The sequence below is a fragment of the Rutidosis leptorrhynchoides genome, chromosome 2 (assembly GCF_046630445.1).
Source record: "Rutidosis leptorrhynchoides isolate AG116_Rl617_1_P2 chromosome 2, CSIRO_AGI_Rlap_v1, whole genome shotgun sequence".
Classification (NCBI taxonomy): Eukaryota; Viridiplantae; Streptophyta; class Magnoliopsida; order Asterales; family Asteraceae; genus Rutidosis; species Rutidosis leptorrhynchoides.
In genome coordinates, this window is record NC_092334.1 from 586,000,738 (window position 1) to 586,144,916 (window position 144,179).

Below are 144,179 nucleotides of genomic sequence, written 5' to 3' on the forward strand. Positions count from 1 at the left end.
TGACGTTTAAAGCATGTTTATTCTCAGGTGAATATTAAGAGCTTCCGCTGTTGCATACTAAAATAAGGACAAGATTTGGAGTCCATGTTTGTATGATATTGTGTAAAAACTGCATTCAAGAAACTGATTTCGATGTAACATATTTGTATTGTAAACCATTATGTAATGGTCGTGTGTAAACAGGATATTTTAGATTATCATTATTTGATAATCTACGTAAAGCTTTTTAAACCTTTATTTATGAAATAAAGGTTATGGTTTGTTTTAAAAATGAATGCAGTCTTTGAAAAACGTCTCATATAGAGGTCAAAACCTCGCAACGAAATCAATTAATATGGAACGTTTTTAATCAATAAGAACGGGACATTTCAAGCGGCCTCGCAAGCAGAACGGTATGTCTGGTATTCAACTTGGTTCACGGTTCTAATATCTACAAAGCTTGTGCACCCCTTTTGATGGCACAAAAGCATTCTTAGGAAAAAAAGCCTCTCCGAATGAGGGATGTATGTATGACATCCTTCCAATCGAAGACTTGTTAATATTTGCCCTACGTTTACAGCTTTTCTGTGCCTGATACCAAACAAATTCTGATGGGAAATCCAAATATGCCAGGTGCCTGCCAGCTGAAGAAGAGGCGTTATAATATAGCCACTCAGTCAAAGTAGTTTTCTTCTTTTTCATGTTTTTGACAATTTCTTGAAGCGATTGCTTGCCACGAAACTTCATAAGCTGCATATTCTCTAAATGGACAGACAGGATCTGAACTGCCGGTTCAAGATGATGAATTGGGAAGTTAAAAATGCGCCAGCAAGCCTTGTGTGGGCAAATGAACTGGGCATATATAAAATTCTGAACTTCATCTACTGGTTGAGAGACCTGTGGCCTCGCACGGCTGTTACTATGCGAGCAGCAATGCGGTCGGTACCCTTTGAAATGTACTTGAACAGGTATTTGATCAGGGTTGTTGATCCACAGCACTCAACATTTATATGAGCTTGGAAAGTCATAAAAAGTAGTCTGTTGTAAGGAACTACATAGCTGTTATCGAGGTGGACCCCGGAACGCTTTGTATACACATCAGTATTACGCCTTCGGTAGTGTGCACGGCCATCAGTATCAAAGAAGGTTTTCTCGTTGTATTTTTTTGAGAAATTTTTTGTGCAAGTGGGCCCTTCCATGTACGCGGCACGTAAGTTGGGAATGCCACAGGGCCCATGCATCATAGTCGCAGAGACCATCGCGTAACCAGCGAGGTCAGTTCTCGGGTCAGGAAGTTCAGCAGATATGTAATCATCTATTCTTTCGCTTATAGGTGATGAGGCTGAGGAATACAACCACACCAATGTATGACAATGGGGCAACCCTCTTTTCTGGAACTCAATGGTATACAGAACTGCAAAATCGCGAAAAAAATACGTTAACATCGTTTAAAAAAGATGTAAACAGCAGAGTCAAATCAATACAAAAGTAAGTGGAAATCATGTTGTAGAATTACCTCCTCTAAAGTCACCCAGTGGTTTCCCGTCTTTTAAAAAAGCAACAAATTGTTTGACTTTGAAGCGAAAAACTCTCGCGACAATATCAGCACGGTCTGGTGCAGTGAACAGAGGAAAAGGCTGCAGATACCGAGCTATTTCTGGCCACTTAACGTTGCAAGTAAAAGTGACAAAGAATTGCGGATTCCCAAAAACAATACAAATTGCCAGGGCATCAAGATAGTGACTTGATAATGCTAAAAACGAACATATATTTCATAGCATTATTCCTCAAGAAAGACAAGCTTTTAGTTGCAATTGTTCTATTTACAAGTGATATTCGTTTAAATAATAAAAGGTGAAGACAAAAGACAGATTCGACGATTTGAAGACGCAAACGACCAAAAAGCTCAAAAGAACAAAAGACAATCAAAAAGGTTCCAATTATTGATAAGAAACGTCTCGAAATCACAAGAGTACAAGATTCAAAACGCAAAGTACAAGATATTAAATTATACGCGAGGACGTTCGAAAATCCGGAACCGGGACTAGAGTCAACTCTTAACGCTCGACGCAACGGACTAAAAATTACAAGTTAACTATGTATATAAATATAATATAATATATAATTAATTATATTAATTATATATATATTATATATATATATTATTAAAACCGTCGGCAGCCAGAAACTCCAAGGGTGTGAAATGAAAATACCTCTCCGCGACTCGCGGAGTTTGAAGGGCTTTTTGCCGCGAGTCGCGGAGCCCCAAAATTCATTTCTGGCTATAAAGCCAACCGAATTCTGATCGAATTTTACACCTTATTTTTTCTCAATCTCTCTCAATATATACGTAATATATTTATATTTATAATTTATATTTTAATTTTAATTATAATTCTAATAATAAGGGTATGTTAGCGAATGTTGTAAGGGTGTAAGTCGAAATTCTGTCCGTGTAACGCTACGCTATTTTTAATCATTGTAAGTTATGTTCAACCTTTTTATATTAATGTCTCGTAGCTAAGTTATTATTATGCTTATTTAAAACGAAGTAATCATGATGTTGGGCTAATTACTAAAATTGGGTAATTGGGCTTTGTACCATAATTGGGGTTTGGATAAAAGAACGACACTTGTGGAAACTAGACTATGGGCTATTAATGGGCTTTATATTTGTTTAACTAAATGAAAGTTTGTTAATGTTAATATAAAGATTTACAATTGGGCGTCCCTATAAATTACCATATACACTCGATCGGACACGATGGGCGGGGTATTTATATGTACGAATAATCGTTCATTTAACCGGACACGGGAATGGATTAATAGCCACTAGAATAATTAAAACAGGGGTGAAATTACATTCAAGGGTAATTGGTGTAATTGTTAACAAAGTAGTAAAACCTTGGTTTACACGCAGTCGATAACCTGGTGTATTCATTAAACAAAGTATTAAAACCTTGTTACAATTCGAATCCCCAATTAGTTGGAATATTTATCTTCGGGTATAATAATAATTTGACAAGGACACTTGCAATTTATATTTATGACTGATGGACTGTTATGGACAAAAACCAGACGGACATATTGAATAATCCAGGACAAAGGACAATTAACCCAAGGGCATAAAACTAAAATCAACACGTCAAACATCATGATTACGGAAGTTTAAATAAGCATAATTCTTTTATTTCATATTTAATTTCCTTTATTTTATATTTAATTGCACTTCTAATTATCGCACTTTTATTTATTGTTATTTTATTTTATCGCACTTTCAATTATCGTACTTTTTAATTATCGCAATTTAATTTTATCGCATTTTTATTATTCGCAATTTCATTATCGTTATTTACTTTACGCTTTAATTTAAAGTCTTGTATTTATTTTATATTTTACATTAGGTTTTAACTGCGACTAAAGTTTTAAAATCGACAAACCGGTCATTAAACGGTAAAAACCCCCCTTTATAATAATAATATTACTTATATATATATTTGTATTTTTATAAAAGTAAACTAATATAGCGTTGAGCTTTGCTTAAAGATCTCCCTGTGGAACGAACCGGACTTACTAAAAACTACACTACTGTACGATTAGGTACACTGCCTATAAGTGTTGTAGCAAGGTTTAAGTATATCCATTCTATAAATAAATAAATATCTTGTGTAAAATTGTATCGTATTTAATAGTAATTTTCTGCTAAAATTTAATAGTATTTTATACCCCCCTGCTTTGACATCAAGTATTTTTGGCGCCGCTGCCGGGGAGTCTACTCTTAAAAGCCGGAAGCGCAACGCTAATATAAAAAAAAAAAAAGATTTTTATTTACTTTTATTAAAAGTCGTTTTTGTAAAAATTACGTTTTAATCATTCAAAAATATAAAAAGAAAAACAAAAATATACGTATTTTTAGGATTTTGTTAAATATTTAAGTTTTATAAGTTTCTTTATCTTTATTTTAATTTATAAAAATATAAATTTTATTAAAAATCGTTTATTTAAATTAAAAACAGAAAACAGAAAAATAAATAAAAATAAAAAAAAATAAAATAAAGAAAAACGCGTAAAAAAACAAAACCTGTCAACTGATTCCTGAACCCCGCGACTCGCGGGGTTTTCCTCTTTATTCACCGCAACTCGCGGAGGGTTTCTGACACACGGACAAAACCCTAATCACGGGTTTTAATTTATTATTATTATTATTAATTACTTAATTATTATTATTATTATTAATTTTAGTTTTATTTTTACTTTTTACTTTATATTTATGTATTTTGTTTAATTAGTTTTATTAAAATTGTATCATTTGTAGTTTTATTAAATAAATAATATAAAAATAATATTTTTATAAAAATTGTACTTTTTACAACTTTTTGTATATTTTTATATTTTGTACCTTTTTAATCGTTGTAGCGTAACTTTTGTATTTTTAGCTCATAATTAATTTTAAACTTAGTTTTAGCTATAGTTATTTTTACTCCTAGATTTTTAGGCTTTGCCGTAGAATTCCTTAAGTGCTTTTTCTTTAGACTAAGAATTAGGTGCTTTAGAATTTTGCGACGCCTTTTTAAGTTTTAGTTTCTTTTTAAGTTATTTCCATTTGGGATTTAGTTTTTCTTGTAAGCTTTAATATTTTTAGACCTTTTACTATGTATCAATTATCATTCCAATTAGTAATTTCAATTTGCGATTATAATTTTAAGTTAGTTGTAGTAATAAGGTTAAATTAGTTAAGTATTTTTAAGTTTTGATAAGTTTCTTTTATTTCCGTCACCTTTTATTTTTTAACCATTTTTCTTTTTCGACATTTTTCGACGCGCAATCTTTTTCTCTCTTATTTCTCGCTATTCTAGTTTTTAGGACTTAGAATTTTATTCTACTTCTTATCTAAATTTCTTAAAATTACGAAAATTTATTTTAAGTGGTTAAATTGATAGACATCAAAATTTTCTGGTTCGTAGTAATAGTTGGATTTGTACGTGGACCGGGTTATTGGAGCCAAACAGTCCTCAATTATATTGAGACCAAACGAATCCTGCCCCTCTGCTGCATCTTTTGGCTATTCGAAACGTGGGCAAAATCAGAAAAGTCTATTGATTGGATAACTTATTATAATTTTTCTTTCCTTTTAAAAAAACTAATAGGATATTCTGTGAATGCACCGAGCAAGACGTTCATCACCTTTTGTACGTTCACCACCTGTAACTCGATCAAGACATCGTTTAACAAATATAACCGCCGTTGATTTTTCTTTAGAATCGTCATCCAGTCGACCAAGTACTTCAGTTCAAATTTCCGATAATCCAGTTTTTGAAACAAACCTCACAATTGAGAATCCAGAAAATATTCAGGAAAGGTTCATAGATCCTGAACCATTAAACTTTCCTCCGGAACCACCAATCATTCAAACAGAGATTGTTGAGGAACGAACTATTAAATCAGAATCATCTATTGATACCGATTCAACAAATTCAATTATGGAGAATCTGGAACCTTTAAGTATGGAAGACCGAATGAGAGCTAAACGCACTGGCCAAGGTCACGCAATTACTCATCCAGACATTAATGCGCCAGATTATGAAATCAAAGGACAAATTCTACACATGGTGACTAATCAATGCCAATTTAGTGGTGCGCCGAAGGAAGATCCAAATGAACATCTACGTACCTTTAATAGGATCTGCACACTATTTAAAATACGAGAAGTGGAGGATGAACAGATATATCTCATGTTATTTCCCTGGACTTTAAAGGGAGAAGCCAAAGATTGGTTGGAATCGTTACCTGAAGGGGCGATCGATACATGGGACGTTTTAATTGACAAATTTCTTAAACAATTCTTTCCTGCATCTAAAGCCGTAAGACTTCAAGCAGAAATTGTTACGTTCACACAAAAGCCAAATGAAACTCTATATGAGGCATGGACAAGATATGGAAAGTTGTTAAGAGGATGTCCGCAACATGGTTTAGACACCTGTCAAATAGTACAAATATTCTACCAAGGATGCGACATCACTACAAGAAAAGACATAGATATAGCAGCTGGTGGTTCTATTATGAAGAAAACCGAAACTGATGCTTACAAAATTATTGATAATACTGCTTCCCACTCACATGAGTGGCATCAAGAAAAAGACATCATTAGATCATCTAAAGCAGCTAGAGCCGATTCTAGCCATGACTTAGATTCCATTTCCGCAAAGATAGATGCTTTCGAGAGACGAATGGAAAAGATGACTAAAGATATTCATGCTATACGAATTAGTTGTGAGCAGTGTGGAGGACCACATTTGACAAAAGATTGTCTCAGTATTGAATTAACAATGGAACAAAGAGAGAATATTTCATACATAAACCAAAGGCCTGGAAATAATTATCAGAATAATTATCAACCGCCAAGACCGATTTACAATCAAAACCAGAATTATAACCGAAATATTCCATACAACAACCAACAAGGTCCTAGCAATCAACAAGTATCCAATAATACTTACAATCAGCAAAGACCTAATTTTCAAAACAAACCACCACAACAAACCGATGATAAAAAGCCGAATTTAGAAGATATGATGACGAAGCTAGTTGAAACTCAAACGCAGTTTTTCACATCTCAAAAACAAACCAATGAACAAAATGCTCAAGCATTTAGAAATCAACAAGCTTCTATTCAAAATCTGGAACAAGAAGTAAGTAACCTAGCAAGGTTAATAGGTGAAAGAAAACCGGGAAGTTTACCTAGCGATACAAACGCTAACCCCCGGAATGAAACAGCTAAAGCTATTACCACAAGAAGTGGTACAACACTTAAACCACCTGAAATACCTGTAACTTCTGATGAAACTATTCCTACTCCACAAGAACCACAACCTGATCAAGATAAGGAAAAAGAACCGGTAGTTGAAAAGGTTAATGAAGATAACACAGTTAAAGATAAACCCTATGTTAAACCATATCAACCACCACTTCCTTACCCGAGTAAAATGAAGAAGGAAAAACTTGAAGCCGAGCAATCCAAATTCTTGGATATGTTTAAACAGATAAATGTAAATCTTCCTTTCATTGATGTGATTTCAGGAATGCCTAGATATGCTAAATTCTTGAAAGATCTGATCACGAATAGAAAGAAAATGGAAGAACTCTCGGCTGTTACTATGAATGCTAATTGTTCAGCAGTGCTGTTGAATAAGATACCAGAAAAACTATCTGATCCAGGAAGTTTCACAATTCCATGTTTTCTGGGTAGTCTTAGTTCAATAGAAGCATTAGCAGATTTAGGTGCTAGTATAAATCTAATGCCGTATTCACTATACGCTAAACTAGACCTTGGAGAATTGAAACCAACAAGAATAAGCATACAACTAGCCGATAGATCAATAAAATATCCTAGAGGGATAATGGAGAACATGCTAGTTAAAGTTGGTACTTTAGTATTTCCAGTAGATTTTGTTGTTCTGGACATGGAAGAAGATTCTCAAGTTCCTCTTATATTAGGAAGACCATTTTTAAACACAGCTAAAGCAATGATAGACGTGTTCGGTAAGAAACTGACCCTAAGTATAGAGGATGAGAGTGTTACCTTTTCAGTGGATAGAGCAATGCAACAACCACAATCTGCAGATGATACATGTTATTATATTAAAACTATAGATGCACATGCAGAATTATTAGAAGAATTTCCAGAATTACAAGGAACAGGAGAATGTTCTTTAGGAGAAGGAAATGAACCAATTGATGAAGCTGAAATGTTAGCTACACTTATAGCTAATGGATATGAACCAACAACAGAAGAAATTCAAATGCTAAAAGAAGAAGACAGATATCGATATAAATCATCGATAGAAGAACCTCCGAAATTAGAGTTAAAGCCGCTTCCAAACCATTTGGAATACGCTTATTTACATGGTGAATCTGAATTACCTGTAATAATATCGTCTTCTCTTACTGAAAATGAGAAATCACAACTCATTGCTGTGTTGAAAGCTCATAAACCAGCCATTGCATGGAAGATTCATGATATTAAAGGAATAAGTCCTTCGTATTGCACACATAAAATCCTTATGGAAGAAGGTCATAAAACGTATGTGCAACGTCAACGAAGACTAAATCCTAATATGCAAGATGTAGTTAAGAAAGAGATTATTAAACTGCTAGATGCAGGTTTGATATATCCAATTTCTGATAGTCCATGGGTAAGCCCAGTTCAATGCGTGCCTAAGAAGGGTGGCATGACTGTCATCACAAATGAGAAAAATGAGCTTATTCCTACTAGGACTGTAACAGGATGGCGTGTATGTATTGATTATAGAAAATTAAATGACGCCACCAGAAAAGATCACTTTCCCTTACCTTTCATAGATCAAATGTTGGAAAGATTAGCCGGAAATAGTTACTACTGTTTTCTAGATGGATTTTCCGGATATTTTCAAATTCCAATAGCACCCGAGGACCAAGAGAAAACAACATTCACGTGCCCTTATGGTACTTTTGCTTACAAACGCATGCCATTTGGACTTTGTAACGCCCCTGCAACCTTTCAAAGGTGTATGATGGCGATTTTTCATGACATGATAGAAGAATGCATGGAAGTATTCATGGATGACTTTTCAGTCTTCGGTGATACATTTAAATCATGTCTAGTTAATCTGGAACGAATGCTAATTAGATGCGAAAAATCAAATCTAGTACTTAATTGGGAGAAATGCCATTTCATGGTTAAAGAAGGCATCGTTCTTGGACATAAAATTTCAAAAGAAGGAATTGAAGTGGATAGAGCTAAAGTAGATGTAATTGCTAAACTTCCACATCCCACCAATGTTAGAGGAGTTAGGAGTTTTCTAGGGCATGCCGGTTTTTACCGACGTTTCATAAAAGATTTTTCTAAAATTGCCACTCCTATGAATAAACTCCTAGAAAAGGATGCGCCATTCATCTTTTCAGATGAATGTATCAAATCTTTTAATATTCTTAAAGAAAAACTCACTAATGCACCGATCATGATAACACCAAATTGGAATCTACCATTCGAACTAATGTGCGATGCAAGTGATTTTGCAATGGGAGCCGTTTTAGGACAAAGGATTGAAAAACGATTTCAACCTATATATTATGCTAGTAAGACATTACAAGGAGCACAAACGAACTATACAACTACTGAAAAAGAACTCCTTGCTATTGTCTTTGCTTTTGACAAATTTCGATCATATCTCGTTCTAGCAAAAACGGTGGTCTATACCGACCATTCTGCTCTTAGATACCTATTTTCAAAACAAGATGCTAAACCAAGATTAATCCGTTGGATCTTACTCTTACAAGAGTTTGATATTGAAATCCGAGATAAAAAAGGAGCAGAAAATCTCGCCGCTGATCATCTTTCTCGTCTTGAAAATCCCGAATTAGAAGTTCTGAATGAATCGGCCATACAAGACAACTTTCCTGATGAATATCTATTGAAGATAGATTATAAAGAAATCCCATGGTTTGCAGACTATGCAAACTACTTAGTTTGTGGATTCCTTGAAAAAGGATTATCGTACCAAAGACGAAAAAAATTCTTCAGTGATATAAAACACTATTTCTGGGAAGATCCACATCTGTTTAAAAGTTGTCCCGATGGAATAATACGCCGATGTGTATTTGGAGATGAAGCTAGTAAAATTTTAAACCATTGTCACACAGGACCAACAGGAGGGCATTATGGGCCTCAACTAACAGCAAGAAAAGTTTATGAAGCTGGATTCTATTGGCCTACAATTTACAAAGACGCACACCTCCTTTGCAAATCCTGTGATGCATGTCAAAGGGCCGGAAGAATAAGTCAACGTGATGAAATGCCACAAAATGTCATCCAAGTATGTGAAGTATTTGACATTTGGGGTATTGACTTTATGGGTCCATTTCCAAAATCTCATAATAATCTATATATACTCGTAGCCATTGATTATGTATCTAAATGGGCGGAAGCACAAGCTCTCCCAACTAACGATGCACGAGTTGTAGTCAACTTTTTAAAACGTCTTTTTGCAAGGTTTGGAACACCGAAAGCTTTAATAAGTGATCGGGGTACTCATTTCTGTAATAATCAACTTGAGAAAGTTCTTAAAAGATATGGAGTAACTCATAAAATCTCCACCGCATATCATCCACAAACAAGTGGACAAGTTGAAAATACCAACCGAGCTTTAAAACGTATTCTAGAGAAAACCGTAGGATCAAATCCGAAGGAATGGTCCATTAAATTGGAGGATGCACTCTGGGCTTTTAGAACAGCCTACAAAACTCCAATTGGAACCACACCTTTTAGACTTGTTTATGGAAAAGCATGTCATCTTCCAGTAGAAATTGAACACAAAGCATTTTGGGCTTTGAAGACATGTAATCTTGATTTACAAGAAGCCGGACGTCTACGATTAAGTCAACTAAACGAATTAGAAGAATTAAGACATGAAGCATACGAAAATTCGTTAATCTATAAAGAAAGAACGAAGAAATGGCATGATAAAAGAATCAGAAGTTCAAAAGAATTTAAAGAAGGAGACAGAGTTCTTCTTTTCAATTCAAGATTCAAGCTATTTCCTGGAAAATTGAAATCAAGATGGTCTGGACCATTCATAGTCAAAAGAGTTTTCCCATACGGAACGATAGAATTAATAAATTCAAATGGGATTGAATTTAAAGTTAATGGTCACAGAGTTAAACATTACATACAGGGTCCGATGGAAGTCGACAACGAAGTTAATCACAATTTCGATACCACAGCTAACTGAGTGTGGGGAGAATCAAGTCTTTAAAGGATAATATGTATTTCTGTTAGAGTTAGATTGTCTGTTTTCGTGTAGTTCTCGAAAATGGAACACGTATGGTCTTTCCCTAGCAGACCCTAAAGAACTAGTCTTCTCCCCCCATTCTGAATTTTTATTTTTTTTAGGTTTTTACGTAATGAAGACTGCCTGTGAACTAAACCATGGTCTAATGCTACACGCTTTGATCACTAAAAGAAATAATGACATACTCCCGAGTGAATTAGTATCAGTAATCAGAGAAAGAATGGACGGAGTTAGAAAAGGATCCAGATGCGAAGATAATAAGTTACAATTTGGTAAAGGAAAATCAAAATCCGCAGCGAAAAGAAGAGCACGACACCTAGAAAAATGTCACAAATGCGGAAAATGGTCACATGGAGGTAAATGTTCAAATAATCAAACCTATTCAAATACCGAATTTGTTACTTTATGCAGAGACGGACCGTTCATATGTTTAGAAGAAAAGACAATGAATGCTCGAGGTTACGCCTATGCAGCCATGGAAAACCAATTAAACCGACTATCTTATGAATATAATAGATCATATAACTAAGAAATCTATTTCACAGGTATGTCTGTACAGTTTTTATTTTTATTTTTAACCTTTTGATAATAAACGCTAATTTGTTCGCTAAAAAGTATTAAATTGGTATTAAATAAAATTAGGTTTGGCGACCGAAATTATTGATATCGTTCAAAAATTTATTACATCACTGCGAAATTTAACGTTTATTCTTAAGGTATAAATATCTTTAATCAATCAAACCAAAATATTTCAAAAATTCGTCATGAGTTAAATTAGGTCTTGGAACCGAAATTACTTTACCGAAAAGAGGGGCGCATATTTTTGATAATATTTGATTGATTAAAGTGGGATAAAAAGACAAAAAGATTTTCAAATTTATTTTTACCATGTTTTTAAAATTAATATTTAAATCTTAAATTAATATTGTAAACTTTGTAAAAACAATATTTTTAAAATTGTAAATATTTGAAAAATTAATATAAGTTTGGTATGAATTTATAAATTTTTAAATTAAGTTTGGTGTGAATTTTTAATTTTAATTTTGAATTTTATATTTTATGTTGTGTGAATTTAAAAACAAAAATTTACTTTATCTCATTAAGTTAAGAATATGATTTTTAAAATTCGTCGTAAGTTGAAGACTAGGTCTTTGAACCGAAATTGCTTTACCCGAGGGAGGGACGAGAACTTTTATTATCATTATTTTTAATCTTATTGATTTAAAGTATGCCAAAAACATTAAAAAACCCAAAAATCTTAGCTTTTAAAACAATCGCTACAAAAAGACAAATTTTAAAATTTTGTCGAGGGACGGACTAGGACATCGATCCGAAACGACCTCGTCCTAAATAACAAGGGAAACAAAATTTTAAAATTAATTTCTTAATTGTTATATAAGTTAAAGATTATATAAAAAAAAAAAAAAAAAAAAAAAAAAAAAAAAAAAAAAAAAAAAAAATATAACTCCGCGTCTCGCGGAGTTTTAAGTTAAAACCTCCGCGACTCGCGGAGGGACCAAATTACAGAAAAAAATAAAACAGCTGCACACGAACTGATCACTCACACACACACAAAAACACCCAAATACTGCTCGTAAAAACCCGAAAAAACCCACAAAAATCATCCCAAAAACTCAATTTTTCACCGTTAATCTTCAAATTTTTCACTACAATCATGTTGAGAAGGATGATATCTAGGAACTACTCAAGAAAACAGGTACAATTACACCCCAAATCACCTTTAAATCCGAATTTTAGTGTGTTCTTGAGCATATTTTCATAATTTGAATTTTGTTAATTTTTAGTGTAATTAGTGTTAAATTGTTAGTATATTATGCATGTATAACCTAGATTGATGCTTGTTAACATGATTTAAAGCCAAAAACTTCAAAATCTTTAGAATCTAGGGTTTGTGTTCTTGAGCAATTTGGGGCTTTTTGATATAAACAGGTTATGGCCGATTTTTGTCATGAATTGTTGCTAAATTGAGTAGTGTAACATGTCTAGGTAGTTAAATGATCAAAACTTTGAGCCTAAACATGATTTTGAGAATTAAAGTGGACTTTTTCAAGTCCAAAATTCATGAACTTGATTTTTGAAAGATAATGCCATTTGAGACTTGTTTATTTGCTAGTAATGATTATTTTGACATGTTATTTGAGTTGAATGCTTATGAACTTGGCGAAAATTTTCGTATATGCTTATTTGAAAAAGTGTAGATTTGATAAAAATGTGAAAATAAGCTTAAGTTTGATATAAATTGATAATGTCATTGTAATTATTTTGATTGATGATTTTGCTGACACTAATGCATATTTGGATGCACAAAATTTGTGTTTGATGTGTTTTGCAGACTGAAAGGGGTGAATCTTCATCCCAAGCCCGCCATGCTCCTGCTGAGAACTTGGAACAACAGGAGGTAGATAACTACTACAAGCAGGATGTACCTCATCCAGTCATGACCTTTTCAGATATGCACTTGGAACAGTTGCACCCGAACTTGCGATTTGACAGACTTTGGATAGATTATCCAAAATATCAACGGGGTTTGCATACTCTTCATTCCAAGGTTGTTGAGGTACCAAGGGTCATAGAATGGGGACCCTTGGAAGCTGTAGAATTGGCCGGGCCAATTAGGGAATTACTGATACAGAGGTATGGTAATTCTTCTTTTAATGACTGGATAAGTTTATTCACCATACGCAGACCTGTATATAAAGTATGGTGTGAAGAGTTGTTATGTAGTATAGAGTTGAATGATCGGGTAACTAGTTTAACCGATCGTTCTTTTATTAGATTTTTGTTAGGCGGTTCGATGCGCCACATGTCTTTACTGGACATGGCTCAGGCTTTACGTATATATACGCCTGAGGAATTAGCGTCTGCCGATTGTAGAGGATTGATACTAAACGGTAGGAAAATAGATGAGAATTTTGATACACACGGTGTGTGGAGTCAAATGACAAGCCACCACCGTTTTAAAGGAGGAAACTACTCTTATTTGGATATAGATAGAGCCGAATTAAGAGTAATACATAGATTTTTAGCTAACTCGATTACACAAAGGGGTAAAAACAAAGAAAAGGTAAATGAACAAGATTTGTTTTACCATATGTGTATTCGAGACCCACACAGCGCTGTAAGTATACCATATTGTGTGGGTTATTATTTATCAGCTATGGTTCGAGGGATGCGTCCACATAGCATAATAGGAGGTGGTATTTTTATTACTTTGATTGGTGAATATCTCGGTGTGGATATAAGTCGGGGGGGATTATTAGTAGAAGAGCCGGAACCCCGCGACACTATAGGTTTAAATGTATACCATGGTGCTAAAGTTTTGAAGCGGCGAAATAACGCCGCAGTACGATACAATGGTAGACATCCACAGGTAGAGAGAAACCAGGAACAAGGTAATGTAGGAGGAGGGAACCAGATGCAAGAAATGCAAAGGTTTATAGCTTCTCAGGAATACGAAAATGCTAGACAGAGAGCATTTGAAGATTGGCAAGTTCATCAGAACCAGATCATAGCGCATTGCCAACACATAGGTAGAAACTATATTCCTACACCGAAACCCGTCTTCCCTCCTTGGTCGATAGAGATGCAGCCACCATATCCTACGTATGACCCTGCCGAGGCATTCTATAGCACTTATGGTTATGCGTGGAACCCCTATTGGTACCAATATCATCCTTAGTTTACTTATTTTTATTTTTATTTTGTAATTTGTAATTATTGATATGTTTAATATTTTTTGTTAATATTGTAATCATTTTTATATTTATCTAACTTTTATTCTTAGATTTTAATAATTTTTGAATGTGGGGTAATATACCAAACTTCAAAAATATGTATATATGTTTGCAGTTTATCTTATGTACACAACAGGGTAAAACAACGCGTTTTCAAAGACTGGCATTAAGTTCAGCAAAAGCAAGTAATTTTGACGACAATGATGCAAAATGTATGTGAAATAACAACAAGACGGAATGAACAAATGACGTGCACCATTTATCATTCAGCAAACAAACGCCAATATATTTGGAAACTTTGGTAAAAATTTAATCATTTTCACACAAATCACCCTCAATAATTTAAATTATTACTGATTTCTTGCAAATGAGGGCATTGCAAGATCTTAAGTGTGGGAAGGGGTTAAATTCTTTCGGATTTTAAAAATTTTTATATTAAACACTTGGTTACCATTAAAAATACTAGTAAAGCAGTAGTTGTATTAGAATCTAGTGCTCTCTGATAAAAAAGAACAGCCCTAGTCTTATATACTGACTACCCAATTCTAGTAAAATTTTTCAAAATTTTCAATTAAATGAATTCAAAATCATGTTTATACATATTTATGAACGATAAAACTAGGTTTCAAACACCGAAATTATTGTTACCTCGGAAAGGACATAAATTGAGAAACAAACTAAAATGTTAAAATTCATTTAAAATGGAATAGAGGACGATAAAAAGAAAAATAAAAAGCCAAGTGTGGGAAAATTTACCAAGTTATTTTTAACATATGCCACATATATTTGTAACAAATAACTGAAAATACTTTTGCTTTGAACTAAACTAAACTGTTTTACCCGATGAAAGAAAAGAAGAGATGGATCTACACGATGAATCAATTCCATCATTAAAAGGAAGTAAAGTCTTCCGAAAAAGACACGCGCTTCTTGATTTAGGTCATGAAGTTGTCATTCAGACCAGCTGTAGGTTGACGAAAAATCTAGAAAAGTCATCACTAAAATCAGCAGGAAATCCACGGACCTCAGCATTAAACAGGGTCGCCAAGTGGTCAGATTTATCCTAACCATGAGAAGGATTTATCTCGTACAATGGGGGGGCACCGTGCAAATTAGCTAGATAAGACTAATGAATCAGATCCCCAGAAAGGATAATCTCCTTAAAGATTAAAAATCAGCTTTTAAGACTGATATTACTCAATCCTAGAGATTGACCTTAAAGATTGAGAATTCAAACTCATGGAATTCAATGATATCTAAACTCGAGCTTGAACGAGAAAATATTTTGATCAAAATTATAAACCGATTTGTTTTCTGAAAACCCTATTTTCAATGCGTTCATTACCATTGAACGTAAAATCCTAGGAATTCACCTGGAATTCATTAGGTCACCTGAACTAAATCGGGTGTCAACCGTAAGAACGGTGGTTGCATAGCATGGTCAAAGACAGGACCTTGTGCCAGACCGACAAATTATAAGGGTGAGCTTTACTATTGCTCCTACCAAGGATAGTAATTGCGTCCGACACGTTATAGACCATAATCAAAAGCATGTCACGGGACATTGCCTTAACAGTTGCTTGTTCAACGCTTTCCTTTACAACCGGACGGTAGTTTGCCGAAAGGTAATATACGGAACAAGTAAACTGGACGTGTTGCTTTCCAAATACAAGGTTAGCAAGTGGGTGACACAAAACCGCAAGTTTTGAGCTAAAATTTTCAAATCTGAAACCCACCAAACCCACAAAAATATTTTGCAAACACCGGTAAAGGGTTATTCCGGAAAACTTATCTAGGGTAAAAACTAGATTTAATTTTCAAAAGATCAAATGTTTTCATAAAGATCCAATTTCCTTAATGGATCTAAATTTTTATAGTCATGTGGGACTGTAAACCATATCGTTACTACCATTGTTTATACCGCCGTATAGAAATCACTGATGTACAAAGTGTGAAGAATAAAAAAGTGATTCTAGTATTTCAAGACGATATTGCTTGAGGACAAGCAACGCTCAAGTGTGGGAATATTTGATAATGCTAAAAACGAACATATATTTCATAGCATTATTCCTCAAGAAAGACAAGCTTTTAGTTGCAATTGTTCTATTTACAAGTGATATTCGTTTAAATAATAAAAGGTGAAGACAAAAGACAGATTCGACGATTTGAAGACGCAAACGACCAAAAAGCTCAAAAGAACAAAAGACAATCAAAAAGGTTCCAATTATTGATAAGAAACGTCTCGAAATCACAAGAGTACAAGATTCAAAACGCAAAGTACAAGATATTAAATTATACGCGAGGACGTTCGAAAATCCGGAACCGGGACTAGAGTCAACTCTTAACGCTCGACGCAACGGACTAAAAATTACAAGTTAACTATGTATATAAATATAATATAATATATAATTAATTATATTAATTATATATATATTATATATATATATTATTAAAACCGTCGGCAGCCAGAAACTCCAAGGGTGTGAAATGAAAATACCTCTCCGCGACTCGCGGAGTTTGAAGGGCTTTTTGCCGCGAGTCGCGGAGCCCCAAAATTCATTTCTGGCTATAAAGCCAACCGAATTCTGATCGAATTTTACACCTTATTTTTTCTCAATCTCTCTCAATATATACGTAATATATTTATATTTATAATTTATATTTTAATTTTAATTATAATTCTAATAATAAGGGTATGTTAGCGAATGTTGTAAGGGTGTAAGTCGAAATTCTGTCCGTGTAACGCTACGCTATTTTTAATCATTGTAAGTTATGTTCAACCTTTTTATATTAATGTCTCGTAGCTAAGTTATTATTATGCTTATTTAAAACGAAGTAATCATGATGTTGGGCTAATTACTAAAATTGGGTAATTGGGCTTTGTACCATAATTGGGGTTTGGATAAAAGAACGACACTTGTGGAAACTAGACTATGGGCTATTAATGGGCTTTATATTTGTTTAACTAAATGAAAGTTTGTTAATGTTAATATAAAGATTTACAATTGGGCGTCCCTATAAATTACCATATACACTCGATCGGACACGATGGGCGGGGTATTTATATGTACGAATAATCGTTCATTTAACCGGACACGGGAATGGATTAATAGCCACTAGAATAATTAAAACAGGGGTGAAATTACATTCAAGGGTAATTGGTGTAATTGTTAACAAAGTAGTAAAACCTTGGTTTACACGCAGTCGATAACCTGGTGTATTCATTAAACAAAGTATTAAAACCTTGTTACAATTCGAATCCCCAATTAGTTGGAATATTTATCTTCGGGTATAATAATAATTTGACAAGGACACTTGCAATTTATATTTATGACTGATGGACTGTTATGGACAAAAACCAGACGGACATATTGAATAATCCAGGACAAAGGACAATTAACCCAAGGGCATAAAACTAAAATCAACACGTCAAACATCATGATTACGGAAGTTTAAATAAGCATAATTCTTTTATTTCATATTTAATTTCCTTTATTTTATATTTAATTGCACTTCTAATTATCGCACTTTTATTTATTGTTATTTTATTTTATCGCACTTTCAATTATCGTACTTTTTAATTATCGCAATTTAATTTTATCGCATTTTTATTATTCGCAATTTCATTATCGTTATTTACTTTACGCTTTAATTTAAAGTCTTGTATTTATTTTATATTTTACATTAGGTTTTAACTGCGACTAAAGTTTTAAAATCGACAAACCGGTCATTAAACGGTAAAAACCCCCCTTTATAATAATAATATTACTTATATATATATTTGTATTTTTATAAAAGTAAACTAATATAGCGTTGAGCTTTGCTTAAAGATCTCCCTGTGGAACGAACCGGACTTACTAAAAACTACACTACTGTACGATTAGGTACACTGCCTATAAGTGTTGTAGCAAGGTTTAAGTATATCCATTCTATAAATAAATAAATATCTTGTGTAAAATTGTATCGTATTTAATAGTAATTTTCTGCTAAAATTTAATAGTATTTTATACCCCCCTGCTTTGACATCATGACTGTACATATAACGGGGACCGCTGGTGAAAGAAGCTGGGAGGATAGTTCTACTGTCGACATCTGAACCGCTCTGATCACCCCTGCTAATGGCGTCATACAAACCCGGGAGATAATCTTTCCTGATGTCTTTCTGTTTCTTCCTAATGTAATCCATCCGATCTAATTAAATATTGCAATACACCGTGACAACGTACTGCTGAAAGAGTCGCTCGAGCCTCATCATGAGACTATAAGAATTTAGCCTATCATGAAGCTGGTAGCAATAGAACATATTCATTGTCATTTTTCTAACCCGGCCACCAGTGGAACCTGGAGCGTCAATCAACTTTAAATCAATATGGAACCCTGGTTCGCCAAAAAAAAACATCAATGGGAATTGTAGCGATATATACGACGGATGAAGTTTGTTTACTCGTTTTGGGTACTCAGACCTTGGGTGGATGATTACATCATAATCCGAAAGTGCCTGCGGACCACTATCAAAGACAATAGCCCCTATTGCGTCAGAAGTAGGAAGGCTATGTTGCTTTGATCTGGCAACACTGAACAACCGAATCTTGAAAGTTGGTATCTCAGCAGCAGTACATTTATCTCTGGCTGTCCGGAATAGCCTTACAAGTTTGTTGTGCGAATCGAGCAACACAATAAGTCTGCGAACAATATCTTCACGGATGCGATTTGAATTCCCGCCACAAAAATGGGACATTCTGTTTTCAAATTCAGTGTCTGTATCGTAGATGTAAAGCTGCAGGAATCGTGGACGTGTTCCCGGTTGAGGGCATAGGGAACCAATCCAGTGGTAAATCTGCCCTGAAACTTTAAAAACATACGGAGATCGACCGTCATTTATGGTCTCATCAATGCGCGCGCTGAAAGAGGTCATACTGAACATCTGATTGTAAGCACGGACGTTATCCATGAAGCCGTGCGTTTCTAAAAGTTCCTTCAAAGCGCCGGGAGGTTCTTCATAAGCCGGTAACCGCACTCGCCCATTTTCACAGCAACAGTGATAGTGGATCTTTTTGTCCTTGAAGGTTTTTTTTATACGTTCGTCATACCAAAATAGGGCCCCACAATGGCTACAGACATATGTGCAATCACCACAGTCACGATACAGAGGAGAGAAAGCTGAATAGGGGGAAATCAATTAAGACAACAAATACAACGACCGCAGTATGGCGTTAAAGATACCAAAAAAAAAGGAAGAAACAACAGGGTAAGAATAGCAAAGATACAACAATGTTGGGAAAATATGGACAAAAGCACCTATTAAAGAGCTTCCAGAGATACACAAAAAAATACCAATGAATATATTCAGGAACATACATTACCTGAAGAATCGAAAGGTGCAGACAAACTATATATGGGTGTAACTCCATGTTGAAGTAATGGAGCAGCTAACTGCGGGGCGTGCCCGGAGTCAACGACGTCTGGTAAAAAAGGAATTTTACAAATTTACAATAAGACCTAAAAACAGGCAACAGTCACATTAAAAAAGAGAACCCAAATTTATAACACTCCCAAACATACCTAAAGTAGTATCATTAGTTGCCGATGATGATGCTTCCAAATTACACATGCGCAGGAAAGCCCGCCTTGTCGTTTGGTGTACAGAGACTACATGAGCGGGTGCATCTGTTTTGTCCTCTTTTTTTTTTCTTTTTCGCGCAACTCTCATCATCATAATCAGCAACACAATAATGAAGACAAAAAAAATTAACAGCACTATAGAGACGAAGCATTGCATCAACGAACGGCAGCACATACTATCGAAGGAACAACGTAGACCAAGGTAACAACATATTTAATAACAAAAAAAAAATTACCTCGAATGATGATCTGCAAATGCACGAGCCTGAATTTAAGCCAAGCATTTTTAAAAATGTTAATATGAATTAATAAATCCTATATATGATGTCAGCAAACTAAAGTGCAGGAAGGGCTAAATAACAATTTTATATTAAGTAAATAACAAATTTATGTTAACTATTCAGACTAATTTGCACATAATGGTGCCTTTTTTAATTGATGTTGTTCAGGGTTTCTACAATGGAAGTTAAACAGATTAGGATTTCTGCAATGGAAGTTAACAAAACACAAACATGATCACCATAAATAGGATCAATGGGAGTGAAAAGGTTTTAAAAAAATTAACATAAACATAGCAAGTTGAATCGAATCATACAATATAATGGTGCTATTTTTAATTCATGTTGTTCAGAATTGATGCAATGGAAGTTAAATAAACACAAACATGATCACCAAAAACACGATCAATGGGAGCTAACCACAATAAACTATTTCACACAGAATAATTGTTAACTACTCAGACTAATTTACAGGTTAAGATTTCTGCAATGGAAGTTAAAAAACCACAAACCGCAAGTGGAAGAGGTTGTAAACCATATGCCTTCGAATCATACAATATAATGGTGCTATTTTTAATTGATTTATTCAATGGAAGTTAAAAAAATACAAACATGATCACCAAAAACAGGATCAATGGGAGTTAAGTACAACAAACTATTTCACACACCATAATTCTAAATGGTTAAAAAAACTTAAACATAAACATAGCAAGTTGAACAGGTTGTAAATCATGCGATGATAGTTAAAAAAACACCAACATAATCACCAGAAACAGGATCAATGGGAGTTAAAAGGTTAAAACAATTAACATAAACATAGCAAGTTGACGAGGTTGTAAACCATGCGCATTCGAATCATACAAATTGAACTTATCAACCTGAAATAGAATACCAAATACCTGTCCTGCTAAACCGAAGAGAGAAAATGGAGCTTGGCTTGCGATAGGAAAACTGGAATAAGAGTTGGAATTGGAGAAGAAAATAGAGTTGTAGACAAAGAAGCATGCTACTCATTAAAGCCGGGGTGTCTGAAATGTCCCGTTCATATTGATTATAAACGTTCCATATTAATTGATTTCGTCGTGAGGTTTTGACCTCTATATGAGACGTTTTTCAAAGACTGCATTCATTTTTAAAACAACCATAACCTTTATTTTATCTATAAAGGTTTAAAAAGCATTACGTAGATTATCAAATAATGATAATCTAAAATATACCGTTTACACACGACCATTACATAATGGTTTACAATAAGAATATATTACATCAAAAATAAGTTTCTTGAATGCAGTTTTTACATAATATCATACAAGCATGGACTCCAAATCTTGTCCTTATTTTAGTATGCAACAGCGGAAGCTCTTAATAATCACCTGAGAATAAACATGCTTAAAACGTCAACAAAAATATTGGTGAGTTATAGGTTTAACCTATATATTATCAAATCATAATAATAGACCACAAGATTTCATATTTCAATATACATCCCATACATAGAGATAAAAATCATTCATATGGATTGAACACTTGGTAACCGACATTAACAAGATGCATAAAAGAATATCCCCTATCATTCCGGGAAATTCTTTGATAGTGCTCCAAATGAACATATATTTAGTAGCAATATCGTTCCAATATGTAAAGTTTTTAAATGTAATTTCCTTATTTTTAGTTGTAATAGTTAAATAAATAAGTGCGAAGACGAAAGACGCAAATCGCTCGAAAATGAAGATTTAAAGACAAAAACAAAGATTTGAAAGACCAAAACGTCCAAAAAGCTCAAATGTACAAGATACAATTAAAAAGGTTCAAATTATTGATGAAGAACGTCTAAAAATGACAAGAGTACAAGTTACAAAACGCAAAGTACACGATATAAAATAGTACGCAAGGACGTTCGAAAATCCGGAACTGAGGCATGAACCAACTTTCAGCGCTCGACGCAACGGTGTAAAAATTACGAGTCAACTATGCACAAGAATAAAATATAATATTTAAATAATTCATAATAAGAATAATATTAAATAATAAAAAGTTGTTAATTGAGCATAGTTCAGGGGTCGTAAATGAAAATTCAATTTCTAATTTGCCTATAAAAGCCATCTATGTAACGATGAAAAGGAGAAGAATTTTTTGTTCGATCTTTTTTTTTTCCTTCGATCAATTATCAATATCAATTATCAATATCTATATTCTATATCTCTATCATAATGTTAATGTAATAAGATATAACAATAATCTTAATTTTAAGTTTAAATTATGATAATAATAAGATTTATGATAGAGATCATTTGAGTGTGTAAGTCGAAATTCTGTCCGTGTAACGCTACGCTATTTTTAATCATTGTAAGTTATGTTCAACCTTTTTACATTAATGTCTCGTAGCTAAGTTATTATTATGCTTATTTGAGCCGAAGTAATCGTGATGTTGGGCTAAAATATTAAGACGGGGTTATTGAACTTTGTACCATAATTAAGGTTTGGGCAAAAGACCGACACTTGTGGAAATTGGACTATTGACTATTAATAGATGGGGGGTATTGTCTAATTGAGTGACAACTCATTGGGTACCTATCTTCAAATTAATTAACCTAATAATTAATAATGATTATGGTTGTCCTATTTAGTGACGTTCATATGGAATCTGTTATAATCATTTAATTAATCAATTGGGTTGGGTAATTGATTATTCATTCTGATCAAGTGGATGAATTAATATTCATAAACTAATTAAAACAGGGGTGGATTACATACAGTGATAACTGGTGTAATTGTTGACAGAAGTGATAACTGCGTCACAGTTTAAATCCTTAATCAGTTGGAATATTTGACTTCGGGTATAAGGGTAATTTGACGAGGATACTCGCACTTTATATTTATGACCGATGGACTATTATGGACAAAAACCAGATAGATGTATCAAATAAACCAGGACAAAGGACAATTAACCCATGGTAATAAATTAAAATCAACACGTCAAACATCATGATTACGGAAGTTTAAATAAGCATAATTCTTTTATTATATTTCTCATCGTATCTTTATTTACTGTCATTTTATTACTCGCAATTTTATTTTCTGTCATTTTATTTATCGCAATTTATTTTACGCACTTTAATTTTTGTCATTTATTTTTACGCTTAAAATCGACAAACCGGTCATTAAACGGTAAAACCCCCATTTTATAATAATACTACTACTTATTTATATATATATTTTTACAAATAAACTTAATAATATAGCGTTAACTTCACCAGCTCCCTGTGGAACGAACCGGACTTACTAAAAACTACACTACTCTACGATTAGGTACACTGCCTATAGTGTTGTAGCAAGGTTTAGGTATATCCCATCCGTAAATTAATAAAACTTGTGTCATATTTTGTAGTATTTTGTATTAAAAATAATACTATTTCGTACCCTCACGCTACATCATCAAGTTTTTGGCGCCGCTGCCGGGGAGCGCTAAAACGCTATATTTTTAATTATAATAATATTGAAATAAAATATAATAATATAATAATATTGAAATAGAATATAATAATATAATAATATTGAAATAGAATATAATAATATAAAAATATTTAAGAATAAAAGTTTACGTAAAATTTTAAAAAAAAAGTCGTATTTATTAAATACTTCAGGGGTATATTATGTAACTTATAATTAATAATTGCTATCATGTCGCTTTCATGTGAATAGTAAATTAATTAATTTATTTTCATTTACTATTCATGAATAGTAAATGAATTAAAAAAAAAAAAAAATAAAAAAAAAATAAAAAATCGTTTTTAAAAAAAAAAAAAAAAAAAAAAAAAAAAAAAAAAAAAAAAAATCGTTTTTTTAAAAAAAAAAAAAAAAAAAAAAAAAAAAAAAAAAAACGTAAAAAAAAAAAACGTAAAGAAAAAAAAAAAAAAAAAAAAAATTTATTAAAAAAAAAAAAAAAAAAATATATATATATTTTTAAAATTTTGTCTATAAAAAAAAATGTTTTTTTTTAGTTTTATTACCTTTAGATTTTTAGACTATAGTCGCAACTTTTAGTATTAAGTTTAGTTTTGCCATAGTTATTTTTACTTCTAGAATTTTTAGGCTTTGCCGTAAAATCCCTTAAGTACTTATTCCTTAGACTAAGTTTTAGGTGCTTTAGAATTTTACGACGCCGTATTTCGCACTACTTTCTTATTTTTATTTTTCGACGCCTATTTTTCGACCTTTTATTTTTCGACATTTTTCGACGCGCAATTTTTTTCTCTCTTATTTCTCGCCATTCTAGTTTTTAGGACTTAGATTTTTTTTTTTTTCTACTTCTTCTCTAAATTTCTTAAAATTACGAAAATTTATTTTAAGTGGTTAAATTGATAGACATCAAAATTTTCTGGTTCGTAGTAATAGTTGGATTTGTACGTGGACCGGGTTATTGGAGCCAAACAGTCCTCAATTATATTGAGACCAAACGAATCCTGCCCCTCTGCTGCATCTTTTGGCTATTCGAAACGTGGGCAAAATCAGAAAAGTCTATTAATTGGATAACTTATTATAATTTTTCTTTCCTTTTTAAAAACTAATAGGATATTCAGTGAATGCACAGAGCAAGACGTTCGCCGCCGGTCATACGTTCACCACCTGTAACTCGATCAAGACATCTAGCAAATATTGTCGCCGTTGATTTTTCTTTAGAATCGTCATCTAGTCGAACAAGAACTCCAACTCAAATTTCCGATAATCCATCTTTTGAACCCGACTTCACAATTAAGAATTCGGAGAATACTCAGGGACAATTCCGAGACCCTGATCCATTAATTATTCCTCCGGAACCACCAATCATTCAAACAGAGATTGTTGAGGAAGAAACCATTAAATCAGAAACCTCTAGTGATTCAGATACAACACTTCCAATCATGGAAAATCTAGAACCTCTAAGTATGGAAGACCGAATGAGAGCTACACGCACGGGCCAAGGTCATGCCATTATTAAACCAGAAGTTAATGCTCCAGATTATGAAATTAAAGGACAAATCCTACACATGGTAACTAACCAATGCCAATTCAGTGGTGCACCGAATGAAGATCCTAACGAACACCTTCGTACGTTTAAAAGAATTTGTACACTATTCAAAATCCGAGAAGTGGAAGATGAGCAGATCTATCTCATGTTATTTCCCTGGACTTTAAAGGGAGAAGCCAAAGATTGGTTAGAATCGTTACCTGAAGGGGCGATTGACACATGGGATGTTTTAGTTGAAAAATTTCTTAAACGATTCTTTCCGGCATCCAAAGCCGTGAGACTTCAAGGAGAAATTGTTACGTTCGCGCAAAATCCAAATGAAACATTATATGAGGCGTGGACAAGATTCGGAAGGATGTTGAGAGGATGTCCTCAACACGGATTAGATACTTTTCAAATAGTACAAATCTTCTATAAAGGCGTAGACATCGCCACACGAAAAGACATCGACATAACCGCTGGTGGATCCATTATGAAGAAAACCGCAACTGAAGCTTACAAGATCATTGATAGCACAGCCTCCCACTCACATGAGTGGCATCAAGAAAAAGATATCTTTCGATCATCTAAAGTGGCTAGAGCCGATTCTAGCCATGACTTTGATTCCGTTTCCGCAAAAATAGATGCTTTCGAAAGACGAATGGAAAAGATGAATAAAGATATTCACGCAATACGAATCAGTTGTGAGCAATGCGGTGGACCACACTTATTGAAAGATTGTCACATTGAACCAACGATGGAACAACGAGAGAATGTTTCCTATATGAACCAAAGGCCGGGAAATAATTATCAAAATAATTATCAACCGCCAAGGCTAAACTTAAATCGAAATCAAAACATTCTTTACAATCCAAAAGGACCCGAAAATAACTGGTATAACCAACAAAGTCCGAATAACCAACCAACTCAAAACAACACTTTCAATCAACAAAGACCTAGCTTGTATAAACCACCACAACAACCCGAAGAGAAAAAGCCAAATCTAGAAGAAATGATGGCAAAGCTGATTGAATCTCAAACACAATTCATTACATCTCAAACCCAAACGAACGAGAGGTTTGATCAGTCATTAAGAACTCAACAAGCTTCCATTTTGAATCTAGAAAAACACGTAGGTACTCTTGCTAGCATGATGAGTGAGAGGGAACAAGGAAAGCTACCGAGTAATACTGAAGTAAATCCTCGGAATGAGAATGTTAATATGGTTTCAACGAATTCTGAAAAACCAGCATCAGAAGATGGGAAGGTTTTAGATGAGAGTAACAATGAAGAAGTTACACCACCACCACCCGAGTATGTAAAGCCAGTGGTGGCACCATACAAACCACCCATCCCGTTTCCAAGAAAAGGAGTTGAGTATGAGCAAGTGATAGGTAATAAAGATTGTGATACCTCTGGAAAGAAGAAGAAGAAAAAGAATAAGAAAGTGCAAGAAACAAAAGCCGTAAATATAAACCCGGTGAAGACAGTTCCACCAAAACCTCCACCTAGGGTAGGTGATCCGGGTGAATTTATTGTTCCTTGTCTACTTAGTGATTGTGTCATGTATGATGCACTAGCAGATTTAGGTGCGAGTGTGAGTGTTATGCCTCTTTCCTTATATAAGAGATTAGGTGTAGGTGAGTTAAGTCCAACGGATATGAGTGTTCGACTCTTTGATCAAACCATTAAGCACCCAGTTGGAATTGCTGACAAACTACCCGTTCAAGTAGGCAATTTAACCTTTCTAGTCGAATTTATTGTCATTGACATAGAAGAGGACCCAAACATTCCTCTAATTTTAGGTCGGCCATTCTTAGCGTCCACCAAGGCGTTATTTGATGTAGGAAATGGAAGAATGACACTTAAAAGTGGTGACAAATCGATCACCTTTATGATTCGAAAGTCTAAATCTCCACCAGCCAAAACCGTTGAACCAGTAAAAACAATTGGTAAGAACCATGTGCTTTTACCAACTCCAACGGTAATACTTAGCAATAATGAAATGCCTAAGTGTGGGGAAAATGAAGTAACACCTAATGATGACATGATAACAAAGAACCCCGTTGTTGATACGAAATTAAATAATCCCGTTATTAATAGTTCAATGAAGAAACTTATTAAACGGATTCGCGATGCTAGAACCAAGGGGAACTTTAAGTTATGTAACCGGTTAGTATCCAATCTATCACCTAAAGAAAAGGAGAAACTAGTTGAAATTGTGGATATTACACAGGAATCCGACCAATGGCTTAAAGAAAAAGTCACGGATATGCAAGTTGATTATGGACCAAAAGAAATTGACGATGAAGTTAATCACAATTTCGACACCACAGCTACCTAAGTGTGGGGAGATTCAAATGTTCTAAGAAAATGTTATCTAGAGTTAGTTGTTCTGTTCTCGTGTAGTTCCGAGAATGGAATCCGATTGGTCTTTTCCGCTAGCAGACACTAAAGAACTAGTTTTCTCCCCCCATTCTGAATTTTTGTTTTTTTTTAGGTTTTATATGAAATTAATATGCTTTTAAGTTTTGTGTGATATTTAAAAACAAAATTTACTTTAATTCATTAAGTTGAAAAAATGATTTCTAAAATTCGTCGTGAGTTGAAGACTAGGTCATTAAGCCGAAATTGCTTTACCCGAGGGTGGGACGGCAAATTTTGTTATCATTATTTTTAATTTTATTGATCTAAAGTATGCCAAAAAGATATTAGACTTTATAAATTTTTGAACGTGGGGTAATATACCCAACTTCAAAAATATGTATATATATGTTTGTATTTTATATTATGTACAAAACAGGGTAGAACAACGCACTTTCAAAGACTAACATTAAGTTCAGCAATAGCTACTGATTTTGACGACAAGAAGCAAAATATCAAATGTGATGTAAAATAATATGCTTACAAACTGGGTATTTTTAATCACTTTTCTACACTAATCACCCTCATGAATTTATAATTATAGTCTGATTTCATGCAAATGAGGGCATTGCATGATCTCAAGTGTGGGGAAGGGTTATAAATTCTCTCGGGTTTGCACTTAGTTTATTTGCCAAATTTTGTGAAAATTTGAAAAATTTTCAACTAAATGAATTTAAAATCATGTTTATACATATTTATGAACGGTGAAAACTAGGTGATAATACCGAAATTATCGTTACCTCGAAAAGGACATAAATTGAGAAACACCCTAAAACGCTTGAATTCATTTAAAATGAAATAAAAGAAAATAAAAAGGCAAAGAAAGAAACTAAGTGTGGGAAGAATGTACCAAGTTATTCAATTTAAAACATATATCACATATTTTTGTACAAGATTATTGCAGGTACTTTTGCTTTGGACGATACTAATCAGTTTTACCCGGTTTACTGTAATACATTTGAAAGAAAGATGGATCTACACGATGAATCAATTCCATCATTAAAAGGAAGTAAAGTCTTCCGAAAAAGACACGCGCTTCTTGATTTAGGTCATGAAGTTGTCGTCCAGACCAGCTGTAGGTTGACGAAAAAACTAGAAAAGTCATCACTAAAATCAGCAGGAAATCCACGGACCTCAGCATCAAACAGGGTCGCCATGTGGTCAGATTTATCCTAACCATGAGAAGGATTTATCTCGTACAATGGGGAGGCACCGTGCAAATTAGCTTGATAAGACTAATGAATCAGATCCCCAGAAAAGGATAATCTCCTTAAAGATTAAAAATCAGCTTTTAAGACTGATAATACTCAATCCTAGAGATTGACCTTAAAGATTGAGAATTCAAACTCATGGAATTCGATGATATCTAAACTCGAGCATGAACGAGAAAATATTTTGATCAAAAATACAAACCGATTTGTTTTCTGAAAACCCATTTTCAATGCGTTCATTACCATTGAACGTAAAATCCTGAGAATTCATCAGAATTCATTAGGTCACCTGAACCAAATCGGGTGTCAACCGTAAGAACGGTGGTTGCATAGCATGGTCGGAGACAGGACCTTGTGCCAGACCGAAAAATCATAGGATGATCTTTACTATTGCTCCTACCAAGGATAGTTCTAGCATCCGACACGTTAAAAGACCATAATCATCTGCATGTCACGGGACATTGCCTTAACAGTTTCTTGTTCATCGCTTTCCTTTACAACCGGACGGTAGTTTGCCGAAAGGTAATATATGGGACAAGTAAACTGGACGTGTTGCTTTCCTAATACAAGGTTAGCAAGTGGGTAACACAAAACCATAAGTGTTGAGCTAAAATTTTCAAATCTGAAACCCACACAACCCACAAAAATATTTTGCAAACACCGGTGAAGGGTTATTCCGGAAAACTTATCTAGGGTAAAAGCTAGATTAAATTTTCAAAAAGATCAAATGTTTTCATAAAGATCCAATTTCCTTAAGGATCTACATTTTAATAGTCATGTGGGACTGTAAACCACCTTTCAAATGTGCACTTTGCTTTGGAAACCGAAAGTAAATCGGCTATTTGATTGCAAGTGTTGTTGACCTAAACCCGAGGCAACTGTGGATGACACACCCACCTTTAACCATCATTACTGTCATTGTTTATACCGCTATATCAAAATCACTGATGTACAAAGTGCGATGAATAAAAAAGTGATTCATGTATGTTTTTATTTCAAGTTCTGTATTGCTTGAGGACAAGCAACGCTCAAGTGTGGGGATATTTGATAGTGCTCCAAATGAACATATATTTAGTAGCAATATCGTTCCAATATGTAAAGTTTTTAAATGTAATTTCCTTATTTTTAGTTGTAATAGTTAAATAAATAAGTGCGAAGACGAAAGACGCAAATCGCTCGAAAATGAAGATTTAAAGACAAAAACAAAGATTTGAAAGACCAAAACGTCCAAAAAGCTCAAATGTACAAGATACAATTAAAAAGGTTCAAATTATTGATGAAGAACGTCTAAAAATGACAAGAGTACAAGTTACAAAACGCAAAGTACACGATATAAAATAGTACGCAAGGACGTTCGAAAATCCGGAACTGAGGCATGAACCAACTTTCAGCGCTCGACGCAACGGTGTAAAAATTACGAGTCAACTATGCACAAGAATAAAATATAATATTTAAATAATTCATAATAAGAATAATATTAAATAATAAAAAGTTGTTAATTGAGCATAGTTCAGGGGTCGTAAATGAAAATTCAATTTCTAATTTGCCTATAAAAGCCATCTATGTAACGATGAAAAGGAGAAGAATTTTTTGTTCGATCTTTTTTTTTTTTCCTTCGATCAATTATCAATATCAATTATCAATATCTATATTCTATATCTCTATCATAATGTTAATGTAATAAGATATAACAATAATCTTAATTTTAAGTTTAAATTATGATAATAATAAGATTTATGATAGAGATCATTTGAGTGTGTAAGTCGAAATTCTGTCCGTGTAACGCTACGCTATTTTTAATCATTGTAAGTTATGTTCAACCTTTTTACATTAATGTCTCGTAGCTAAGTTATTATTATGCTTATTTGAGCCGAAGTAATCGTGATGTTGGGCTAAAATATTAAGACGGGGTTATTGAACTTTGTACCATAATTAAGGTTTGGGCAAAAGACCGACACTTGTGGAAATTGGACTATTGACTATTAATAGATGGGGGGTATTGTCTAATTGAGTGACAACTCATTGGAGTCTGTCGAACCTATCTTCAAATTAATTAACCTAATAATTAATAATGATTATGGTTGTCCTATTTAGTGACGTTCATATGGAATCTGTTATAATCATTTAATTAATCAATTGGGTTGGGTAATTGATTATTCATTCTGATCAAGTGGATGAATTAATATTCATAAACTAATTAAAACAGGGGTGGATTACATACAGTGATAACTGGTGTAATTGTTGACAGAAGTGATAACTGCGTCACAGTTTAAATCCTTAATCAGTTGGAATATTTGACTTCGGGTATAAGGGTAATTTGACGAGGATACTCGCACTTTATATTTATGACCGATGGACTATTATGGACAAAAACCAGATAGATGTATCAAATAAACCAGGACAAAGGACAATTAACCCATGGTAATAAATTAAAATCAACACGTCAAACATCATGATTACGGAAGTTTAAATAAGCATAATTCTTTTATTATATTTCTCATCGTATCTTTATTTACTGTCATTTTATTACTCGCAATTTTATTTTCTGTCATTTTATTTATCGCAATTTATTTTACGCACTTTAATTTTTGTCATTTATTTTTACGCTTAAAATCGACAAACCGGTCATTAAACGGTAAAACCCCCATTTTATAATAATACTACTACTTATTTATATATATATTTTTACAAATAAACTTAATAATATAGCGTTAACTTCACCAGCTCCCTGTGGAACGAACCGGACTTACTAAAAACTACACTACTCTACGATTAGGTACACTGCCTATAGTGTTGTAGCAAGGTTTAGGTATATCCCATCCGTAAATTAATAAAACTTGTGTCATATTTTGTAGTATTTTGTATTAAAAATAATACTATTTCGTACCCTCACGCTACATCATCATTCTTCGGACATGATAAAAACAACATCGAAGTACTAAAGCATCCGGTACTTTGGATGGGGTTCGTTAGGCCCAATAGATTTATAAAACATTTTATAAAATTATTCTACATTGAGGTGTAACAAAAATATTTAATGATACAACTCAGCTTAGAATTTAAAATCAATGCTAAACATCATATAATAATCCATGCTAAACAGCATATAGTAATCTATAGTTCTATTCCACAGCCTGAGGTGTAACCAAAAATATTTGTTGATACAACTCTACATAGAATTTAGTTTTTGACGGAACTATTTTGTAAATCAAAAAGCTCATTTATTCATCCCAAAACATTTAAAGAGTTTTAAAAATGGGATTAGATTTTGTGTCTATTTCGTCAAACATTTATAAAACAGCGCATGTATTCTCAGCCCAAAAATATATAATGCAAAAGCAATTAAAAAAGGAGCAAATGAAACTCACTTTCACAGATTTTTACTTCGTCGGGAGTAAGACTTGGCCACTGATCGATTCACGAACTGGAAATGAGAAAAATAGATCTAGCTTCAAAGGATCCTTGGATGACTTGAAAGTTCTTGTATTAGAAAGATATCTTACTGTAAATAAGAAAGATTTCTTGAGGTTGGATGATCACTTTACAAGATTGGAAGTAAGCTAGCAAACTTATTCTTGATTTTATGAAACTAGAACTTATAGAATTTATGAAGAACACTTAGAACTTGAAGATAGAACTTGAGAGAGATCAATTAGATGAAGAAAATTGAAGAATGAAAGTGTTTTTAGGTGTTTTTGGTCGTTGGTATATGGATTAGATATAAAGGATGTGTAATTTTGTTTACATGTAAATAAGTCATGAATGATTACTAATATTTTTGTAATTTTATGAGATATTTCATGCTAGTTTCCAAATGATGGTTTCCACATGTGTTAGGTGACTCACATGGGCTGCTAAGAGCTGATCATTGGAGTGTATATACCAATAGTACATTCATCTAAAAGTTGTGTATTGTACGAGTACGAATACGGGTGCATACGAGTAGAATTGTTGATGAAACTGGACGAGGATGTAATTGTAAGCATTTTTGTTAAGTAGAAGTATTTTGATAAGTGTCTTGAAGTCTTTCAAAAGTGTATGAATACATATTAAAACACTACATGTATATACATTTTAACTGAGTCGTTAAGTCATCGTTAGTCGTTACATGTAAATGTTGTTTTGAAACCTTTAGGTTAACGATCTTGTTAAATGTTGTTAATCCATTGTTTATTATATCTAAAGAGATGTTAAATTATTACATTATCATGATATTATGATATATTAATATATCTTAGTATGATATATATACAGTTAAATGTTGTTACAACGATAATCATTACATACATGTCTCGTTTCGAAATCACTAAGTTAGTAGTCTTGTTTTTACATATGTAGTTCATTGTTAATACACTTAATGACATGTTTACTTATCATTTATCATGATTAAACATAGTGTATCAATATCTTAATATGATTCATATGTATTTAGTAAGACGTTGTTATAACGATAATCGTTATATATATCGTTTCGAGTTTCTTAATTCAATAAACTCAATTTTATGTATATAACTCATTGTTAAAATACCTAATGAGATACTTACTTATCATAATATCATGTTAACTATATATATAATCATATATATGTCATCATATAGTTTTTACAAGTTTTAACGTTCGTGAATCATCGGTCAACTTGGGTGGTCAATTGTCTATATGAAACCTATTTCAATTAATCAAGTCTTAACAAGTTTGATTTCTTAACATGTTGGAAACACTTAATCATGTAAATAACAATTTCATTTAATATATATAAACATGAAAAAGTTCGGGTCACTACAGTGTCCAAAGTATGGAGAGTATGGGGCAACAACACCTGCTTGTAGACTTTTGAAGCAACCCCTCGTTTTCTGTTTTTTAAATTATATTTTCGACTCGCACCGCTCAGAACTACCCTCCCGGTCGTCTTGGACCGTTCAGCACTAAAAACCCGCACACGTGGACCAATGGGAAGGCTAGAAAAGGGTGCAAATCGTGAGCAGTAAAAAAACGCAGACATGGACCAATGGGAGGGCATAGATTTCGGCTGTTATTAGTATGTGGGTAATATATTATATATTATATATTATTTCTATATACACTACAACACAAACCAGCTTTGGTCATTCAATAAGAATGAAACGACAACCAAAAAAAATACAAAACAACCCCTCAAACTATGATAAGTAAGTATCTCACTAAGTATATTAACAATGAGTGATATACATAAAAATGAGTTTATTGAATTAAGAAACTCGAAACGATATATATAACGATTATCGTTATAACAACGTCTTACTAAATACATATGAATCATATTAAGATATTGATACACTATGTTTAACATGATAAAATAATAATTAAGTATATCATTAAGTGTGTTAACAATGAACTACATATGTAAAACAAGACTACTAACTTAAGAATTTCGAAACGAGGCATATATGTAACGATTATCATTGTAACGACATTTTAATGTATATATATCATATTAAGATATATTCATACATTATAATATCATGATAATGTAATAATTTAACATCTCATTTAAGTATAATAACAATGAATTAATTACATTTAACAAGATTGTTAACTTAAAGGTCTTAAAACAACACTTACATGTAATGACTAACGGTGACTTAACGACTCAGTTAAAATGTATATACATGTAGTGTATTAAGATGTATTAATACACTTTTGAAAGACTTCAAGACATATATCAAAGTATTTCTACTTAGCAAAAATGCTCAAAACTACATTCTCATTCGTTTCCATCAACAAATCTACTCGTGTACACCTGTATTTGTACTCGTACAATACACAGCTTCTAGATGTATTTACTATTGGTATATACACCTTTAATCATTCATTCTTAGCAGCCATCTTAGAGTAAAAAACATGTGGAACCATTATTTAACAACTTGTATGACTAATGAGATAAAAACAAACTTAAGGATCTTTTTTTTTTCTTTATAACAAGTAATTTCGTTTTTATGATTTCACCCCATTTTTCCATTCCATTTTCTCATACTTACACTCCAAATTCTCTCTTAAAATACTCCTAACATCATACTTGATCATCTCCAAGCATTTTCACCATCTTTTAGCTTCAATTACAAGCTTTAATCATCATAAAAACAACCATTCAAGAACACTTCAAGAAATCTTGCTAGCTTACTTCCAATCTTGCAAATCCATTTCAAGTGATCATCCAATTTCAAGAAATCTTTCTTATTTACAGTAAGATATCTTTCTAATTCAAGGTAATACTCATATTCAAACTTTGATTCAATTTCTATAACTATAACAATCTTATTTCGAGTGGAAACCTTACTTGAACTTGTTTTCGTGTCATAATTCTGCTTCAAGAACTTTCAAGCCATCCAAGGATCCTTTGAAGCTAGATCCATTTTTCTCTTTTTCAGTAGGTTTATCCACAAAACTTGAGGTAGTAATGATGTTCATAACATCATTTGATTCATACATATAAAGCTATCTTATTCGAATGTTTAAACTTGTAATCACTATAACATAGTTTAGTTAATTCTAAACTTGTTCGCAAACAGAAGTTAATCCTTCTAATTTGACTTTTAAAATCAACTAAACACATGTTCTATATCTATATGATATGCTAACTTAATGATTTAAAACCTGAAAGCACGATGAACACCGTAAAACCGGACATACGCCGTCGTAGTAACACCGCGGGCTGTTTTGGGTTTGATAATTAAAAACTATGATAAACTTTGATTTAAAATTTGTTCTTATGGGAAAATGATTTTTTCTATGAACATGAAACTATATCCAAAAATCATGGTTAAACTCAAAGTGGAAATATGTTTTTTAAAATGGTCATCAAGACGTCGTTCTTTCGACTGAAATGACTACCTCTTACAAAAACGACTTGTAACTTATATTTTCGACTATAAACCAATACTTTTTCTATTTGGATTCATAAAATAGAGTTCAATTGAAACCATAACAATTTGATTCACTCAAAACGGATTTAAAACGAAGAAGTTATGGGTAAAACAAGATTGGATATTTTTTTTATTGTTGTAGCTACGAGAAATATTGTAACAAATCTATATTAATCATATCCTAGCTAACTTATATTGTATTATACATGTATTCTAATATATTATGTAATCTTGGGATACTATAGACACGTATGCAAATGTTTTGACATATCATATCGACCCATGTATATATATTATTTGGAACAACCATAGACACTCTATATGCAGTAATGTTGGAGTTAGCTATACAGGGTTGAGGTTGATTCCAAAAATATATATACTTTGAGTTGTGATATAGCCTGAGACGTGTATACACTGGGTCGTGGATTGATTCAAGATAATATATATCGATTTATTTCTGTACATCTAACTGTGGACAACTAGTTGTAGGTTACTAACGAGGACAGCTGACTTAATAAACTTAAAACAGTAAAACGTATTAAAAATGTTGTAAATATATTTTGAACATACTTTGATATATATACACATATTTGTAATAGGTTCGTGAATCAATTAGTGGCCAAGTCTTACTTCCCGACGAAGTAAAAATCTGTGAAAGTGAGTTATAGTCCCATTTTTAAAATCTAATATTTTTGGGATGAGAATACATGCAGTTTTATAAATGTTTTACAAAATAGACACAAGTATGCGAAACTACATTCTATGGTTGGATTATTAAACCGAATATCGCCCTTCAAGTCTGGTAGCCTAAGAATTAGGAAAATGACCCCTAATTGACGCGAATCCTAAAGATAGATCTATTAGGCTTAACAACCCCCATTCATGTTATGGATGGTTTAGTACTTCGAGATTATTATACAGACAAGAGGTTCTGTTTTGGGGATATTCTATGCATTAAGTTAACGTCGGTTAGTAGGTGTTCAACATATGAATGATTTTTATGCACTTGCGAGTGTAATGATATTTATGAAAATGAGAAATCTTGTGGTCTATTATTATGATTTGATAATATATAGGTTAAACCTATAACTCACCAACATTTTTGTTGACGTTTTAAGCATATTTATTCTCAGGTGATTATTAAGAGCTTCCGCTGTTGCATACTAAAATAAGGACAAGATTTGGAGTCCATGCTTGTATGATATTGTGTAAAAACTGCATTCAAGAAACTTACTTTGATGTAATATATTTTTATTGTAAACCATTATGTAATGGTCGTGTGTAAACGGTATATTTTAGATTATCATTATTTGATAATCTACGTAATTCTTTTTAAACCTTTATCGATAAAATAAAGGTTATGGTTGTTATAAAAATGAATGCAGTCTTTGAAAAACGTCTCATATAGAGGTCAAAACCTCGCGACGAAATCAATTAATATGGAACGTTTATAATCAATATGAACGGGACATTTCAAAATCTAGGCTAATGAGATCACTCGAAAAAGCCTACACGATTTTGTTATCACAATATCAATTTAATTACCAATTGCACTCACATATAATTGTCTAGATCTAAAAGATGAAGTACAAGCATACGAATGTTGATAAACTCACCTAAATCAAATTCAATAACCTGTATAATTAAATAAACGATACATAGACAAACATAACAATGAATCTTTCAAGAAAGCATGAATAATTCAACATAAACATTAATAAATCACAAGATAAAACAATCACAATTCATAAGTCTTACATCAAAGTAAACACAATAAAAGTTTAGCCTAGCATGATAGAAGAAAGAACAATTAAACCATTGGAACAAATATTATTCATCATAAAATCACTAAAATAATGAAGAACTAGGGTACAAATGATTAATGATTGATCCAATATTCAACCTTGTTTTTATGAACTTCAAAAATGGTGAAGAATGGCTCTAAAATCTTCAAAAACGACCCTCCTGATCTCAAAATTCGTCAACTAATCTATACACTAAAGTTGGGGTTAAGTGGGGTATTTATGGAAAAATTCGGAGTCCTGACCGCCCCGCGTCGCGATCTAGATGCACCGATCGCGACCGCGATCATGCCTGAAATCACTAAGTCGCGACCGCGACTAGGAACATTGCGCCTGCGATGGCTGCTACTTCGAAACATGGTGATTTCTGTCGAATAATTTTTATTTATGAAATTGTTATTTTGAAGATTTTATTTGATACTATAGATAGAAGATAGTTAGATGAAACGCCTTGGAAAAGCATCTGCTTGTTGAGTTCACTCATACAAATTACAAAATCTTTTTAAAATTAAAAATAAAATTTATAAAATTAAATAATTAATTAAATAAAAAATAATATAATATAAAAATAATAAAAGCCCACGCATGTCCGTGACGCTGCTGCTGCTACTAGCAATTCGTGACCCCCAAATTCCACTCGCAGTTGCCCTAAAAAAAGCACATCTACACCTTCACCTTCACCTTCACCTTCATCTTCACCTAACCTACGTAAGTATCAATTTCTCATCTGGTTCGATTTTTTAACACTCAATTTTGTCAATTATGTACCGTCATTTATTTACTTGTTAAATTTGGGCAATTTATAATCTTATATTCGACTCATTTCATAATATAGTTACGAATTGCGTTGATTATTTACTTACATTTGTGTTTATTTATCATTTTTAGTCACTCTCTGTTTAATAGTTTGTATAGTAGTTAAGATTATTAGGGTTTTAGGACGGATTTTGTTCAACTTTCTCAAAAATTTAAACAATGTACCTAATTGAGCCTTTTGTATTGATTAACATATTTTTTCTAATTTTGTGGCTAATAATCATTCAAAATAGGGGTTGTTCGTGTTATTTGGGGAACATTTGATATTCAAAAGGTTTATTCTGGCGGAGAAACCCCGACTCCGTGGGACTATGTCACCCATACCGCCCACCCCGCAAGGGCTAAGTAAGCCGTGTAAGACACCTCCCCCTAATACCCAACAGGAAGTTGCAAGCCGAGATTCGAACCTGCACCTTTCAGTATTCAATAAGGCCCTCCTGCGGGCCCAGGGATCATAAGCGACGGGTACCACTGAAGCACTGCTTCGTTGGCTTTAGATGATGATTATTTTGACTTCCAGTTTGTTAAGGGTTAAGCAATCAGATGAAGGTCTAGGTTACTGAGTTTCATGGTTAATGAGTTGCGTTTGTGTGAATTAAGCGAAGTTGTTCTGGTGCAATCAGGAAAATTTGAATGAAATGTATATAATGTAAGTGTTGAACAGGGTAGGTTAGAAGGAAGTTAAGGAGGACCACTTGATCTTATTGATCATTTCGACTTTAAAAACAGCCCCCACTACTACCACTGATGCAATGATAGTTTAATGGTCATAACAAATGCAATAACTTGACATCTTATATGTTCTTTTAATGTGTTAATCGTTAATGCTCTTTAATGTATCTATCTGTTTCCAATTAGTATCAGATTATAAGCAAGTATCCTTTGTACGGACACGTATCTGTTGATGGTTGCCTGCCTGACTTTTAACATGGTTAATGACTGGCCTACTGTAATTCTATATAGACAATGGCGCTGGTGTACTTTAATTATGAAATTGTTACATGCAACTTACATTACCAAAGAATACATATATTTTACTTTCAGTTGTGAAAGACTGAAAGCTACAGTTATTTATCTGGTTATTGTAAAACGATAAGCAGGTTTTGTCTATTACTGTCCCCCTGCACTGTAATTTTTGGGTGACTAAATTCGTCTTTCCGTTATGACAGGTAATGTTTCTCAAGGTACAGTTGAACTGGAATGTTGTGATACCGGCCGAGAATCTTGACATCAAGGGTTTGATGTTACAGAAGGCGATACTGGTTCGTTTATTGGACGATTTCTCAGCCAAAAAAGCAACAAAAGACTACGGATACCTTCTAGCTGTGACCACATTGGACAAAATTGGAGAAGGTAAAGTAAGAGAACACTCGGGTGATGTTTTATTTCCAGTCAGCTTCACTTGTTTAAGTTTTAAGGTCTTTCGGGGAGAGGTTGTGGAAGGAGTCGTCCACAAGATTCTAAAGCATGGTGTTTTCATGAGATGCGGGCCCATCGAGAACCTTTATCTTTCCAACCAAAAGATGACTGATTACGAATTCCAGCCTGCTGAAAGCCCGTGTTTTCATAACATAAAGACGGGGTCGAGAATTGAGAAGGATATGAGTGTGAGGTGTGTTGTGATTGGGGTTAAGTACATGGAGGCTCAGAAGGAGTTTCAGGCAGTCGTTGGGTTGGAAGGAGATCACCTGGGTCCCGTCTAGCACTGAAGGTTATTCTTGTCTTTTACTTCAAATTCGTTTATCAGTCGGTGTTTTTGTACATTTTGCAAACACTCATGTTTCTTTAATCCTGACAGATCAAACATTTAGGACCCATGAGTGAATCACTTAAATAGCACATGAGCCTTATAACCAATTAGTGTTACCCTTTAATCGCACATGCGACAGCAGAACCTGAAACCTTTTAAATCTTATTCAGTCTTGTCTGTTTGCTAGTAATTGAGCGGTTGCTTCGACTGGTCCGCTGTTAATGTAGAACCTCCTTTTGATATGGGATGGGCTGACTTACAATAATTTTTCTATATAAGATTTTCACTATTTAACTCCTATGGATATGCTTGAACCGTGGACCAACTCTGATGAATATGATAGTAAAACAGTACTGAAAAGTCAATAAATGTGCAGAAAATGCTGAAAAATAATTACTGGTAAAAACATGTGTTGTCTACACGGGCGTACCTACATTATGGCATGTGATTTCCCGTGATACCACTAGTTTGTAAACTTTTTTTCCTTATAAAGTACTCTTCAAACTACACCGCTAAATTCAACTAAAGGACCTTTTATCCGTGCGGCTTATGATTTTTTTGAGGTAAACTACTACTAAATATGAAGGGTAATTTGTAAAAAAATTTCGGGACCCCTTTGAAATTTGATGCTGGATTCGCCTTCGCTGGTTTTCTATTGTTGTTTATCGACCTAACCAACACTTTAGATTCTAAAAATTTATTGTTGTTTCCAGCTTCAAGATAATGGTGTGTTAGCGGGTTTGAAGGTTGTTTATCTTAGTAATGAAGTTTGGAGCCTATTAGAGTAAAGGAGCAAGGAAGTTGGTTTAGTTCAAGTTTTAATCTTTCTTTTGTTTGAATCCATGATTCTTGTATAGTTGGGTTCATGGTTTGAGCAGCATTATAAACTTTGGATGATTTGAAGTTTGCCGCTACTAATCTTACTTAACTAATGGGCGTTGAAATTGGGAATCATAATTACTCCGTATGTTGGTTGGAGTCATGAAAATTATATATGTTGGTTGAAAACTTGTTTTACTTGTTTCACTGGGTTGATTTTTCTAAAGGTTAAAATGGTTTGCTTCTGTCAAAATTGGTCGGCTAGTTGATCAGTTTTTCTACAAGTCTGTCAGTCTGAAATATAAGTGGCAAAACCAAGTTCCAAACTAATGCGATAATGAACATCAATATACATTACTTACCAAACCGCTTGAAACAAGAACCTAACCCAAATGGTTTGTGATTTTGACGTCAAACTTTTGGGTTTGGGCTTCAATATTAATATAAAACCAACCTATACCAACCTTCTTGTGTCCCCTATTTTTTATGGAACCATGGGCCGGGCTAACTTTAGAACTCTATAAAATTGCTAGTTTTTATTTTTTTCTGGGGGATTGTTCTAAAAGAGTGCCGTTAAAGTGTGTAACATATTGTACAAATTGAATGACTTTCATATAAAAGTCAATATACGTTTTTACTACTGTATCAAGTATAACACTTCTTTTTTTCTTTTGTGAAAATATATACATAATAGATAAATTAAAAGATCCGAATACAAGTACAACAACACCCTCTAAAATGTGTTTGAATAGATCCATAGATCTACTTGCAACAATTAACTGAACTAACAATTGACACGAGCCCTAACAAGCATACTAACTCGCTTGAAACTAAACCGTTGATTCAGTACACAAACATTGACCCTATTGAACTAGTTACACTAACAACCAAATATAATTGAAACAACCAAACAACCGGTTACGATCGAGCTAAACAACCCACTACAAACATTATAACTTTGAAATTTTGAAACTAACAACCAGATATAATTGAAACAACCAAATAACCGGTTACTATTGAGCTAAACAACCCACTACAAACATTGTAACTTTGAAAATTTGAAACGGAAGAGTGAAAGCAACATATCAAAATCTGAAGGGACATTAACCAGAGCCATCATGAGTCCACAATTTCAGCACCAACACATCTGCAGATGGCTGACCGATTAATTAGACGAATTTCAGAAAATCGAAATAAACTACTTTTAAAATGAGTGATCGGAATTAATCGGGGACTAAAGTGACTATAACTATACAAAGCAATCAATGGTATATATGTATACTAGCTTAATAGCCCGTGCGTTACACGGTTGATTTAATATTGTTATCTAAAACTTATAATATATTAATTAACGCATTTTTCATAAACATCGCTAGTGATAAAAAAATACCAATGTTATTTTTGTAAATGTTTTCCTATGAAGAATTAAAGGTACATTTACAGTTATACGTTAAAATAAATAGGTGGATTGTAAAAAATTGATGTAAACGTTGTCAGTAAGGTTGCTTCCGAAATAAATAGCAGAAAATGTCATTTCAAAGAAGAGCAATAATTCCTCACCTGCATAGAAAATTGATATAGTTACATCGATTATTTGGCAAAGACCGTCTTGCGAAACACCGTAGGCGTGAAGCGTGGTATTTAAATGGATGGTAAATTCAACATCTTAAAAGAATACCTGCTTTAATAAATTAGGCAGAACCCGAGTTGAACACTTTTAAGAACGCACCACTTATAGGGTTATCATATCGTACCTCACTCCATAGTAGTAACACAATAAAAACAGTAGAAAAATACACACACGTCTTACTGAAGTTTATAAACATAAATAAAAGCATACATAAGGCACATTGCAGGTTGAGATCACATTGTTACGGTTTAAATCAAATCATGGAATAGACTTAACTGTTGGGTTATTGGTTTCCAATTAATGAGAAAGGCCCAAGCCCAACAGAATAGGCCCAAGATGCTAGTTGACTTAGTCAATCATTCTAGGGCATTTTAAACTTCAAGTGTGCAGCTATTTTTGGTCATAAGAGAGATCCGAGAGATCAAGAAAAAGTGTGAGATATTCCATTCCCGGTTTTGAAAACAGCAGGTCATAACAGAGACGATCCCCGGAGATCTAACCGTTGGATCTTCATCAAATTTGGGCTGTGTCTTCCTGACATCAGTGCCAAGGTTTTCAACCGTTGAATTCGTCTAAAGATGCCTGTAGCTCGTGTTCTCGCTGCTGGAACAGAGGGCAGTTTATTGGGTGAATCATTCATCTTTTGTCTTTAATTTCTTCATATACTTGTTGATTATTGTTGTTCAAGAGTATGATGATGTTGTATACCTCTAGTTGATCTAGAGAATGATTATTGTATTGCTCTCTTTGTTGATGATAGTGGAACATTAAGTGGCTTACGAGTCCCGTGGTTTTTACTCTCGATTTTGAGAGGTTTTCCACGTAAAAAGTCTCGTGTGTATTGTGTGTGCTCAATTATTTTGTATTTGCTGATTTGGGACAGAATTGGGGCTGATTTGTGGTGATTGTGGTATACCTTATTTGTTAGTTTTCTCACAGGTTCATATGGGTCGGGAAATGCTTGTCAAACGGATGTTTGTTTCCGTTTTTGTAGATTGCCCGTTGTGACCATTTTCCCATCAAATTGGTATCTAGAGCTAGGTTATTTGATTTGACTTGTGTGAAAGATGGAAGCTAATACAAGTAAAATGATTAGTTTAAATGGTTCAAATTATCATGTTTGGAAAGGTAAAATGGAGGATCTTCTTTATGTGAAAGATTATTATTTGCCTGTTTTTACTGAGGATAAACCTGAGGAAAAATCTGATGCTCAATGGAAAATTTTGCATAGACAAGTATGTGGGTATATTCGGCAGTGGGTTGATGATAATGTTGTGAATCATATTACTGGGGAGACTGATGCTAAAGCCTTATGGAAAAAGCTTGAGCAGTTATATGAACGAAAGACTGGGAATAACAAGTTGTTCTTAATTAAGCAGATGATGGCTTTGAAGTATCATGATGGGACTCCTATTACAGATCACCTAAATGCATATCAGGGTATTATAAATCAGCTTGCAGGTATGGGTATCAAGTTTGAGGATGAGATTCAGGGTCTCTGGTTACTTGGTACATTACCGGACTCTTGGGAGACTTTTAGGACATCTTTGTCCAACTCTGCACCGAATGGTACTATCACCATGGAATTGGCTAAGGGTAGTATTTTGAATGAAGAGATGAGAAGAAAGTCACAAGGTTCCTCTTCACAGTCAGATATCTTGGTCACAGAAACGCGGGGGAGAAGTCATAGCAGAGGTCAGGGTAAAAGAGGCAATCATCGTAGCAGCTCACGCAAAGGCAACTTTGCTAACGTTGAGTGTTATAATTGTCATGAAAAGGTTATAATTGTCATGAAAAGGGGCACACAAAGTGGTATTGTCCAAAGTTGAAGAATGAGAAGAAAAAGGCATATGACAAGAATAAACAAAAGAAAAGTGATGGTGGTGATGATGATAAGGTTGAAGTTAACGCTATCACAGATGAGTTCTTTGTTTGTATTGATTATGATATGATCAATCTTACTCATGATGACACGAGTTGGATTGTTGATAGTGGTGCTACATGTCATGTTGCAATTTGTAGAGATCACTTCTCATCTTACACTCCAGGTGACTATGGATTTGCTAGGATGGGTAATGCCGGGTTATCAAAGATCGTTGGTATTGGAGATGTTTGTTTGAAATTTGACACGGGAATGGAGTTAGTTTTGCATAATGTAAAACATGTTCCGGATATGAGACTTAATGTTATTTCAACAGGCATTCTTGATGATGATGGTTATTATAACGGTTTTGGTAATGGTATTTGGAAACTAACTCTTGGTTCTATGATAGTGGGAAGAGGCAAGAAAGACTCAAGATTATACATCACGCGTCCGAAGATCATCCAGAACATTGTTAACGCAGTGGACAATGTTGATTCTACTGAGTTGTGGCATAAAAGACTTGGCCACATGAGTGAAAAGGGGATGTCTATCTTGTTCAAGAAGAATGTGTTGTTGGGTGTTATTGGTATTGATTTGAGTAAGTGTTCTCACTGTTTGGCAGGGAAACAGACCAGAGTTGCGTTTAAGAGTCATTCTCCTTTTCGAATGGAGAACATACTTGATCTAGTTCATTCGGATGTTTGTGGGCCTATGAAGACTAGGACACTTGGTGGATGTTCCTACTTTGTTACATTCATCGATGATCATTCCAGGAAGGTGTGGGTTTATACCTTAAAGTCAAAGGATCAAGTATTTGAAAAGTTTAAGGAATTTCATACACTAGTTGAAAGGCAAACGGGGAAGAAACTCAAGTGTATTCGGACTGATAATGGCGGTGAATACATTGGCAGATTTGATGCTTATTGTAAGGAGAATGGTATTCGGCATCAAAAGACTCCACCAAAGACACCTCAGTTGAATGGCTTAGCAGAGAGGATGAACAGAACTTTGGTTGAGAGAGTTAGATGTTTGCTTTCACATGCAGGGTTGTCCGATTCCTTTTGGGGTGAGGCTTTAAATACGGCAGTTCATATTATTAATCTAACCCCTTGTGTTCCTTTGCATTTTGATGTTCCTAACAGGGTTTGGAGCGGCAAAGATGTTTCTTACCGTCATTTACGAGTTTTTGGATGTAAAGCTTTTGTTCATGTTCCCAAAGATGAGAGGTCAAAGCTTGATATGAAGACTAAGCCATGTGTATTCCTCGGCTATGGTGAAGATGATTTTGGGTACAGGTTATATGATCCAGTTCAGAAGAAACTCGTACGAAGCCGAGATGTTGTATTTACAGAAGTTCAGATGTTAAAAGATGTTGATAAGACAGATTCAGTTCCTCAACCTAGTGCTGATCTTGTTGATTTGGATCCAGTTACTCCACAACATGTTGGAGATGATGTTCATAATGATGAACATGGTACTGATGATGATTATGCTCCGGAGCAGGTAGAGATTCCAGTACCAGATGTGCCCCCATTTGTCCCACTTAGGCGGTCTACCCGAGACCGTCATCCTTCTGTTAGATATTCTGCTGATGAGTATGTATTAGTTACTGATGGGGGAGAGCCAGAATGTTATTCAGAAGCAATGAAAGATGAGCATAAGAAAGAGTGGGGTGAAGCTATGCAAGATGAGATGAATTCCTTGCATGAGAACAATACTTATGAGCTGGTGAAGTTACCTAAAGGCAAGAGAGCTTTGAGAAACAAATGGGTATTCAAAGTGAAGACAGATGAGCTTACTTCACAACCAAGGTACAAAGCTAGGTTAGTCGTTAAAGGATTCAGCCAGAAAAAGGGTATTGATTTTGATGAGATTTTCTCACCGGTTGTGAAGATGGGATCTATTCGAGTGGTTCTTGGATTAGCTGCTAGTCTTGATCTTGAGGTTGAATAGATGGATGTCAAGACCGCTTTTCTTCACGGTGATTTGGATAAGGAAATCTACATGATGCAACCTGAAGGTTTTCGGGTTAAGGGTAAAGAAAATTATGTTTGTAGACTTCAGAAAAGTTTATATGGGTTGAAGCAAGCACCGAGACAGTGGTATAAGAAGTTTGAGTCGGTTATAGGAAAGCAAGGCTACCGAAAGACAACTTCAGATCATTGTGTTTTCTTTCAGAGGTTTGGTGATGATGATTTCATCATATTGTTGTTATACGTTGATGATATGTTGATTGTTGGTAAAAATATTAAAAGAATTGCGCAGTTGAAGCGAGAATTGAGCAAGTCTTTTGCTATGAAAGACTTGGGGCCAGCAAAACAGATTCTTGGCATTCGAATTTCTAGAGATAGAGGTGCTAAGACGTTACATATATCACAAGAGCAATACATTGAAAAGGTGCTAAGTAGATTCAACATGAAGAATGCTAAAGTGGTTAGTTCCCCTCTTACAAACAACTTTAAGCTAACAGAAAGAGATTGTCCTACTTCAAAGGAGGATGTTGAGAAGATGGATATAGTTCCATATGCGTCAGCAGTTGGTAGCTTGATGTATGCTATGGTGTGTACTAGGCCAGATATAGCTCATGCGGTAAGTGTTGTTAGTCGGTTTATGTCAAATCCGGGTAAGAAGCATTGGGAAGCGGTTAAATGGATTATGAGATACTTACGAGGTACTTCAAAGTTAGGTATCACATTCGGAAATGGAGAGCCGGTGCTTGTTGGTTATACAGACTCAGATATGGCAGGAAACAAAGATAACATGAAATCCACTTCTGGATATTTGATGACTTTCGCAAGGGGAGCAGTTTCATGGCAATCAAGGTTACAAAAGTGTGTTGCATTGTCTACAACCGAGGCTGAGTATATGGCAGCAACAGAAGCGTGCAAAGAACTATTGTGGATGAAAAGGTTTCTACAAGACCTTGGGTTTAAGCAATCACGATATGTGGTTCTTTGTGATAATGAGAGTGCGATTCATTTGGCTAGAAATTCTATGTATCATAAGCGGACAAAACATATAGATGTGCGGTATCATTGGATTAGAGAACGTCTTGAAGATGGCTCGTTTGAACTTGATAAAGTTCACACCGATGATAATGGTTCCGACATGTTCACAAAGGCTTTAGCAAGTGAGAAGCTCAAGGTATGTTGCTCGATCGCCGGGATGGCGATTCCTTCCTCATAATTGGAAAGGGGGAGATTTGTTGGGTTATTGGTTTCCAATTAATGAGAAAGGCCCAAGCCCAACAAAATAGGCCCAAGATGCTAGTTGACTTAGTCAATCATTCTAGGGCATTTTAAACTTCAAGTGTGCAGCTATTTTTGGTCATAAGAGAGATCCGAGAGATCAAGAAAAAGTGTGAGATATTCCATTCCCGGTTTTGAAAACAGCAGGTCATAACAGAGACGATCCCCGGAGATCTAACCGTTGGATCTTCATCAAATTTGGGCTGTGTCTTCCTGACATCAGTGCCAAGGCTTTCAACCGTTGAATTCGTCTAAAGAGGCCTGTAGCTCGTGTTCTCGCTGCTGGAACAGAGGGCAGTTTATTGGGTGAATCATTCATCTTTTGTCTTTAATTTCTTCATATACTTGTTGATTATTGTTGTTCAAGAGTATGATGATGTTGTATACCTCTAGTTGATCTAGAGAAGGATTATTGTATTGCTCTCTTTGTTGATGATAGTGGAACATTAAGTGGCTTACGAGTCCCGTGGTTTTTACTCTCGATTTTGAGAGGTTTTCCACGTAAAAAGTCTCGTGTGTATTGTGTGTGCTCAATTATTTTGTATTTGCTGATTTGGGACAGAATTGGGGCTGATTTGTGGTGATTGTGGTATACCTTATTTGTTAGTTTTCTCACAGGTTCATATGGGTCGGGAAATGCTTGTCAAACGGATGTTTGTTTCCGTTTTTGTAGATTGCCCGTTGTGACCATTTTCCCATCATTAACTCTTTGAAACCAAAGACTTCCATTGCGCGTAGGGGATAATAACCAAAGAATTCAAAGACTTCCAAGTTTTTAAGCCCGTGCGTTGCACGGTGGCTTAAAAACTTGGTATAGTAATACGTTAATATTCATACATATTGTATGTGTTACACATTTAATGCTCAATTTAACGTCATTTGTTATTTTTGTAACATATGGTATAGAAGCTACCATATGTAATCCAATAACACTTTGACCCGCCCAAATGGCACACCCCATTTATAAGCCTTGTTATGTAGTATAATAAAATACATACCCGGGTTAAGCAAAGTGAGCTTTCACCACGCCATGAACTCTTTCACGATGTTTAATGCTACTCTTTTCGCCATTAGTCGTTTGTTCAAAATGCCATCGAGACTTTAATATTATTAATAAAAGTGACCACCCGTTTCTTGTTTAGAACCGGGGTGTTACATATGTCCCTTTTATAATTTAAAAATGTTATCACTCATGGTAAGTTTCCTTTTGTGCGGTACGCCCTGAAGAAGTCTGCATTATCTTCTTTGAATTTCGGCCAAACTACCACTAAAAAGAAACGTTATATTAGTGAAGATGATACCACAGGTATCATGAAAGTGCACTTTAACATATTAATGCATTATAGACAAGATATTATGGCAGTGGAATATACCTAACTGAAAACACACATAAATAAAAGGGAAAAAGAACTCTTTTGTTTATAGGCCTTGAAATATGCCTTGGAATTGTATTATAAAGTTGAGCCTTAAAAAATCAGTTACATTACAAACAACATAGAATGTCATATGTGAATGTAACACAATGACGAAACACCCATATCGATAGTTTAAATGGTTAAACTTGTTACCTATAGTTGTAAGACCAGGATCTATCCTCACAAGGTTTAATAGAGTTTTGTATCTTGAACATGCTGAGCAGTACAAATACTAAATAAATGCACCCTGCACACATAAGGTATTCACAAAGCAAGGTCATCATAATAGTCAGGTAAATCATGGGTTTGCTTTTAAGCATTCCAAAATACTAAATAAAAACCAGAATAGTACAAAAATAAAAATAACAGCAGAGAGTAGCTCATAGTACAAAAATGAGTGAGATTAATCAACAACATATATATATCTTAATAAGAAAATCTGAATATATTCTACAAATTCTTAGCATAATCCATTCTTTAAAATGCATACATACCTTAATCCCTAATATACATATAGTATAAATTTAATGATTCAGTAACATTCCCAAATATCCAAATACAATACAGTGCCTGATAAAATATATACAATCTATAAAAACTTACAGGATTAAAATCATTATCTTTGTCAAAATACCTTACGCTCTTCGACATCCGAATTCAAATCCCAAATTAACTGCAGTAGTTCAAAATCAAAAAAGGAGGTTTTGGGTTGGCAGTAATAGCAATAACTTACCATACAATAACTTACCCATTTGCAGCCTTACCCAACCCGCCCATGTTGACACATACATACTTACCATCATTTGTGACGACCCGGAAATTTTCGACCAACAACAACAACAACAATAACAATACCCAATCCCGCGCCTGTATGGTTTCGACCAAATTTTCGACCAAATTTCAACTTAATCTTTATATGGTTTCGACACGATAAGCAAAGTCTATAATGTTGAGTCTCGAAAACTTTGTAAACTATATTCATAATATCATTTGACCATTGACTATTCCCGACGATTCACGAACAATTGTGTGTGAGTAATAGTGCATATATGTATATAAATAAATATAACCAAAAATATATATAATAAATTGGAATAATAAAATATGATTTAACCATTAGAATTGAATATGTAAAATAATATACACGAAAAGTTGTTATTAAAATAAATATATTTATAAATATATATGATTTCTATAGTTATATATATATATATATATATATTAGGATATGTAATAAAAGATAAAATTATTATATGTCGAAATTATTTTAATGATGAAACAATATATATATATATATATATATATATATATATATATATATATTAAACAACTATATTTTCATATTTAATATGCAAACACATATTTTATAATGTATTTATATTAAAATGTATAAATAATAAATATCCAACATATGTTATCATATATATATATATATATGGTATAATTACAATGTATGATATTAAATGTAATTATAAATTTACAATATGATTGTTATACCAATACCAAAACTAATATTAATATTAAAAATCAGTGTTAGTCATATTATTATCCTCAATAGACAAAATATAGATAGGAAGGTTGATACATATAATTTGATATGATATTAATATTATTATCATTTATAATATTATCATTTTCACTAATGTTATTGTTATTGTGACCTATTATTATTATTATTAATTATTATTATTACTCTTATTATTATTGTTAATATTACTATTATTATTATTAGTATTATTATTAATATTTCGATAGTAGTATTAATAATTTTATGATTTTTATTATTAGTATTAAGATCTTTCTTAATAACATTATCAATACTAAAATTTATGAATTTTACTGATATATATAAATTTTGCGTATTAAGTATATACTAATATATATGATATTCATACAGATGCAATTAAAAATATATATACTAATAAATAAAATTCACGATTTCAGTTTCAATCCTTTTCAACTGTGATTAATTTGTACTTCTGTATCTACTCATTGAAATTAACACGACAAATTGGTACGATTCTTTACCTGCTATATATTTTTTGTTTTTGTTTTCTTATCCCTGTCTAGGATATACTGTCAAAGAACATCCAAACTATATAGAAGTCGATTACTTCATGATATGAGACTCAATTATTCGATTATCCTTTACCACTATCAATTTTAAATCCTATTAGCATTTGTCTGATTGAATTTAAACAGAAAAAAAAATCAAGAAACAGAACCGGTCGCCTCTGTTCTTAACCAAAACATCAAAAACTCGATTTCAAATTATTTTACAAAATGTATAAATGTAGTTGTGTTAGGATTCATCCATTAAAACTTTCTGCAAAGTTTCCATCTCCAATTCTTATTATCATGAGTTAATTTCTGAGTCAAAGTTTTCGAATGAAAAAGTCAAACGAACGGTTCATCATCAAATTCGTACTTGTTTTGATGTTTCTAATAAAACTGAGGATTTATAAAGTTTCTATGGATGATATACTACCTAATTCATGTAGTAAATTTTGTCTAAAAACCTCTCAAAATCAAAATCAAATTTGGAGTTTACATGTTCATCGCGTTTTCTGTTACAGTGAGTATATATATATATATATATATATATATATATATATATATATTTATATATTTATCAATCATGATAACAATCACAATCGAATCATTGATGTTTCAATTCCAAGTTCTAAACCAAATAAATTAAGATGCTGTGTTGATTTACTCTGGTCGATTTCATATTAAAGAAGCAGAAGAAGGAGATACAGATATGTAGGTTAAATTAATTAAGTGTATGGGTTATAATAGAAAAACAGTTTGGGCTGGATGGTTTAGTGTGGTGTTACTACTGCTGCTGCTGCAGCTGCAGCAGCTGCAGCAGCTCCTGCTGCTGCTGCTCCTGCTGCTGCTGCTCTTGCTCCTGCTGCTCATGCTCCTCCTGCTGCTCCTGCTGCTCCTGCTCCTGCTGCTCCTGCTACTACTCCTGCTGCTGCTGCTCCTGCTACTGCTGCTGCTGCTGCTACTGCTACTGCTACTGCTACTGCTACTACTACTACTACTACTACTACTACTACTACTACTACTACTACTACTACTACTACTACTACTACTACTACTACTACTACTACTACTACTACTACTACTACTACTACTACTACTACTACTATGTTAAAATTATGTTAAAATTATTAATTGTTATTATTAATTGTTGTTAGTATTATGTTGTTAGTATTATGTTAAAATTTATAGTATGATTATTATTATTATTAAAGTTATTATTAAGTAATATCATAAAATAATATTGGTATTATTATTATTACTATATATTCATTAATATCGTTAAGATTATTATAATTTTTATCTATATTAAAATCAATAAAAGTATTTTTGTTAAAATTTTTGAATTATTAATAATATTAATATAAGGATTATTATTATTACTATGAATTAGAATGATATTGTTATTACAAAAATAATACAAATTATTTTCATCAATATTAGTACTTGTATCATTTTATGATCTTTAGTATTATTATTATTATCATAACCTTAATTACAAATATAATAATAATTATTATTATTGTTATTAGTAATATTATTAACAATATAAGTATTATTATTAAGTAATATGATTATTAATATTATCATTTTTAATATCAAAAACTACCTTTTTAAGCAAATAAATATTTTGTACACGAAATATACTTTTCACATATACTATAATTATATTAAAATATCACATAATTATATATATCAAAACTACTAAAAGTATTTATATAAATACTTACAGATAACAAACTATCGATTATTTTAAATATAATATTAAACAAGTATGTATATAAATATGGATATATTAACTATATAAATATTAACCATTTTGAATATATTTACACAAATTAAGTATATAATATATAAATTAAGATATAATAAATAAATTTCTTCGATTACGATTATGTGTATTAATAAATATATAAATGATATAGGTTTGTGGATCCAAGGCCAACCTTGCATTGTTCAGTTTCGTCGTATGAATATTTTTACTACAAAATATTGGATTGTGAGTTCATTTGATTCCCTTTTACTCTTTACATTTTTGGGACTGAGAATAAATGCGCTATTTTTACAATTGCTTTATTAAATGCTTTTGAAATACATTTTAAACTGCTAATACATGAAATGCTTTTATAAATGTTTGACGAGATAGACACAAGCAAAACATTCCTCGAATGAATTATGTGGATGTGATAATTGCCACCATTGAATTATGTGGACGTGATAATTGCCACAATTGATATGAATATTTTCCCCTGATTATTATTGCTTGGTAACCTAAGAATTAGGGAACATCACTAATTTTGAGAATTAGTGCACGCCTAATTGACGCGAATCCTAAAGGTAGCTACCGGGTTTAACACCCCCACCCAGAATGTTCACTAGACGGAAGGGCTAGTGGGCGTGGTGTTTAGTACTTCGAAGTTTATATGATTATTATACAGACGAGATGTTCTGTTTTGGGGATATTATTATGCGCATTATATGTTAAGGTCGATTACCAAGCCAAGCTATTAAAGCAATGAAAAGTGAATGTTATGTATTGAGAGAATGATTTTATACACAGGTTATGTGTATGTTATTTTTGTGCACAAGATATGTGTACGGTTACTAAGATTTATGAAAGATGATTTCATACACGAGAAAGGTGTACTGTATCTAAAAGATATCGCATGTACATTACAGGTGGGTATAGGATTCGGGCCCATTTGTACCATGCAGCATTTAAATCTTGTGGTCTATCAAAATGATGAATTTTATTGTTTTATGATAAATCTATGAACTCACCAACCTTTTGGTTGACATTAGCTCATTTTAAGGATATTACTTGGAGTCATTCATGACATATTTCAAAAGACGTTGCATTCGAGTCGTTGAGTTCATCAAGATTATTACTAAGTCAATTATAGTTGGATATATTATGAAATGGTATGCATGCCGTCAACTGTCGATGTAATGAAAGTTTTGTAACATCCCGCATTTTTTCGTTAAATTTATTTTAATACCGTCTTTTTTTTTAATAACATCTTTCGTCACCTATATTCGTACACTTCGTTAACTAATGTTCTTGATAATCCCGTTACTCGATTACAACATCTCTCGTTAACTTGCGTTTTAAAAATATTCGATCGGTTAATTCCCGCACCCGACTACAAACTTGAGGGACTAAACTCGCCAAAGTGCCAAACTAGTTGACTAGGTCAACTAGTCAACTCCATCCTCCTCCATTCATTTTCATCTCCACCATCTTCATTACTTCCATCTTTTCTCTCAACCTTCAAACAAAAGATTCATCATCTAATTTCGATTTAGCAAGCAAACATCAAAACAAACTACATATTCTTGATCCTCTCATCATCCTCTACGATTTGATACTAACTTCATTGATTTTGGGTAACATTTCTAAAACTCTAGATTTCTTTAAATTCGTGTTTTTGACTTGAAATGTTGTTAGTTAGTGTCTATGGCTCGTGTATAACATGAATATATGATTTGTATGCTCGATCTTGATGTTTTGGTGTAACTAGCTTGAAAATGAAAAGTGTATGCTTAATCTTTGATTTTGGATGATCAAATGTGTTAGATTGTTAAAGTTCATGTTTTAAAAGTGTTACTAGCATCATTAGCTTCATGTTGATGTATAGATTGATTAAAGAAACTTCATAAACGTGATTATTGATTTTGTGAACTTTTGGTTAGGGTTTGATAGCTTTAAAACGAACTTTTGATGCGTTGAATGCTCGTTAATGTTATTAATAAGTGTTTTGTTGTATTACATGTTTGATTACCTTCAAAACGGCATATCATATGTATAAATTGGATTCCCGGAACTTGAAATGCATTTGATGAACCTAAACTTTGATTTTGAACGCTTAACGACCATTCAACGAGGTTTCTGTAGTCTTAAATGATGATTTTGATTAATGATATGTGGTTAGTTGTATTCCTTGTCGAAATAGCTTTCCGATGATATAAAATACATGTTCTAATTGTTTGCGGATCATAAAATGTGATTGTTTGTGTTTTGGTTCGTCCATTTGAGGAATTCAGCAAACAGACTCTTCATATTGGGACACCGTCCTGATTTTGGGACACCGTCCTGATACACTAAAATGGGCTGTTTTGCTTGGTCATTTGACGTAAAATGTTTGATATGCTACGGACCTCCGATTAACATGAAATTTGGCCAACATGCTCATATATGATTATATAACTTAGAAAAATTGTCGGATACCCGACCCGACCCCGTTGACTTTGACTTTGACCAAGTTTGACTTTTAGTCAAACTTAACTAAACACTTATGCAATCGTTCTAGTCTTTCTTTTATACTTGATTCTTGCATGAAACTTGACAACGTGATTCACATGCTATACTTTTCGAGTCGTAACGAGCCATAGGACTAATTGAACACATTTCACCCGACCTTGTATCGTAACCGGTTAATTGACACAACTTACTTGTTTAGGTCAAGGCTAAGCAACTTTCATGCATACGTTACTTTGTGAAGTACTTTTATACTCGTGCACTCGAGGTGAGATCATAGTCCCACCTTTTCAACAACTTTTTATACTTTTAAATTGTGGACTGAGAAACATATACTTTGTTACATTTTGTACTACTTACTTTTATACTTTGAACACAAGTACAAGGAAAACAAACATTCCACAGCGAGTTAGAACAAAAATCCTCAATTCGATTATCATTAGTTACACTTGTAGGGTGTAAGCGAGAACTTATATTGTGTGGCCATACGGGTTTGACAAACCCTCATTACGGACGGTTCGCTACCGTCTACGGATGAAATATATTTTCGAGAAACAGTGTATGTTCTAACACTATTGTGATGGGGTTCTATGGAAGGAAACGTTAAGTCTTGATAATTGGGTGCTCGCGAACAATACTTTTGGAATGCAAACGATTTTGATAATCAACTATGGGAATACTAAATCTTGTGGTTCAAAAACAACGTTTACAAATACATCTATGATTTCACCAACGTTTTTCGTTGACAGTTTTCTATATGTTTCTCAGGTTCATACTCGGCTACTTGATACATGCTTCCGCACACTTTGATTTCTTGCTTGAGGTCAAGCATACATGCATACGCTAGTGATAGCACTTTTGGATTAAACCTTAAAGCATACATACTTACGCTATTTATAGCAACTGTGATTTTCAACTTATATTATGTCGCAAGTTATTTCATTTATACTTTACAATTTTTGTAATCTTAAATTTGTTGTCGAATTGTTTGTAAACTAAACTTTGCAAGTCTTGTACGTTTCAAATGAATGCGACATAATTTTGGTCAAACGAGTCTCATATAGGGACTACGACCACGCAACGGGACCTAAGTTAACGGCGCCGTCAATAACGGTTTTGGTCGGGTCGTTACAAGTGGTATCAGAGCGTTGGTTGTAGGGAACTAGGATATGCATTAGTGTGTCTGACAGAGTCGTTAGGACGCATTAGTGAATCTAGACTACAACCAGATAGTTAGCCATTGCATTCTGACATACATTTGCTATAGATAGCACTTACTTGAATACTTGTGCATTAGGCAAACTTTTTAATGGTACCCAACCTTCATCATACGAACTCGTATTCCGCCACTTTTTGGTAACACACGTGAATTCAAGGTTTATACGCGTACGGATGACCACGACTTCGTTAGTCACTCTAGTTCGGGAATTCTGACTCCTTGGTTGTTATCCACCCCGTCTCAGCTTACTATCCACAAGTGTTGTAAAGTTACCACCACTACTCTAGATGAGTATCGTCATCACTATTTATCACTACGGTTGCGTACTACTCGTTATCATGACTCGTTACTCTTTTCATACCTAAGTACATTTTTGTCTGACTCGAACCGCATTGACGTGAATAATCATTTATACACTTCTCTCGGGGAACGCTTCCTTAGAGTTGCAGAAATTCTTTCGATTTAATACGAGTCACGTTTGAGACATCGTTACATTTTGTTCATTTTAGGTCTTCACGATGACACGAACTTGAATCTATGGAGTGATGTGGGAATGGAGGTATGAGTTAGCGTAATATAACGACACTCGATCAACATGGTTATATTACGGTAATTCATGCCAAAGTTCTAATGACACGTGATGGTGGTTAGACTCGATCAACCTAATCACCACCATGTGCCATGTACATGACTTCATCCTTTCATGTTTGGACATCTGAAAACTCCGAAAGTATTGACAACCACCATACCAGGGACACATCTTCAATTATTGTCGAACTATATTTATGCTTCCGAATGAATGACGAATTCTCCCAACTTTGACCATACGTTACACGTGTATACTATCTCGTCCTCGCACAGTCTTATTGACTAACTACAACTTACTCGTTATGCTCGCATCGAGGCGGAAACTTCTCTCGCCTTACACTCGTAATTCCGGTTCAGGAAATCTTTTATTTTAAATTCTCAATGGAGAGAGACTCTTCACGTTATGCTAGTATTCACCTCGAGGGTGAATAGTCCCGACGAACGTTTTTGGAAACCGATAAATCTTCCGCAACGCAAATTTCTTGAGAAACTTGTTCTAACTAACGTTTTCGAGTCCTAACGGATTTGTTCAAATATACCTTACGGAATGTACTCCGTTTCGGACCGAGATCTTCGTTTCATTTCTAGACTTCGGAGTGCCTCACAAAAAGCCTCGGGACCACATTTAGACATGAGTACCGCGTACCATCCGCAACCCGACGGACCGAACAAACATACGATTTAAACCTTAGAATCCATAATACGAGTTGTATTACTAACTTCAAATTTACTTGAGAAAAGTATTTTCCTTTAGCTTAATCCTCGTACTACAATGATTTTCATTCGAGTTTTAACGTCACACCTTTTGAAACCACATGTGACCGGAAACATCATCCTCCTTTTTGTCGAAACCAAGTAAACGATGATCAATTCACCGGGGCCGAGCTTATTCATGAGAAATCGAGAGGATTTATTCATATTCAAGCAAGACCCAACGCGACTCGTAATCACCAGGAACTATGCCGATGTTACACGTAAACCTTTCGAATTCCATGGGAAACCGCGTCACGTTAAAAGTCGCACTTTGAGGAGGTGTAATCCGTTTCGGGAAACATTGAAAGCTAAATCCGTGATATTTTAATCCTTTTGAAATCTTGGGGCGTTTTAGACCCGTTGCTAGCCGTTTAGATTTTCCGGCTCATTTAGAGTCTCCGTTTATCCTACATTCGATGTATCAACTTAAAGACGTGTTTTGCGAAACAAGAACTTGTCATTCCTTTTCGATAAGCTTACTATCGACGATAAACTTCATTCCTAGGAGGACCGGTTGAAACCATGAATTGTGAACCCAAACTTTAAGACGACGTTAAACCCCGACCGTCAAAGTTCGTTGAAATACCCTAGAACGTACTCCTCCCTCACTCGTAGAATTGGCAACACAAGATCTCGAGGAAGATTCAACAACTACTACTTCCAACTAAATTTCGGGACGAAATTTCTTTTGAGGTGTGGATAATGTAACATCCCGCGTTTTTCCGTTAAATTTATTTTAATACCGTCTTTTTTTTTTAATAACATCTTTCGTCACCTATATTCGTACACTTCGTTAACTAATGTTCTTGATAATCCCGTTACTCGATTACAACATCTCTCGTTAACTTGCGTTTTAAAAATATTCGATCGGTTAATTCCCGCACCCGACTACAAACTTGAGGGACTAAACTCGCCAAAGTGCCAAACTAGTTGACTAGGTCAACTAGTCAACTCCATCCTCCTCCATTCATTTTCATCTCCACCATCTTCATTACTTCCATCTTTTCTCTCAACCTTCAAACAAAAGATTCATCATCTAATTTCGATTTAGCAAGCAAACATCAAAACAAACTACATATTCTTGATCCTCTCATCATCCTCTACGATTTGATACTAACTTCATTGATTTTGGGTAACATTTCTAAAACTCTAGATTTCTTTAAATTCGTATTTTTGACTTGAAATGTTGTTAGTTAGTGTCTATGGCTCGTGTATAACATGAATATATGATTTGTATGCTCGATCTTGATGTTTTGGTGTAACTAGCTTGAAAATGAAAAGTGTATGCTTAATCTTTGATTTTGGATGATCAAATGTGTTAGATTGTTAAAGTTCATGTTTTAAAAGTGTTACTAGCATCATTAGCTTCATGTTGATGTATAGATTGATTAAAGAAACTTCATAAACGTGATTATTAATTTTGTGAACTTTTGGTTAGGGTTTGATAGCTTTAAAATGAACTTTTGATGCGTTGAATGCTCGTTAATGTTATTAATAAGTGTTTAGTTGTATTACATGTTTGATTACCTTCAAAACGGCATATCATATGTATAAATTGGATTCCCGGAACTTGAAATGCATTTGATGAACCTAAACTTTGATTTTGAACGCTTAACGACCATTCAACGAGGTTTCTGTAGTCTTAAATGATGATTTTGATTAATGATATGTGGTTAGTTGTATTCCTTGTCGAAATAGCTTTCCGATGATATAAAATACATGTTCTAATTGTTTGCGGATCATAAAATGTGATTGTTTGTGTTTTGGTTCGTCCATTTGAGGAATTCAGCAAACAGACCCTGGATGCCAATTGGGACGCCGTCCTGACTTTTGGGACGCCGTCCCACTCTTCATATTGGGACGCCGTCCTGATTTTGGGACGCCGTCCCACTCTTCATATTGGGACACCGTCCTGATTTTGGGACACCGTCCTGATACACTAAAATGGGCTGTTTTGCTTGGTCATTTGACGTAAAATGTTTGATATGCTACGGACCTCCGATTAACATGAAATTTGGCCAACATGCTCATATATGATTATATAACTTAGAAAAATTTTCGGATACCCGACCCGACCCCGTTGACTTTGACTTTGACCAAGTTTGACTTTTAGTCAAACTTAACTAAACACTTATGCAATCGTTCTAGTCTTTCTTTTATACTTGATTCTTGCATGAAACTTGACAACGTGATTCACATGCTATACTTTTCGAGTCGTAACGAGCCATAGGACTAATTGAACACATTTCACCCGACCTTGTATCGTAACCGGTTAATTGACACAACTTACTTGTTTAGGTCAAGGCTAAGCAACTTTCATGCATACGTTACTTTGTGAAGTACTTTTATACTCGTGCACTCGAGGTGAGATCATAGTCCCACCTTTTCAACAACTTTTTATACTTTTAAATTGTGGGCTGAGAAACATATACTTTGTTACATTTTGTACTACTTACTTTTATACTTTGAACACAAGTACAAGGAAAACAAACATTCCACAGCGAGTTAGAACAAAAATCCTCAATTCGATTATCATTAGTTACACTTGCAGGGTGTAAGCGAGAACTTATATTGTGTGGCCATACGGGTTTGACAAACCCTCATTACGGACGGTTCGCTACCGTCTACGGATGAAATATATTTTCGAGAAACAGTGTATGTTCTAACACTATTGTGATGGGGTTTTATGGAAGGAAACGTTAAGTCTTGATAATTGGGTGCTCGCGAACAATACTTTTGGAATGCAAACGATTTTGATAATCAACTATGGGAATACTAAATCTTGTGGTTCAAAAACAACGTTTACAAATACATCTATGATTTCACCAACGTTTTTCGTTGACAGTTTTCTATATGTTTCTCAGGTTCATACTCGGCTACTTGATACATGCTTCCGCACACTTTGATTTCTTGCTTGAGGTCAAGCATACATGCATACGCTAGTGATAGCACTTTTGAATTAAACCTTAAAGCATACATACTTACGCTATTTATAGCAACTGTGATTTTCAACTTATATTATGTCGCAAGTTATTTCATTTATACTTTACAATTTTTGTAATCTTAAACTTGTTGTCGAATTGTTTGTAAACTAAACTTTGCAAGTCTTGTACGTTTCAAATGAATGCGACATAATTTTGGTCAAACGAGTCTCATATAGGGACTACGACCACGCAACGGGACCTAAGTTAACGGCGCCGTCAATAACGGTTTTGGTCGGGTCGTTACAAGTTTGTCTTTTAAAAACGAATGCAATGTTTGTAAAATGTATCAAATAGAGGTCAAGTACCTCGCGACGAAATCAATTGTAATGTATTCGTCCAGATGGATTAGGACGGGTCATGAAATCAGGTATCAGAGCGGTGGTCTTAGCGAACCAGGTTTTTTAATTAGTGTATCTAACTGATAGTTGTTTAGATGCATTAGTAAGTCTGGACTTCGACCGTGTCTGCATGTCAAAAATTTTGCTTATCATTTAGTGTCGAAAATTATTTGCTTATCATCCTTAAAGTCTAGACACGTCTTACTGCCTCTATTGCATAGACTGTGTATAGATAAATTCATATCTTAGCGTATCTGTTATTGTTACCTTTGCCTGACAGCTTTCGTAGATTCCTCCGTAACTTATGGGATTTTAGTATTATATATGCATATGTAAATTATGTATTGCAGGGTACTAATCTACATCCTATAATCTATTTCTTATCGAAAAATCCTTCATCTGATTGTACGAGATGAATCCCTCAACCAGTTCGAATTCCTCGGATTCCGACAGCTATTCCGATATGGAGTTTCACCTAAGCTCCGAAAGCAGTGTCACCAGAATGAATTAACCAATTCATCTGATGGGTTCGTAGCCTACTTAATCATTGGAGACAAAAAGAAGGTGATCCTTTCCATCAACCAAATTCACCTCTTGGCGAAGAACCTGAAGCACTTACCGGTGAACCAGTCCGAAATATTATTTTCACGCTCATTTCTCGAATATCTCGTCATGATTACATAATATCTCAGATTTTAAACCTTATTCATTCGCTCGTTCTAACCGACAATCATCCCGGAATAATAGAAGAAGTCAACAAACTTCGCGCTCGAGTAATCAAGTTGGAGAATATAATGCAAAACTTACCAGCTTCAGCAACATCACCGGCACCAACAGTACCACCAACAACCCAAGTTTCAACATTACACGCCTCAACATCTCATTATGTACCTCTAGAATAATCATCGTTCTACATGACGTTCTACATCATTTATCTTCGTTTTACATGGCGATTATGTAATCTCTAATGTTTTAGAGATTATGTATTCTGGTCCTAACGGTAAATCAAATGAGTTTAATGTTATATTAACTCATTAAATCCATGAATACATCTGAAGAAAATATATATGTATATATGTTTTCATAAAGATTGTAATTAAAAATTGTTTTGTGCAAACTGTTAATGGTGAAAACATTTTAAGGGGTAGGTAATACCCGAGAAATATTTAAATTTCACATTAATAAGTTATACAGTACATTCTTCCAATCTGATTCAACAGTCATTTACTATCCTACTTACAACCACCGATATACGTATCCGTTCACCGCGGAATAACCATTTGCATTCAATTTCATATTTGGATTTTGACCTATCAGAATCCAACAAGTGGCATAATGAAGAAAATATATGACAAAATAAAATTTGTTAGAAACATACAAATTAACTATGAGAAAATTTTGTTAAGAATCCACGCTAACAAAATCCTAGCTAACTGTTCCTGGCTAACTGTTAATTCCTTATTACATTATCGCAATTTACTTATCGCAATTTATTATCGCAATTTTTATTCTCGCAATTTTATTTATCGTCATTTAATTTCTGTTATTTATTTTACGCACTTTAAATATCGGGACACGTATACAAGGTTTTGACATATCATATCGACGCATCTATATATATTATTTGGAATAACCATAGACACTCTATATGCAGTAATGCGAGAGTTAGCTATACAGGGTTGAGGTTCATTCTATAATAATATATATACTTTGAGTTGTGATCGAGTCTGAGACATGTACACGGATCACGATACTTATTAATTAATTCAAATATTATATATTAAACTATATATGAATTATTGGACTGTTACTGTGGACTATCGACTGTGGACTAAGAACATTAGACAATTAAATTGAATTAAAATATTGATTATAACATATGAAACTAAACAATTCTTCAAGTTTGCCACTTGATTTCATTCTAAACCTCATTTGTATCATGACGATTCCAATCTGCGTACAAACCATTCATGATTCTTGAAAACACATCAATCGAGAGGATGAACAGACCGTACTTCATCTACGGAAGAAAAGATTGATGCATATAGTTATGCATCTGAAAAACTCTCGAAACCTGAGTAAACATTTAATATGTATCTATGCTAGCTCCTTTGGCGTTGTTATTACTGAAAATAACTTTACAATCTTTCTCCAAATTAGCCAATTTTGTCACAGCTCCAGCAAGTCAACTTCAACTTTTCATCTGGAGTAACCTTATTATAACCTTGATATATAAGTTTATCTTTCGTCATCATTACCGGGGGAACTGTTTATATTCCACCACATTAGCAGTAAATTATCAGCAACTTCATTACTTATTGGCTTAAGTCTCTCCAAAAAATCATTATATTTGTTCATTGAAACCCTATCTTATATTCATCCACATCTTGTAACAAGAATTGCCATACCAATTACTGGAAATTAGCAATCAGTATTTCGAATCTCGCAGCATTTTTACGTCAACAGTTATATGTATACATATAACATTTATCTCTTGGAATTATGACCTTCAATTCTGAATCTCTGAAAAGTACCCAGTTTACGAATCAGTTCTCTGAATCTTGGAAGGTGCTGACGAAGCAAAAAAAACTGTAAACGACTTTAACAGTCGAAAGTTTGATGATAAGAAATAGTGTGTTGGCGAAGCTCAGAAAAGTTGGAACTGGAAAACGGATTAAGCAAACCATGAAGGAGGCTGTGGACAAATCACAAAGACTAAACCTGCCTTCAAAGAATCCAAATGATTCAGTATCTGCTGAAGTCATTAATGAATACCTTGCTCCTAACTCTTCACTTTTACGGACAATCTTCATCATCATCCATCGATATCAGAAATTCTAAGATATCATCGTATCTTTCATTATAAATATTCTCGATATTTCTGAAGATATTCTCATAACTATTCTTATCTGAAATCATTTATCTCCTCACGTTATCTGTATCACATCATAAAGGAAACTGTTTAGTTTCTATATTCTGCAAATCTTCAAGTTTAAATTATGAATGTTTTGAAGTAGTGTTGGAAATTGATGCATGGGGTAGTATAATATAATGACACTTGATCAACGTGATTATATTACAGTAAGTCATGCTGAGTTTTTAAATGAAACGTGATGATTCACAGACCATAACGTCATCATGTGCCATGTTACACGACTTTTACATCCTATCTAATATATAAACATATCAAGAATATAATTTCTTGATAGTTCTATCTTTTCTCTTGAATTCTAATAATTTAACCAACAAAGATCGTGCCATTACAATATCCTTCTTAGAATATTAACTATGTTCATACCGAAACTCATATCTACAAATTTTAGACCATTATTCGCTTGACTTAAAGTCGGGAAGAGAAAACAAAAGGATGGAACTCCAAAATATAAAGGAAACGAAGGGAGTAGATTTATAGTGAAATATTCGAAAGAACAATCGAAACAGTTCATCACATTTAACCAAGAAGGATTCTAATTTCCTTAAGAACCAAATCTTATTACGAAGATTTTCTTTTAAATCCCTTGAACTCCGGAAATCAACCCTATCTACGTCAAGAGATATGACGAAACTTTACTTTTCACATTTCATTCTTTTGTGATAGCTTCACTCGTACTCTTCACTTAAGCGAATTGTTTTATCTATATTACTCAATGATGATAAAAACTCTAATCTCTAGCTCGTACGCATCATGAAAACATACTTATTGTCAGCCATGACCATCCCAATCAAATTTCGGGACGAAATTTCTTTAACGGGTAGGTACTGTGATGACCCGGAAATTTTCGACCAAATTTCAACTTAATCTTTATATGGTTTCGACACGATAAGCAAAGTCTATAATGTTGAGTCTCGAAAACTTTGTAAACTATATTCATAATATCATTTGACCATTGACTATTCCCGACGATTCACGAACAATTGTGTGTGAGTAATAGTGCATATATGTATATAAATAAATATAACCAAAAATATATATAATAAATTGGAATAATAAAATATGATTTAATCATTAGAATTGAATATGTAAAATAATATACACAAAAAGTTGTTATTAAAATAAATCTATTTATAAATATATATGATTTCTATAGTTATATATATATATATATATATATATATATATATATATATATATATATATATATATATATATATATATCAGCATATGTAATAAAAGATATAATTATTATATGTCGAAATTATTTTAATGATGAAACAATATATTATATATATATATATATATATATATATATATATATATATATATATATATATATATATATATATATATATATATATATTAAACAACTATATTTTCATATTTAATATGCAAACACATATTTTATAATGTATTTATATTAAAATGTATAAATAATAAATATCCAACATATGTTATCATATATATATGGTATAATTACAATGTATGATATTAAATGTAATTATAAATTTACAATATGATTGTTATACCAATACCAAAACTAATATTAATATTAAAAATCAGTGTTAGTCATATTATTATCCTCAATAGACAAAATATAGATAGGAAGGTTGATACATATAATTTGATATGATATTAATATAATTATCATTTATAATATTATCATTTTCACTAATGTTATTGTTATTGTGACCTATTATTATTATTATTAATTATTATTATTACTCTTATTATTATTGTTAATATTACTATTATTATTATTAGTATTATTATTAATATTTCGATAGTAGTATTAATAATTTTATGATTTTTATTATTAGTATTAAGATCTTTCTTAATAACATTATCAATACTAAAATTTATGAATTTTACATATATGTGTAATAAAATATGTAAACAGATATATAAAAGGGCTTATCACCTTTTTGCCCATTTTTTTGGCCATTTCTGAGCTGGAACCCAAAAAAAAAAAAAATGACAAATTGCCCGCGCAAGGCGCAAGAGACATTGCGACCTTGCGACTTGCGTCCTTGCGTCCTAGTGATAATAAATTAGGTCAAATATAGAAACAGACACCACATACACACACACACCGACAGACTTGGATTCTTGCGACCCATTTGCGCCCGACGACGATTATGAAGAATCTTGCACTTGCGACCCCCTTGCGACCCGTCTACCCTTGTGACCCTTCTTCTGATAATCACCACTACATCACCACCACCACGACCATCACCAGCACCACCACCATCAGTACATCATCTTCTCCGCCACCATTACCATCACCATCACCAACACCACCACGATACGCGTATTGAGAAAAAGGAAGAGAAAAAAACCGATTATATGTATTTGATTGGACTAGGAGATGGTAGTGATGAGCTATATCCATCCTGGGCCTATTGTGATAAGGTTTGTTTTAATTCCCCCTTTAAATTTTAAAATTTTAGATGTTCTGGAACAGGCGCAAGGTTCAGTCTTGCGACCTTGCGTCTCATTTTGGTCTGGCGCAAGTTGTTCCTTGCGTCTTTGCGCCTCGTGTTTTAGGAAGGACGCAAGGTTGTCCTTGCGTCCTTGCGCCTTTGTTTAAGGGTTGGTCGCAAGGTGATTCTTGCGCCTTTGCGTCCTTGCGTCCATGCAGCAGGCGCAAGGTATGGTCTTGCGTCTACTACAGTTTAGCTAATATTGTGTATGTTTTTTTGCAGATGTTGATCCCCGTTCACTTTTACGATGCTGAACACTTTATTTTGATTGTGTTGAACTTGGAGGAACAGAAGATATTGGTGTATGATAGTTTGCCCGGTCATGCTGATCAAGAAATTGCCAAGCTCACCAAAGATCTGGGAGATCAATTGCCTGTATACTTAAGAGCAATTGATTACTTTAACCAAAAGCAAGACTCCCAGATTGTTGATTACTTGGAAAACAAGGAGAGTATAGAGTTCATGACCGAGGCAGCACCAGTCGTGCCGGTGCAAATTGGTGGTAATGGGGACTGTGGTGTTTGGGTCTGCATCCATATAGAAAGGGTGATCTTTGGGTGGGATGAAATCCCAAACATTGGAGATCCTAAAAAGGCCGCAGAAGACTACAGACTGAGAATGACCAAGACCTTCTTTCGGGCACGCTTTGATACCCAGGAACCCCCACCGAAAGAGAAAGAAAAAGTTGGTAACTGAGGTTTTAGTTTTAAAACTGTATTTAATTATGTAAGTTGTATATAAAACTGTAAATGTTTTAAACTGTGAACAGGTCCAAAACTGTTTTTTAGCAGGCGCAAGGGTAATTAATCAGACCTTGCGACCTTGCATCTCGTAATAGTCATGGGCGCAAGGTTCTTCTTGCGGCCTTGCGCCTCATGTGTAGCATCAGGCGCAAGGTCCTTCTTGCGACCTTGCGCCTTGTTTTAGTAGCCTACGCAAGGTGCTTCTTGCGATCTTATGTCCTTTTAGTATTAGGCGCAAGGTCCATCTTGCGACCTTGCGCCCCAACATTTTGATTATTATTGTAACATTAGCTTGTGCATTCAATATTACAACATATGAAGTAACACACGAAATCACATCATAAAATACGAATTAAACAATATTACAACAATGGACGACATCACACCTTAAATTGTTCCTGAAAATAAACGTATTCCGGGAACTAATTACTAATTACTACCTAAATTGTACGTTGGATAAAACTGAGATTGATAAGCTTGAGATGGTTCGACTGTCTCTTTCGCCTTTGAGGTTGTTTTTCTTTCCCGTTGAGAAGTTGATTCACCAGTTCGGTCATAAGCAGCTGGGCATGTTGATCGAGAATGACCTGGTTCTTTGCAACGACTACAAGTTCTTACTTTTTTTTTGTAGTTTCTTCACCTTTTGAAGGAATGCATTTTTTACCTTTAGGACGTCCAGGTTGTCTTTTCTTTAGAACTGGGGGGCGTACAATTTGCAAAATCCCGGGTCCCGGATCCGACCATTCAGACCGATGGGGGAGAGGAAGAATGTGTTCGGAATACGTATTTATGTATGTTTGAGAGGTGAACCAATGTGATACATAACAACTAATATCCTCCACTCCGAAGAGTCGTGCTGATGCAATCACATGACCGCAAGGTATGCCTAATAATTGCCATTGACCACATGAACAAGTTTTATCTTGTAGATTAACCAACCCATTTTTTCGCCCATCATGTACCTCTATTAGATCATTTGTTGATGGAAATGCTCGCCATCTTATTGATTTGTCCGTCCTCTTAGCTAGTTTACGTTCAACATATGGAGTAACCGGTGAAGTAAGACTAACTGATTTGTTGCGATGTTTGAAATACCAATCCTGTATTGAACAACAAAAAAATTCGAACAACATGCAAACGGGTAGTTTACGAGCATGTCTTGATAGAGAGTTTATAGACTCTACACTGTTGCTTGTAAGGTATGAATACCTAATATGAGTAGATTGACTTCTGGACCATCTATTGATACCATCCTCACATAGCACTTTATAAGACGCTTTCAATCTCCTTTGAAACACATCTAGATGATCCTGAAAATCCGACGCACGGTAAGCCTTAACCATTTTCCAATAGTGCCATTCGAAGAACTTCATCTTGTTGGATTTAGTTTTGATGTTCATGAATAAATGACGTGCGCAATGAGCGTGAAATGCTTCCGGAAACACATTTGCAATGCCGTGTGCTATTGAAGCCGTACGATCAGAAATAAAAGTAATCTCTGACATACGATCAACCATACCATAACTCATTAAATGATCTCTTAGGTTGCCAAAAAACCATGACCAAACACTGTTTGTCTCGCCTTTACCAATTCCATAAGCCAATGGCAAAATTCCATTATTGCCATCCATCGCAACAGCAACTAAATTAGTACCCAGGTACCCACCCTTTAAATGTGCAGCATCGACGATGATTATCGGGCGGACATGTTGCACAAATGATCGAATCTGCATGAAATTTTCACAGTAAATCAAATATTATCAATAATACCTCATACACCATACGCAAGGCGCAAGACACACTATTCTGTCTTGCGCCCACTAAGCGCAAGTAAAGCCTTGCGTCCTTGCGTCTTTACTGGAAGGCGCAAGGTGTGACTTGCGTCCTTGCGTACTAGTTGGCGTAAGTTAAATCTTGCGTCCTTGCGTATGGTGTACATATTAAAATATGGTTTTTGCTAATATATATTTACTTACAACTATGCCAATGGACATGTAACACATCACAAATTTATTTTCTTTGTCGGTAACCAAATTGGTAATGGTCCCCGGGTTGTGGATCTTAAGGTTATGAAGGTAAATTGGAAGCATTCTAAAGGAGTCATCACTACTGCCACGTAACATCTCTATTGCTTGACACTTGGCCCTCTATACTTGATTGTATGATATGATCACTCTAAACCGATTGGCTACATCATCACGTATATCTTTTGGTTTATACTCTCGATTAGCAGCCTTGAACGAATCCATAAGAATACTACCCAACACCTTTTTAGTAGCATGTTTATTGTTTCCCATAATTTGTGTGTGTGAGCATGTGTGTACGTCATGCAACTTCTTAACCATAAAGTTTTCAGTGTGTCTTATTTTGTATGCACTACATTTCCACTCACAATTTGGCAACACACATTTAGCGGTGTACCGAGATTTGTCCGACTTTACAGGCTTTATTTGAAAGTTTTCTTCAAGGCATTTTGTAAATAGCTGGTTTAGGAATTCTTCGTTGTTCAAAAACGTTTGACGAACTTTGACCAAATCAGATACCTGATACGTGGTTGGAATTGGGGTCGTAAATTCTGGGTTTTCTTCATCTTGCTGACTGTGTAGAGTTGGCATATTCCAGAATAAATCTTGTTTTTCTTCATCTTCTTCATCTTCATCTTCCTCGTCACTTGCTTCATCCGATTCACTAGAAGCAACAACAGGTATAAACGGGTTCTCTATTTTTTTTATTTTACACACATTCTCGGCGCCATGGTTGAAGAAGTCAAATTCTTCTGTGTTTGGAGGTGGTATTTCAGCCTGTTCGTCTTCCAGATGTTGTGTTTCGAGGTTTGGTTCGGAATTGTGTATTTCATCCTGTTCTTTTTGCAGATGGTGTGTTTGTTTGTTTGGTTGAGACTCGAGTATTCGGAGGTTTTGTTGGAGATGGTCTGTTTGCGGATTCTGTTGGGGCTGGAGTGTTTCTAGGTTTTGTTGGAGATGGTGTGTTTGTGGATTTTGTCCAGGTTGAAGCATTTTAACTTTGTCGGCAACATAAATATCAATAGGCTCGTTTGAGACAGCGTGTTTTAAAAACTCAAAAAAATCTTCATGATCATCAGTAATATCAAAAATATGATTATTATCAATATATCTTAGCGAAACAGGTGCATTAGGTGGCAATTCAATTTTTTTAAGAATTTTCCTTAACAATACTCTTCGATTTATTGGTTTTTGTGGAGCAAGTGGTAGTTTTAATCTGGTTCTAAAACAAGCAAGAGGCAGATACATAGGTATGTTGTTAACAAATTCAAAATTACCCCCACAACATACATGAACAACAAATGCTTCATCATTACTACAACTCATTAATACACAAATTAGTGAAAAAATAGATAAAAGTTGGTACTTTAACGATGCTCTAATGACATGATCTTTTTGGAAATGAAGTGAAATGAAATGATCAATCTGGAGTTCTAGCCTCAATAAATACACAGGTACATAATCTTATCCGTAAAGGTACAAAAAATCTAACAAAATCTTATCCAGAAATCAGGAAAAATCCATTCTGATAAGGCGCAAGGACGCAAGGACCCAAGACATGAACCTTGCGCCTTGCGTTGGCACGCAAGGGCGCAAGTCGCAAGGACGCAAGGACTAATGATCCTTGCGCCTTGCGCGGGCAAATTCTCAAAAAAAAAAAAAGGGTTCCAGCTCAGAAATGGCCAAAAAAATGGGCAAAAAGGTGATAAGCCCTATATAAAAATATATATATATAAAATACTGATATATATAAATTTTGCGTATTAAGTATATACTAATATATATGATATTCATACAGATGCAATTAAAAATATATATACTAATAAATAAAATTCACGATTTCAGTTTCATTCCTTTTCAACTGTGATTAATTTATACTTCTGTATCTACTCATTGAAATTAACACGACAAATTGGTACGATTCTTCACCTGCTATATATATATATATATATATATATATATATATATATATATATATATATATATATATATATATATATATATATTTTGTTTTCTTATCCCTGTCTAGGATATACTATCGAAAAACATCCAAACTATATAGAAGTCGATTACTTCATGATATGAGACTCAATTATTCGATTATCCTTTACCACTATCAATTTTAAATCCTATTAGCATTTGTCTGATTGAATTTAAACAGAAAAAAAATCAAGAAACAAAACCGGTCGCCTCTGTTCTTGACCAAAACATCAAACACTCGATTTAAAATTATTTTGCAAAATGTATAAATGTAGTTGTGTTAGGATTCATCCATTAAAACTTTCTGCAAAGTTTCCATCTCCAATTCTTATTATCGTGAGTTAATTTCTGAGTCAAAGTTTTCGAATGAAAAAGTCAAACGAACGGTTCATCATCAAATTCGTACTTGTTTTGATGTTTTTAATAAAATTGAGGATTTTTAAAGTTTCTATGGATGATATACTACCTAATTCATGTAGTAAATTTTGTCTAAAAACCTCTCAAAATCAAAATCAAATATGGAGTTTACATGTTCATAGGGTTTTCTGTTACAGTGGGTATATATATATATATATTATCAATCATGATAACAATTACAATCGAATCATTGCTGTTTCAATTCCAAGTTCTAAACCAAACAAATTAAGATGTTGTGTTGATTTACTCTGGTCGATTTCATATTAAAGAAGCAGAAGAAGGAGATACAGATATGTAGGTTAAATTAATTAAGTGTATGGGTTATAACAGAAAAACATTTTGGGCTGGATGGTTTAGTGTGGTGTCGGGTTTACGAGAGGTCACAAGTTCGATACTAGGCTGTGGCATTCTTATTGTGGCATTTTTGAAGGTTGTTATTTATTATTATTATTATTATTATTATTATTATTATTATTATTATTATTATTATTATTATTATTATTATTATTATTATTATTATTATTAATTGTTGTTAGTATTATGTTAAAATTTATAGTATGATTATTATTATTATTATTATTATTATTATTATTATTATTATTATTATTATTATTATTAAAGTTATTATTAAGTAATATCATAAAATAATATTGGTTAAGTAATAATAATACTAAAGATCATAAAATGATACAAGTACTAATATTGATGAAAATAATTTGTATTATTTTGGTAATAACAATATCATTCTTATTCATAGTAATAACCCATATATTACTATAATATTGGGCGTGGTGTTTAGTACTTCGAAGTTTATATGATTATTATACAGACGAGATGTTCTGTTTTGGGATATTATTATGCGCATTATATGTTAAGGTCGGTTACCAAGCCAAGCTATGAAAGCAATTAAAAGTGAATGTTATGTATCGAGAGAATGATTTTATACACATGTTATGTGTATGTTATTTTTGTGCACAAGATATGTGTACGGTTACTAAGATTTATGAAAGATGATTTCGTACACGAGAAAGGTGTACTGTATTTAAAAGATATCGCATGTACATTACAAGTGGGTATAGGATTCGGGCCCATTTATACCATGCATCATTTAAATCTTGTGGTCTATCAAAATGATGAATTTTATTGTTTTATGATGAATCTATGAACTCATCAACCTTTTGGTTGACACTTGAAAGCATGTTTATTCTCAGGTATGAAAGAAATCTTCTGCTGTGCATTAGCTCATTTTAAGGATATTACTTGGAGTCATTCATGACATATTTCAAAAGACGTTGCATTCTAGTCATTGAGTTCATCAAGATTATTACTAAGTCAATTATAGTTGGATATATTATGAAATGGTATGCATGCCGTCAACTGTCGATGTAATGAAAGTTTGTCTTTTAAAAACGAATGCAATGTTTGTAAAATGTATCACATAGAGGTCAAGTACATCGCGATGAAATCAATTGTAATGTATTCGTCCAGATGGATTAGGACGGGTCATGAAATCATTGTTAGTTAGGATGTGTGTATAAAGCGCACACGCACAACTAGGGGTGTTCAAAATATCCGAATTATCCGAAATCCGAATCCGAATTATCCGAAATCCGAATCCGAAAATATCCGAAAAATCGGATATCCGATTTTTCGGATTCGGATATCGGATGGAGTTTTCAAAATTTTCGGATATCCGAATATCCGAAATTCCAAAAAATCCGAAAAAATCCGAAAATTATTTGAAAATTATCCGAAATATTCGAAAACTATCCGAAATATCCGAAAAAATATCCAAATTATCCGAAAATATTGGAAGTTCTTAAAAAATATCGGATATTCGGATAATCCGATATCCGAATCCGAAATTTCGGATATCCGAAATTTTGGATTCGGATTTCGGATGGGGTTTTTCACTATCCGAATTTTCGGATATCCGAAAATTCGGATATCCGAATTTCGGATATCCGAAAATGAACACCCCTACCCACAACCACAAATAATGAAGTTTAAAAAAATAAAAATAGAAGTGGATACCTTTAGCAAACTCTCGTTCATTAGATAGTTAAACAAAATTTTTACCCTCATAATTAAGATTGATAAGTTCTTGATATATACCCTCGATGCATACCAAACATAAATGCAATCGAGATATTGAAAATAGCATAGGGTTATTATGCACCTTCGGTTCCAGTGGGACGTCAAAATTCAGCAATCTAGATGTTGTAAATCAATAAAACCTGATGCAATCAATAAAAACTGATGCAATCGGGATCTTGAATTGAAGACGGTCAATAAATTAAGCAAATTTCAAAATTTACCAAATAATCTTTTATAAAGAAAATAGAAGATGCAGTCAATTAGTCATTAATATATTTCTGGTCTAATTAGTATTCAAATCCTTAAACACCTAATCTTTTTAAGTAAGGTACATATTTCAAAAGCATGTTATACATGATGCCATAATATAACATAAGCTTACCTAGAGAATGTCCTGCAAAAACTTCCCATCCAAACTAACACGATGAACTAACTCATTAGAAATATGTACCAATTCACAAGCTTGATTCCAATGGCACTCCGAAAATGACTTCCACAACAAAGCAATTGAGGCATTAACCATTCCTACCCAGGAAGATAACGAACTCTGCAAATTCAAGTATCATCAATTATCAATTATAATAGTTAAAAACATCAACTAAAACAACCTACAATTACAAAACCATCGAAACTAAATACAGTTCAAATGTTTACACAATTAAAGAAGAAAAAACAAACAAACAAACATGAAATTATTATTGCCTAAACAACAATTAGAAATAAGATTAGAATTGAAAAGATAAAAACGAAATAATGTCATTGTTCCTTCTAAATTCACATAAAGTAAAAAAAAAAAATTAGCAAAAAAAAAAAAAATTATAAATAAATCAACAAATAAGTGAAAAAACTTACAGTGAAATCAATACTTTAATTTACTCAATGCTTTTCAAGTAATAATCCAAGACCTGGAGCATTCTTTCTACTTGACTTCCACGACGAGATCTTCATCGCCACCGCCGGATTAGAACTTGCTTCTCGCAACCGCCTAAATCTTCATCATCGACATTCTCGCGATAGGAAACGGTATTGACCGAGAATAACGACAGAGTATTCGATGGCAGTGGTGACTGCCGGTATAACGTCGGATTAGTTAATTGAAGGCGAATCCATTGCCATAAATTCTGGTTATGGAATTTGCGCTAGCGACAATTGGCATAATGACTGGGTGATCAATTGAGGGCGAATTCATTGTCATAATCGCCGAGCTCCTGGTTGAGGTTGCCAAGCTCCTGGTTCCATCATGCCCATTAAATTAAAATGAGCTTCGTTGGTTGTAGAAAGGGTTAAAGGTCAGTTAATTAAACAAATGTTCAACTAATGACAACCCTTATCAGCACAATTAAACCATGTTCAATCAATAGCAACCTACAAAAGTATAAACATAAACATATAAATTAATAACATGTTCAACTAATAGCAGTTCACACAATCAGGTTGAAATTAACAAACTGGAATTAGAATAAACACTTACCTATTCGAGACCAGTTTGACATTGGAGCAACACAATCAATTTAAATTTTGAAATCAACAAACTGAAATTAACAAACTGTAATATATATCATGTTCAATTACAATGAAATATACCTGATTCAATGCAAATAATACATCAATAATACAATGAAATATACCGAACAAATTCAAAATTAAACTCGATATAAACACGGAGTAAGCTAACCAATAGAATCAAAATTAAACTCGATATAAACACGTTCCACCAAACACAGCATTTGAATTTGATTTTTGATTTGATGTCAGTTTTGCTTTTAAAAGATCAACCGAACAAATTCAACAAATTGAAAATCAAATCGATAATTTAGTAGGAAAAAATAAAAAACACAAAACAAGCATGTGTGAGTGACTGAAAAGAGAGGTCGATGCAGCCCTCTTTCACCTACTACCCCCACCGCTCTGTTTAAATAAATACTTTTTTGAAATTCAAATGGATTCACATATCTATCACTGATGTCGTAGGGGGTGTATACAAAATAGTATTATTTTTAGTGCGAAATACTATTAAATACGATACAATTTTACACAAGATATTTATTTATTTAGAGAATGGATATACTTAAACCTTGCTACAACACTTATAGGCAGTGTACCTAATCGTACAGTAGTGTAGTTTTTAGTAAGTCCGGTTCGTTCCACAGGGAAATCTTTAAACAAAGCTTAACGCTATATTAGTTTACTTTTATAAAAATACAAATACATATATATAAGTAATATTATTATTATAAAGGGGGGTTTTTACCGTTTAATGACCGGTTTGTCGATTTTAAAACTTTAGTCGCAGTTAAAATCAAATGTAAAATAATAAATAAATACAAGACTTAATTTTAAGCGTAAAGTAAATAACGATAATGAAATTGCGAATAATAAAAGTGCGATAAAATAAACTTGCGATAATTAAAAAGTACGATAATTAAAAGTGCAATTAAATACAATAACAATAAAAATGCGATAATTAGAAGTGCAATTAAATATAAAATAAAGGAAATTAAATATGAAATAAAAGAATTATGCTTATTTAAACTTCCGTAATCATGATGTTTGACGTGTTGATTTTAGTTTTATGCCCATGGGTTAATTGTCCTTTGTCCTGGATTATTTAATATGTCCGTCTGGTTTTTGTCCATAACAGTCCATCAGTCATAAATATAAAGTGCGAGTGTCCTCATCAAATTATTCTTATACCCGAAGTTAAATATTCCAACTAATTGGGGATTCGAATTGTAACAAGGTTTTAATACTTTGTTTAATGAATACACCAGGTTATCAACTGCGTGTAAATCAAGGTTTTACTACTTTGTTAGCAATTACACCAATTACCCTTGAATGTAATTTCACCCCTGTTTTAATTATTCTAGTGGCTATTAATCCATTCCCGTGTCCGGTTAAATGAACGATTATTCGTACATATAAATACCCCGCCCATCGTGTCCGATCGAGTGTATATGGTAATTTATAAGGACGCCCAATTGTAAATCTTTATATTAACATTAACAAACTATCATTTAGTTAAACAAATATAAAGCCTATTAATAGCCCATAGTCTAATTTCCACAAGTGTCGTTCTTTTGTCCAAACCCCAATTATGGTACAAAGTCCAATTACCCAATTTTAGTAATTAGCCCAACATCATGATTACTTCGTTTTAAATAAGCATAATAATAACTTAGCTACGAGACATTAATGTAAAAAGGTTGAACATAACTTACAATGATTAAAAATAGCGTAGCGTTACACGGACAGAATTTCGACTTACACCCTTACAATATTCGCTAACATACCCTTATTATTAGAATTATAATTAAAATTAAAATATAAATTATAAATATATATATATAATTTACGTATGATAAGAAGAAGAAAAAGATGGATTTTTACGATCAGAATTCGGTTGGCTTTATAGGCAGTTTTTCATTTTGGGGCTCCGCGACTCGCGGCATTTTTGCCTTCAAACTCCGCGAGTCGCGGAGAATGAAATTACAGCTCAGTCCCTTGGAGTCTTTCTCTGCCGACGGTTTTTATTTATAAATATAATATATATATATAATTAATATAATTAATTATATATTATATTATATTTATATACATAGTTAACTTGTAATTTTTAATCCGTTGCGTCGAGCGTTAAGAGTTGACTCTGGACCCGGTTCCGGATTTTCGAACGTCCTTGCGTACAATTTAATATCTTGTACTTTGCGTTTTGAATCTTGTACTCTTGTAATTTCGAGACGTTTTTTTATCAATAATTGGAACCTTTTTGATTGTCTTTTGTACTTTTGAGCTTTTTGGTCGTTTGCGTCTTCAATTCGTCGAATCTGTCTTTTGTCTTCACCTTTTATTATTTAAACGAATATCACTTGTAAATAGAACAATTGCAACTAAAAGCTTGTCTTTCTTGAGGAATAATGCTATGAAATATATGTTCGTTTTTAGCATTATCAAATATTCCCACACTTGAGCGTTGCTTGTCCTCAAGCAATATTGTCTTGAAATACTAGAATCACTTCTTTATTCTTCACACTTTGTACATCAGTGATTTCTATACGGCGGTATAAACAATGGTAGTAACGATATGGTTTACAGTCCCACATGACTATAAAAATTTAGATCCATTAAGGAAATTGGATCTTTATGAAAACATTTGATCTTTTGAAAATTAAATCTAGTTTTTACCCTAGATAAGTTTTCCGGAATAACCCTTTACCGGTGTTTGCAAAATATTTTTGTGGGTTTGGTGGGTTTTAGATTTGAAAATTTTAGCTTAAAACTTGCGGTTTTGTGTCACCCACTTGCTAACCTTGTATTTGGAAAGCAACACGTCCAGTTTACTTGTTCCGTATATTACCTTTCGGTAAACTACCGTCCGGTTGTAAAGGAAAGCGTTGAACAAGCAACTGTTAAGGCAATGTCCCCTGACATGCTTTTAATTATGGTCTGTAACGTGTCGGATGCAATTACTATCCTTGGTAGGAGCAATAGTAAAGCTCACCCTTATAATTTTTCGGTATGGCACAAGGTCCTGTCTTTGACCATGCTATGCAACCACCGTTCTTACGGTTGACACCCGATTTGGTTCAGGTGACCTAATGAATTCCAGGTGAATTCCTAGGATTTTACGTTCAATGGTAATGAACGCATTAAAAATAGGGTTTTCAGAAAACAAATCGGTTTGTAATTTTGATCAAAATATTTTCTCGTTCAAGCTCGAGTTTAGATATCATTGAATTCCATGAGTTTGTAATTCTCAATCTTTAAGGTTAATCTCTAGGATTGAGTAATATCAGTCTTAAAAGCTGATTTTTAATCTTTAAGGAGATTATCCTTTCTGGGGATCTGATTCATTAGTCTTATCCAGCTAATTTGCATGGTGCCCCCCCATTTTACAAGATAAATCCTTCTCATGGTTAGGATAAATCTGACCACATGGCGACCCTGTTTGATGCTGAGGTCCGTGGATTTCCTGCTGATTTTAGTGATGACTTTTCTAGATTTTTCGTCAACCTACAGCTGGTCTGGACGACAACTTCATGACCTAAATCAAGAAGCGCGTTTCTTTTTCGGAAGACTTTACTTCCTTTTAATGATGGAATTGATTCATCGTGTAGATCCATCTCTTCTTTTCTTTCATCGGGTAAAAACAGTTTAGTTTAGTCCAAAGCAAAAGTATTTTCAGTTATTTGTTACAGATATATGTGACATATGTTTAAGATAACTTGGTAAATTTTCCCACACTTGGCTTTTATTTTCCTTTTTATCGTCCTCTATTCCATTTTAAATGAATTTTAACATTTTGGTTTGTTTCTCAATTTATGTCCTTTTTGAGGTAACAATAATTTCGGTGTTAAAACCTAGTTTTATCGTTCATAAATATGTATAAACATGATTTTTAGTTCATTTAATTGAAAATTTTGAAAAATTTTACTAGAATTGGGAAGTCAGTATATAAGACTAGGGCTGTTCTTTATTATCAGAGAGCACTAGATTCTAATACAACTACTACGTTACTAGTATTTTTAATGGTAACCAAGTGTATAAAGTAAAAATTTTTAAAATCCGAAAGAATTTAACCCCTCCCCACACTTAAGATCTTGCAATGCCCTCATTTGCAAGAAATCAGTAACAATTTAAATTATTGAGGGTGATTAGTGTGAAAATGATTAAATTTTTACCAAAGTTTCCAAATATATTGGCGTTTGTTTGCTGAATGATAAATGGTGCACATCATTTGTTCATTCCGTCTTGTTGTTATTTCACATATATTTTGCATCTTGTCGTCAAAATTAGTTGCTTTTGCTGAACTTAATGCCAGTCTTTGAAAATGCGTTGTTTTACCCTGTTGTGTACATAAGATAAATTGCAAACATATATACATATTTTTGAAGTTTGGTATATTACCCCACATTCAAAAATTATTAAAATCTAAGAATAAAAGTTAGACAATTATAAAAATGATTACAATATTAACAAAAGCATTAAACGTTTCAATAATTACAAATTACAAAAAAAAAAAAACTAAGTATACTAGGGATGATACTGGTACCAATAGGGGTTCCAGGCATAACCATAGATGCTATAGAATGCTTCGGCAGGGTTATACGTAGGATATGGTGGCTGCATCTCTATAGACCAAGGAGGGAAGATGGGTTTCGGTGTAGGAATATAGTTTCTACCTATATGTTGGCAATGAGCTATGATTTGGTTCTGATGAACTTGCCAATCTTCAAATGCTCTCTGTCTAGCATTTTCGTATTCCTGAGAAGCTATAAACCTTTGCATTTCTTGCATCTCATTCCCCCCTCATACATTACCTTGCTGTTGGTTTCTCTCCACCTGTGGATGTCTACCATGGTATCGTACTGCGGCGTTATTTCGCCTCTTCAAAACTTTCGCACCATGGTATACATTTAAACCTATAGTATCGCGGGGTTCTGGTTCTTCTACTAATAATCCCCCCCCCCCCCCCCGACTTATATCCACACCGAGATATTCACCAATCAAAGTAATAAAAATACCACCTCCTATTATGCTATGCGGTCGCATCCCCCGAACCATAGCTGATAAATAATAACCCACACAATACGGTATACTTACAGCGCTTTGTGGGTCTCGAATACACATATGGTAAAACAAATCCTGTTCATTTACTTTTTCCTTGTTCTTACCCCTTTGTGTAATCGAATTAGCTAAAAACCTATGTATCACTCTTAATTCGGCTCTATCTATATCCAAATAAGAGTAATTTCCCCCTTTGAAACGGTGATGGCTTGTCATTTGACTCCACACACCGTGTGTATCAAAATTTTCATCTATCTTTCTACCGTTTAGTATCAATCCTCTACAATCGGCAGACGCTAACTCCTCAGGCGTATATATACGTAAAGCCTGAGCCATGTCCATTAAAGACATGTGGCGCATCGAACCGCCTAACAAAAATCTAATAAAAGAACGATCGGTTAAACTAGCTACCCGATCATTCAACTCTATACTACATAACAATTCTTCACACCATACTTTATATACAGGTCTACGCATGGTGAATAAATGTACCCAGTCATTAAAAGAAGAATTACCATACCTCTGTACAAGTAATTCCCTAATTGGCCCGGCCAATTCTACAGCTTCTAAGGGTCCCCATTCTATGACCCTCGGTACCTCAACAACCTTAGAATGAAGAGTATGCAAACCCCTTTGATATTTTGGATAATCTATCCAAAGTCTGTCAAATCTCAGGTTCGGGTGCAACTCTTCCAAGTGCATATCGAAAAAGGTCATGACTGGATGAGGTATATCCTGCTTGTAGTAGTTATCCACCTCCTGTTGTTCCAAATTCTCAGCAGGAGCATTGCGGGCTTGGGATGAAGATTCACCCCTTTCATTCTGCAAAACACATCAAACACAATTTTTGTGCATCCAAATATGCATTAGTGTCAGCAAAATCATCAATCAAAATAATTACAATGACATTATCAATTTATATCAAACTTAAGCTCATTTTCACATTTTTATCAAATCTACACTTTTTCAAATAAGCATATACGAAAATGTTCGCCAAGTTCATAAGCATTCAACTCAAACAACATGTCAAAATAATTATTACTAGCAATCAAACAAGTCTCAAATGGCATTATCTTTCAAAAATCAAGTTCATGAATTTTTAGACTTGAAAAAGTCCACTTTAATTCTCAAAATCATGTTTAGGCTCAAAGTTTGGATCATTTAACTACCTAGACATGTTACACTACTTATTTTAGCAACAATTCATGACAAAAATCGGCCATAACCTGTTTATATCAAAAAGCCCCAAATTTGCTCAAGAACACAAACCCTAGATTATTCAAAATTTGAAGTTTAAGGCTTCTAATCATGTTAAACAGCATCAATCTAGGTTATACAAGCATAATACATAAACAATTTAAGCATAATTACACTAAAAAGCATCAAAATCAAATTGGGGAAAAAATTGCTCAAGAACACCAAATTTCGGATTAAATGGTGTTTAGGTGTAGAAATTTACCGTTTTTCTTGAGTAATTCTTAGATAGCATCCTTCTCAACATGATTTTAGTAAAAAATTTGGTGATTAACCGTTAAAAATTGGAATTTTTGGGGTGTTTTTGGGTGTATTTTCGGAGTGTTTTTCGCAGTATTTTTGAGTTGTGGTGTGTGAAACTGAGCTGTTGCAGCTCTTTATTTTTTTTTTCTGTAATCCGACTCCTCCGCGACTCGCGGCGAATTGCACTTCAAACTCCGCGACTCGCGGAGTTTGTTTTTTTTTTTTTTATAATCATTAACTTTTGAAACAATTAAGTAATTAATTTTAAAATTTTGTTTCCCTTGTTATTTAGGACGAGGTCGTTTCGGATCGATGTCCTAGTCCGTCCTTCGACAAAATTTTAAAATTTGTCTTTTTGTAGCGATTGTTTTAAAAGCTAAGATTTTTGAGTTTTTTCAATGTTTTTGGCATACTTTAATTCAATAAGATTAAAAATAATGATAATAAAAGTTCTCGTCCCTCCCTCGGGTAAAGCAATTTCGGTTCAAAGACCTAGTCTTCAACTTACGATGAATTTTAAAAATCATATTCTTAACTTAATGAGATAAAGTAAATTTTTGTTTTTAAATTCACACAACTTAAATATAAAATTCAAAATTAATATTAAAAATTCACACCAAACTTAAAATTTAAAATGCATAAAATTAAAAATTTATATTTTAAAAATTAAAAGTTCACACCAATCTTAATTTAAAAATTCATATTATAAATTCACACCAAACTTATATTAATTTTTCAAATATTTACAATTTTAAATATATTGTTTTTACAAAGTTTACAATATTAATTTAAGATTTAAATATTAATATTAAAAACATGGTAAGAATAAAATTAAAAATCTTTTTGGCTTTTTATTCCACTTTAATCAATCAAATATTATCAAAAATATGCGCCCCTCTTTTCGGTAAAGTAATTTCGGTTCCAAAACCTAATTTAACTCATGACGAATTTTTGAAATATTTTGGGTTGATTGTTTAAAGATATTTATACCTTAAGAATAAACGTTAAATTTCGCAGTGATGTAATAAATTTTTGAATGATATCAATAATTTCGGTCGCCAAACCTAATTTTATTCAATACCAATTTAATACTTTTTAGCGAACAAATTAGCGTTTATTATCAAAAGGTTAAAAATAAAAATAAAAATAAAAACTGTACAGACATACCTGTGAAATAGATTTCTTAGTTATATGATCTATCCCATTCATAAGATAGTCGGTTTAATTGGTTTTCCATGGCTACATAGGCGTAACCTCGCGCATTCAGTGTCTTTTCTTCTAAACATATGAACGGTCCGTCTCTGCATAAAGTAACAAATTCGGTATTTGAATAGGTTTGATTATTTGAACATTTACCTTCATGTGACCATTTTCCGCATTTGTGACATCTTTCTAGGTGTCGTGCTCTTCTTTTCGCTGCGGATTTTGATTTTCCTTTACCAAATTGTAACTTATTATCTTCGCATCTGGATTCTTTTCTAACTCCGTCCATTCTTTCTCTGATTACTGATACTAATTCACTCGGTAGTATGTCATTATTACGTTTAGTGATCAAAGCGTGTAGCATTAGACCATGGTTTAGTTCACAGGCAGTCTTCATTTTGTAAAAACCTAAAAAAAATAAAAATTCAGAATGGGGGGAGAAGACTAGTTCTTTAGGGTCTGCTAGGGAAAGACCATTCGGGTTCCATTTTCGAGATTTACACGAAAACAGACAATCTAACTCTAACAGAAATACATATTATCCTTTAAAGACTTGATTCTCCCCACACTTAGTTAGCTGTGGTGTCGAAATTATGATTAACTTCGCTGTCGACTTCCATCGGACCATGTATGTAATGTTTAACTCTGTGACCATTAACTTTAAATTCAATCCCATTTGAATTTATTAATTCTATCGTTCCGTATGGGAAAACTCTTTTGACTATGAATGGTCCAGACCATCTTGATTTCAATTTTCCAGGAAATAGCTTGAATCGTGAATTGAAAAGAAGAACTCTGTCTCCTTCTTTAAATTCTTTTGAACTTCTGATTCTTTTATCATGCCATTTCTTCGTTCTTTCTTTATAGATTAACGAATTTTCGTATGCTTCATGTCTTAATTCTTCTAATTCGTTTAGTTGACTTAATCGTAGACGTCCGGCTTCATGTAAATCAAGATTACATGTCTTCAAAGCCCAAAATGCTTTGTGTTCAATTTCTACTGGAAGATGACATGCTTTTCCATAAACAAGTGTAAAAGGTGTGGTTCCAATTGGAGTTTTGTAGGCTGTTCTAAAAGCCCAGAGTGCATCCTCCAATTTAATGGACCATTCCTTCGGATTTGATCCTACGGTTTTCTCTAGAATACGTTTTAAAGCTCGGTTGGTATTTTCAACTTGTCCACTTGTTTGTGGATGATATGCGGTGGAGATTTTATGAGTTACTCCATATCTTTTAAGAACTTTCTCAAGTTGATTATTACAGAAATGAGTACCCCGATCACTTATTAAAGCTTTCGGTGTTCCAAACCTTGCAAAAAGACGTTTTAAAAAGTTGACTACAACTCGTGCATCGTTAGTTGGGAGAGCTTGTGCTTTCGCCCATTTAGATACATAATCAATGGCTACGAGTATATATAGATTATTATTAGATTTTGGAAATGGACCCATAAAGTCAATACCCCAAATGTCAAATACTTCACATACTTGGATGACATTTTGTGGCATTTCATCACGTTGACTTATTTTTCCGGCCCTTTGACATGCATCACAGGATTTGCAAAGAAGGTGTGCGTCTTTGTAAATTGTAGGCCAATAGAATCCAGCTTCATAAACTTTTCTTGCTGTTAGTTGAGGCCCATAATGCCCTCCTGTTGGTCCTGTGTGACAATGGTTTAAAATTTTACTAGCTTCATCTCCAAATACACATCGGCGTATTATTCCATCGGGACAACTTTTAAACAGATGTGGATCTTCCCAGAAATAGTGTTTTATATCACTGAAGAATTTCTTTCGTCTTTGGTACGATAATCCTTTTTCAAGGAATCCACAAACTAAGTAGTTTGCATAGTCTGCAAACCATGGGATTTCTTTATAATCTATCTTCAATAGATATTCATCAGGAAAGTTGTCTTGTATGGCCGATTCATTTAGAACTTCTAACTCAGGATTTTCAAGACGAGAAAGATGATCAGTGGCGAGATTTTCTGCTCCTCTTTTATCTCGGATTTCAATATCAAACTCTTGTAAGAGTAAGATCCAACGGATTAATCTTGGTTTAGCATCTTGTTTTGAAAATAGGTATCTAAGAGCAGAATGGTCGGTATAGATCACCGTTTTTGCTAGAACGAGATATGATCGAAATTTGTCAAAAGCAAAGACAATAGCAAGGAGTTCTTTTTCAGTAGTTGTATAGTTCGTTTGTGCTCCTTGTAACGTCTTACTAGCATAATATATAGGTTGAAATCGTTTTTCAATCCTTTGTCCTAAAACGGCTCCCATTGCAAAATCACTTGCATCGCACATTAGTTCAAATGGTAGATTCCAATTTGGTGTTATCATGATCGGCGCATTAGTGAGTTTCTCTTTAAGAATATTAAAAGATTTGATACACTCATCTGAAAAGATGAATGGCGCATCCTTTTCTAGGAGTTTATTCATAGGAGTGGCAATTTTAGAAAAATCTTTTATGAAACGTCGGTAAAAACCGGCATGCCCTAGAAAACTCCTAACTCCTCTAACATTGGTGGGATGTGGAAGTTTAGCAATTACATCTACTTTAGCTCTATCCACTTCAATTCCTTCTTTTGAAATTTTATGTCCAAGAACGATGCCTTCTTTAACCATGAAATGGCATTTCTCCCAATTAAGTACTAGATTTGATTGTTCGCATCTAATTAGCATTCGTTCCAGATTAATTAGACATGATTTAAATGTATCACCGAAGACTGAAAAGTCATCCATGAATACTTCCATGCATTCTTCTATCATGTCGTGAAAAATCGCCATCATACACCTTTGAAAGGTTGCAGGGGCGTTGCAAAGTCCAAATGGCATGCGTTTGTAAGCAAAAGTACCAAAGGGCACGTGAATGTGGTTTTCTCTTGATCTTCGGGTGCTATTGGAATTTGAAAATATCCGGAAAATCCATCTAGAAAACAATAGTAACTATTTCCGGCTAATCTTTCCAACATTTGATCTATGAAAGGTAAGGGAAAGTGATCTTTTCTGGTGGCGTCATTTAATTTTCTATAATCAATACATACACGCCATCCTGTTACAGTCCTAGTAGGAATAAGCTCATTTTTTTCATTTGTAATGACAGTCATGCCATCCTTCTTAGGTACGCATTGAACTGGGCTTACCCATGGACTATCAGAAATTGGATATATCAAACCTGCATCTAGCAATTTAATAATCTCCTTCTTAACTACATCTTGCATATTAGGATTTAGTCTTCGTTGGCGTTGCACATACGTTTTATGACCTTCTTCCATAAGGATTTTATGTGTGCAATACGAAGGACTTATTCCTTTAATATCATGAATCTTCCATGCAATGGCTGGTTTATGAGCTTTCAACACAGAAATGAGTTGTGATTTCTCATTTTCAGTAAGAGAAGACGATATTATTACAGGTAATTCAGATTCACCATGTAAATAAGCGTATTCCAAATGGTTTGGAAGTGGCTTTAACTCTAATTTCGGAGGTTCTTCTATCGATGATTTGTATCGATATCTGTCTTCTTCTTTTAGCATTTGAATTTCTTCTGTTGTTGGTTCATATCCATTAGCTATAAGTGTAGCTAACATTTCAGCTTCATCAATTGGTTCATTACCTTCTCCTAAAGAACATTCTCCTGTTCCTTGTAATTCTGGAAATTCTTCTAATAATTCTGCATGTGCATATATAGTTTGAATATAATAACATGTATCATCTGCAGATTGTGGTTGTTGCATTGCTCTATCAACTGAAAAGGTAACACTCTCATCCTCTATACTTAGGGTCAGTTTCTTACCGAACACGTCTATCATTGCTTTAGCCGTGTTTAAGAATGGTCTTCCTAATATGAGAGGAACTTGAGAATCTTCTTCCATGTCTAGAACAACAAAATCTACTGGAAATACTAAAGTACCAACTTTAACTAGCATGTTCTCCATTATCCCTCTAGGATATTTTATTGATCTATCGGCTAATTGTATGCTTATTCTGGTTGGTTTCAATTCTCCAAGGTCTAGTTTAGTGTATAGTGAATACGGCATTAGATTTATACTAGCACCTAAGTCTGCCAATGCTTCTATTGAACTAAGACTACCCAGAAAACATGGAATTGTGAAACTTCCTGGATCAGATAATTTTTCTGGTATCTTATTCAACAGCACTGCTGAACAATTAGCATTTATAGTAACAGCCGAGAGTTCTTCCATTTTCTTTCTATTTGAGATTAGATCTTTCAAGAATTTAGCATATCTAGGCATTCCTGAAATCACATCAATGAAAGGAAGATTTACATTTATCTGTTTAAACATATCCAAAAATTTGGATTGCTCGGCTTCAAGTTTTTCTTTCTTCATTTTACTTGGGTAAGGAAGTGGTGGTTGGTATGGTTTAACATAAGGTTTATCCTTAACTGTGTTATCTTCATTAACCTTTTCAACTACCGGTTCTTTTTCCTTATCTTGATCAGGTTGTGGTTCTTGTGGAGTAGGAATGGTTTCATCAGAAGTTACAGGTATTTCAGGTGGTTTATGTAGTGACCCGGAAATTTCCGATCAAATTTAAACTTTAATCTTTATATGTATCCGACACGATAAGCAAAATCTGTAATGTTGAGTCTCGAAAAGTTTGAAAACTATATTCATGTAATCAATTACCCTTTGACCATGTCTGACGATTCACGAACAAAAATGTGTAAATAGAAATGTATGTGTATGTACATATGTGTATTTTTTTTTAAGCTAAGAAATATTGATAAAACATTTAAGAGCTTGGTGATACAAAAATAGATTATGAGATTATTATGTGACTTGAAAGCATTGAACGAATTAGTTGATATGAATATAAGCTACGAGATCTATTTTATGAACATAGAAATGCTATCACAGTAGTTAGTGAATAATACTTTACTTGAACGTATTTGTTCGATGTAAGTTTATCAATGAGATTAAAAGATAATATCAAGTGATTGATTTATCAGGTACATTGAATTATAATTACGAGTCTTTGTTATGAGGTCCACTTGAATTAGAAAACTCTTACTTTTAACGGTATTCGGAATATTTAGTAAAGTGATTCCATGTAAGAACAAAAGTGTTATTATTGAGGATTAGACAGAGGTTAGCGGAGAGTCTCGTTTAATTATCAAAAGCGTACCTTGCAATGATTGACTTGTGTCACTTGGTAGGTTAATTATTTAGTTTTCTTAATATTGAAGACGTTTTACGATATAGATGAAACCTTTTAAAGAATGATTTTGAATATAACTAATTCTGGAAAACTAAATTATATTTATTCAATTTAGTACAAACACATTTTTTTTCGATATAATAGAATTTGATTATAAAATATTTTTATGGATTTTCAATGATATAAAAATAAAAATAAATATAAAATAAAGATTTCTAATGAGCACCAAAAGACTACAACATTTCATCACAAGATTGAAAGTTAAAATGTTGGAAATCACTAAACCTGCGCACTTGCACGAGAAAAATCATAACTAAATCATACTGACTCGAAAAAGGGTGATTCCGGTGTCCAAACGACCGTAACTCAAAAATCTACAACTTTCATGAAGACACCATACACGAATCGTGTACCTATCTACACGAAACGTGTAATCTTGTGCCGACATATTTTGGTGGCGGCTCACTATGCAACATGTTTTTAATTTTTATTAATATTATATTATATTATTATATTATTTATAAATCTATATATATAGGATCGATCATAATTGTTTTCTAACTATCTATCTCTCACACTCTCTCTATAATTATATTTATTATTATTATTGTTAGTGTTATTATTATTATTATTATTAGTATTATTATACATAAAATACTACGACGAGGTCATGGGCGAGTTATTTCAAAACGGGTTTTATGAGCGGGATAGATCTAAGGAAATTATGAGTTATGGTTATGGAGGGGATGGGTATTGTTCATGGGTATGCTTGTGAGGTTAAACTAGTGTTTGTCACCTCCATTGCGTCTACGTACCTTTCCTACAATATTGAACCTCAATATTGATACGTGAGTACTCCTAATTTAATTTTTACATACTAATAGTGTATCCCTGACTAGTGCTCGAGAAAATAGGATTATGCATGCTTGTAAATTTGATAGTGCCCTTAGATAGGTTATGCCGAATCTTAAAGGTTGTTATATTATAGTTGAAGGAAGATATAAGATTTGCATGTCCTTAAAAAGCTAGAAAAAAATTAAGAACTTTTCCTTTAGATGCCAAATAGATTTGATGGACGGATTAAAAGTTATAGTCAATTAAAATTTCGTAAAAATGATTATTATCGTCGTTAATATCGTTGTCTTAATTTTTTTTATCAAATTGTTATTATTCCAAAATAACACGACTGTTACTTATTATTATTATCAATACTATATTATTAACTAGAAATGTAATACAAATTATATAACTACCTTAATAGAATCTATCGCAGTATTTTTATGATATTAAATGAACTTTATAAGTTTTATTACTTAAGATATATAAAAGTATATTTTAATATAAAATTTTATTTATAAACGAATTATATTATTTACTTTATTAAATCTTTAAAAAAAAAATATTTTAAAAATATAAAACGACGATATTTAAATTATATAATAAAACATTTATAAAGTTTTGAAATCATTTGGAGTTAAACTAATTTTTGTCGACCTTTGCATACTAGACTCGAGCATTAGGATTGTGGTACACTATGACTTAACTTAATGTATTAGACAAATATTGACAAATACATAATTATATATAAATAATTTAGGTTCGTGAATCCAAGGTCAACCTTACACTTGTTCAATGATGTTATATGTATTTTTACTACAAAATACAGTATGGTGAGTTTCATTTGCCTTTTTACCCTTTATATTTTTGGGACTGAGAATACATGCGCTTTTATAAATGTTTGACGAAATAGACACAAGTAATTGAAACTACATTCTATGGTTGAATTATCGAAATCGAATATGCCCCTTTTTATTAAAGTCTGGTAATCTAAGAATTAGGGAACATACACCCTAATTGACGCGAATCCTAAAGATAGATCTATTGGGCCTAACAAACCCCATCCAAAGTACCGGATGCTTTAGTACTTCGAAATTTATATCATGTCCGAAGGAGGATCCCGGAATGATAGGGGATATTCTTATATGTATCTAGTTAATGTCGGTTACCAGGTGTTCACCATATGAATGATTATTTTTGTCTCTATGCATGGGACGTATATTTATGAGAACTGAAAATGAAATTCTTGTGGTCTATTAAAATGATGGAAATAAATGATTATGATAAACTAATGAACTCACCAACCTTTTGGTTGACACTTTAAAGCATGTTTATTCTCAGGTGTTAAAGAAATCTTCCGCTGTGCATTTGCTCATTTTAAAGATATTACTTGGAGTCTTTCATAGCATATTTCGAAGAACATTGCATTCGAGTCATTGAGTTCATCAAAGATTATTATTAAATCAATTTATAGTTGGATAGTGGATATTATGAAATGGTATGCATGCCTGTCAATTTTCGATGTAAAGAAAGTTTGTCTTTTAAAAACGAATGCAATGTTTGTAAAATGTATCATATAGAGGTCAAATACCTCGCAATGTAATCAACTATTGTGAATCGTTTATAATGTATATGAACGGGTCCTTTCAGTTGGTATCAGAGCGGTGGTCTTAGCGAACCAGGTCTGCATTAGTGTGTCTAACTGATAAGTCGTTAGGATACATTAGTGAGTCTGGACTTCGACCGTGTCTGCATGTCAAAAGTTTTGCTTATCATTTCGTGTCGAAAATTACCTGCTTATCATTTTTAAGTCTAGACGCGCTTTCCTGCATTTATTGCATAATAGTGTATAGACGAATTCTTATCTTAGCATATCTGATACTGTGAACTTTGACTGACATTTTTCAAAGATTCTCCGTAATTTATGGGATTTTGGTATTATATATACATATGTAAATTATGTATAGAAAGATATCAAATCTAACTCCTATAATCTATTTCATATCAAAAATTCATTCCCTTGATCATACGAGATGGATCCCTCAACCAGTTCGAATTCCTCAGATTACGACAGCTATTCCGATATGGAGTCTCATTCCAGCTCCGAAAGCAGTATGACCGGAATAGATCAACCAATCAGTCATCACCTATTCTGGATGAAATGGGGATGGGTTCGTAGCCTCCTCAATTATTGGAGACAAGAAGAAGGTGATCCTTTCCATCCACCAAATTGCCCTATTGACAATGAACCTGAAGCACTTACCGGCGAACCTGTTCGAGAAACCATTTTCTCTCTCATCTCCAGAGTATCTCGTCACGATTATATACTACACCAAATTCTTGATTATATTTATCCGCTCGTCCGAACCGACGATCACCCCGGTGTAATAGAAGAAGTTAACGAGCTTCGCGCTCGGGTAGTGGCTTTGGAGAATACGGTGCGAAGGTTACAAACACCATCAGCAGCACCAGCAGCGTAACCAGTACCGCCAGTAACATCCACATCGCAAGTCTCAATACTAAAAGCACCAGCAGCATCACCGACATCAACATCAACCACCATTATTAACATCAACAGGATCATTACCACCACCAACAATCACATCCGCATCACACACCTCAATATCCCAATCTGTATATCGGATATCAACGTCACACGCACCAAAGATACCAAGGAGTACCAACAACAACAAACGATGAAGTATTGATTCATAACTTCATCGGAGAAACATTCTGTGGTGATTAGGTAATCTCTAAAGTTTTAGAGATTATCTATCTCAGCCTTAACCGTAAACCAGATGAGTGGACAGAGATGATAGAGAGAAGAACCGAAACCCTAACAAGACTGGTGCGTAAGGTACAAGCTAGACTTGTTTTACCAACATCATCAGCAGTACCAATAGCCTCACCAACACAGTCAATGCTGTCAACATTGTTAGAATCGTCAGCACCTCTAACCTCACAAGTTTCGCCAATTCAAGAATCACTGTGGAAACCATTACAAATTAATAACAAGTATATTGTATCAACGAGTTATGAAGTATTAACTCAGTTCCTCCGAAGAATTTATATGTATATTCTATAAAAAAAATTTTTACCATAATAAATCTTTCTGTACTAAGCTATTATGTATGGAACTTAACTATCTGGTTAATTCATATTACTAATTTGCTATGATGTACATTCTTCGTTAACAATTTAATCATTGTTAACTACAATCTCTGCTTCAACTCAATGAATTTTATTTCATAATAAATCAAGTGTATCATTCAATAACATGTTTGATTATACACTTTCATCTTTGATATACCCGAAATTTACGGGAAAACAATATTCGTATCTTGCGAAGTTAGCAAGAGTTCCATGAGCATCAGCATGATTCACTAAGGAAATACATATAAATATTGAAGCATTGATTACATTAGTGAAATACTCCGCAAAGTTTATGTAATCTCTAATGTTTTAGAGAAAATTCATTTCTAATTCAATCCGAAAATCAAATGAGCTTAGTATGATATTAACTCATTGAATCTGTACTACATCTGAAGAAAATATACCCACATATATTTTCATAAAGATTGTAATGATAATTCTTGTTCAAAAATATTATTTGTGAAATTTTTTTAACGGGTAGGTAATACCCGAGAGATATATAAAATCACAATTAATATGTTACATTCTTCAATTTTGATTCAATAATCATCAACTAAACCAATATACATTCTTCTATAGAAATCAAAACAATCCTACTCATTCGAATCTAATTACATATTCTGATTTTGGGAATTTCAGAATTCAACTCGAGATACAACCAAAATCATCACTCTTAGATCCTTATATTTTTCAAAGCTATACTTTGACTTCAAAACTGTGATAGCACATCACTTTTAATCGTAACACATAAGATGGATATGAGAAATCATTCGGGATTTAGGACGATTTCATCATTTGGATATTGACTATGACAATCTGCAATCAAAACCCTCCGAAATTCTAGAAGACACTTCAAATAATAAACAATTGAGATGATGATCCAACCACACGTTACCCGAAGTTTTGTACCTGAAAAACTCTCGAAACCAAAGTCATAATCTAACATGTACCTGCGTCGAATTCTTCTAGCAAGAACAACATTTCGATTCCTTTTCAAAGTAGCCAATTTTGTCACGGATCCAGCAAGTCAACTTCGATTTTTTCAGTCGGACCAGTCTTATTATAACCCTGATAGATACGTTGCCCTTTCGTCATTATTACTGGGGAACCTTTCATATTCCACCATATTACCACCAGCGTTTAATCATCTAAAACACGATTCTTCTGAACCCACCTCAGATTGATAACCAGAGATTCAGATATTATTGCATTAAATGCAGAGGAAACATAAAAATGGTAGATGGTTTAAACGGTCAAAAGTTTGATGATAAAAGATAGTGAGTTGGTAAAGCTCAGAAAAAGAAAGGATTTGGTACTGAAAAATGGATTGAGCAAAGTATGAAGGAAGCCATGGACAAATCACAGAGACTGAATCTGCCTTCAAAGGATCCAAATGATTCAGTGCCTGCTGAACTCGTTAGCGAACACCTTATTTCTTATTCTAAATCTCCACAGACAAATATTCTTCATCATCATCATATCTTGAATATTCTAAGATATCATAGTATCTTTCATTATAAATATCCTTGATAATTCTGAAGATATTTTCATAAGTATTCTCATTTGAAATCAATTATCTCTCTGTAATATCTGCAACATAAAAAGAAACTGTGTTAGTTTCTAAATACTGAAAAATTCGAATATGAATGTTTTTGAAGTAGTGTTGGGAACTGATACATGAGTTAATATAATATAATGACACTTGATCAACGTCATTATATTACAGTAGGTCATGTTAAGTTTCTAATGGGATGTGATGATTCACAGCACCATCATCATGTGCCATTTACACGACTCTTACATTCGATCTAATCCTTAAACATAGCAAGAAAATATTTCTTGATGATTCGATCTTTTACAGGATATTCTGGTAATTTGACAAGTCAAAATCGCATCATTAAGATTTCCTTCTTAGAACATTAACTATGTTCATTCCGAAATTCATAACTGCAAATTCTGGACCATTACTCGCTTGACTCGAGGACGGGAAGAGGAAACGAAAGAATGAAGCTCCAAACTAGAAATTGGAGCATAAACCGCAGCAAATAAAAGAGAATATTAATTATGGGTGACAATGATTATAGAAGACAGATGCAGGGGCATCGAAATATAAGGGAAGATATAAAACTCAACAACCACCCTGAAGCTACAAACCGTGCATATCAATACGTATTGCCACGTAAAGGCACGGAAAAATTAATAACACTATAACCCCAAGATAATAGTAGAAGTAAATAAAATCTTCCGGTGGTAGATGAAAGAGAAGGATGACAGATGTAAAAATTAAGAGTATATCAAGGATCAAAATGGGATGGAGCATATTGACGAATGTTTTAAAGTATGAACTGAGGAGAAAGAATAGAAGGTGTGAGTTGTAAGGAAACAAAGAGGGTGGATTTATAGAAAAATATCCGACAGAGCAATCGGAACAGATTATTACATTTACTCAAAGAAGATCCTGATTTCCTAAGTCGCCGAAGAACCAAATCTTATTACGAAAATTTTCTTTAAATCCCTTAAATTCCGGAAATCAATCATAGCTACGTCATCAGTTAAAACAAATCTACATTTACTCATTTCGCTCTTTTACGATAGCTTCACTCATACGCTTCGAGAAATCGAATTATTTTATCCGTACTTCTTAATCATGATAAAACTCTATGTATCAGCTTATATTCGTCATAATAACATTCTTACTATTAGCTATGACGACCTCTATCAAATTTCGGGACGAAATTTCTTTTAACGGGTAGGTACTGTAGTGACCCGGAAATTTCCGATCAAATTTAAACTTTAATCTTTATATGTATCCGACACGATAAGCAAAATCTGTAATGTTGAGTCTCGAAAAGTTTGAAAACTATATTCATGTAATCAATTACCCTTTGACCATGTCTGACGATTCACGAACAAAAATGTGTAAATAGAAATGTATGTGTATGTACATATGTGTATTTTTTTTTAAGCTAAGAAATATTGATAAAACATTTAAGAGCTTGGTGATACAAAAATAGATTATGAGATTATTATGTGACTTGAAAGCATTGAACGAATTAGTTGATATGAATATAAGCTACGAGATCTATTTTATGAACATAGAAATGCTATCACACTAGTTAGTGAATAATACTTTACTTGAACGTATTTGTTCGATGTAAGTTTATCAATGAGATTAAAAGATAATATCAAGTGATTGATTTATCAGGTACATTGAATTATAATTACGAGTCTTTGTTATGAGGTCCACTTGAATTAGAAAACTCTTACTTTTAACGGTATTCGGAATATTTAGTAAAGTGATTCCATGTAAGAACAAAAGTGTTATTATTGAGGATTAGACAGAGGTTAGCGGAGAGTCTCGTTTAATTATCAAAAGCGTACCTTGCAATGATTGACTTGTGTCACTTGGTAGGTTAATTATTTAGTTTTCTTAATATTGAAGACGTTTTACGATATAGATGAAACCTTTTAAAGAATGATTTTGAATATAACTAATTCTGGAAAACTAAATTATATTTATTCAATTTAGTACAAACACATTTTTTTCGATATAATAGAATTTGATTATAAAATATTTTTATGGATTTTCAATGATATAAAAATAAAAATAAATATAAAATAAAGATTTCTAATGAGCACCAAAAGACTACAACATTTCATCACAAGATTGAAAGTTAAAATGTTGGAAATCACTAAACCTGCGCACTTGCACGAGAAAAATCATAACTAAATCATACTGACTCGAAAAAGGGTGATTCCGGTGTCCAAACGACCGTAACTCAAAAATCTACAACTTTCATGAAGACACCATACATGAATCGTGTACCTATCTACACGAAACGTGTAATCTTGTGCCGACATATTTTGGTGGCGGCTCACTATGCAACATGTTTTTAATTTTTATTAATATTATATTATATTATTATATTATTTATAAATCTATATATATAGGATCGATCATAATTGTTTTCTAACTATCTATCTCTCACACTCTCTCTATAATTATATTTATTATTATTATTGTTAGTGTTATTATTATTATTATTATTAGTATTATTATACATAAAATACTACGACGAGGTCATGGGCGAGTTATTTCAAAACGGGTTTTATGAGCGGGATAGATCTAAGGAAATTATGAGTTATGGTTATGGAGGGGATGGGTATTGTTCATGGGTATGCTTGTGAGGTTAAACTAGTATTTGTCACCTCCATTGCGTCTACGTACCTTTCCTACAATATTGAACCTCAATATTGATACGTGAGTACTCCTAATTTAATTTTTACATACTAATAGTGTATCCCTGACTAGTGCTCGAGAAAATAGGATTATGCATGCTTGTAAATTTGATAGTGCCCTTAGATAGGTTATGCCGAATCTTAAAGGTTGTTATATTATAGTTGAAGGAAGATATAAGATTTGCATGTCCTTAAAAAGCTAGAAAAAAATTAAGAACTTTTCCTTTAGATGCCAAATAGATTTGATGGACGGATTAAAAGTTATAGTCAATTAAAATTTCGTAAAAATGATTATTATCGTCGTTAATATCGTTGTCTTAATTTTTTTTATCAAATTGTTATTATTCCAAAATAACACGACTGTTACTTATTATTATTATCAATACTATATTATTAACTAGAAATGTAATACAAATTATATAACTACCTTAATAGAATCTATCGCAGTATTTTTATGATATTAAATGAACTTTATAAGTTTTATTACTTAAGATATATAAAAGTATATTTTAATATAAAATTTTATTTATAAACGAATTATATTATTTACTTTATTAAATCTTTAAAAAAAAATATTTTAAAAATATAAAACGACGATATTTAAATTATATAATAAAACATTTATAAAGTTTTGAAATCATTTGGAGTTAAACTAATTTTTGTCGACCTTTGCATACTAGACTCGAGCATTAGGATTGTGGTACACTATGACTTAACTTAATGTATTAGACAAATATTGACAAATACATAATTATATATAAATAATTTAGGTTCGTGAATCCAAGGTCAACCTTACACTTGTTCAATGATGTTATATGTATTTTTACTACAAAATACAGTATGGTGAGTTTCATTTGCCTTTTTACCCTTTATATTTTTGGGACTGAGAATACATGCGCTTTTATAAATGTTTGACGAAATAGACACAAGTAATTGAAACTACATTCTATGGTTGAATTATCGAAATCGAATATGCCCCTTTTTATTAAAGTCTGGTAATCTAAGAATTAGGGAACATACACCCTAATTGACGCGAATCCTAAAGATAGATCTATTGGGCCTAACAAACCCCATCCAAAGTACCGGATGCTTTAGTACTTCGAAATTTATATCATGTCCGAAGGAGGATCCCGGAATGATAGGGGATATTCTTATATGTATCTAGTTAATGTCGGTTACCAGGTGTTCACCATATGAATGATTATTTTTGTCTCTATGCATGGGACGTATATTTATGAGAACTGAAAATGAAATTCTTGTGGTCTATTAAAATGATGGAAATAAATGATTATGATAAACTAATGAACTCACCAACCTTTTGGTTGACACTTTAAAGCATGTTTATTCTCAGGTGTTAAAGAAATCTTCCGCTGTGCATTTGCTCATTTTAAAGATATTACTTGGAGTCTTTCATAGCATATTTCGAAGAACATTGCATTCGAGTCATTGAGTTCATCAAAGATTATTATTAAATCAATTTATAGTTGGATAGTGGATATTATGAAATGGTATGCATGCCTGTCAATTTTCGATGTAAAGAAAGTTTGTCTTTTAAAAACGAATGCAATGTTTGTAAAATGTATCATATAGAGGTCAAATACCTCGCAATGTAATCAACTATTGTGAATCGTTTATAATGTATATGAACGGGTCCTTTCAGTTTAAGTGTTGTGCCACTTCTTGTGGTAATGGCTTTAGCTGTTTCACTCCGGGGGTTAGCATTTGTATCACTAGGTAGACTTCCCGGGTTTCTTTCACCTATTAACCTTGCTAGGTTACTCAATTCTTGTTCCAGATTTTGAATAGAAGCTTGTTGATTTCTAAATGCTTGAGCATTTTGTTCATTGGTTTGTTTCTGAGATGTGAAAAACTGTGTTTGAGTTTCAACTAGCTTTGTCATCATATCTTCTAAATTCGGCTTTTTATCATCGGTTTGTTGTGGTGGTTTGTTTTGAAAATTAGGTCTTTGCTGATTGTAAGTATTATTGGATACTTGTTGATTGCTAGGACCTTGTTGGTTGTTGTATGGAATATTTCGGTTATAATTATGGTTTTGATTGTAAATTGGTCTTGGCGGTTGATAATTATTTCCAGGCCGTTGGTTTATGTATGAAATATTCTCTCTTTGTTCCATTGTTAATTCAATACTGAGACAATCTTTTGTCAAATGTGGTCCTCCACACTGCTCACAACTAATTCGTATTGAGTGAATATCCTTAGTCATCTTTTCCATTCGTCTCTCCACAGCATCTATCTTTGCGGAAATGGAATCTAAGTCATGGCTAGAATCGGCTCTAGCTGCTTTAGATGATCTAACGATATCTTTTTCTTGGTGCCACTCATGTGAGTGGGAAGCAGTATTATCAATAATTTTGTAAGCATCAGTTTCGGTTTTCTTCATAATAGAACCACCAGCTGCTATATCTATGTATTTTCTTGTAGGGATGTCGCATCCTTGGTAGAATATTTGTACTATTTGACAGGTGTCTAAACCAAGTTGCGGACATCCTCTTAACAACTTTCCATATCTAGTCCACGCCTCATATATAGTTTCATTTGGTTTCTGTGTGAACGTAACAATTTCTGCTTGAAGTCTTACGGCTTTAGATGCAGGAAAGAATTGTTTAAGAAATTTGTCAACTAAAACGTCCCATGTATCAATCGCCCCTTCAGGTAACGATTCCAACCAATCTTTGGCTTCTTCCTTTAAAGTCCAGGGAAATAACATGAGATATATCTGTTCATCCTCCACTTCTCGGATTTTAAATAGTGTGCAGATCCTATTAAAGGTACGTAGATGTTCATTTGGATCTTCCTTAGGCGCACCACTAAATTGGCATTGATTAGTCACCATGTGTAGAATTTGTCCTTTGATTTCATAATCTGGCGCATTAATGTCTGGATGAGTAATTGCGTGACCTTGGCCAGTGCATTTAGCTCTCATTCGGTCTTCCATACTTAAAGGTTCCAGATTCTCCATAATTGAATTTGTTGAATCGGTATCACTAGATGATTCTGATTTAATGGTTCGTTCCTCAACAATCTCTGTTTGAATGATTGGTGGTTCCGGAGGAAAGTTTAGTGGTTCAGGATCTACGAACCGTTCCTGAATATTTTCCGGATTCTCAATTGTGAGGTCGGGTTCAAAAAATGGATTATCGGAAATTTGAACTGAAGTACTTGGTCGACTGGATGACGATTCTAAAGAAAAATCAACGGCGGTAATATTTGCTAAATGTCTTGATCTAGTTACAGGTGGTGAACGTACAAAAGGTGATGAACGTCTTGCTCGGTGCATTCACTGAATATCCTATTAGTTTTTAAAAGGAAAGAAAAATTATAATAAGTTATCCAATTAATAGACTTTTCTGATTTTGCCCACGTTTTGAATAGCCAAAAGATGTAGCAGAGGGGCAGGATTCGTTTGGTCTCAATATAATTGAGGACTGTTTGGCTCCAATAACCCGGTCCACGTACAAATCCAACTATTACTACGAACCAGAAAATTTTGATGTCTATCAATTTAACCACTTAAAATAAATTTTCGTAATTTTAAGAAATTTAGATAAGAAGTAGAATAAAAATCTATGTCCTAAAACTAGAATAGCGAGAAATAAGAAAGAAAAAGAGTTCGTCGAAAAAGGTCGAAAAAGAAAAAAATGGTTGAAAACTAAAAGGTGACGGAAAAATAAAAGAAACTTATAAAAACTTAAAAATACTTGACTAACCTAACCTTATTACTACAACTAACTTAAAATTATAATCGCAAATTGATATTACTAATTGGAATGATAATTGATACATAGTAAAAAGTCGTCTAAAAATATTAAAGCTTACAGGAAAAACTAAATCCCAAATGGAAATAACTTAAAAAGAAACTAAAACTTAAAAAGGCGTCGCAAAATTCTAAAGTACCTAAATCTTAGTCTAAAGAAAAAGCACTTAAGGAATTCTACGGCAAAGCCTAAAAATCTAGGAGTAAAAATGACTATAGCAAAAACTAAGTTTAAAACTAAATATGAGCTAAAAATACAAAAGTTATGCTACAACGATTAAAAAGGGACAAACTATAAAAATATACAAAAAGTTGTAAAAATTACAATTTTTATAAAAATATTATTTTTATATTATTTATTTTATTAAACTATTAATTTTACAATTTAATTAAACTTAATAAACTAAAATATAAATTAAAAAAAACTTAAATTAAAATAAAACTTAATTATAATATTAATAATAATTAGGGTTAATAATAATTATAATTAATAATAATCCGTAATAAATGCAGTTTAGGGTTTCTGTCGGTGTCAGAGAAACTCCGCGAGTTGCGGTAATTTATAAAGAAAACCCCGCGAGTCGCGGGGTTCAGAAATTCAGATGACAGCTTATTAAATTCGACGCGTTTTTCTTTATTTTTTTTTATTTTCTGTTTTCTGTTTTTATATAAATAAAAGATATTTAAATAAAACTTATATTTTTATAAACTAAAATAAAAATAAAGAAACTTATAAAACTTAAATATTTAACAAAATCTTAAAAATACTTATATTTTTGTTTTTCTTTTTATATTTTTGAATAATTAAAACGTATTTTTACAAAAACGAATTTTAATAAAAGTTAACTAAAAATCTTTTTTTTTTTATATTAGCGTTGCGCTTCAGGCGTTTAAGAGTGTCCCCGGCAGCGGCGCCAAAAATACTTGATGTCAAAGCTAAGGGATACGAAATAGTTATTAATTTTAGCAGGAAATACTATTAAATACGATACAATTTTACACAAGATATTTATTTATTTAGAGAATGGATATACTTAAACCTTGCTACAACACTTATAGGCAGTGTACCTAATCGTACAGTAGTGTAGTTTTTAGTAAGTCCGGTTCGTTCTACAGGGAAATCTTTAAACAAAGCTTAACGCTATATTAGTTTACTTTTATAAAAATACAAATACATATATATAAGTAATATTATTATTATAAAGGGGGTTTTTACCGTTTAATGACCGGTTTGTCGATTTTAAAACTTTAGTCACAGTTAAAATCAAATGTAAAATAATAAATAAATACAAGACTTAATTTTAAGCGTAAAGTAAATAACGATAATGAAATTGCGAATAATAAAAGTGCGATAAAATAAACTTGCGATAATTAAAAAGTACGATAATTAAAAGTGCAATTAAATACAATAACAATAAAAATGCGATAATTAGAAGTGCAATTAAATATAAAATAAAGAAAATTAAATATGAAATAAAAGAATTATGCTTATTTAAACTTCCGTAATCATGATGTTTGACGTGTTGATTTTAATTTTATGCCCATGGGTTAATTGTCCTTTGTCCTGGATTATTTAATATGTCCGTCTGGTTTTTGTCCATAACAGTCCATCAGTCATAAATATAAAGTGCGAGTGTCCTCATCAAATTATTCTTATACCCGAAGTTAAATATTCCAACTAATTGGGGATTCGAATTGTAACAAGGTTTTAATACTTTGTTTAATGAATACACCAGGTTATCAACTGCGTGTAAACCAAGGTTTTACTACTTTGTTAGCAATTACACCAATTACCCTTGAATGTAATTTCACCCCTGTTTTAATTATTCTAGTGGCTATTAATCCATTCCCGTGTCCGGTTAAATGAACGATTATTCGTACATATAAATACCCCGCCCATCGTGTCCGATCGAGTGTATATGGTAATTTATAAGGACGCCCAATTGTAAATCTTTATATTAACATTAACAAACTATCATTTAGTTAAACAAATATAAAGCCTATTAATAGCCCATAGTCTAATTTCCACAAGTGTCGTTCTTTTGTCCAAACCCCAATTATGGTACAAAGTCCAATTACCCAATTTTAGTAATTAGCCCAACATCATGATTACTTCGTTTTAAATAAGCATAATAATAACTTAGCTACGAGACATTAATGTAAAAAGGTTGAACATAACTTACAATGATTAAAAATAGCGTAGCGTTACACGGACATAATTTCGACTTACACCCTTACAATATTCGCTAACATACCCTTATTATTAGAATTATAATTAAAATTAAAATATAAATTATAAATATATATATATAATTTACGTATGATAAGAAGAAGAAAAAGATGGATTTTTACGATCAGAATTCGGTTGGCTTTATAGGCAGTTTTTCATTTTGGGGCTCCGCGACTCGCGGCATTTTTGCCTTCAAACTCCGCGAGTCGCGGAGAATGAAATTACAGCTCAGTCCCTTGGAGTCTTTCTCTGCCGACGGTTTTTATTTATAAATATAATATATATATAATTAATATAATTAATTATATATTATATTATATTTATATACATAGTTAACTTGTAATTTTTAATCCGTTGCGTCGAGCGTTAAGAGTTGACTCTGGACCCGGTTCCGGATTTTCGAACGTCCTTGCGTACAATTTAATATCTTGTACTTTGCGTTTTGAATCTTGTACTCTTGTAATTTCGAGACGTTTTTTTATCAATAATTGGAACCTTTTTGATTGTCTTTTGTACTTTTGAGCTTTTTGGTCGTTTGCGTCTTCAATTCGTCGAATCTGTCTTTTGTCTTCACCTTTTATTATTTAAACGAATATCACTTGTAAATAGAACAATTGCAACTAAAAGCTTGTCTTTCTTGAGGAATAATGCTATGAAATATATGTTCGTTTTTAGCATTATCAATCACCAACCACCACGTCTCAATCTCACTCTACATTTCCATGGCAGCAACTGCGGCAAAGGCAGCGACAGCTATATATTCAAAACTATCTTCTGTTGTAAATTTAGTGTAATTGAGGGATTTAATCTACACTTGTAAATGGGTTAGGAGGTACGTAGTGTACACCCATTAAGTGATAGATTGCCCGGATCCAAAAGTGATTTTCCATTATCACAAATTTGAGTGATTACGGAAGTATTATTCCTACACTAGGTGAAACATCTCCATCGTGGAAATAAAACAAACAACTTTATGTAAAGGATTTGTTTTAGATTTGAAAACGATTTCCTAGATTTGGTTGTTGGAAATAAAATAAACAACTTTATGTAAAGGAATTGTTTTAGATTTGAAAACGATTTCCTTGATTTGGTTGTTGGAAATAAAACAAACAACTTTATGTAAAGGATTTGTTTTAGATTTGAAAACGGTTTCCTAGATTTGGTTGTTGGAAATAAAACAAACAACTTTATGTAAATGATTTGTTTTAGATTTGAAAACGAAATTAGTTAGTGAAACATCTCCATCGTGGAATAATAATTGTTTTTGGGTGCCTATAAATAAGGACTATCATTTATGAGAATAACATATATGAAAAACACCTTAATACTCTTATGCAAAAGAGTTCTTGTTTACTGCCAATAACAAGAACTAATCTCTGTCTTATCCCAAAGTGATATTCGTGTAACCCAGGCAATAAGGGTCGAATAATTACTTTCGAAAAGTGATACCACGATTCAGTGATTTATCCGGCTATCGATTATTTTACCCTACACGAAATTTCAATAAAACCTCCAACAATCGAAAGTAATTATTTGTTATAATCGATGGCGGCTACGATGAAACACATGACGGCGAATTTCTCCAAACTTGATAAGTTTAAGGGAATTGATTTTAGGAGATGGCAAAAGAAGATGCACTTCTTTCTGAGCAGCATGAGTGTGGTGTACGTACTCAGCACACCAATTCCTGAAGATCATGGTGATGATGTCACTGTTGAACAAATTCGGAAAAAGGTCAAGTGGGAGAACGATGACTACATCGCTAGAGGTTTAATCCTCAATGGTATGGCTGATTCCCTTTTTGATATTTACCTAAATGTTGAATCTGCTCAAGGATCTGATGAGAGTTGACTTTTTATCTGATCATTTAACATGTTTAGATGTTTAGCTTTCGAAAAACTATTAACTCTAGGCTTTGATTTCACTTGATTTCGTTACCGTATGCTTAAGATATGCTAAATCGAAGTTTTGACTAGTTTATAATTAAAATCCGAATTCTCTGAGATATGTGTTTATTGAATTAGCTAATGAAAAGTGTACTACTGTAATTCTTGTGAAAAATCATGCATGTTAGACTTAAGAATTGCATCAAAAGCTTTTGTAATGCTCCCGATATGTTTAAACGAAGATTCATACGTTAAAGTGTACCGAAACTGTTTTAATACTAGAAATAATTACCTAGAGTGAACTAGAAATTGATTGAGGATTTTATCTTCTAGATTATGTTATTTCATATGTTCCTTGACATATTTCATTTGCATGTTAACATCTGAAAACATTAATTGCCATGATTTATAAGCTTGATAAGTTGACATGTCTAGTTGCTGTCCAAAACTGATAGATCAGTAAAGATCGGTTAGTCTGTACAAATTGGCTAAACAAAAATTGCTCGATTTTTTATATGTGTTAGTTTAACTTGTTCTTGAACCATGGCCACTGGTCTTGTGTCAATTGCATGTCCCTAGCTCCGGTTATAGCCAAAACGAAATCAGTGCGCGGTCAGAAACTGACTTGGCAAACCACAAATGTACCTCTTCTGATTCCTGACTTTTAATTATCGTATGAGACCCTGGCCGGACTTTTTGGAATCGATTTTTAGTATACTTATGATCTAGAGTTTTCCATGTTTGCATGAATTTTGTACTATGAGATAATATGCTAAGTTGCTACATGTACATGAACTTTGTGCACAACGATAAACTGAAATTTTGGAATTAATACATAGTGATTTATGTGATTTGCATGCTACTCCTACTTTAGGGAACAAGAAATATTTTGTGACTTTTATTGATGATGCTTCTAGGTTTTGCTATGTTTATTTGTTACATACTAAGGATGAAGCATTAGATAAATTTAAAATATTTAAAACTGAAGTAGAATTACAACAAAAGGCTTTGATTAAAAGACTTAGAACGGATAGGGGAGGTGAATACATTGACCAATCATATTTTCAATCCGTTGGTATTATCCATGAGACCACAGCTCCTTATACTCCACAACAAAATGGTATATCTGAAAGGAAGAATAGGGACCTCAAGGAAATGGTTAATTCCATGTTATCCTATTCGGGTTTAAGTGAAGGATTTTGGGGGGAAGCTATGTTAACAGCTTGTTATTTGCTTAATAGAGTTCCTAACAAAAGAAACAAGATTACTCCTTATGAACTTTGGAATAAAAGGAAACCTAACTTGAATTATCTTCGTGTATGGGGTTGTAGGGCGGTTGTAAGACTGCCTGATCCCAAAAAGAAAAATTTAGGTGAAAGAGGTATAGATTGCACTTTTATTGGATATGTTGAACATTCCAAGGCATATAGGTTCTATGTAATAGAGCCTAATGAATTTGTCTCAATCAATTCTGTGATTGATTCAAGGGATGCAATCTTTGATGAAAATCGATTTTCATCTATACCTAGACCAAAGGATATGATTCCAAGTAACAATGGAATCAATAAGGATTGTAATGATGAAGTCTCTGAAAAGGCTGTTGATCAGTCACTTGAGCTTCAGAAAAGCAAAAGAGAAAGGAAACCTAAATCATTTGGACCAGATTTTCAGTTATACTTAATTGAAGGTTCTAGGGATGATGTTTCTACCCAATATTCGTATTGTTTCAATGTTGATGATGATCCTAAAACATATGATGAAGCAATGAGGTCTCAGGATGCTGGATTCTGGAAAGAGGCAATTAATGATGAGATGGATTCTATCATGGGCAATAACACTTGGGTGTTAGCTGATCTACCTCCTGGTTTCAAACCTTTGGGTTGCAAATGGATCTTCAAAAGGAAGATGAAGGTAGATGGAACTATTGAAAGGTTCAAGGCAAGGTTAGTCATTCAAGGCTTTAGACAAAAGTCTGGAATTGACTATTTTGATACTTATGCTTCCGTGGCACGTATCACTACCATTAGACTGTTGATTGCTTTGGCTACAATTCACAATCTGGTTATTCACCAGATGGATGTGAAGACAGTATTCTTGAATGGTGAATTGGATGAGGAGATTTATATGAACCAACCTCAAGGCTTTGTCATGCCAGGTAATGAAGGCAAGGTGTGCAAACTTGTGAAGTCCTTATATGGTTTGAAACAAGCACCTAAGCAATGGCATCAGAAATTTGATGAAGTGGTCTTATCTAGTGGTTTTAAATTAAACCAAGCAGATAAATGTGTATATAGCAAATTTGATGATTCTGGTAAAGGAGTTATAATTTGTCTATATGTTGATGACATGTTAATCTTTAGGACTGACCAAAGTCAGGTTGATTTAACAAAATAATTTTTGTCATCAAAATTCTCCATGAAAGATATGGGGGAGGCTGACGTTATCCTTGGCATTAGGATCAAACGTGAAAGCAAAGGAATTTTGATTTGTCAATCTCATTATGTTGAGAAGGTGTTGAAAAAGTTCAATTGTTTTGAATGTACTCCTGTGAGTACCCCTGTTGATCCAAGTGAGAAGCTTATGCCTAATCAAGGTGAAGCTGTATCACAACTTGAGTATTCTCAGGTGATTGGCTGTTTGATGTACGCCATGATTTGTACAAGGCCGGATATTGCTTTTGCTGTGGGAAAACTGAGTAGATATACTAGTAATCCTAGTACTCATCAATGGCAAGCAATTAGGCGGGTACTGAAGTACTTGAAGAAAACTATGGACTATAGTTTATCTTATAATGGGTTTCCTTCGGTAATAGAAGGATATTCTGATGCGAGTTGGATAACCAATATTGAAGATCATTCTTCAATGAGTGGTTGGGTGTTCTTGCTTGGGGGAGGTGCTATTTCATGGGCTTCTAAGAAGCAGACATGTATTACCAACTCAACGATGGAATCTGAGTTTGTTGCTTTAGCTGCTGCTGGTAAAGAAGCAGAATGGCTTAGAAACTTGATCCATGAGATACCATTATGGCCTAAACCTATAGCACCCATATCTATCCATTGTGATAGTGCCGTGACATTGGCAAAGGCTTATAGCCAGATGTACAATGGAAAATTTAGACACTTAGGTGTCAGACATAGCATGATTCGTGAACTCATCATGAATGGGGTGATTTCTATAGTGTTCGTGAGGTCACAACAGAATTTAGCTGATCACTTGACGAAGGGATTGGCAAGAGACTTGGTTGACAAGTCTGCTGTGGGGATGGGTTTAAAGTCCACATAAATTTCTAATTATAAGATACCCAATTCCCTTCCAATGAAAATTAGAAGTTGAATTCAATGCGGAAGGCTTATATTTAGAAATTTGGAGTACATAAATTTTATATCATCCCAAGGTAAGGTTTGTACTCGGACTCGCTGAAGGTGAGGTTGAAGTCTAGCTTCTTAACAGTTCATTTGAAAAAGTGCAAGAGCAGGTGCATGACTGAAGTGAACTACCTATGTGAATATGAAGTTTTGCCGCTTCAACAAAGCTTGGACTTTTAGCTTTGGATACATTCATGAAAGGATATGGACACATGGCTTGTAAAGTGTCAGGATAGCTTTAGAGTATTTGAAAACTTATGTGTATGTTATTTTCAGTTATTCAAATGGGTTGAAGGGTTCAATTCTTAGAACACCCTGATTCTCGAATATTTGGAATGTGTAATGTACTAAGATGAAAATTCAATCTTCAAGATATTTTCATTTATGCATAAGTTTTTGTTTTAATTTGTTTAATTCTCATGAAACGAATTGCACTAAATTGGGGAGGATTGTTGGAAATAGTGTAATTGAGGGATTTAATCTACACTTGTAAATGGGTTAGGAGGTACGGAGTGTACACCCATTAAGTGATAGATTGCCCGGATCCGAAAGTGATTTTCCATTATCACAAATTTGAGTGATTACAGAAACCATCCCAAGGTAGCCCAAGTGGTTGGGACCCTGAGATCCTTGCAAGAGGTCTCAGGTTCAATTCTTGGGGTGGCCAGGGAAGGGTTGGAAACAGCCAGGGAGTATTCCTGATGGGCTGCGTACACTAGAGTATGGGGTCGGATTACTCGCCCTTCCCGGGTAACCCGAACAGGGAAAACCTTACAACTTATTATACTTATGAGTGATTACAGAAGTATTATTCCTACACTAGGTGAAACATCTCCATCGTGGAAATAAAACAAACAACTTTATGTAAAAGATTTGTTTTAGATTTGAAAACGATTTCCTAGATTTGGTTGTTGGAAATAAAACAAACAACTTTATGTAAAGGATTTGTTTTAGATTTGAAAAACGATTTCCTTGATTTGGTTGTTGGAAATAAAACAAACAACTTTATGTAAAGGATTTGTTTTAGATTTGAAAACGATTTCCTTGATTTGGTTGTTGAAAATAAAACAAACAACTTTATGTAAATGATTTGTTTTAGATTTGAAAACGATTTCCTAGATTTGGTTGTTGGAAATAAAACAAACAACTTTATGTAAAGGATTTGTTTTAGATTTGAAAACGAAATTAGTTAATGAAACATCTCCATCGTGGAATAATAATTGTTTTTAGGTGCCTATAAATAAGGACTATCATTTATGAGAATAACATATACGAAAAACACCTTAATACTCTTATGCAAAAGAGTTCTTGTTTACTGCCAATAACAAGAACTAATCTCTGTCTTATCCCAAAGTGATATTCGTGTAACCCAGGCAATAAGGGTCGAATAATTCCTTTCGAAAAGTGATACCACGATTAAGTGATTTATCCGACTATCGATTATTTTACCCTACACTAAATTTCAACAAAACCTCCAACATCTTCCAAACACAACCTACCTCTTTCAACCAACAAGAACGTTCTAGGGTTTCTACCGGAAAACCCTATTCGAAATCTTCCAATTTCAATTTCGCATTCAGTTACACTTCCGATGAAAGTTTACGCTACTTCCGCCGTGACGCCGGTGATGGATACTACTAGTGAATCGAGCTCAGGTGATACTCCGACTATAGCTGATGTTAATTTAGGTGATCGGAGTTATCCTATTTATATCGGATCGGGTCTTTTAAATCAACCGGATCTTCTTCAGAGATACTCCTATTATTTTCTACAACGATGATTAATCAATTCAATTTGTACAGTTAATTGCTGTTATATGTTGATATGATGTTTATTGTTTATGTGATTTTAAAAGGCTTTAGTCTATGTAAACTGAAGTCCAGTGCTACAGATATTATCCATCTCAATAGCATATACACATTCATTAAAATCATTCACCTCTTAAACAGTGGCGATTCTAGAATCAAAACTTAATGGGATCCCTAATTTTTTTTTTTTTTTTTGATAACTTATTTGAACAAAATATTGAATGTGTCGGGTCAAATCGGGTCACAAACATAAAATTGGATAGTACTTACAAAATATAAGGTTATTCATATTTTTTACTATTGTCATTACAACAGCCATCATACAAAAGAATATTATTTATACAAAAAAGAATTAATATTTCCACAAATAAGCCCCTATACAAAAATATCATATATTCAATCCACTAGATATTAAAGGTTAGCTTTTATTATTGTCTACGAGGTTTCATACGATAAAATTCGTCCATAATTGCATCATTTCTAATACCATCTAACACATCTTTCTCAATATATGCAAGTGGACAATCATAAGTGGGCTAATTTCAAATATTTTAGTAGGTCAAACTATTAAAATATAAATTCTAAAAATATATGGGGTCACATTATTATATTTAGTGGTGTCCTATACAAAAAAATAATTTTTTTATAACAAATTTCGAAAAACTATTGGTGTCACCGGACCCCGCTCCCTAACACCTAAACTCGCCACTGCTCTTCAGTCACAAATGAGCCACCTGCATAATGTTTATAAAACTTCAGGATATTTCGATCTTGTAGCAAGTGTTGTCACCAATCGTAAGTTTAAACAACAAATAATACACACTCAGAAAGTTTTTGGTAACCTGATGCTGAATGAACTTTGAATCTTTGATACCACATATTCTAATACCCGTTAGTTGCATTAATAAGTTCCGATGATTTATGCTGCCATACTTGGCAAATATGGACGCCAATCATTCACTGCAAATCATGGAGTGAATTTTGATTTCTATTCTTAAGTCATTGATGTGTGCTGGTCTTTTTTTAGACATGTTCATGGGAAGAGAGTTCTTGTTGTCACTAACACCACAGTGGCCCCCTTATACTTGGATAAAGTTGTAAGTGCTTTGATAAAGTGTTATTCTACCTGATGGCGAGAAGTACAAGGACATGGTAGGTATTTGTAGACTTCATATACTTTTTAAGTTTTCCATTAGGGGTGGCAATCTTGACCCTATCATGTGAATGAGAATGCGGGTTGTGTTCTATCGAAACAGGTAAATCCAAAAAGTTACCTTTTAAGAAACAGCTATAAATGGGCCTAAAGTTGTGTAAAGTGTACTTTAATGTATGGCCAGTGATATTTCCAAACACATTTTTGATAAATCCATTTCAATGTACTAACATGCCCTTAAATGATAACCTACACAAGTTTTATGTTTGAAATTATTTGAGGTTATTTTAGGAAGTTAACATCAAATTGGTGTGGATTTATCAAATATTAATTTGGAATTATCATCTCCCTTAATGTATATATGTGACTGATTTGTTCTCAAGCTTTGAATCTCTGTATTCAAAATTTTAGATCATAATTATGATTGAGTACTATAGTATAGGCATGAGTATTGACATTGACATGTTAGTTTTTAATAAAGTTTAAAATTTTAGACCAAAAAGTGTTTTGGGTCAACTCGAGTACTCAGACTATTTTACAGAAACTATTTTACAGAAAGTATCTCTATTGTAACCGATTTATTTTGCCACCTCTACTTCTCATATTTGCATCCATGGTGGCACACCTCACTAAATTAAACGACCCTCCTCATTTGTTTCATGATAGGACACTCTCATGAAAGTTTTTGACAAAGCCATCGAGTCTCGATTGGACAGACGCTGTACGTTTGTTGCCCTTGGTGGTGGTGTCATCGGTGACATGTGTGGATATGCAGCAGCTTCTTTCCTTCGTGGAGTCAATTTCATTCAGATTCCTACAACTGTTATGGCACAGGTAATCCTACTTACATACGTCTTTAATAATCTACGTGAATCTTGTATCTTACATTGTCAGTCAGTGTTGTAAATGGCTGTCTTCTCGGACGACTAGTTTGTCTTGTGACTAGCTCGTCCCGTTTTGCCCAAAAACGTCTAATTAGTCGGTTGACGCTAAAAAGTCAGTCAAGGTCGGTCAAAGATATGTCAAAAGTAAGTATTAGAGGTCTGTTAACTTTTAATTCCTTCCTGATGTATCTTTTTTTTGGTCTTCCAGGTGGATTCTTCGGTTGGAGGCAAAACTGGAATAAACCATCGATTGGGAAAAAACTTGATTGGTGCATTCTACCAGCCACAATGTGTACTCATCGATACCGATACATTAAATACATTACCCGATAGAGAATTAGCATCAGGTCTTGCTGAGGTCATCAAGTATGGGCTTATTAGAGACGCTCCATTTTTTGAGTGGCAAGAAAAGAACATGCATGCGTTAATGTCTAGGTAAAATGGTTTCACTCCAATAATTCTTATTTTATAAAACCCAATAAATAGTTCTAATCATTTTACTAACGAATAGGTTGACTTAGGCAGTCAAATTAAAAGGTATAGCTAAAAGGGGAACTGCTTAAATGAGTTGAACAGGTCAATCAAGTTGAAAGTTGCCCAATGTCTAACTTTGATGCACACAACTTTTAAATCGTTTCATGCAACTGTTATGATTATAATCGTAATGCTGCCTGTTTTTCTACTCAGTGACAAATTAATTTTGCTTATTACTGAAACTTGGACTTGATGTGTTTGCGGGTCAACCCAACACAACCCAACCCAACGCAACACAACACGACCCATACATTTCCACCTAACTAAAGAATGCCCTCCATTGGCCCAGTTACCCAACCTGCCTATTTTTACAACTTCTTTAAAGTTACAAAATTACAACACAATTGTGAACTATATATCATGTTGCTTTCAGGGACCCAGGTGCTTTTACTTATGCTATCAAGCGTTCATGTGAAAACAAGGCTAAAGTTGTATCCCAGGATGAAAAGGAAAGTGGATTAAGGGCTACACTAAACCTGGGTCATACTTTTGGTCACGTGAGTTTCACTTTTCTTAATTATGCTAATGGTCGCACAAGCTTTGAATAAATTAGCGTTGTTCTCAGTGATTTTTTTTTTTTTTTTAATTTTATTTTCGGTTACAGGCGATAGAAACTAGCTATGGCTATGGACATTGGCTTCATGGAGAAGCGGTTGCTGCTGGCATGGTATTGCATATTATCATCTATTCTGTTGGTACATAGTTGTATATTTTTGTGAGGATTTATTGGTAATTTCAGGTAATGGCTGTTGGCATGTCATACCGCCTTGGTTGGATCGATGAAACAATTGTAGAACGAACTAATAACATTTTAAAGCTAGCCAAATTGCCCACTACTCCTCCAGAGATGATGACTGTAGACATGTTCAAATCTGTCATGGCGGTAAGTAAAACCAAAATGACAACTTTGACCTATTTACTAATGAACTAGTTGATTTGTGAATCTGTTGTTTCTTAATCGGGTTGAATTAAATTAGCTAAAAAAGGTGCAGGTCAGGCGGGGTGGAAGTGGTCCAACGTCTATTATTAATATGTACAATCTTGTGAATTGGTTTAATATATGGATTAAATTAAATATTAAATATTTTTATTGTAATAAAGCTGAATTTCACATTAATTATTTATAAAAACTTTCAGAAAAATGGACCACTGTTGTAAAAGCTGGCTGAGTCGGCCGTCGAGTTAGTTTGGGGACTAGCCTGTCCCAACTCGCCCAAAAATGCCTTAAAAGTTGGTCAAAAGCTAAAAAGTCGGTCAACGCTAATATGTTGGGTCAAAGTTGGCTGAGTGGATTGAGTCGGGCTAAGGTAACAAATTTTATATTTTTTAAAAAATTAAATTTTGTGCTATATTCCTATGTTGTATGTTCGTTGTAGTTATATGTAATATGTCTTGTTTAATTTATTTGTTATTAAAAGTCAACGTTAGTTAACGCCCAATTCGTCTCTCCGAGGTCCCGAGTGACTCGTCCCGACTCGCGACTTTTAGAACCTTGTGGACAGTGGCGGAAATACTAAGGGGCAGAGGGCGCAGTCACCCCAAGTGGATTTCCAATTTTTTGTGTAAAAATTTTGCGTTTTTCGATTTTGGCCCTAGTGAAATTTTTTTTGCCCCAAAGCCTCCATATTTTATCCCAGAACCTTTAAATTTTGTTCAAAAACCTCCAAATTTTGCCCAAAAACCTTCATATTTTGCCCAAAAATCTCCATATTTTGCCCAAAAAACTTCATATTTTATCCAAAAAAGTTGCTACGTTTTAAAAAAAAAAAAAATTTCGCTCTGGGTAAAATAAAATTCCTGTTTTCGCCACTGTATACGGCGGAAACAGGTGGGGGCAAGGGGGCACTTGACCCTAGTGAATTTACAATTTTTAGTGTAAAAATTTTGAGTTTTTCCCAAAGCCTCCATATTATGCCCCATAACCTTCAAATTTTTTCCAAGAACTCCCAAATTTTGCCAGAAAACCTCCATATTTTGCCAAAAAAACATCATATTTTGCCTAAAAACCTCCATATTTTGTCAAAAAACCTCCATATTTTACCTAAAAAAGTTGTTACGTTTTTGAAAAAATATCGCCCCAGGTGAAAAAAATTTCTGTTTTCGCCACTGCTTGTGGACAACAATATTAGAAATGGTCCACCAGACCTTGAATTCATATTTATCTTTCAGCAACCTGCCTATCTTGGTGACTTCATGCCTTGTGTCTAACTGCTGCTTATTCAAATTGTTTGGTTAGGTAGGTTGATAAAAAGGTGGCCGATGGATTACTAAGACTCATCCTTTTAAAAGGTCCACTAGGAAGCTGCGTTTTCACAGGTGACTATGATAGAAAGGCCCTTGATGAAACCCTACATGCATTTTGCAAGTCGTGAGTGTAAATATTCCTTGGTTCTTTGTTGTGTACTATATATACGTGACGTACATAGTATAGATTATGTATCGATAATGGCTCTTATTATCAGATTTCTTGTATCCACAAGCGTGAATTTTAGATCCTATTGCATTTATATAATAAACTTAACTGGTTCTTAGTTCCCCCTTTGTCAAAGTTATATTAATTTTAATTTTATTTTATCGTGCTTTCTAACGGCAAAACTGAGTGTAAGTTTTGGTTGGTCATCTAACATTACTTGGTATGTAGTAACCTTTCTACCATCGTATGATCTTTGACCAAGTCCTCCAATTTCACATACTTGCGAGTGTAATTTATTATTTGTAATTAATTATATAAAGTATTTTGCACTTCTGATCAAACTATGTAAGTACAATGGATTCAATCAATCTAATTCTAATTATTATTACTTATATGCCAAGCTACATTTTGACTTTTAAGACCATCTTTATGGGGCCTTCATTTGAAGGGTGGTGGGATGAGAAAGCCAGAAACCAGATAATGGGGATTTTAAGATGAAGTTCCGGCAGGGTGTTGTGAAAGTTTTGACAGGCAAATAATGAGCGTTGGTACGTGAGGATGCGGGTTTAAACGTGAGGGAACATGTCGAGCAGTTAACTAACTGGCAAAGGTCGAGTTTGGAACATGTGGATCGCGTTCGATAAATGGATCGCAGATCACGAAGAAAAGTTTGCTTAATGCGAGACGTTACTTGTTAGGCAAGCTGGAGGATTTTGTTGTCTTTTATATATTCTTCTAGGATTGTGAAGCATGGAGCAAGTAATTGATATTTTTGGAATGTCTTTTGTTTAAAGGTTCAGTTTAATTGTTGAATAAAGAAACTAGTTATGAAACCTAAAGGTTTTGGTTTAATGATTCCCTTATAAATTGTAACTTTAGCCTCATTGTAACGGTGTGTACAATAATAAAGAAAAATCTTTAGTTTGCGGTCGTGGACTAAACCTTCTCCGTGCTATTGGAGTTGAGATCTAACCACGTAAAATCCTTGTGTTCTTTACTTTATTCATCGTTTATGTTTTAGTTATTCGCTTGTTGTTTTAGGTTTGTGATTGGTGATCAATCACATGTCATGTTTAGTGTCCACAAATCCTAGCACGACTTTCTTTATTGCATCTCACAACCTTTCTACACCTCTTTTACTCTTAGACCATTTGTTACGGTGTGTGCTTTGTTTATGACGTGACGGTGTGAGTTGAAAATGTGAAGTTATGGTAGTGTGGGTGAGATTGTGATAATGTGATAAAATATTATTGCAAGTTGAGTAAAAAAAAGGAAAAAAAAATAATACTATTAAAAACTATACCTCCTAAACGGGCCAGGTTGGGTCGGTTTAGTTAGCGGGTCAAAACGGTTTTGGGTTAGAATGAGTCATGAGTCAAACGGGTAAAATTTTTTAAATGGGTTCAAACGGGTCAAAATTCATTGGTCCGTTCTTTTATGATCCGTTCTTCTATATTTTGTATAAGACTTGAAAGGTTGAAGACAAATTCATTGGACATTTTCTTTTAATTTTAATTTACATTCATAGACCTAATTTATTTCAAGACTCAATGACTCAAAAGCTTTACCCATTTAACTCAAATTTAAGAAGTATCAATCTCAATCCTCAATCGGTAGTTAGAACTAGTAGTTATAGTTATAACACTCGATCAAAAACTTCTCTTTTACTTACACTGATACCACAAAAACTTGTTAGAACCGAACACGTCACTAAAATGGTCTAATGGTTCTTGGTTTTAGTCAATTATTAGGTGAAAGTTGACTGTTCGAGAAATGGAAACATTGTGTATACATGTTACTTTCATTGGGATGGCTGACACATTTCTATCCTTTTGGAGCCTAAAAATGTGTGCAACTATAGTTTTGGTCAATCTATGAGTACGGTGCAAGACTTGTTAGAATAAAAAATTCAAATCTTGTTCACTTACCAATATTGGATATATCCATCAACACATTTGTTTTGTTCTAAGAGATTGTAGCATGTTTTTGGGCACGTATATGAATTACCGAACAAATTATTTAAAAGTTTGCATATACCAACCATACATACATATATACATATTATATATATGCATATATATAAGGGATCTTTATGTAGATTATGGAGCTGTTCGACAGCAAGGTTGTGCACGGGGTTTTCAAATTCAATTTAAGATTGTAAACATTGAAAATAACGTGCTTATACGTTTCACCACCTTTTGTACTTCTAGATTTGAATTCTTTGTTCCTTTTCCTTCTAATTTAATGGTCTGGAAACAAAGTGTATGCTTCTTTTCACACTACAAGGGTGTTTGAGATTGCTTATTTTTACAAGTATGTCCTTAACAAATAAGTATGTCTTCCTGCTTATTTTTAATTGTGTTGTTTATAAGAAAATAATTAGTAGTTACAGAAAAGTATTTGAATCTATTTACGTATAAACATTCATTTAAGCAATCCCAAACACCCCTGCTCCATATTGTAATCACTCGTAAAAGTCTAACACGGTATAATTTACAATAATTAAATACTGGTAGAATGTTACCATACACCTCATGTTCTAAGATTTGATCATAGGCATATTTCTCGGCTTATGAAAGGTATCAGTTTGTTAATACTTCTAAATCTATAAACAATGTAAGAGCTCGGGGCGGAGCTTTAAAGGGGCTAGGAGGGGCCTTCGACCCCCACCTAAAATTTTAGTAATTAATAAAATTTGTAGTCAGTGGCGCGCAGTGGCGGATCCAGGATTTTTTTCCACCGGGGGCGAAATTTTTTTTTAAAACCATAGCAATTTTTTTGAGTAAAATATGGAGGTTTTGGGGTAAAAAATTGAAGTTTTTAGGCAAAATTTGAAGATTTGTGGGTAAAATATGAAGGTTTTGGGGCAAAATTTGAAGAATTTTGGACAAAATTTGAAGGTTTTGGGGCAAAAAAAAAAAATCCACCGGGGGCAAAGTCGAAAAATCCAAAATTTGTACACTAAAATTTCGAAATCCACCGGAGGCGGGCCCCCCCTCCCTCTCTTACACTCTAAATCCGCCTCTGGTGGCGCGGAAACATAAATTTTTTTCATCAGGAGCGATTTTTTTTTTTTTAAAAATGTAGTAACTTTTTTGGGCCAAAATATGGAGGTTTTTAGGCAAAATTTGGAGGTATTTGGGCAAAATATGAAGATTTTGGAGCAAAATTCGGAGGTTTTACGGCAAATATTGAAGCTTTGGGACAAAAAAATTCATTGAAAAAAAATCGAAAAATCCAAAATTTTTGCAAAAAAATTGAAAATACACCGGGTGTGGGTACCTTCCCTTGTCCCTTCAAATTTTCACCCAGCCATTTGAGTTTTTAAATCTTCTAAATAAATATCCTTAAGAAAAGTATATGGTCAAAATACTAAAGGCTTGTAAATTTGCAATTTTTAACAATTTACTTTGGAAGAGTGATTTTGTTGATTTAGATTATGGTGTTAAACTAGAAAAAATACTGACTGCGCGTTGCAGCGGTTATATTTAGATATACGTTGCTTGTCACCTAATATAACTAACAGCCCGCGATTTGTGGTGAAACATTTTAACGTCTTTTATGAAACTAATGTTGAGTGAAAATTGAGGAAAAAGTTGTGAAAAAATGAGGGCAAAAAGACCAGAATTCGGGTATTTTTTCTTACAAACTCATGAAGTATCACTTACTCTAACCATTAATTTGATATAATTAGTTGGATTTGTTTATATATATATATATATATATATATATATATATATATATATATATATATATATATATATATATATATATATATATATATATATATATATATATATATATATATATATATAAAATTAATCCAATATGTTTTACTTAAAAAAGAAGAAGTTCAGTTTCAAATATAATTAGTTGCGTTTTGTTCGTAAAATCATTTCGAGTTGAACGGTGATGACGACGAAACCTAGCTCGTGGCAGAAAAAAAGATAAATGCCGTTAAAAAATTGGGTGGTTGTTATTTAAATATTATTAATTAAAATTGAAAAGTTACATGTTTTATCCCTTAAAGTTATACCTTTACACCTTTTATACCCTTAAAATTTCACCTTTTTCCCCTCCAACTTTAAGCTACTTGAGTCTTTCTTCCCCTAGCCAAAACGCAAAAGGCACAAACTAGCCAAAACGCAAAAGCCACAAAGTGAAACGGAAAAAAATTTGTAACAATTAGTAGATATTGAAATTTCACCTTTTTCCCCTCCAACTTTAAGCTACTTGAGTCTTTCTTCCCCTAGCCAAAACGCAAAAGCCACAAACTAGCCAAAACGCAAAAGCCACAAAGTGAAAGGGCAAAAAAATTTGTAACAATTAGTAGATATTGAAATTGAAATGAAATATTACAGTAGTACATTGTAATATTTCATTCTAGCACGCATGTAACTTAATTACATTAGTATACTAGTTCCTAGCTTCTACCAAGCCTATAAGTAAACTTAAATTGATTGATATAAATATAGAATGATGAAAGAATCAACATGATTTTGAGTGTTTGATTGGGGAAGAACATAATGACGAAGCTTCAATTCTTTTGATAATTATCATTATCATTAGCATGTGAATCTTTTTGAATAAATGTGATTAGTTGTTAATGATCCCATAAATATATTTTTATTTAGGAAATCCCAAGCCAACACATATTGGGACATGCATGTGCTCCTAACCACCATCACATACTAATCAATTTTTCCTTCTCCAGCAGTCCAGTAAAGTCAATGTTAGTAACCAACGAGCTTATAGCTCAGTGGTACCCGATGCCTTTGATCCCTGGGCCCACAGTGGGGGAAGCTTTGACCCAATAAAGGCGCAAGTTCGATTCTCAGTCTGGGCGCCCCGCATGGAATTATTTCTCCCTCCGGGGGGAAATTTGTGAAGTGCTTTCGGGGGTCTAGCTAGCTGGGGTAAAGATCGCCTTGCCGTCACTGTGGGTACTGGGAGGAGGTACTTTTCCGGCACAGGTCTCTTTCGGGGTGGGATTGGTGGGTGCTACGGCACACAGGGTTAGCGTGTCCCTGCCAACTTACACGTTTTGACCCAAAGTCAATGTTAGTATTAGTATATTAGTTAGTATATATATTTAAAAAGGTTATAAATAGAGATTAGTTTAAAGTTTAATTGAAATAGTTAGAAGAATTATAATATAATATATCATCTTTATTTTAGAGGATTGTAATTCTTTACCTTGCGGGTGTCTTAGTCGAGATCGATATATATGTGCAAGGAAGTTTGAATAGAAGGATGATATCTCGGGTGACGGACACAGATCTTTCATATCTGCGATTTACCTGTCATGATTTTTCTTTACTTATCGGGGTCTGTCTACATATCAATAATGAGTTGATTTTTCGCCATACTCGTGACCCGTGGATATCCATGACCCGCGGGCAGGCAGGCGGATACTCACAACCCACGGGCAAACCTGTGGGTTTAAAGTATGGAGTATATACTTAACTTATTTGTGCCCATAGATACCCACCACCCGAGGGTAAACCCGCGCATAATTTTGAATTTAAATTGAAAAATTATAAGTATATTAACGTGTAATTAAAATTACCCCAATCGAAGGGTACAAAATTTTGGATTTTGTATGCGGATTAATTTTGGATTTAGTATGAGGATTAAATTTGGATTTAGTATGCGGATTAATGGGTATACCTGAGGATTTCTCAACCGGGTATCACAGATATACGGGTCGGATTTTTACTGTCTTGAATATTATAGATTAGTTGCTCGATCGCGACCGATCAAAGGGTACAAAATTTTACTCGTCATATACCTAAGAGTACACTTTTTTGCATTTACGTGTACATTACGAATACTCGCGGTCATAGATTCTTTTACATTCATTGTCATCACGAAGTATGATTTGTTGGATTCTTTTATGTTCATTGTCATTGTAAGATGATTAAATTTTAATCATTGATTGATAATACTGAATACAAGATACCTCATATATATAGATTTACAAGACATATTAAAGGGCTAACTTTCTACACAAGAATACAAACAATGAGCTTGTTTCCAAATACAAACTCTAGCAGTGGCCTTTAGGCCAACTATCGTTTATTCTAAATAGGCCCCCGCAGGATGGACGACCGGGGAGTGAGACTAATCTTGGACATCAGTGTAGTAAAGAGAGCACGTGGTAATGGCTTAGTCAATGGATCTGCAAGTTGATCCCTAGAAGTAAAATGAGAAACACGAATAGTCCCTAGTTGCACTCGTTCACGAACAAAGTGATATGCCAATGTAATGTGTTTTATACGAGAATGGAAACTGGATTGACACTAAGCAAAGTAGCACCCATATTGTCACTAATTGATCATCGGTTTAGTGATGGACGAAACACCCATTTCCTTTAGCAGATTACACAACCATAACATTTCGGCTGCAATGGTACAACCGCCTTATACTCAGCTTCAGTTTAGGATTGTGACTTCTTTGAACCCCCAATAACAGGATTACGACCAATAAAAATAACATGCCCCATGGTAGAAACATAATCATGCTTCTCACTGGCCCAGTCAGCATACGAGAAAGCATGAAGACGAAGAGGCGAATTACGATACAATGTAATGCCATGATCAAGAGAACCCGCGAGATAGCGAAGCATTTGTTTAAGGGATGCCTAATGAGCAGTACGTGGGGGCATACATAAACTATTAAAGATTATTAACCACAAATGCAACATTTGGACTAGTGAGAGATAAATATTGCAAGCTACCAACAAGTGTACGATACTCCGTAGGGGTTATCAATAAGCGTCGCAGTCATAAGATGTAGTGAAATTAGTGGCCATAAGTGTGGCTGCGGGTTTGACATGCTGCTATTTTCACGCTCAAGAACATCAAGAATGTACTTACGTTTGCTCAAGTATAAACCATGGCTCGATGGTATTACTTCAACACCCAGAACGTAGGACAAAGAACCATGATCTTTTAATGAAAACCTCTCAGCTAAGCGGGTCACAAAATCATCAAGTGAAATAGTGTCGGGCTTTATTAGTACAATGTCATCCACGCAAACAATTAAGTAGATGAGTTATGTACTTATGCGATTAATAAAGAGTAATGTGTTTGATAATGAGCGAATAAAACCATACCCTTGAAATAAAGTAATCTCAGTGTACCAAGTGCGTGGAGCCTATTTTTAACCGTAGATAGCCTTGCGAAGTTCGTATACATGATCCAAAAAATTTGGATCCTGAAATCTCGGTGGTTTTGCCATAAAAATTCATTCCTGTAACATACCATTAAGAAAAGCATTATTAATGTCAAGATTTCGAAGAGATTTTTTGTTCGTGACAACAAGAATGAGTAAAGTACGAATCGTGGCCAGTTTAACCACAAGATTGAAGGTCTCATTATAGTCGATACCAGCGCGTTGTCGAAACTCTTTGGTCGCTAACCGGGCATGGTACCTGTCAATGGTACTATCATGAAGATATTTAATCCGAAAAACCCACTTACACTTTACAACATTCTGAGATGGAGCCGATAAACCCACTTACACTTTACAACATTCTGAGATGGAATCGTGTCAAGTGCACAAAGCTGTAGTTCAGCCTGCATAGCAACATGCCAGGATGGATCATGAAGTGCTTGGAGAATGGTGGTGGGCTCAGCTGGTCGAGAGATTGTGATAGTGGTGTTGATATAATTCGGATTGAGCTTATAAATGTTATTTTGTGAATGAGTAGTGATGGTAGGCTTAGTGTAGCCGAAACATTGACCACAGTAGGTGGGGGATTTATCTAACGACCCGTCCTAATCCATCTGGACGAATACATTACATTTGGTTACATCGCGAGGTACTTGACCTCTATATGATACATTTTACAAACATTGCATTCGTTTTTAAAAGACAAACTTTCAGTACATCGAAAGTTGACGGCATGCATATCATTTCATAATATATCCAACTATAATTGACTTAATAATAATCTTGATGAACTCAACGACTCGAATGCATCGTCTTTTGAAATATGTCATGAATGACTCCAAGTAATATCTCTAAAATGAGCAAATGCACAGCGGAAGATTTCTTTCATACCTGAGAATAAACATGCTTTCAAGTGTCAACCAAAAGGTTGGTGAGTTCATTAGTTTATCATAAACATTCATTTCCATCATTTTAATAGACCACAAGATTTTCATTTCTCATAAATATACGTCCCATGCATAGAGACAAAAATAATCATTCATATGGTGAACACCTGGTAACCGACATTAACAAGATGCATATAAGAATATCCCTTATCATTCCGGGAAATCCTTCGGACATGATAAAAACAACATCGAAGTACTAAAGCATCCGGTACTTTGGATGGGGTTCGTTAGGCCCAATAGATCTATCTTTAGGATTCGCGTCAATTAGTAGATCGGTTTACTAATTCTTAGGTTACCAAGCAAAAGGGGCATATTCGGCTTCGATCATTCACCCATATAATGTAGTTTCAATTACTTGTGTCTATTTCGTAAAACATTTATAAAAATTGCACATGTATTCTCAGCCCAAAAATATAAAGGGTAAAAAGGCAAATGAAACTCACAATCATGTATTTTGTAGTAAAAATACATATAACGACATTTGAACAATGCAGGGATGGCCTCAGATTCACGAACCTATATCATTTGTATATATATTAAAACATATACTTGTAATCGAACAAATATATACATTATTATTAGTGATATCATTTTTATATTAATAAACTATATATCTTATTAAGTATATTTATTTTATATATTTTAATAAATAAGATATTAATATAGTTTTGTGATGTGTACTAAGTATATTGTTATCTGAATATTATTTGTTAATTAACTCTATGAAAATATTAAAATAAGGGTAATAATACTATTAGATTTGATAATAATAATAATTATGAAAACTTTATATAAATTGAATATTTTAATGATACTTATAATGTTAATAATAATGATACTTCTAGTATTAATGATAACGGTAATAATACTGATATTAATAAAAAATAAAAAAATAACCATTTTAATTACTAAAGATAATAATTTTTGTAGTAGTTCATTAATGATACTTATGTTATTAATAATAGTAATAATAATAATAATAATAATAATAATAATAATAATAATAATAATAATAATAATAATAATAACTATAATAATATTAATAAAACTTATAATAATAATAGAGATCTTATTGATAATGATATTGTTACTAATTATACTACTTAATATTATTACTTATAATGATATTAATATTAGTAATAACGATAATCATAATAATAATAATCTTAATTGTAACTAGAGTCATGATAATAATAATTATAATAAAGGGTAACTAATACTTTGTACTAGTAACCATAATAACAATTACTAATGTTCGTAATATTTACTAATAATAATACTAATAACGATTATAATTCTAATACTTAATGGTAATAATAATAAAAATAATCATCATCATAATATTCATAACAATTAATAATAATCACAATAACCATAATAATAATATTAATAAAAATTTGATATGGAAAACTACCTTTAAAGGCTAAAAAGTTAATGAACTACCCAGGCCGGGACTCGAACCCGCGACCTCTCAAACACCCAAATCCCCTCGTACCAGCTGGGCTGTATCCCTTAATCCGAAATAATTCAGAAAATATTTGCATTTAACCCGGATTTGTATTTATTCCTTTTTCTCTTCTTCTTCAATTTGAAAACCGACCAGGGATTAAACTAAGTTACAATTAATTTCATTTTCAGTTTTAGTATTTGAAATATATACAGAAACGAAAAACAAGTATTTAAATTAATTAAAACAATAAGGATTTAAACGAAACTAGCTGTATCAGATAATAAAAAGAAATAAATATGAACTTGAAATCAAATTCGACCTTTTAAAACGTTTTAGACCATAAGTGCTGAATTAAAAAGGTTCAAAATAGCTATTAGAAAGTTTCTGAATCGTTAATTTAACTTATAACATCAAGATGTTTACAAATTTAATGATGAACAAAAAAAAAACGTTGACCTTTGAAATATAAAGTTTGACTCAGGAATTCGATTTCAATACAAGGAATTGGAATCTCAGATTTTAAAGATATATTCACTAAAGAATTCCTAACCTAACCTAACCTCATTTATAGATTTAAAAAATTCATACAAAATCGAGTAATTGCAAGGTCACCTGTCAAACAGAGATGTCGAGCTGTATGAAATAAATAAAAAAAAATCTGGTTTCTTTTCCCCTAATGACAGAGGTGAATTCGACTATAACATTGATAAGGGATTTATCAAATCTTTGAAGCAGTATAACTAATTGTAATTTAGTGGGAAGGAGTCGACATGAATTATTCACCTAGTACCGAATTATATTAGAAAATTAAAAAGGGGAAATTGGTAGTTAGCAGAGTTTGGATTTATCCCTGTGTTTTAGGCTTTGATTTGTACAATCGAATAACTCCGATTCATAATCGACCAGACAGAAAATATAATTCAAATAAGGTTGATTGTGAAGTGAAATAGAATACGCCATTATTTATCTGAGTATATGTATAACTGTATAAACCACTGTATATGTGTTTATGTATTTATCTGTATATATATATATATATATATATATATATATATATATATATATATATATATATATATATATCTATACCTATATCTGTATATAAATTTATATATATAAATCTGTATTATATATATGTGTATGTATTTATATTATATATGTAGTCATATATAATTCAAGTCTAAATAGTATTAATAAATTTCAATGTATTATTAACATTTATATTAATAAGGATACTAGTATTACTAATAATAATAGAAACAATAATAATTATAATATAAAAATAATAATGATAATATCCTTACTTATAATACTAAATATAATAAATTATATAATTCAATTAAAAATTACAATTCGTACTGTTAATAACATTGATATAACAATAATAATACCAATTACAATAATACTAATGATAATAATAATATTAGTAAAATCAATACTAATAATACTAATAATAACTACAATTATAGTTTTACTACTAATTATAATAATATTACTAATAATGGTATTCATAATAATAATTATGTAACAAATTACACGTATCAATTTTATACCTATATATTATATTAAAATAGTATCATTCATAATACTAATATTAATATTGAGATCAATATTCATTTTAATAATAATAATGGAAGTAATAAGCATCACATTTTTTCATATTTATATACTGTATATTTATAGTAATAATATTAATAATACTATCATTGATATTAATATTAATCGTCATAGTAATAATGAAAGTAACTATAACAATCATATTTTTAACCTGTAATCAAACTGATCATTTTAATATTACTTTTTATTAATTATGTAATGTATAATATCATATATCAAATATTTATTATTCATACATATAATATAATAATAATTATACATTGATATCTATATAGATATGTGAAATGTCCCGTTCTTATTGATTAAAAACGTTCCATATTAATTGATTTCGTTGCGAGGTTTTGACCTCTATATGAGACGTTTTTCAAAGACTGCATTCATTTTTAAAACAAACCATAACCTTTATTTCATAGATAAAGGTTTTAAAAAGCTTTACGTAGATTATCAAATAATGATAATCTAAAATATCCTGTTTACACACGACCATTACATAATGGTTTACAATACAAATATGTTACAACAAAATAAGTTTTTTGAATGCAGTTTTTACACAATATCATACAAGCATGGACTCCAAATCTCGTCCTTATTTAAGTATGCGACAGCGGAAGCTCTTAATAATCACCTGAGAATAAACATGCTTAAAACGTCAACAAAAATGTTGGTGAGTTATAGGTTTAACCTATATATATATCAAATCATAATAATAGACCACAAGATTTTATATTTCAATACACATCCCATACATAGAGATAAAAATCATTCATATGGTGAACACCTGGTAACCGACATTAACAAGATGCATATATAAGAATATCCCCATCATTCCGGGACACCCTTCGGATATGATATAAATTTCGAAGTACTAAAGCATCCGGTACTTTGGATGGGGTTTGTTAGGCCCAATAGATCTATCTTTAGGATTCGCGTCAATTAGGGTGTCTGTTCCCTAATTCTTAGATTACCAGACTTAATAAAAAGGGGCATATTCGATTTAGATAATTCAACCATAGAATGTAGTTTCACGTACTTGTGTCTATTTTGTAAATCATTTATAAAACCTGCATGTATTCTCATCCTAAAAATATTAGATTTTAAAAGTGGGACTATAACTCACTTTCACAGATTTTTACTTCGTCGGGAAGTAAGACTTGGCCACTGGTTGATTCACGAACCTATAACAATATATACATATATATCAAATTATGTTCAAAATATATTTACAACACTTTTAATATATTTTGATGTTTTAAGTTTATTAAGTCAGCTGTCCTCGTTAGTAACCTACAACTAGTTGTCCACAGTTAGATGTACAGAAATAAATCGATAAATATTATCTTGAATCAATCCACGACCCAGTGTATATGTATCTCAGTATTGATCACAACTCAAACTATATATATTTTGGAATCAACCTCAACCCTGTATAGCTAACTCCAACATTCACATATAGAGTGTCTATGGTTGTTCCGAAATATATATAGATGTGTCGACATGATAGGTCGAAACATTGTATACGTGTCTATGGTATCTCAAGATTACATAATATACAATACAAGTTGATTAAGTTATGGTTGTAATAGATTTGTTACCAATTTTCACGTAGCTAAAATGAGAAAAATTATCCAATCTTGTTTTACCCATAACTTCTTCATTTTAAATCCGTTTTGAGTGAATCAAATTGCTATGGTTTCATATTGAACTCTATTTTATGAATCTAAACAGAAAATGTATAGGTTTATAGTCAGAAAAATAAGTTACAAGTCGTTTTTGTAAAGGTAGTCATTTCAGTCGAAAGAACGACGTCTAGATGACCATTTTAGAAAACATACTTCCACTTTGAGTTTAACCATAATTTTTGGATATAGTTTCATGTTCATAATAAAAATCATTTTCTCAGAATAACAACTTTTAAATCAAAGTTTATCATAGTTTTTAATTAACTAACTCAAAACAGCCCGCCGTGTTACTACGACGGCGTAAATCCAGTTTTACGGTGTTTTTCGTGTTTCCAGGTTTTAAATCATTAAGTTAGAATATCATATAGATATAGAACATGTGTTTAGTTGATTTTAAAAGTCAAGTTAGAAGGATTAACTTTCGTTTGCGAACAAGTTTAGAATTAACTAAACTATGTTCTAGTGATTACAAGTTTAAACCTTCGAATAAGATAGCTTTATATGTATGAATCGAATGATGTTATGAACATCATTACTACCTTAAGTTCCTTGGATAAACCTACTGTAAAAGAGAAAAATGGATCTAGCTTCAACGGATCCTTGGATGGCTCGAAGTTCTTGAAGCAGAATCATGACACGAAAACAAGTTCAAGTAAGATCATCACTTGAAATAAGATTGTTATAGTTATAGAAATTGAACCAAAGTTTGAATATGATTATTACCTTGTATTAGAATGATAACCTACTATAAGAAACAAAGATTTCTTGAGGTTGGATGATCACCTTACAAGATTGGAAGTGAGCTAGCAAACTTGAAAGTATTCTTAATTTTATGTAACTAGAACTTGTAGAATATATGAAGAACACTTAGAACTTGAAGATAGAACTTGAGAGAGATCAATTAGATGAAGAAAATTGAAGAATGAAAGTGTTTGTAGGTGTTTTTGGTCGTTGGTGTATGGATTAGATATAAAGGATATGTAATTTTGTTTTCATGTAAATAAGTCATGAATGATTATTCAAATTTTTGTAATTTTATGAGATATTTCATGCTAGTTGCCAAATGATGGTTCCCATATGTGTTAGGTGACTCACATGGACTGCTAAGAGCTGATCATTGGAGTGTATATACCAATAGTACATACATCTAAAAGCTGTGTATTGTACGAGTACGAATACGGGTGCATACGAGTAGAATTGTTGATGAAACTGAACGAGGATGTAATTGTAAGCATTTTTGTTAAGTAGAAGTATTTTGATAAGTGTATTGAAGTCTTTCAAAAGTGTATAAATACATATTAAAACACTACATGTATATACATTTTAACTGAGTCGTTAAGTCATCGTTAGTCGTTACATGTAAGTGTTGTTTTGAAACCTTTAGGTTAACGATCTTGTTAAATGTTGTTAACCCAATGTTTATAATATCAAATGAGATTTTAAATTATTATATTATCATGATATTATCATGTATGAATATCTCTTAATATGATATATATACATTAAATGTCTTTACAACGATAATCGTTACATATATGTCTCGTTTAAAAATCATTAAGTTAGTAGTCTTGTTTTTACATATGTAGTTCATTGTTAATATACTTAATGATATGTTTACTTATCATAGTATCATGTTAACTATATATATATCCATATATATGTCATCATATAGTTTTTACAAGTTTTAATGTTCGTGAATCACCGGTCAACTTGGGTGGTCAATTGTCTATATGAAACATATTTTAATTAATCAAGTCTTAACAAGTTTGATTGCTTAACATGTTGGAAACATTTAATCATGTAAATATCAATCTCAATTAATATATATAAACATGGAAAAGTTCGGGTCACTACAGTACCTACCCGTTAAATAAATTTCGTCCCGAAATTTTAAGCTGTTGAAGGTGTTGACGAATCTTCTGGAAATAGATGCGGGTATTTCTTCTTCATCTGATCTTCATGCTCCCAGGTGAACTCGGGTCCTCTACGAGCATTCCATCGAATCTTAACAATTGGTATCTTGTTTTGCTTAAGTCTTTTAACCTCACGATCCATTATTTCGACGGGTCCTTCGATGAATTGAAGTTTTTCGTTGATTTGGATTTCATCTAACGGAATAGTGAGATCTTCTTTAGCAAAACATTTCTTTAAATTCGAGACGTGGAAAGTGTTATGTACAGCCGCGAGTTGTTGAGGTACTCAAGTCGGTAAGCTACTGGTCTGACATGATCAATAATCTTGAATGGTCCAATATACCTTGGATTTAATTTCTCTCGTTTACCAAATTGAACAACGCCTTTCCAAGGTGCAACTTTAAGCATGACCATCTCTCCAATTTCAAATTCTATATCTTTTCTTTTAATGTCAGCGTAGCTCTTTTGTCGACTTTGGGCGGTTTTCAACCGTTGTTGAATTTGGATGATCTTCTCGGTAGTTTCTTGTATAATCTCCGGACCCGTAATCTGTCTATCCCCCACTTCACTCCAACAAATCGGAGACCTGCACTTTCTACCATAAAGTGCTTCAAACGGCGCCATCTCAATGCTTGAATGGTAGCTGTTGTTGTAGGAAAATTCTGCTAACGGTAGATGTCGATCCCAACTGTTTCCGAAATCAATAACACATGCTCGTAGCATGTCTTCAAGCGTTTGTATCGTCCTTTCGCTCTGCCCATCAGTTTGTGGATGATAGGCAGTACTCATGTCTAGACGAGTTCCTAATGCTTGCTGTAATGTCTGCCAGAATCTTGAAATAAATCTGCCATCCCTATCAGAGATAATAGAGATTGGTATTCCATGTCTGGAGACGACTTCCTTCAAATACAGCCGTGCTAACTTCTCCATCTTGTCATCTTCTCTTATTGGCAGGAAGTGTGCTGATTTGGTGAGACGATCAACTATTACCTAAATAGTATCAAAACCACTTGCAGTCCTTGGCAATTTAGTGATGAAATTCATGGTAATGTTTTCCCATTTCCATTACGGGATTTCGGGTTGTTGAAGTAGACCTGATGGTTTATGATGCTCAGCTTTGACCTTAGAACACGTCAAACATTCTCCTACGTATTTAGCAACATCGGCTTTCATACCCGGCCTCCAAAAATGTTTCTTGAGATCCTTGTACATCTTCCCCGTTCCAGGATGTATTGAGTATCTGGTTTTATGGGCTTCTCTAAGTACCATTTCTCTCATATCTCCATATTTTGGTACCCAAATCCTTTCAGCCCTATACCGGGTTCCGTCTTCCCGAATATTAAGATGCTTCTCCGATCCTTTGGGTATTTCATCCTTTAAATTTCCCTTTTTTAAAACTCCTTGTTGCGCCTCCTTTATTTGAGTAGTAAGGTTATTATGAATCATTATATTCATAGATTTTACTCGAATGGGTTCTTTGTCCTTCCTGCTCAAGGCATCGGCTACCACATTTGCCTTCCCCGGGTGGTAACGAATCTCAAAGTCGTAATCATTCAATAATTCAATCCACCTACGCTGCCTCATATTCAGTTGTTTCTGATTAAATATGTGTTGAAGACTTTTGTGGTCGGTATATATAATACTTTTGACCCCATATAAGTAGTGCCTCCAAGTCTTTAATGCAAAAACAACCGCGCCTAATTCCAAATCATGCGTCGTATAATTTTGTTCGTGAATCTTCAATTGTCTAGACGCATAAGCAATCACCTTCGTTCGTTGCATTAATACACAACCGAGACCTTGCTTTGATGCGTCACAATAAATCACAAAATCATCATTCCCTTCAGGCAATGACAATATAGGTGCCGTAGTTAGCTTTTTCTTCAATAACTGAAACGCTTTCTCTTGTTCATCATTCCATTCAAATTTCTTCCCTTTATGCGTTAATGCAGTCAAGGGTTTTGCTATTCTGGAAAAGTCTTGGATGAACCTTCTGTAGTAACCAGCTAGTCCTAAAAACTGGCGTATGTGTTTCGGAGTTTTCGGGGTTTCCCACTTTTCAACAGTTTCTATCTTTGCCGGATCCACCTTAATACCTTCTTTGTTCACTATGTGACCGAGGAATTGAACTTCTTCCAACCAAAATGCACACTTTGAAAACTTAGCGTACAATTCTTCCTTCCTCAATACTTCTAACACCTTTCTCAAATGTTCACCGTGTTCTTGGTCATTCTTTGAGTAAATAAGTATGTCATCAATGAAAACAATGACAAACTTGTCAAGGTATGGTCCACACACTCGGTTCATAAGGTCCATGAACACAGCTGGTGCATTAGTTAAACCAAACGGCATGACCATAAACTCGTAATGACCGTAACGTGTTCTGAAAGCAGTCTTTGGAATATTATCTTCTTTCACCCGCATTTGATGATACCCGGAACGTAAGTCAATGTAACGACCCGCACTTTTTCGATCATACTATACTTATAAGATTAATATTTACATAAATTAAACCTTGCCAACATGATAAGCAATCCAAATTGTCGAGATTTATATTTCCGAAAAGAGTTTTACACAACGTTTGACCGTCTAGTTTGACCGATGATATCACGAACTATACAAAATATGATAATTATACGTTTGTGTATATAAATGTATATATACATATTTAACATGATTAATAAATGTTTTAATATCTCATTTTGTATTAATAACAACAAGTTATATGTGTATTTTGAAACTACTAACTTAAGTTTTCAAAACGATAACTATACGTAACGTTATTTGACATAAATACTTAAGACATATAATGTTTATACATATATTGTATAAGTAATGTATTTAATCACTTTTAAAGACTTAAATACATAAAACCATATAAGTATATTCACAAAAGATAGCTATATTTGAATCCTCATTCCATTTTTCACAAAATTTCTATACGTATATTTAGAGTATTTGTACTCGTATTATACCTAGCTCCTATACGTATTTACTAATAGTAAATACACATCAAAATCACCACCTAACCAGCCATTATTCATGCCCTTAGAGCTAGGTAATTACTTTTGAATCATTGCAAGACTAATTACAAAAATACAAACTAGAATTTTGTCATGTTATCCTTAAAGATCACATTTTTAGGAGTATATATGTATCATCATTTTTGATTCATTTTTACTTCAATCTCTTAACTAAAAACACACACTCTTTCTTACTCTCTAAACTCCATAACAACCCAGCAAAATTCCATAAAGATCTAGCTTCAAAAACCATACTAAAACACCATAAGAAAACCATACAAAAACATTTCAAGAAAACCCTCCAAGAACACCAACTTACTTCCAATCTTTCATCCACTTCTATCACCCTTTTGATTCTAGCTTCTTACTCCTCTTTTACAGCAAACTTATCCAAGGAACTTGAGGTAGAATCTATGTTCATAACCTTATTCAATTCATATATATATAGCTATCTTATTTTGTGGTACAAAAGTTTAACAACAAGAACATAGTTTGAATGTTTTCAAACTTGTTTGCAAACTAAATAGATCCTTCTAACTTAACTTTTAAAATACTTCAAGACCTGTAATATAACTTATGTATATGCTAATTTAACAAGGTAAAACTTGGTTTTTCAAAGTATAAGTATTTTTAGAAAAATGGTCATTAAATGATTTTGTTGTAACAAAAATGTTTAACTTCATATGTTTCACTAATGTTTCACTTATGCCGTATGATTTTGAATACAAACCAAGGTATTTACAGTTCATAGTCTTAAAGAAGAACTCGATCCAAGAAGATGGCAATTTGAATCAACGAAAACGGATTTGTAACGAAGAAACTATGACCGAAACAAAATTGGTTATCCTAGATCATTTCAACTACGGGATCAATTGGAAAAAAATGATATAAATCACATATTTCTAAGATAACATGATATTTTATATATATGTACTTATAATTCAATTTTATATGGTTCAGGATCACCCGTAAACAATACGAGAAGATTAATCATAAGATCCCATGATTGTACGCAACACGTCATTTGACAACACCGGTACTTTATGTACGCAACACGTCTTTTGACAACACCGGTACCATGGGTCAAGATTAATCTCGACCAACACATATACGATGGGGTTTTATTGATTTCGTTGGGGGTTTTATTTATTTCATTGCGGGTATATTAAACATCTAAAAATGAACCATTAAAATTGAATTACTAACATCGGACTGCTAACTACGGACTAAGGAATTATTCAAAGTATTAAAAGTATAACAAGTATATATTTATAACGTTTGTTTAAAAATGAAAACATATTGATATATTATATATGGATAGGTTCGTGATATCAACCGGAAGACCGAGTCAAAATATATATATCATCAAGACAAGAGTGAGTATATAGTCCCACTTTTAAACTCTAAATATTTCGGGATGAGAATACATGTATTTTATGTTTTACATTATGGACACAAGTAACTGAAAAATATATTCTACGTTGAGTTGTACCACTGGCATACTTCCCTGTAGCTTGGTAACTAATATTTACAGCAGTATTGTAAACGCGAATCCTGTTGATAGATCTATCGGGCCTGACAACCCCAATCGGACTGGACGACCAGTATTCAACGGTTGCACAGTACTTCGTTTTGTGACTACACTTGGTACGGTGTAGTAAGATTTCATATTAAAGGGAATATGCGACGTGAAAATGTTAAGTATGGTTACCAAGTGCTCAACCACTTAGAATATTTTTATTGAAATGTTTATATACGAAATCTTGTGGTCTATATATATATTGCTGCGCACTAAACCTATATCTCACCAACTTTATGTTGACGTTTTTAAAACATGTCTATTCTCAGGTGATTTCTAAAGCTTCCGCTGCATTATGTTGAATCTAAGCAGGATCATGCGTACTCATATTTGTGTCAAAAATAAAACTGCATATCCGAGGACGTGTGTTGTAAAATATGCTAGAAATCGTGTTGTTATTATCATTTGTAAAGTTTGTAGGTCGAAGATTATCGTTAAACGATAATCATCTTTTTATTGTCTAAAGCTTGTAACAAAAATAATGGTTTGGTTTGTAATGTATAATATATGCAGTTTTCCTTTTTAAAAATGTCGCATATAGAGGTCAATACCTCGCAATGAAATCATACGTTATCTAACACGTTCTTATGGTTAAGGACGGGTTATGACATGTGGTATCAGAGCGTTGGTCTTAGCGAACCAGGTCTGCATTAGTGTGTCTAACCGAGAAGCCGTTAGGATACATTAGTAAGTCTGGACTTTGACCGGGTCTGATTTAAAAAAAAAAACATTGCTTATCACTGTTGGTTAAAATTTATATGTAAATATTATATAAGTACTAATGGGTTAGTTGTTGTGTGATAGATGTCGAGCTCAAAAATTGTTATCACAATCAACGACTCCGAATCAGAATCTTCAGATGGCGTTCCAGTCATTAACCTGTCCGATGACGAAAATGATATCCTTGGGGAAGACTCACAAATTCCGGATGAACCAACTATAGAGAACTCGGAAAGTGAACCCGAGGAGGAAAGTGAACCCGAGGAGGAAAGTGAACCCGAGGAGGAAAGTGAACCCGAGGAGGAAAGTGAACCCGAGGAAGAAATACAGGAAATTACAAAAGACGAGTTCGAACTAGGAAAGAAACGAAAGGCTAATGAATTAGAAAATCCAAATCCCGAGTTTAATGAGAATGATGTGGCACCAATTCCACTCAACACTACCACCCCTATCCCCGCTATTCCTATTCGTTCTGTCCCGGCATCCAGTTCTTCAGTCCCACAGCCAAAATATAGGCAGACAGTTAGGATAAGCGTTAAGCAAATCTTTGTGTCTAAACGTCCTAGAAAATAGATCAAACGATGCGCTGCTGTGTCAAACCATGGAACCGAATAATGTTTTGTATAATATTAATAGTGTGGTTTGCTTAATGTTCGATGTAAGATAAGCATATGTAAAATATTGAAGTATGAAATGCAATAATTTTCCATGGTTAAGTATTATTTAGATTGTAGTAATTGATTCTGTACTAAGCTATTAAGTATGAACATTAACGGGTAGGTACTACCCAAGATATAATTATAAAACGCTAATAAGAAGAAAAGGCTTTTATAATAATACCTAGTTCATATTATTAATAAGCTATAATGTACTATAAATACACACTACATCTATAATAATCCATGTGAATAATTATTTTCTTTCATTAGGAAATGGCGCGATTGAATCGAATGACGGAACAAGAACTCGAGGAACTCATCAACCAGCGAGTGAACGACAGAATGTTATGGGTTGAGGCTGCAAGAGCTGCTGCAGTTAATCCAAATCCTCGTGTAGGATGCTCCTACAAGACGTTCCAAGCTTGCAAGCCATCATCATTCAGTGGAACGGAAGGACCTATCGGTTTAACCCGATGGATAGAAAAGATGGAGACGGTGTTCAAAATCAGCGGTTGTGATGAAAAAGACATGACCAAGTTTGCATCGTGCACTTTACAAGATAGTGCACTCACATGGTGGAAGAATTATGTGAAGGCGGTAGGAGGAGATGTAGCTTATGATACTCCATGGGAAGAATTCAAAGCAATGATAATCACCGAGTATTGTCCAAGGAATGAGGTTATTAAGTTAGAAGATGAGTTACGAAGTTTGAAGGTGGTTGGTACTGAAATCACCAACTACAACCAGCGATTCATGGAATTGGTTTTACTATGTCCTGAATTAGTTCCAACTGAAGAACGGAAGATTGAAATGTACAAAGCTGGTTTGCCCAAAAAGGTTAAGGCAAATGTTACAGCATCGAAACCTAAGACAATTCATGAAGCTATAACCATGGCAAACGAGCTAATGGATCAGGTCATTTTGGACAAGAAAGCATTCAATACTGAGGTGAAGGTATTGGGGAACAAGAAAAAGTGGAATGGAGGTTATGATCAAGGTAACCAACAACAACCTTATAAGAAACAAGAAACCACGAAAGGTGCGGGTAGCGGTTCAGGCTTTGGTTACAAAGGACAAAGTCCTTTATGCAACCGTTGTCACAAACATCATTTTGGTTACTGTAGTGTGTTGTGCACTAAATGCAATAGACAGGGACATCTTGCTGAAGATTGTAAGGCTCTCGTTACAAATGCAAATGGTAACAAGACTCCTGCCACCAACGCAAATAGAACTGCTTTGGCTAACATTACTTGTTTTGGGTGTGGAAAACAAGGTCATTATAAGAGCCAGTGCCCGAATCAGAATGGCGGACCTGCACGTGGAAGAGCGTTTGTTATTAATGCTAGAGAGGCACGAGAAGACCCGGAGCTTGTTACGGGTACGTTTACCATTAATAACTTATCAGCATCTATTTTATTTGATACTGGCGCCGATAGAAGTTATGTGTGTAGAAATTTTTACACTAAATTGAATTGTTCATCATTACCTCTAGATGCTAAGTACTTGATTGAGTTAGCTAATGGTAAGCTAATTAAAGCCGATAAAATTTGTCGTGGTTGTGAAATAAATCTAGCCGGAGAAACGTTTAAAATCGACTTAATACCCGTAGAATTAGGAGGTTTTGATGTAATAGTCGGCATGGACTGGATGTCCAAAATAGGAGCGGAAGTTGTTTGTGCCAAGAAGGCAATTCGTATTCCTGGTAAGGATAAAATGCCGGTGATGATTTACGGAGAGAAGGGTGATTCAAAGCTAAAACTCATTAGCTGTTTGAAAGCCAAGAAGTGTTTAGAAAAGGGATGTTACGCTATTTTAGCACATGTTAATAAAGTCGAAAAGAAAGAAAAGTGCATCAACGACGTGCCTGTGGCAAGAGATTTTCCTGAAGTTTTTCCGGAAGAATTGCCGGGATTACCTCCATTTAGATCGGTAGAATTTCAAATAGATTTAGTACCAGGAGCTGCACCAGTGGCTCGTGCTCCATATAGACTTGCACCGTCCGAGTTAAAAGAACTTCAAAGTCAGTTAAAAGAATTACTGGACCGTGGATTCATACGACCGAGTACTTCACCGTGGGGAGCTCCAATTTTGTTTGTTAAGAAGAAAGATGGATCTTTTAGGATGTGTATAGACTATCGTGAATTAAATAAGTTAACTATCAAGAATCGGTATCCACTACCGAGAATTGATGACTTATTTGATCAATTGCAAGGATCATGTGTTTATTCAAAAATCGACTTAAGATCGGGCTATCATCAACTACGCGTCAAAGAAGAGGATATTCCGAAAACTGCTTTTCGGACACGTTATGGTCATTACGAATTTTTGGTTATGCCGTTTGGATTGACGAATGCGCCAGCTGTATTCATGGACCTCATGAATCGAGTTTGTAGTCCGTATTTAGATAAGTTTGTTATCGTTTTCATTGATGATATTCTTATCTATTCCAAGAGTGAGCAAGAGCATGAGCAGCATTTAAGGTTGATATTAGAGTTGTTGAGAAAAGAACAGTTATATGCTAAATTTTCTAAGTGTGCTTTCTGGTTGAAAGAAGTACAATTTCTTGGCCACGTTGTTAGTAGCAAAGGAATTCAGGTTGATCCAGCAAAAATTGAAGCCATTGAAAAATGGGAGACTCCTAAGACACCAATGCAGATACGCCAATTTTTGGGTTTAGCCGGTTATTATAGAAGGTTTATTCAAGATTTTTCCCGAATAGCTAAACCGTTGACAGCGTTAACGCAAAAAGGGAAGAAATACGAATGGACCTCGGAGCAGGAGAACGCATTTCAATTATTGAAGAAGAAGTTAACTACGGCGCCTATTTTATCGTTACCTGAAGGGAACGATGATTTTGAAATATATTGTGACGCTTCGCGACAAGGTTTTGGTTGTGTTCTTATGCAACGGAAGAAAGTTATTGCATTCGCATCCCGACAATTGAAGATTCACGAGCGAAATTATACGACGCATGATCTAGAATTAGGAGCAGTCGTGTTTGCATTGAAGATGTGGAGACACTACTTGTATGGGGTTAAATTCACTGTGTTTACTGATCATAAAAGCCTTCAACATATTTTCGATCAAAAACAGCTGAACATGAGGCAACGTAGGTGGGTCGAGCTGATAAACGACTATGATTGTGAAATTCGTTATCATCCCGGGAAGGCGAACGTGGTGGCCGACGCTCTAAGCAGAAAGGAACGAGAACCAATTCGAGTACGAGCGATGAACATAAAAATTCGCATGAATCTCAACTCACAAATCAAAGAAGTTCAACGAGAAGCACTTACTAAAGAAAATATAGGAAATGAAATAATGAAGAAGTATGAGAAGCAACTCGTTATGCGGGAAGATGGAATTCGATATTTTGCAAATCGTATTTGGGTACCGAAGTTGGGTGGATTAAGGAAGTTGATATTGAACGAGGCACATAAGACAAGATATTCGATACATCCTGGAGTTGGAAAGATGTACCAAGATCTTAAGACGCATTATTGGTGGCCTAATTTAAAAACAGACGTTGCAACATATGTTGGGGAGTGTTTAACTTGTTCCAAGGTTAAAGCAGAACACCAGAAGCCGTCAGGGTTACTTCAACAACCAGAAATTCCAGAATGGAAATGGGACGGTATTACCATGGATTTCATCACGAAGTTACCAAAGACTGCCTGGGGATACGACACCATTTGGGTGATTGTTGATCGTCTCACCAAGTCTGCACATTTCTTGCCTATAAAGGAAACGGATAGAATGGAGAAACTATTACGATTGTATATAAAGGAAGTTGTTTCAAGGCATGGAATACCTATTTCCATTATATCCGATCGTGATAGTAGATTTACCTCAAAATTCTGGCAATCACTACAGGAGGCACTAGGAACTCGGTTGGATATGAGTACCGCATATCATCCACAAACCGATGGACAGAGTGAGAGAACGATTCAGACTCTCGAAGACATGCTCAGGGCATGTGTGATCGATTTTGGAAACGGATGGGATAAATATCTACCGTTAGCAGAATTCTCGTATAATAATAGTTATCATGCGAGCATTGGAGCTGCGCCATTCGAAGCATTGTACGGAAGGAAGTGTAGATCTCCTATCTGTTGGAATGAAGTAGGAGATCGACATTTAACTGGTCCCGAGATCATACATGAAACGACTGAGAAGATAGTGCAAATCAAGGAGAGATTGAAAACAGCCCGTAGTCGCCAAAAGAGCTACGCCGATGTTCGAAGGAAACCATTAGAGTTTCAGGTCGGGGACATGGTTATGCTAAAGGTGTCACCTTGGAAAGGTGTAATACGTTTCGGCAAAAGGGGTAAACTGAACCCAAGATACGTAGGCCCGTTTAAGATCATCGAACGCATTGGACCGGTAGCTTATCGACTCGAGTTACCGCAACAACTCGCCGGAGTACATAATACCTTTCACATCTCGAACCTTAAGAAGTGTCTTGCAAAGGAAGACCTCACCATTCCTCTTGAAGAAATTCATGTCGACGAGAAACTACAATTCGTCGAAGAACCAATTGAAATCATGGACCGTGAAGTTAAACAGCTCAAACAGAGTAATATACCGATTGTTAAGGTTCGTTGGAATGCTAGAAGAGGTCCCGAGTTTACTTGGGAACGAGAGGATCAGATGAAACGAAAGTATCCGCATTTGTTTCTCGATGACGCAAAATAGGTACAATTTTAAAATTTCGGGACGAAATTTATTTAACGGGGAGGTAATGTAACGACCCGCACTTTTTCGATCATACTATACTTATAAGATTAATATTTACATAAATTAAACCTTGCCAACATGATAAGCAATCCAAATTGTCGAGATTTATATTTCCGAAAAGAGTTTTACACAACGTTTGACCGTCTAGTTTGACCGATGATATCACGAACTATACAAAATATGATAATTATACGTTTGTGTATATAAATGTATATATACATATTTAACATGATTAATAAATGTTTTAATATCTCATTTTGTATTAATAACAACAAGTTATATGTGTATTTTGAAACTACTAACTTAAGTTTTCAAAACGATAACTATACGTAACGTTATTTGACATAAATACTTAAGACATATAATGTTTATACATATATTGTATAAGTAATGTATTTAATCACTTTTAAAGACTTAAATACATAAAACCATATAAGTATATTCACAAAAGATAGCTATATTTGAATCCTCATTCCATTTTTCACAAAATTTCTATACGTATATTTAGAGTATTTGTACTCGTATTATACCTAGCTCCTATACGTATTTACTAATAGTAAATACACATCAAAATCACCACCTAACCAGCCATTATTCATGCCCTTAGAGCTAGGTAATTACTTTTGAATCATTGCAAGACTAATTACAAAAATACAAACTAGAATTTTGTCATGTTATCCTTAAAGATCACATTTTTAGGAGTATATATGTATCATCATTTTTGATTCATTTTTACTTCAATCTCTTAACTAAAAACACACACTCTTTCTTACTCTCTAAACTCCATAACAACCCAGCAAAATTCCATAAAGATCTAGCTTCAAAAACCATACTAAAACACCATAAGAAAACCATACAAAAACATTTCAAGAAAACCCTCCAAGAACACCAACTTACTTCCAATCTTTCATCCACTTCTATCACCCTTTTGATTCTAGCTTCTTACTCCTCTTTTACAGCAAACTTATCCAAGGAACTTGAGGTAGAATCTATGTTCATAACCTTATTCAATTCATATATATATAGCTATCTTATTTTATGGTACAAAAGTTTAACAACAAGAACATAGTTTGAATGTTTTCAAACTTGTTTGCAAACTAAATAGATCCTTCTAACTTAACTTTTAAAATACTTCAAGACCTGTAATATAACTTATGTATATGCTAATTTAACAAGGTAAAACTTGGTTTTTCAAAGTATAAGTATTTTTAGAAAAATGGTCATTAAATGATTTTGTTGTAACAAAAATGTTTAACTTCATATGTTTCACTAATGTTTCACTTATGCCGTATGATTTTGAATACAAACCAAGGTATTTACAGTTCATAGTCTTAAAGAAGAACTCGATCCAAGAAGATGGCAATTTGAATCAACGAAAACGGATTTGTAACGAAGAAACTATGACCGAAACAAAATTGGTTATCCTAGATCATTTCAACTACGGGATCAATTGGAAAAAAATGATATAAATCACATATTTCTAAGATAACATGATATTTTATATATATGTACTTATAATTCAATTTTATATGGTTCAGGATCACCCGTAAACAATACGAGAAGATTAATCATAAGATCCCATGATTGTACGCAACACGTCATTTGACAACACCGGTACTTTATGTACGCAACACGTCTTTTGACAACACCGGTACCATGGGTCAAGATTAATCTCGACCAACACATATACGATGGGGTTTTATTGATTTCGTTGGGGGTTTTATTTATTTCATTGCGGGTATATTAAACATCTAAAAATGAACCATTAAAATTGAATTACTAACATCGGACTGCTAACTACGGACTAAGGAATTATTCAAAGTATTAAAAGTATAACAAGTATATATTTATAACGTTTGTTTAAAAATGAAAACATATTGATATATTATATATGGATAGGTTCGTGATATCAACCGGAAGACCGAGTCAAAATATATATATCATCAAGACAAGAGTGAGTATATAGTCCCACTTTTAAACTCTAAATATTTCGGGATGAGAATACATGTATTTTATGTTTTACATTATGGACACAAGTAACTGAAAAATATATTCTACGTTGAGTTGTACCACTGGCATACTTCCCTGTAGCTTGGTAACTAATATTTACAGCAGTATTGTAAACGCGAATCCTGTTGATAGATCTATCGGGCCTGACAACCCCAATCGGACTGGACGACCAGTATTCAACGGTTGCACAGTACTTCGTTTTGTGACTACACTTGGTACGGTGTAGTAAGATTTCATATTAAAGGGAATATGCGACGTGAAAATGTTAAGTATGGTTACCAAGTGCTCAACCACTTAGAATATTTTTATTGAAATGTTTATATACGAAATCTTGTGGTCTATATATATATATTGCTGCGCACTAAACCTATATCTCACCAACTTTATGTTGACGTTTTTAAAACATGTCTATTCTCAGGTGATTTCTAAAGCTTCCGCTGCATTATGTTGAATCTAAGCAGGATCATGCGTACTCATATTTGTGTCAAAAATAAAACTGCATATCCGAGGACGTGTGTTGTAAAATATGCTAGAAATCGTGTTGTTATTATCATTTGTAAAGTTTGTAGGTCGAAGATTATCGTTAAACGATAATCATCTTTTTATTGTCTAAAGCTTGTAACAAAAATAATGGTTTGGTTTGTAATGTATAATATATGCAGTTTTCCTTTTTAAAAATGTCGCATATAGAGGTCAATACCTCGCAATGAAATCATACGTTATCTAACACGTTCTTATGGTTAAGGACGGGTTATGACAGTCAATCTTTGAATAAACAGACGAGCCTTGTAGTTGATCAAATAAGTCGTCGATTCTCGGTAGTGGGTAGCGGTTCTTGATGGTAAGTTTGTTCAACTCTCGGTAGTCGATACACAACCTGAATGTACCATCTTTCTTCTTGACAAACAAAACAGGAGCTCCCCACGGTGATGTGCTTGGTCGAATGAAACCACGCTCTAAAAGTTCTTGTAATTGGCTTTGCAGCTCTTTCATCTCGCTGGGTGCGAGTCTCTAAGGAGCATGAGCTATTGGTGCAGCTCCTGGTACAAGATCTATTTGAAATTCAACGGATCGATGTGGGGGTAATCCCGGTAATTCTTTCGAAAATACATCGGGAAATTCTTTTGCAATGGGAACATCATTGATGCTCTTTTCTTCAGTTTGTACTTTCTCGACGTGTGCTAGAATAGCATAGCAACCTTTTCTTATTAGTTTTTGTGCCTTCAAATTACTAATAAGATGTAGCTTCGTGTTGCCCTTTTCTCCGTACACCATTAAGGGTTTTCCTTTTTCTCGTATAATGCGAATTGCATTTTTGTAACAAACGATATCTGCTTTCACTTCTTTCAACCAGTCCATACCGATTATCACATCAAAACTCCCTAACTCTACTGGTATCAAATCAATCTTAAATGTTTCGCTAACCAGTTTAATTTCTCGATTCCGACATATATTATCTGCTGAAATTAATTTACCATTTGCTAATTCGAGTAAAAATTTACTATCCAAAGGCGTCAATGGACAACTTAATTTAGCACAAAAATCTCTACTCATATAGCTTCTATCCGCACCCGAATCAAATAAAACGTAAGCAGATTTATTGTCAATAAGAAACGTACCCGTAACAAGCTCCGGGTCTTCCTGTGCCTCTGCCGCATTAATATTGAAAACTCTTCCGCGGCCTTGTCCATTCGTGTTCTCCTGGTTCGGGCAATTTCTAATAATGTGGCCCGGTTTTCCACATTTATAACA

General features: G+C 33.5%; 2 protein-coding genes and 1 pseudogene across 2 annotated transcripts; 2 read left to right on the forward strand and 1 right to left on the reverse strand.

Moving 5' to 3' along the window:
- Window positions 1–860: 860 nt before the first annotated feature.
- On the reverse strand, window positions 861–20,270 carry LOC139889884 (uncharacterized). Its single transcript, XM_071872799.1, has 6 exons — window positions 20,123–20,270; window positions 19,924–20,022; window positions 18,787–19,720; window positions 18,611–18,732; window positions 1,496–1,732; window positions 861–1,393 (listed from the first exon to the last, which is right to left on the reverse strand). Exons 1-6 carry the CDS (start codon window positions 20,268–20,270, stop codon window positions 861–863), a joined length of 2,073 nt encoding a protein of 690 aa, XP_071728900.1.
- Window positions 20,271–39,771: 19,501 nt separating this feature from the next.
- Window positions 39,772–41,307, forward strand: LOC139893283 (DNA-directed RNA polymerase V subunit 7-like). The gene is made up of 2 exons (XM_071876439.1): window positions 39,772–40,310; window positions 41,063–41,307. The coding sequence occupies exon 1, from the start codon at window positions 39,772–39,774 to the stop codon at window positions 40,300–40,302; it is 531 nt and encodes a 176-aa protein (XP_071732540.1). The 3' UTR covers window positions 40,303–40,310; window positions 41,063–41,307.
- A 7,783-nt stretch (window positions 41,308–49,090) lies between these two features.
- On the forward strand, window positions 49,091–115,040 carry LOC139889885 (3-dehydroquinate synthase, chloroplastic-like; annotated as a pseudogene).
- The last annotated feature ends 29,139 nt before the right edge of the window (window positions 115,041–144,179 follow it).

Bases quoted from the DNA above. Each gene is read 5' to 3' on its own strand.
- LOC139889884 (XM_071872799.1), bottom strand. From the start codon at position 20,270: ATGAGAGTTGCGCGAAAAAGAAAAAAAAAAGAGGACAAAACAGATGCA. The intron at 20,023-20,122 runs GTATGTTTGGGA...CTTTTTTACCAG, and splicing joins AACTAATGATACTACTTTAG to ACGTCGTTGACTCCGGGCAC. The intron at 1,394-1,495 runs GTAATTCTACAA...GCGATTTTGCAG, and splicing joins ACTGGGTGACTTTAGAGGAG to TTCTGTATACCATTGAGTTC.
- LOC139893283 (XM_071876439.1), top strand. From the start codon at position 39,772: ATGTTTCTCAAGGTACAGTTGAACTGGAATGTTGTGATACCGGCCGAG.